Source organism: Larimichthys crocea, chromosome XII (genome assembly GCF_000972845.2).
Source record: "Larimichthys crocea isolate SSNF chromosome XII, L_crocea_2.0, whole genome shotgun sequence".
In the NCBI taxonomy this organism is placed as follows: domain Eukaryota; kingdom Metazoa; phylum Chordata; class Actinopteri; family Sciaenidae; genus Larimichthys; species Larimichthys crocea.
The window spans coordinates 19,925,398-20,057,060 of NC_040022.1; the positions used below are offsets into that span (position 1 = coordinate 19,925,398).

At 39.7% G+C, this 131,663-nt stretch overlaps 5 protein-coding genes across 7 annotated transcripts in view; 3 read left to right on the forward strand and 2 right to left on the reverse strand.

The window, feature by feature from the left end:
• Positions 1–85, forward strand: part of tmtopsa (teleost multiple tissue opsin a) — a 52,570-nt gene extending 52,485 nt beyond the window's left edge. Inside the window, exon 4 of the mRNA XM_010745732.3 lies at positions 1–85. This exon is cut by the window's left edge and continues 1,643 nt beyond it. The gene's annotated coding sequence lies outside the window, so the exon portion shown is untranslated.
• Positions 86–67,468: 67,383 nt separating this feature from the next.
• LOC104930846 (WW domain-containing adapter protein with coiled-coil) lies at positions 67,469–78,601 on the reverse strand. Its single transcript, XM_010745733.3, has 13 exons — positions 78,241–78,601; positions 77,770–77,803; positions 76,614–76,803; positions 75,952–76,043; positions 72,520–72,635; positions 72,236–72,333; positions 71,752–72,030; positions 70,343–70,459; positions 69,891–70,039; positions 69,612–69,703; positions 68,923–69,106; positions 68,052–68,179; positions 67,469–67,959 (listed from the first exon to the last, which is right to left on the reverse strand). Exons 1-13 carry the CDS (start codon positions 78,279–78,281, stop codon positions 67,890–67,892), a joined length of 1,590 nt encoding a protein of 529 aa, XP_010744035.1. The 5' UTR covers positions 78,282–78,601; the 3' UTR covers positions 67,469–67,889.
• A 1,244-nt stretch (positions 78,602–79,845) lies between these two features.
• On the forward strand, positions 79,846–101,745 carry LOC104930849 (MAGUK p55 subfamily member 7). Of its 2 annotated transcripts, XM_027284861.1 has the most exons (20): positions 79,846–79,959; positions 80,728–80,762; positions 81,063–81,181; positions 81,936–82,013; positions 83,446–83,526; positions 86,182–86,316; positions 88,370–88,451; positions 88,603–88,688; positions 89,481–89,558; positions 90,237–90,433; positions 90,555–90,613; positions 90,817–90,828; positions 91,307–91,351; positions 95,146–95,319; positions 97,237–97,317; positions 97,411–97,504; positions 97,644–97,752; positions 98,956–99,099; positions 99,982–100,256; positions 100,425–101,745. In XM_027284861.1, the coding sequence occupies exons 2-19, from the start codon at positions 80,738–80,740 to the stop codon at positions 100,210–100,212; spliced, it is 1,830 nt and encodes a 609-aa protein (XP_027140662.1). In that variant the 5' UTR covers positions 79,846–79,959; positions 80,728–80,737; the 3' UTR covers positions 100,213–100,256; positions 100,425–101,745. The 2 variants fall into 2 exon arrangements, with proteins under 2 accessions (XP_027140662.1, XP_027140663.1); XM_027284862.1 differs by lacking the exon at positions 90,817–90,828 and having other exon boundaries at positions 99,982–101,745.
• A 2,412-nt stretch (positions 101,746–104,157) lies between these two features.
• LOC104930850 (homeobox protein Mohawk) lies at positions 104,158–111,872 on the forward strand. Of its 2 annotated transcripts, none has more exons than XM_027285600.1 (6): positions 104,158–104,568; positions 104,845–105,004; positions 105,134–105,287; positions 105,372–105,719; positions 110,899–110,932; positions 111,222–111,872. In XM_027285600.1, the coding sequence occupies exons 1-6, from the start codon at positions 104,378–104,380 to the stop codon at positions 111,559–111,561; spliced, it is 1,227 nt and encodes a 408-aa protein (XP_027141401.1). In that variant the 5' UTR covers positions 104,158–104,377; the 3' UTR covers positions 111,562–111,872. The 2 variants fall into 2 exon arrangements, with proteins under 2 accessions (XP_027141401.1, XP_019112553.2); XM_019257008.2 differs by having other exon boundaries at positions 105,372–105,710.
• A 2,124-nt stretch (positions 111,873–113,996) lies between these two features.
• On the reverse strand, positions 113,997–118,632 carry LOC104930847 (ras-related protein Rab-18-B). The gene is made up of 7 exons (XM_010745734.3): positions 118,423–118,632; positions 117,964–118,019; positions 117,788–117,849; positions 116,983–117,055; positions 116,512–116,630; positions 116,193–116,259; positions 113,997–115,545 (listed from the first exon to the last, which is right to left on the reverse strand). The coding sequence occupies exons 1-7, from the start codon at positions 118,488–118,490 to the stop codon at positions 115,373–115,375; spliced, it is 618 nt and encodes a 205-aa protein (XP_010744036.1). The 5' UTR covers positions 118,491–118,632; the 3' UTR covers positions 113,997–115,372.
• Positions 118,633–131,663: the final 13,031 nt, after the last annotated feature.

The window sequence follows — 131,663 nt, forward strand, 5'->3', positions numbered from 1 at the left end:
GTACTGCTCAATAAAGTTTTTTTTTTTCTCTAAATCAATTTGCATTGCTTTTTTGACAAAGACCTGTTTAAAAGTCGAAATTCAGGACTTTTTGTGATATGCAGCATACAGAAAAGGTATTTAATATAGTAATAACATTATAGTCATATCTAATCAGCCTTAAGCCATTGGCAATGCTCCATATATTTATGGTGGATGATGGATGGATGGATGGATGGATGGATGGATGGATGGATGGATGATGTGGTGCATTTGTTGGCCCTAACCTAAGCATGTCTGACTACAGCAGTAGTAGCAGCCGTATCATATAATTCTTGGACAAACCAGACTGTGACATCTACACCGCAACGCAAGAACAATGCTGTTTCTTTATCCCTGTGTCTCCCTTGTTGTCATTATTTATATTTATATATATCATACATTTTAATGAACCTTTTATAGGGCTCTCATTTGAAAATGAGACAGCTTGAAACCTTAAAAAAGTCAGCTGAAGAGAGAAAACCAGCTGTCTGGGCTAACATTAATTAGCCAGTTGTTACAGTCTGCTAGTAAAGGATATATTTTCATCCTGCTAATGGAAATCTCTATTTGAGATCAGAGACCCATTCTCCAAAGATTTACTTCTGAGCAGTTCAAATAACACCATTATAACAGTAAACTTCATTATGTGCCATGAGACAAAGGAAAGCTTGACAGGCAAAGAAACAGAATTTAAGGGGAGCAAATGATTTGTTCAGAGCATCACCACTGACTACAGACAGACTGCAGTTTAACATGAAAAAAATGAAAATACTGAACATTTCCACTGGCAAAATAATCCATCAACTGACTCTATAATTATATATTCTATAAAGGTTACCTGAGGTGGAACAAGCAAGCTTCCAATGAAGCTATAATGTTATCAACATTGACTTTCCAAGGGGAATATTGAAATTTATGACTATGTCCAACTTGATCACAAGATATCTTTATTTCACTGGAGATCATCTATTAAGCTGAAACATGGAACCAAAATTTACACACAGAATTGCCAAAATTGTCTCAGACAATTGTGTGAGTTTTCCAAAACCAATAAGACTTTTTTTTTTTTATCTTCAAACTCTTGTTTTAAATCTTTTAACACAGGTTATAAAAACACCTTTTTCATCTAGATACAGCCAAAGTGAGAGGTTACACATTAATTGAGATAATAATTCAAGCAACAGTGGAAACTTGAGCGAGTGAGTAATGTTGGATAGCTTAGTATTATTTCAATTATTTTCACTGTCATAGCTGAATATTTAACTGATTTTGACAATGTGGATGTAAATATTTGAGCTGAAGTGCAACAGACAGAGGACGGCCAACCTGCTGCCGTGTCGGAGTTCAGGAGACTGGTGGTGTTCCTGTGGGTGCTGTGATCCAATGCCCACAGAGGAGATTTCACAAACCGGATCAAGTGGAAGGTACAAAAAATCAACACAAAATCAAGCACTTTGGTGCGCAATTGCCTACAAGGATTATGTTGTAGCCAATTTCATGTTTGCAGGCTGCAGCGCTCACTCAATAGTCGGCCAAAATGGTTGTCCCCATTAGTCACTTTGACACAAAAACAAGGGAAAATAGGGTCCATGTTGAAAAGTAGTGAAGTGAACACAATATGGGCACATTGAAAGGAAAGGAAAAAACAAAAACAGAATTCTCTCAGTACTCCCAATGGCCAGTCCAGGTCTGGCAGTCAAGCACAAATACATTCTGAGCACCAAGTACTTCTCTGGGACAGCTGGAGATTAACTGCCAAAAGGGAGTAGTAGTTTTTTTGAACTGGGTATGATGGACATCGAAATAAATTAGGGTAGTAGAAACACAGAAAATTGTTTTAATACATAATTATAGAATTACAGTAAGGTTTTCAAGTATGATTAAAATGGTTATAACATGTTAACACTAGACTGAGGTTCTGGCAGGTCATTAATCTCATCTCATCTATTTAATAATGGATTCACTTATTAATTCGGTAGCGCAGTTACATTATATCACCAACAGTAGATGTTACATTATGGACTAAGAATTCACCCTTATATAACCTTTGTGCAGCTCTTGTAAATCTTTCAGGTTGTCCTTTACTGATAACACAAACTAACCCATAAGCCTATCCACTGGAGACTGAACATAAATTGGTAGTGGGACTTCAGGTTGAACAAATCTGTCCACTGCTCTGAGTTTAAACCTCTTTCAGGCTTCAGTGCGCCTTTAGGGATGTTCTGCTAATTGTTTTTGTGTAACGCTTGGTCATTGGTCTCTACTGCTTGCCAAAAAGCCCCTGGTGAGGGTAGATAAGAAAAACGTCCCAATAATCAACATGGCTGCAAGATGCCATTGTCGTGATGGACTCCATTCACCAGAGGCTCTAGGTGTAATGCCTTATTAGCCAGTTAAATATCCAGAAGATGGACTGAAGATAAAATGAGTCTAACCCAAATGACCTTTTGTTACAAACCTTTTGTCAAAAATAAGAGTCAGTTGTCTTGATAAAACAGTTGCACACAAAGGGCCTGCATCAAAATTGATTTCCTCTCTCACTTTCAACACCTCTCTCTCTGACTTTTAGCTGTGGATAATGTCAAGGGCTTCTTTAGTCAGTGAGCTGAATGAAAACAAATGAAATTGGATGAAAAGTTCAGTTCTGGGTAAAGAGAAGATTTTCTAATGTAGTTGAAACTACACTGATTTCACAGATTTTTATTTGGAATATAATATTCAAATAATTTTTACTCAACGGATGAGAGAGTGTTACAGCCTCATAAAATTAAATTAATATTTAACTTGATGCTGGCTCAGTGAGCCACATAAAAGTTTCAAGATTTGCAAAAGATTCTTTAATAGTAAGTTGTCATTAGAGGAGAGAAGAAAAAAGGAAAAACATTTAACCCATAAAGTAATCAACCAAAAAGAAATGGAGACCCCGGCCAAAAGAAACAAAAGAGGGAAACACAGGGCACTTCCCCAATAACTAGGGAAAAACTGGACTACCGGAGATCTCCAACTCAAACTAAAATAACAAACTTAAAATAAGAAAACTCTGCCATCACGGACAGGGTAAAAAAAAAAAAGGTAAAAACTCAAAAGCTCAAAAGAAAGGAAAGCAAACCATCCCCTGCTGCTGCTGCCCCAGAGTGAGAGAATGCAGGCTTCCTCCTCTTTAACCCCTCCCTTATTACCAAATTGACTTCCACCTGTGGACGAAGAACAACAAGGGAGGACAGAAAGGAGAACAGCAGCCCCAAAAAGAAACACTCCCAGGTGTGGAACACTCCCACTACCTGGCCACACATAACAGGGAGATTGAGGGATTTTTCATAACTCAACTGTTTCTGTACAATCCCCATATAACAGGAACTTCAGAAACATGTAAGAGCTCCCAACATCCATTAATCTGTAGACTCAAAACTTTTGAACAATTAGTTTTCTTTTGATTTAAACACGTCACATTCTTGTTAAGGGGATAAACAGGAAATACTTATTCTGTCGCATTTCTACTCAGATGGAGTCTGTAATTACTAACAGCACTGTGGCTTAATTAGGAACAGCTAAAACATGTTGTTACTGATTTGTGCTCTTAATTTATGGTGGCTTGTTGTACAGTTGGGCTGCAACCAACAATTGTTTCATTAGTAATTAGTCTGGCAGTTGTTTTCCTGATAAATCTCTTAATTGTTTGGTTTAAAACATCACAACATAATGAAAAATCAGTTTCTTATAATTAGATTTCCAGAAGCTCAGCATGGCGTCGTTAAATCACTTATTTTCTTTCCGACAAACAAACTGGAACTAGTGAATATTTGGCAAGTTTGCTTGAACTAAAATTATTAAGTGATTGTGCCATCAGTTTACCAGTCAACTAACTGATTCATGACCAACTGTTTCATCTCTGGACTAAAGTGTCTTTAGGATAATAAAATGTAAGTAATATCAACTGCTCATGAAAGTCTGTACCGCAGCAAAGTCCAAAAGGAGAAGACGTCCATTCACTGAGTTTATTCTGACTCTGCAGATTTGCTAGGACCGCGTGCCGCTGCATAAGAACACTGATTCCACAGCTGCAGCTTAGTGCTGCGACAAGCTCATTTTAACAGAATTCAGCAAACATCTTCAAGATCAACAATAGGAGATTTTAGCAGCTGTGTATGTTAAGTGTATTCAGGACCTCTAATCTTCTGCCTGCAGTTGGGTTACAACTTTAATCTTTCATCAGAACACAAAAGTCCAATGCTGAGAAAGTCAGAGGGAGGTGGGGCATGCCGTATGTAAGCATGTTTTACCTGACAGTTGAGAGGTTCATCAACTGATTTATGCAGATGAGAAACAAGGCAGCCACAATCTGTCAACGTTGACTTAGTTATGCAAAATGAATAGACTACTGGTAAAACAGTGCAGAATTATGCATTCACGTGGGAGGGCTCAACATCACGCATTTAATAGCCGCAGGAAATTTCCCCAAGGACTAGGAACCTTTGGAGGAACTCCACAGGGACCAGTGTCTAAATTAATTTCCAGGGACATACATTTTACCTGACAAAAAAAGTCCTAAAAAGGTACTAGTACTTTGCAAAAGTAGAGTAACTTGGAATCGATTAAAGGCTGGGGCGTGCAGTGTTGAACATTTCTGATTGGATGAGTACTTGCAGCATTTTATTTCAACTACCATTTTTAAAAATCTACAGCAGTGAACAAGTTTGTTTTAGTTCATTATGTTTCACATTGACACAGACTTAGTAATAAAGCATACAACAGATGGATTGATAAAGAACAAAACAACCACTATTTTTCCATGTCAGCACATTTGCCTAATCTACCTGCATCTTTACACTGTGGTGTTCTGGGTACTTCGGTTGGAAATGCAGCTAATGATGGACCTCACAATTAAAGCAGTGGACTAGCATATCATATTAAGACTTACATTGTTGACCAGCATACACATCACATCACATCATCACAGGATGGGTGATATTATCATGATATTGTAATTTTATTCCATTTTTGTCAAATAATAATTTCATCATGACAGCCTAACCCTTGACACTATAAGATAATGTGTACCAAGTCTCCTTTCATTCATCTTCAAAGCAACGCATTCTTCTAACAAAACTGCTGCTGATGTTTTCTACATGGATCAAACTAACTTGACAAACATCTATAAGCAGTGAAGCATGAATATAATATGGTATTCATGGTGTTCATCAGCAGCAAGTGTTTAGTCTTTTGTTTGGCGTCAAGACAAATTGATTGCAGTACCTGGCGGGCTGCTCTGCGACCAGTGGAGCAAACAAAACACATTGTAAATGACTGCAGGCAGCACAAGGGATTCCACAGTTAATTGATGAATAACCTCCATTCTCACTTCAATAACATCCAAAGAATATTATTAGATTTAATTTACATTTGCCAACATCTGTTCACTATTATTACATCATCATTTTCTAAACTGGTAAATTTCATGCCAATCTGCCATGCAATGTTCTTATTTCTTGTGGACAAGTAAAAATTCTGACCTCACGCTGGTCCAAAGAAAAGGTCAGGCTCACGCTTCAGTGCAGTCATTAGGACTGATCCTCTGGAGATCATTACTATCTGTCGCTAATATAATACCGAAATTGCGAAATTGTTGGTATTGCAAAATTTTGGTGTTAGTTCAGGTAACTACTGGTATGCCAATAGTTACACGGCAGATATTAGTAAAGTTATTAGAAAGATTAGAAAGATATTAGAAAGTAAGTGTTGTATTAATAATAGCTGCAATCCACTTAGGGAGGGCCTTCTATTGTTATGTGAGCTGGTTCAATGTCACTGTTACTGGGACACTTCATGGATCTGAGCCGTCATTATTTTTTTTAGTCCCTGCAGGCCCTTCCACTATCTAGGCAAAAACACAACATCTACTGCTTTGATTGTGCTCATGTTTCAGTCCTGTCATGCTGCTGTTTAACAGAGAGTGAAGACAGACTACAGGAAACCGTTGGGTCCAATTTACACTTGTCATTTCAAGTGTCTGATATCTGGATAAAATCCAGGTGAAATTTATGACACTTTCAAGATCACTCACACACATATGCACAGTATCTCCGTGGGCATACAAACCTGATTGCCATCTGTGGTTTCCCCAAGCTACATGCAAATCTGGATCCCTGATTTCCCTCGTCCTTTAGTCCACGTAGTGGTACTCATGCACCTGAAGCTGTTTGGTAACTGCCAAAAGTACAAGAAGAAGACCTGCAGCACGTGAGCAGTTTAGTTACAAAACTAACAGTTTAGTTAGCTTTAACTAACAACAATCCAAAAGCTAACACAAACCAAAACATATAATGAACATTAATATTTATGATTTATGAATATTTATGAGAAGTGACACTCCCTCCACTCATACAGATCAATAGGTGCTCTCTCACCTACACAGATCATTCCGTGGTTGAATTGATCAGGGATCAGGTAACAGGTTGAGCAGGTCAGAGCGCCTTTCATTTCAAATGTAGAAATCACAGGAGCATATTTTGGTGAACTCTTAGGACTCTTAATTAAAATGACATATTTGGCTGGCCAATCTACAACTGCCATTGTTCCTCTGTGGTGTTTGTAATTAAATAATCAGTAAGGAAATCAAGCACATGTAATTAAAACAAATCATGTCTTGTTTTAGAGGAAGTGAGGGAGTCAATTCTTTGATTAGTCAGATTGTCCACAATGGTGACAATCAATTAATTGTTCAAGTCATTTATTAAACAAAAATGCAACACATTCCCTGGTTTAATCCTTTTATTTTTGAGGACTTGTTTTTATCTGTTTTCTATCAATGTGAATCTTTTGGTTTGCTACTTTTTTTGCTACTGGAAGGTGTTCCTTGATTTTTAAGATCTCATTTTTTTACTCTTTACATTACATTTCTTAAACTAATCAATTAATTGATTGATTTGCAGGTCTCTCTCTAAAAACCAAAAATATATACAGTGCACTACATAACTGACTCAGAGTTACTGCTGCCTTCAACTTGGTTGTGATACCAACTTGGTATGCTAAGAGGACAAAATAATCACTTCCACTGACTCCAAAGATCTCTCTGTTAAATACTGTTTGAAACCTCTGCAGTTCCCAATTAATTTTTGTCACCAAGCCTCGGCCAGTTCATTAAAGTCTGCTGATCTTTTTCTTTTGGACCCTGACGTCTCTGCCCTCCAGATGCAGGGTTTTTAATTGCAGGTGTATGTTGTGCTGAACTGATTTTGCATGTAATCGATAAAGGTTCCTTGCACTCATTCTATAAAGCACCTCATCTTTGATTCATCCCTAAGCAATTCAATACTCTCAGATGAAGAGAAATTCTGTACTCTTAGTTGCATTTATTATTACTGATAGTCTCTGTCATTTATATTGATACAGATTTAGTGAATCATCCTATGAAACACATAACACACAAAATAATCCAAAAAATCATTTAGTGGATGGCACAAAGAATAAAAACAATAAATGTTTTTGTTTGTTTGTATTTGTTAGTCTACTAACCCTAAATCCCTTTATGATTTAATTAAACACATTAACAACAGAAATGTTTAAAACAACAGGTCATGTGATCTAAAATACCGACGTTTAATGAATTAACTATGATAGATACATTGTGTTATCCGATGTTCTGCTGGTCCCTAAATGCTCCACTCTAACTTAGTGACCCACTTTGATTTGTCATTGTCAAGGTTAATTACTGTATCCAGCGTTGAAACTCAGGTGACAGTTTGGTCCAAATGAGATTCATTAATACAATAAAATATTAACTCAGAGGGAATTTCTCTGCCAAGGTGGCACACAACTCACGACACACTTTGTAATAAATTACTGCGGGAAATGCTGGATTACTAGGTTTCATAAAGAGCCCATGCTGGTTTGGGTGATCGGGAGCTGCGTTCAGTTCAGTTTTGCTTAAAACACTGGCATCACTGCGGCAGTGTGCACTGACATCTTTAAAAAACTGTACATGTCTCACCAATATGAAAAAATGAGAATCCCACAGATTATTATGGTAATTCATAGTTAATACCGTATTCTTCTGGCCCCACACACAGATGTGTTTTTTCTCTCTGCTGTCCCCTTATCTTCTAAAGTTCTCTTATGGTAATGCCCTATAGCAAAGTCTGTTGCTATTTCATTTATCTTTAAGACATTTTCCACCACACTCCTGGGATCATTTTTCTCTTATGTCTTTTCATACCCCGTGGGCACAAGCTGAGGCAGTTTTGGTTACTGCTAACATTGATAAGACCCTATTCCCTCTCTTGAGGTGCCTTTTCAAACTGTCACATGAACTTTTCCTTGGTGCCAAAAAGCTTTAGTCAGAGAACATGAAAGCTTTTTGTGCCTCCCTGTTGTGTGTCAGCACACCCTCCTGAAGGTCATGAGCTCCTGTAATCTGTTTGCATTTGTAGAATTCTGCTTGTCGGAGCAACACTAAGTGGTAGTTTTATGAAAAAAGATGTCAGTTTTATCAGACAAAATCACAGATATTTTGTGACATTAGTGGCATGCCATAGATGCACTACTTGCCCTGAAATTCAAGAGATAAGAGTGTACACACTACGCTCTATGCTATTCTCACCAGTGAAAGTAACGGATTGAGAGGTGAAATACAAACAATATGCTGAACAGGAGCGAGTGGGCACTCAACCAACAAAAAGCTGAACGCCAACAGAAGAACTTAAACCTCTTAGTCCTCAGATACCTTTTGCTATGAAGAACTACTTTTTTTTCAGATGACTTTATTTTACATTTTCATGCACAAAAACATTATGACGGTTAATCTGGCTTAAAGTTATAAACCTTAAGATTGTCACAAAATCAAACCACTAATTTTGATAGTATTTATGTCTGTTAACCTAAAAATACTTTTGTCTTTGTCTTGTCTATTTCTTTTTAACAGTGGCTGGCATCAGTTTTAAATATTGTAGCAGTAAAGGATTAAAGTGGAACAGGCACAGTGAGCTGATTGATTGTGCTCATACCATGATGGAAAAAGGAACATTTTTACTGGCTTCTTTATAAAACAATGTGAGTTTATTTGGCTGCACTGTAAACTGAATTCTGTCACCTGTAGTATTAAACCACTGTTACCACTAGTAACCAAAGGTTTCACAAAAGGACTGATATCTCATATCTTATTATAACCAACTGTTGCTCTGTCTTAGTTGTAGTTAGTAGAATATAGACCCAGTAGGGCTCTGAGATCTACTGACTCAGGACAGATAGTGGAGCACAGAGTTCAAACCAGACACGGTGAAGCAGCATTTAGCAGTTATGCAGCTCACAACTGGAACAAACTACCAGCAGGACTGAAATCAGCCCCAACTCTTAGCACTTTTAAATCCAGGTTAAAAACTTTTCTCTTTTCACGTGCTTATGGCTGAGCTCTTTTAAAGAACTTTTAAAGAATTTTTAATCATAATCCAGTGATTCGTTTATTGTTTTAAATTGTTTTCAAATTTGCTATTTTAATGATTTTAAATGACATTCTGATGTTTTTAATTAAATTTTCTTCTCTTTTTTATTTTTATTGTCCAATGTTTTTCCTTGCCTTTGTAAAGCACTATGAATTGCCTTGTGTAGGAATTGTGCTATACATATAAACTTGCCTTGTCTTGTCTTTAAACATATAGCGAAAAATCGTATTTACATATTACACATTTGATTGCTCATTGGACTCAATTTGAGTCTTTCATTTGTCCTTCCTGAACATTTTCTGCTGAAAACAACAACAAAAAATGTTCCTTTGTTTCTACGCTTTATCCTCTATTGTCATTGTTGATAATAACCGTAGAGCCATTACTGTTTGGATAACCATCTGAACACTTAGGGCAGGATGCTGAAATGTTCCTTTTAGCCAATACCAGATTTTCAACAAATCACCCGTAAGAGTGCCACCATGTCCTGTAGTTAATCTGACATACTTAAGACCAATCATAGGACTTTAATTGTAGCTATGGGATTCAACAAGGAGGCCAAGTGGACAGTATCGGGTCACCTTTTCTGTGAAATCAAGGACTATCTGCAAATAGATGCCACACTGAGGTCTCTGCTCTGACAGTGAAATCTTGAAATCACTCATGACTTAATATCATCTGTGTTAATCATTATTGTAAGAAACAAATCCATCAATTCAAATGAATGTATGAAAAAATAAATGCTGACAAAATTATTCACATTGAGACAATATTCAAATGTATATCTTTCGTATTTGTGCTACTTGTAATAAACACAGTCTGCTTGAAGAATAGGTCTGGCATTTGAGGACAGAGGAAACAAAATCCATTCAATTACATTTAAAATGTAGAAGAAAAACAAGTGAGTCAGCTTCCTTTGTGTGCGTGTCACAGTGATTTATGTTGAGGTTGCAATGTCTCTGTAATCATCCACAAGCACGGGCAAAGCTCTGTTATAGAGTTTAATTACTCACACAGTGGCTGATGGGGATTAACTGAGGAAAAGTGGCAAAAAATGGAAGGTTATTATGCCCGGCCATGATAATTGTCTCATCTGGTACTATGGAAATCTATGAGTAAATCCAAGACTAAGCAGAGAAATTAAACTTTAACTTGGATGGATGGATGGATGGATGGATGGATGGATGGATGGATGGATGGATGGATGGATGGATGGATGGATGGATGGATGGATGGATGATGAAATAAATGTGGACAAATAGACTTTATATTTGAAAAATGTAATCATGTGTCAAGAGTTCTCTGCAAGAGAAACAGCCTGAGAAATGAAACTGTGATAGTGAAATGGAACAAAAATGGAACAGCACAAAAGATAATTTATCACCTCCCATTGTGCAAGTTCCTCTCTAGATTGAATGAACTTGGAATGGAAATTAAACTTCACAGCATTTTAAAGCAGTTCTGCATTTTATGAATTCATGTTTCTGGATGCTCATATTAAAATTTGTTGCACTTCTGTATAATATCAATTTGCAGCGCATGGAAAACCCTGCTGTATAGATTGTTCAATAAATCTTGGTAGTTTTAAAGATCTTACATTTCATAATACACTCAACATAACCATGTGTGTCTTACTATTAATAATTATTAAGATGAAAGTTAAGATACAAGCTTCCAGTGAATGCACTTTGTACACTGCATTGAAATTCTTATGAATGCACACACTCATGTGCACACCGTCAAACTTCAACAATCAGAACCGAAACAATTTCAGGGCTCATGAAATTAAATTTCAAACTTAACAGTGTTGATATTAAGTTTTCTGTATCATACAATTAAATATGAGTCATGGGAATTATTCAGAATTGTAAATGCAGAAGTATCAAACTTTGGTGACGTTTCACACATTTAATTTCTAATACCCAAAGGCACAGGGAAATGTCAGTGAGTTGACAATATTTAAAGTTTTTCTTACATAAATAGTAAAAAGTCAGATTCATGCACTATTTTACTCTACATGATAGGCTGATTAAAAATTCCTTGAAAACTTAAAATTATAAAAGATTTGATTTTGTTATGCTTGCAAAAAAAAAAAAAAAGGATTTTACTGTCTCATGAACTGAACTGAATTACCTTAGAATTATGGTAACTATATATTATACTCCCCTCCTGGAGCTGCCACCTTACCGTGGTGGAGGGGTTTGCGTGTTCCAGTGATCCTATGTTGTCGGGGGCTTCATGCCCCTGGTAGGGTCACCCAAGGCAATCAGGTCCTAGGTGAGGGTCCAGACAAAGCGTAGCTCAATATCCCTTGATGAAATGACAACAAAAGGAGCCAAGTTTCCCTTGCCCGGACGCGGGCCACCGGGGCCCCCCCCCCGGAGCCAGGCCTGGGGGTGGGGCTCGTTGGCGAGCGCCTGGTGGTCGGGTCCTTACCCATGGGGTCTGGCCGGGCATAGGCCGGGCATAGGCCGGGCACCCGAAAAGGTGACATGGGCCCCCCTTCCAATGGGCCCACCTCAGGGGGCAGGTGCAAAGAGAGATGGGCGGCAGTCGGAGGCGGGGACCCTGGCGGTCCGACCCCCGGTTGCAGAAGCTGGCTCTGGGGACGTGGAATGTCACCTCTCTGGTGGGAAGGAGCCTGAGTTGGTGCGCGAGGTTGAGAGGTACTGGCTAGATATAGTCAGGTTCGCCTCGACGCACAGCGTGGGCTCCAGAACCAGTTTCCTTGAGAGAGGTTGGACGCTCTACCACTCTGGTGTTTCCCCCGGCGAGAGGCACAGAGCAGGGGTGGGAATGCTTGTTTCCCCCCGGCTCGGCGCCTGTATGTTGGGGTTCACCCTGGTGGATGAGGGGGTAGCCTCCCTTTGCCTTCGGGTGGGGGAACGGGTCCTGACTGTCATCTGTGTCTATGCACGGAATGGCAGTTCAGAATACCCACCCTTTTTGGAGTCTTTAGAGGGGGTGCTGGAGAGCGCTCCCTCGGGGGACTCCCTCGTCCTCCTGGGGGACTTCAATGCTCACGTGGGCAGCGACAGTGAGACCTGGAGGGGCATGATTGGGAGGAACGGCCCCCCTGATCTGAACCCGAGCGGTGTTCTGTTATTGGACTTCTCTGCTAGTCATGGATTGTCCATAACGAACACCATGTTCAAGCATAAGGGTGTCCATATGTGCACTTGGCACCAGGACGCCCTCGGCCGCAGTTCGATGATCGACGTTGTGTCGTCGGACTTGCGGCCACATGTTTTGGACACTCGGGTGAAGAAAGGGGCGGAGCTGTCAACTGATCACCACCTGGTGTTGAGTTGGCTCCAATGGTGGGGGAGGATGGTGGTCAGACCTGGCAGGCCCAAGCGTTCTGTGCGGGTTTGTTGGGAACTTCTGGCGGAATCTCCTGTCAGAAAGAGCTTCAACTCCCACCTCTGGGAGAGCTTCGCTCATGTCCCGGGGGAGGCGGGGGACATTGAGTCTGAGTGAACCTTTTCCGTTCCTCCATTGTCAAGGCGGCTGACCGGAGCTGTGGCCATAAGGTGGTCGGTGCCTGTCGCGGCAGTGGCCCCCGAACCCGCTGGTGGACACCGGCGGTGAGGGATGCCGTCAAGCTGAAGAAGGAGTCCTACAGAACCTTCTGGCCTGTGGGATTCCTGAATCAGCTGACGGGTATCGACGCGCCAAGCAGAATGCGGCCTCGGCGGTTGCGGAGGCAAAAACTTGGGCGTGGGAGGAGTTTGGTGAGGCCGTGGAGAGCGACTTTCGAACGGCTTCGAGGAGGTTCTGGACAACCATCTGGCGGCTCAGGTGGGGGAAGCAGTGCACTGTCAACACTGTGTTCAGTGGGGACGGGGTGCTGCTGACCTCGACTAGGGACGTCCTGGGTCTGTGGAGGGAATACTTCGAAGACCTCCTCAATCCCACCAGCACGTCTTCCTTTGAGGAGGCAGAGTCAGGGGACCCCGTGGTGGTCTCGCCCATTTCTGGGGCTGAGGTCACTGAGGTAGTCAAAAAGCTCCTCGGTGGCAGGGCCCCAGGGGTGGATGAGGTCCGCCCGGAGTTCCTCAAGGCTCTGGATGTTGTGGGGCTGTCTTGGTTGGCTGGACTGGGAGACCGGGGTGGTGGTTCCCCTCTTCAAAAAGGGGGACCGGAGGATGTGCTCCAACTATAGGGGGATCACACTCCTCAGCCTACCCGGGAAGGTCTTTTCGGGGGTCCTGGAGAGGAGGGTCCGCAAGATTGTCAAACCTCGGATTCAGGAGGAGCAGTGTGGTTTTCGTCCTGGCCGTGGAACTGTGGACCAGATCTATACCCTTAGCGCGCTGGAGGGTGCATGGGAGTTTGCCCAACCAGTCTACATGTGCTATCCGGTCCCTGTACTCTCGGTGCCAGAGCTTGGTCCGCATTGCCGGCAGTAAGTCGGACCTGTTTCCCGTGGGAGTTGGACTCCGCCAGGGCTGCCCTTTGTCACCGGTTCTGTTCATAACCTTTATGGACAGAATCTCTAGGCACAGCCAGGGCATTGAGGGGCCGCGATTCGGTGGCCTCAGGATCAGGTCGCTGCTTTTTGCGGACGATCTGGTCCTGTTGGCTTCATCGGAGCGTGACCTTCAGCTCTCTCTCGGTTTGCAGCCAAGTGCGAAGCGGCTGGGATGAGAATCAGCACCACCAATTTCGAGGCCATGGTTCTCAGCCGGAAAAGGGCGGAGTGCAGTCTCCGGGTCGGGGACGAGATCCTGCCTCAAGGGGAGGAGTTCAAGTATCTCGGGGTATTGTTCACGAGTGAGGGAAGGATGGAACGGGAGATTGACCGGCGGATCGGTGCAGCTTCTGCAGTGATGCGGACTCTTGCACCGGTCCGTCGTGGTAGATTTACCAGTCGATCTACGTTCCTACCCTCACCTATGGTCACGAGCTTTGGGTAGTGACCAAAAGAATGAGATCGCGAATACAATCGGCCGAAATGAGCTTCCTTCGCAGGGTGGCTGGGCTCTCCCTTAGAGATAGGGTGAGAAGCTCGGCCATCCACGAGGAGCTCAGAGTAGAACCGCTGCTCCTCCGCATCGAGAGGAACCAGTTAAGATGGCTCGGGCATCTCGTGAGGATGCCTCCTGGACGTCTCCCTGGTGAGATGTTCTGGGCACGTCCCTCCGGGAGGCGGCCCCGGGGAAGACCCAGGACACGCTGGAGGGACTAAGTCTCTCGGCTGGCCTGGGAACGCCTTTGGGTCCCCCTGGGAGAGCCAGAAGAAGTGGCTGGGGAGAGGGAAGTCTGGGCTTCCCTACTGAAGCTGCTGCCCCCGTGACCCGTACCGGAAAAGCGGTAGAAGAACGATATATTATACTATTAGCCAATATATTATATGAAAATAAAGTACATTTTAGTATGATTTTTCTTTTTAAAAAAACAAATACTTGTAAAGGGCAGTTTGAGCATACACAGCATACAATTTCTATATAAATATGAATAGAGTTCATTTACTCTTTCTCTGCTGCCTTGTATCACAGAAGAAGTCAGAAGGAGTTTGTCCTGCGAAACGCCATCCATTGTAGGGTCAGCCATTCAGGCCTACCCAGGCCCAAAGAGGCAGCCGTGACACTGAGAGGATGGTCCAACAAACTTTTCAACTGCCTCAGCATTCTTTCTCAGTACTACTGGACTGTGAGACCGACCTCTATTAACACAGAAAACGAAATTGGACATGCTCAGCTTTGTGTAACAAAAGCCGAATAGTCAGTGCACCACACAATCACACACTATGGCTGTCACCTCTGAAAATAAATCAAGGTTGAACGAATTTGAAGTGACATCAGATGAATTTAAATTCTGAGATGTGTCCACACACGTGTTTTGTGATATATGCTATAGTAGGCAAAGCAGGTACTGGAAACTTGACAAGGATTTTAACCCACTGTATCAGACTTTCACCACCTGAAAGGAGGTGTACACACATCTGCATTTGTAGAACAGGCAATAGGAACACTCTCTCTGAAATGACCTGTAATTGGCCAAAGTGTATTTACAATTAAGTTTAAGTTTAGAGTTTACAAAGTGCCTTGCAGAGCAGTGTACAGAATGGAAATCCATGCAGGTTGAGAAGTTTGTAGTTTTTACTTTTCTTATTCTTAAGGGGGTTGTTGTGACACGTAAAACCTAATAGCGAGGGGTTGATGTTAGGTTTCTTTTAAAGAGGTTGGAGCACAGCATGTTTAAAAAAGGCAGAAACGATGCCTTCGGTTAAAGAGCTATTAATAATCAACAAAATACTGGGTACAACTGTGTCTAAAGCCATAGTAAAAAAAAAAAACTCACAAAACTGGCTGGCAGAAGAAGAACCTAACCAATGGCTTCATTTGCCCCTCACACCATTATCCATAACAGCTGCCCTCACTAAAAGTTACAGGACAGGACATGGTGGCTGCCCAGTAGTACAGCATAAGCCACACATTACACAAAGCTCTGACATAACAGCTTTGAATCAATTTGACACACCTATTAAGCATTTATTATTAAGCAGATTTTATTCAGTGTTTTCACTTTAGTTCAGAGAATGGGTTGACAATGGATGGTTAAATTAATGTGTCAGGTCATTCTTTTTGAATTTGAGGTACAGTATTTTGGCATCTAACAAATCTTAAATAATATCTATTATTTGTAATATCATAACACAGATGACAAAAATATGCCGTCATTATTCTAATTATTTAATTATTATAATATTATAATAATTATTATATCTCTCTTTTCCAGAACGACGACTGAATAAAGTATTCAAATATTAAAAATAAAAGTGTTTGACATTAAGTTTGGATAAATTAGATATTAATTAAGTAATAAAAAAAAGGATTTTAGATGCAGCCCTCAATCTTTAATTCAAAATGCATTTGAAAACAATCACTTGCTGTTACTACGGAAACCACAAGTAGCCAAGGATTACAACCTACGCAGCTTTCTATTTTTAAACAATCAAAAACAGTCCTGTGCAGACTATATGCAAAAGCTATTTTTGATATTGCACCCACATCAGAAACATCAAACTGAACACTTGTATCTGCTGATTGTACCTGTGTAGTGCCATCAAACTACAGTAGAGGCAGTTCAAATAAAAGGTTGCCTTGCCTTTTCTTAATTGCTTTACTTTGCCTGTCATGTAGTCACACCTCCAGAGGAATGAATCTGCACAGCAGATGGTGGCCCCTGCCTTCACTTCCATGGGCCATCCAATACTTCTACAAACAAGTAAGAAAGAAGCCATTTAAGTCACTCGCTGGGTATGCAAAATGAACAAACAGAAAGTCACTTGAGTGTGATGTTTCTGTCTCATTTCCTTATAAATGTGCAACTGTTGGACAAATTTGAAAACTTCACTTCTCTGCAGAAACAGAGGGAACAGGAAGAAAGGCATAGAGGTAAGACCAAACAGCTAACATTCCTGGGAAGCTCAGGGTGCGATAAAACAATAGTACTAAATTTTGTAGTATATATAGTAGGTATCCTCCTGCGAGCAGGTAGAACAGTGGTACGTTTCTATTTCCTCTAGTGGTTCAGGACTTCTAACTGTGACGTCATGAGGCATGATGCAAACTGAAAAAGTAGAAAATGTATCCCAAGGGTTCAGCCTGATCAACCAATGCAGTGGAGCACAATGAGGTATTTCACTCTATATCAAGCATCTAATGCAATTCACTTCAGGGCACAAACTGAACTAGTTTTTACAATTCTTGCTCTCATACATGATCCAAATTGCATGGCACTTGCATGAACCAATGTTCCATTTATGGGAGATGGGTTCTGTGTCCCGGTGCTGTGGGAGTGTGATTATATCTAAGAGCTATGCCCGCAGTAAATCAGAGGCTATCAAAATCAAGAAAGCTGCTCTCCTTTCAATGTCATGTAACGACGTGATGAAAAAAAAAAGTACACAGTGAAGTACATTTGGTTCATGACATGTGTCCTTGGGTGGAAATACAATTATGGAAACCCATGTCTGACAGACAAGACTGGACCTTTCCATGTTTGCTGAGAAAAGGTCCCTTTCCAAACAGGGCTGTGAAATATGACCAAAAAATGTCATATACTGTGTATCCAATATAGTACATTTTCTATAAATGCAATCAATAAATATAGTTTCATGGTTTTTATGATTTCATTCTTTATTTTCCTTTTTAATGTCTATGTACTTATATATAATCTCATGAGACAGGTGCCAAATATATCAATTCTTTTTTGTTCTATGTAATGTTTCATTGTGTCTTTGTTGTACCACAGCACTGTTTCACTGGCTACATCTTGTATTTGAATTGAATGCAGTTGTGTGTGGCACTATTGCTCAAGCACAATAAAGTATATCTTATAATATATCATATATATAGCAGTATACTAAACAGTTATAAAATTACCACATGAAACGTCCTATATCTCATTAATTTTGCAGATGTTAATTGCAACAGCAGCCATATGAGGTTGACAAAGACAGATGTCTTTTGCAGGGACCAGTCTGTCGATTAATTTACATTTTCTGGTCTGGGCCAAACTTTTAAACCCATATCATTTCTATGCGACAATAGTAGTCCTTCTTTTAAGTTTAAGTTCCTTATTTTGTCTTGGGTGGTCCAACTCCTTCTCTGTTCAGAGTTACCTCGTTCACTCTCCTCCAATGATGTTTGTTTGAGTATGCAAATGTCATGCCTTTAACCTACGTAATGCATTGACTGCGTGCAACACAAAGCATTGTCAAAAAAACGGAAAGTATTGTAGTAAAGATGTAGAAGATATGTGACATAACGAAATAAATGATAGAACCTAATGACACAATAGATATTTTTCTATTGCCATGTTACAAAGCCCTATCCCCACAGATGTTCCCATGTCCAGTACAGAAGTACTCTTGAAAAATATTACCTTTTTTAAGGAAATACTGCATTTAAATACAATGTACTTTGCCAGTACAGTGATTATATTTAGCAGCAAATACTGAGACAAAAAGTTAAGGGCGCTCTGGCACTGATATTTATGTTTAAGGTTCTGATTAATAGTTAATCCAATGTCATCCACTGATAGTACCAGTGCACAGATATTATACTTGACAATGCCATATATATTGTGCTGTAACTGTCACCCAGGTGATACAAGCCACAGCAGTAAGGATTGCCTTGTCTAAATACTGAATATTCTGTGAAACTGGCATAGTAACATTCTTTCATTCAGTGTGACAGATGTGGCTGAGGTGACTCGGGAGGCTTGCAATGGATATGGCTTTGCTATATGCCTTACTGAAAAGAAGAAGATAACTGAGCCTTTCAACTTGCAACATGTTTCTTCACTCTCAACAAGCACCAGATAATTGTAGGAAAAACCATGAGCAGGATTTCACAACTGTGCATCAATATGTCTTGCTGACAGCTCTGACCATGCGGTGCACCCGTGAATGTATGTTTTGGACGGCCACTATTTGTTAATTGCTATTGCTCTCTCTTTTGGTCTGTTCTGGTAGACCACATTTTGCATCAGGTCTAACTGTCCTTAGGTCTTTTTTGCATTGGATCTCCTTTTGAGTGAAGACCTCTAATGCTAATGCAGGAAGTACGAGTCGACATGGTCATATTTCACAGTAAAATACAGTGTGGATGTTCAGAAGTGGCAGTTAAATGAATATATCGGTTATTGGGTAGAGCCATCATTGGTTATTTTTGGGTGATTTTGTCTGACTTTAAGTGAGAAAACAAATAAGACCCGCTGCACAATGACAGACTTGTTCAGCTGCACAGTTAACACTCATTGAGCCCAAGAAAGAGGTGATTTTTAGAACAGTGGAAAGACAGATTTGGTGAGTTTTTTTTATTTCTGTCCATCGTTTGAACGAAGGGCTTTTACAATGTGTTAACAAGGCAATGGACTGGTTGTAAAGCAAACATTTTAGCATATCAGAAGAAAGAATTTCATAGGTGTATTAATTATTGCTGCTTTTCACTTAAGGCAGGGATGTCCAAAGTATGGCCCGGGGGCCAATCACTTCATGCCAATCATTTCATGCAGCCTGAAGCTTCATTTTTATAATATATTATTTATGGCCTGCTAGGATTGTCAGATACTGTATGGCTGGAAGATTTAGCTTTTTTGTTGACATAATGAAGCATTTGAATCTCTAAGAACATAACCGCTGAAGTTATATATCTGTAGATGTGACACAAAACATTACTTTCTGAATGATTTTGTTAAAGAAAAGAGCGTGAGTTTTAAACTTAAATGTTAACAGACTTTGCATTATTCATAATAAGTCATGATTTTATGATTTGTATCAACTTCATTCAAATGTAACATATTCCATACAATTTATTCATTGTTATCTGATTGCAGATGTGAAAGAAAGGAAGAATTGGTTTGTAGATTTGTTCACGCCTGATTGGCTTAGATTTGGTTACATTGTCATTTAAAAAATATATATATATATTGTGACAATGAAAACAAAATTGTTACAGAACAGTGCAACTGCATGTAACTTTTATTGGTATTTTTTTCATTTTTAAAATGTTACTATTGGCATCACATTGTCAAATCTGGCCCTCTTTAAAAAAAAGTTTGGACACCCCTGACTTAAGGCATATCCTGATATTGTGCATACTGATTCACAGTCACTGTTACTAGGATACTTACTGTAACTAAGCCGTTGTTTATTATTATTTTGTTTAATTTTGTTTATTTATTGCACAAATATATATTGGCAATTGCTGGGTGTTGGGCTGATGGTAACCAGTTGAACATTTTTACATATCACCTAAGCCTGTTCCCCAATACTATTTGTCACTGTTAACATATGACTATGATCTTTGAACCATATCCTAAATCAGACTGTAGGAACCATGAAGAAAATAACAGGTGCCTTAAAGGTTTGCTTTTAAATTGAAGTTTCTTGAAAGTTACTTGAAAGTATGAGCTGTGGGATGCCTAAGAAAGACGTTCGGTAACGGCTTTACATGATCAGATCATCCATTCAAGAACTCTTCAACATTAGGATGTACAGTAAATCTGTATAAGCCCTACAATGGATATGAAGATAAAAAATTAAGCCAACACTGGTTACTTAATGACTTGTGAGACTGTGACAGTTTTTTATGTCTTATGTCTTATGAAAATTGGTTCTGAACTATTTAAAAATCCAAAGAAAGGAGTTTAAGATGGGGATTTTGTGGTCACTGGAGTTAATGTATTTCTTAATGTACTGTTTGTTTTGCGGTCATCTTCCCTTAAACAGAATAAAATAAAAAAAACTGAATAATTTTGCTTTTCAAACTTCCCCAAATGGAGGTGAAAAAAACTGTTTCCATATTGTTCAGCACAGTTCACTGCTTCTGTAATCCCTCTGGATGGTGATGGCAGTAATGTTTACAACAGATAGCAATGCTCCTAGCTCTCCCTCATGCCCAGTGGTCCTCAACCTTGTGTGATAACACTTTATCAGCAGTCCCTCTTTACCTTAATACATCATCTACTCCTTTAACATTCCTCTCTTCCTCTTTTTCTGGTAACTACCTCCAGTTTCTCATTAACACCACAATTGTACTGGTATCAGCAGTGAATTGGGCAATCCCCAATTACTGTACTGTAGCTGCTGGAAACTGATTCGGTGTGAGTATCGGGAAGGCAATCTCAAGGCTGTAGAGAAATTCCCTGGGAAAACAGATGGCATTCCATACTTCATTAATCACTGGCCAGGATGACAGCTAGACTAAATTGGAAAGGCAGGGACCCTGATTCAGTCTCCATCAGCCTCACTCCTCCTCTCTTCTCCTCTTTTTCTTTAATACATCTTCCTCTGTCTTCATCTGTTGGACCTTTCCCCACCTCAGTCCCACTTCTGTTGTTTTTCTTTGTCCCCTTCCACGCCCACTTTGTCATTGCATGTCTTTACTCTACTTTCAACCACAACATTTTGCCCTCACCTGAGCCTCATAGAGAACTATGGACTTTGTTCCCATTGAAAATGGTATTATATTTTTGTAACATTAATAGTAATATGTTGCAATTTGTGCAGTGAGGGCATATGACGATCAGTGTTGTGAGCTGGATTTATTATTAAACTTGCATGTATGTCACTGTCCAGTGTAATCATCAACAATCAAATGCTGTCACAAAATTATAACCACGTATGACGGCAATACAGCAGGTTTGATGACAAAAGTCAAAATAAACATTTATAAATAAAAGAAAATGTCGGAACGATACATCTGCTCATTTACTTTGTTTCACACTGCAGCTGATGGCAATGGAAGTCATGAAACAGATAAGATTGTGTAGAATTACATACATTAAGGAAATAATAAATGTCATGCATATTTTTTCTACAAATGTGAATGTTTTAATAAACCATGTGGAGGGACTATTGTATTATCAGCATCAAAAGACATAGCTTTGATCCAGGATAGTCACACGACAGATCAACTCACTGTTTTGTGTGGAGTTAAATAAAAACTAATTTCCTTGGTTCGAGTAAATGGTGAGGGTTCTGTGAGTGACAAATTTTAGGAGCTGTTCAATGACTGAAATACCCGAGTTACAGGAAATGTCAATGCTGGATCAGGGCTATGAAAGTCATGTTGCAAATCATGTTGCAAAATAAACACTAATTTAACAACTCTATATTTTTCTTTGAACAGTTGTATATTACAGCAGAGACAACTCTATATTTTTCTTTGAACAGTTGTATATTACAGCAGAGTAAAAAAAAAATCTATACGCTGAATTGTTCAAATGTCATGAATTGCCAGAATTTTCTGGCAAAGAGCTGCAGATTCTCATTCCAACTTTGACATATACAGCACACTTGCTCCCTGTTTTATCTCCCGTTTTGACCCTCGCCTGTAAGAGAGATGCACAGATCTCCAGCTTACACAAGGGCTGGCTGTTTGATGGATTAAGACCGGGCTTTGGGGAGACCCTTGAACCTGAGCTCCTTCATCATCTAGAGATCATTACTCTTGAAGAGACCCAGGAAACTGCATCACCCAAGTGTAGTTAGTGGTGTTCATAGGGATGCTGATGCTGATGGTGACAGTTGATGTTGAGGAAAATAGATCCTCATTCATTTCAACGAGGCCAACATCTTGGCACAGTGGGTGTGCCGACAAAGAGAGCTCTGGTATGGTCGGCTGCCAAAAACATGGAACTTGTTTGCTACAAGACAAAGCAATGTCATCCAGCAACAATAACCAATCAAATCTGTTGGAACAAATTAATCTAACAGGGTCTAACAGGTCTAACCTTGCCTGTTCACCTTGTGATTGTTGCATTTTTTAGAATTATAACATGGTACGTTTTGTTTTGGCATCTAATAAGCCTTTAAACTCGAGGATTTGCTTCTCAAACCGACCTTCCAATGCTGAATTTTCTCTCTCTGGTATCTAAAGCAACACGCCCCACCAACACTGTGAGTGCTGGTTTTAGAACACAGTGATTCATTTGGTTAGGGTGCATTAGTTTGAATCCTAATTTTATTTGTACTATTGCAGAATGAGATAAACTATTAAAAAGGAAGGAAATATTATTATCTAAAACAACAAATATAACACTGTAAAACTAAAATGTCAGTCAAGTGCAGAGAAGAAAAGGTTACCCTTGAGCTCCAAATGCCACTCCGAGGGAGACGAGGGAGAAGCCTGTAGCTCAGAACACGGGGTCACAGATTTCATACTGATCCCATAATGTATCAATTACCTACTGACATGTTCTCTACACCCTGACATCGGAAGCATGTGATGTGCCATTATTCTAAGGTCTTCTTGAGGTTGGTGTGAGTTAATTAACAAATCAAATGGTTAATTATATGGTCTGTTTACCCCTGAAATGGTGATGTGTTGATGCAGGGCTTCAGCGAGTTGTTTAAAATGTCAGATCAATGTGCTATTTTGATTTCAGTGTTAAAAGCCACAAATTGGCTTATTAATCTTAAAGCAATTAAATTTGAACTGAAAAATGTGTGCAAGCATGTGTGTGAATTTCTCTTTATGTACAATTTCAGTGCCGCTGTGATGATTTTCCTATACCAGTTAATATGTTGTATATTGTTCAGACTGATTAATTCAGTTGATTAAATGTCAAAATATCATCTGCAATGTTCTAAGGTGCCCAAGCTCAAGGGGATGATTTTTGTTTGACAGCAGAGGTGTTTTGTTTCTATAGTTTGAGGTGGCTGTTTTGTCACAGCAGACCATTCACTTTTAGTTACGACAGGCCAGCAAATGCATACCATATTCAGATATGTTTGTTATAGACACCAATGTTACAATCTTGTCTTCGATCTTACATGCGTGACCTCATTGTCTAGCTGGATTTATAGGATATCTCAGTCTATCAATACATGTCTAACTATATAGACAATGTCACAGCAGCTGAGTGTCCAAAGTTCTTTTAGAAAGCCCAATAATTGTGATGTGGTTGAAAAGATGAGGTTGATAAAATGGAAACCTTTGAGCCGGGCATGTGCTTATTAATGTTAATTGATCTTACTCAGAGTAATGACACTTGGATGCTCCTTTCAACGCCTGACTGTTTCTGTATGTGTCAGATGGTCGTCAACGGGTGACAGACCTTTACAGTTTGGTCCACTAAATAGATTCTTGAAGTGAAAGTGCAATATTCTTTAGCAGTGAAGCACTCATCCTGTGAGGTAGATTTAAAAAATATATATACAAAATAAATAGCATGATTATCTGCCACGAACATCTGGAATCATTTCTGCTTCGAAATAATTGTAGGCCCCTAAGCTCATTTATCAACATTTCTTAAAGGCTCCGCAATGAATTATGTCCATTTAACTAAGATCTGCAGTGACAGATGGTTGACATCTTCTTCAATTGAGACAGATCTGCTAAGTATTCAGTGCTGTGATTACAGGCATTCAAATCACAGCCACACAGAGAAAAAGTAGTTGTCAGCTGCTGTGAATGAGCGTAGAGTTGTAATTTTGTCCTGTCTGCCGTGGGCATCAAATTGATTATCCATGCTCAGAGTGGGATTTCTGTCAGAAAAGGAAGAAAGCTCGTTCAGGGGATGAACATCCTTCCTTTATGCTGTAATGAAGATCAGTAGCAGGATGGTCGACGATTACCTGCTTGGCAATACTATATTACTTGAGAACATGTTTTAAAAGTCAGTCTCCTAAGGATTCACTTTTATATTGGATGATTCACATAACATTCATCTAGTGCTGTCCATCAATGCCAATGCAGAAAGAAGTGTGCCCTTTATGTAACAATGCAGAAAGTATGTCAGGGTGATGGACAGGTGTGTTCAACTTTCAGGTTAGACCAAGACCAAGGTTCATGTACCATCATAGACCAAACAAGAAAACAAATGAATTCAATAATCTTAACCAAATGTGATAGTTATATAACCTTAACCATAGCCACCGTTTTGATAATCACATTCCCCTTATCTTTGTAATGTGTGGTTAGTGTAGAACTAAATCAGTTTTGCAGAATTGTACGATGTGAAGATTTTGACCGGCTGAATCATTTGTGTGACTATCGTCTTGTCTTTTTCTCAGCACCTGGCCATAGTGCTGAACAATTTGTAGCTACGCTGCCAGTAAAATGTGTGTGAAAGGTTTAGTTGGTCATTTTTCTGCACAAAGGCAGTTGTGAGATGGGCTAAATGCTTGGTTGCAGCATAATACAGTGGAAGATGGTTGTGTATTGTTGTTGGTGCAATGAGTGTACGTTGCTGCAGAGGACATAAAGTAAATGAACATTACCACAATATCTTGCTACCGTCTTTCAACCATGATGCTAGTTACCTTGCAAAGCATCATACTATTTGACCCACATCAATTGACACTAATAACACACTGGACTGGCGAAGTGGTCAAAATACAGTAGTAGTGCCCATTCAGGGAGAAAATGTGATAAAGGTGCTTTTCTGGACAGCAGAAATGGGCCAGCTGTGTATCACCAAGAGCTACGATGATGTGCATCAACATCTGGCTGCATGTTTTGACAGTGTTAATAAATGTTTTCTTTTAATGTTTTAAACGTTTAATATATTGTGGTAAATGATAAATGGACTTTTCTGGTCTGCTGAGTCGACCACTCAAAGCTCTTCACACTCAACGTAACCGTTCACACACATTTCTACTCTGATGGCAGAGACTGCTATGAAAGGTGCCAACTGCTCATCAGGAGCGATACAGTGCTTCCTATCCCTTACCCTCTGAGCCACAGTCACGCATGTTGAGAAGTAGGAAAATGCTCAAAAAACAGTCAAAAGACATCTAGTTGAAATTAGACCATATTAAAGTATTAAATAAAACACAGAATTAGGTAGTTTTGGAGCTTCAGTATATCAGGTAATGACTACAACACATTTTTTGTCTTGAATACATGTAGGTCTTAACTTTTTGTCTACTGTAGATTCGCTCACAATGAAGAAGTTTTGTTAAGTCTCTGTAATTGTTATTATGAAGAGTGTGGTAGACCTGGTCTATGTGCTCTCTGAATTAGACCAGAAGTTCACAAAATTTTATTTGACTTTTTGGTATTGTGGTGATGGAAGAAGTTTCTGGAACATTTTTCATATTGTTTCCCCACAAAGATTCTAAAACCTTTCTTACATATGAAATATGGCATTCATAGAACTCACATACCTTGTATCTGTCTGACAATCGTTCCCCTCTCTCCACTACATGCACAGTCCTGATTTATGAATTAGGCCTTCAAATTAATTAAAGGAACCAATGCTTTCACATCTCTATGTGTCTCACGTAATGACATAATTGAAGATCCTGTCCACTCATTCTTTTTGATTAGACATTGAAAGAAAGTGTGCTAATTGAGTACGTAGTATGTAGGAAAGACCTAAAATACAGCCACACTGAGTGGACATTGATCAATAAGCCATCTACATATAGATCAAAGTACAGTGATAAACTCGACCATACTTTTTCCTGCCACATCACTACAAATCAATTCCCCCTCACAAGGGCCGCTCATTATGCTGCCACAGCCGGGCTGTATAGTCTTGTTAGTACACAGCACTCCCTTGCTACCTTTATCTGGAGCGTTCTTCACACATAAGTAAATAAGTATATCATAAATAAGGGTTTTATGTAATCAACTGTAATTTGACATGTTTATTATACTGAATGATTAACATATGCATGTTATGATTAAGCTGTGCATGTTGACATTTTGTTTTACTGGTTTTAATCTATGTTGCAGGAGATCCAGCAGGTCATTTGTATTTCAGTGTTATCCATCTATCTAATCCAGCTTTATGGATTCCCTCGTTCTCCCGCGGGAGACTGAATGACTGTGAGTGTTATGAATGAACTGAGAAACTGGAAGTAAATAAAAGATGCGTGCATGTGTAACCCTGCAGTGGAGGGTGAATGCCCGTGGAGCTGAAATATGGAGCTGTCAGGTAGAGGCACAAAGCAGCAGAGAGAGGACACTGTGACCCGGCCGGGGATTGTGATGGGGATGTGGCTGCATCGTTTTTAACTGCCTTATGTCTAATATGTCGGTGCTTCTTTCCCAGTCTGAATTAAACTGCACCATGATCACTTTCTGGAATAAACATCCCCAATGTTTGAACAAATTGCACTCCATCAACGAGGAAACCCAAAGGATGCCTCAGTATCCACACTTTTTAATTGGTAAGTGAACTCTAGGAAGTGAAGTGCCACTGACTGCAACCCCCTACACCAAGTGGTGGCTTCTTCAAAGTGAATATAATAAGCTGTGCTCCTATATAGCAAATAAACCTTTAGTTGAACCTGTCACTTATGCATTGAGACTATAAAGTAACGTCCTCACATTCAACTTTCTCCTGTTCCCAAACTTCACCGTGTGCTGGCACACTGCCTAAAAATATCTGAGCAGAGCTAATGAGATTTGCCTATTTTAAGACCACTTGAGCTTTCTTTAAAATAATTCTGAAGACTGAAGCAGCAGTATTGTACGGCAGATTCTAAGAACAAAACATATGCTACAAGTGAAGGCAGAAATAGAGAAAGAGAAATATTACATTTACATACACATAGATTGTTTTGCTTGGGTTTTAAAATTACACTCATTTATTAGTTGTAATTGCTTTTTTTCATGTTTACTTTAAAATGAATAATAATGAATAATAAAAAGAAATAAGCTTACTCCTTTCATAGCCAGGAAATTGTTTAGCACATTACTGATTTAATTTCTTATCTGACCTAGGTCTCAGCTGAAAAAGCATAATTCCTAAGAAGTTGAACTGTTCCATACATTTTTCACCGATCTGTTTCATTTAAGAGGTGTATGAATAATATTCCTTAGATTCAGCCCATTCTGACAAGTATCTCAATGTAATTGCCAAATTAAAAGGAAAAATATAGTATACTTTGAATTCATTCAGATTTATGTTCTCCTCGTTAATTTCAGAAAAGGCTCTACTCAACTACTTATCAAGAGATGTGGCTTGATCACGACATTACAAAGAACCAAAAAATGTATTAGGTCACATCTTGGCTGTATGTTGACCAGTGATCAACAACAAGTCATTAAAAACTGCTGTGTTTAATGAGAATGTCATCATATGAAGCTTCACACATAGGAAGCTCATTTTCAAGTTAAGCATGCTCTGGGCCCATGGTTTATAGCACAAGCCAGTGCCTTGAAGGAATTTAATGGATGCTGAGCAGAGCAACTTAAGTGTGCTTAATACATCTCCTGATCAGAGTAATGGCTTAATCAATATATTGAACCACTGAAATCAGGTAATGAAACAGTCCTCTCCAGTTGAACCAGCAAAAGGATTAATCAACGCTGAGGTCAATGATAGCACTTTTTTGTGCGCTGCTTAGCATGATATACTGTGAATATCCATATGTTTCACTAGCTTTAAGCTCATGCATGTTTGCAGGTTGAATAATTACACTTTTGGGAGGCAATGAAATTCAGAAATCTAAATTGAGGGAAACGCGACAACTTATTTGTCCAGGTTGAGTTATTAGCAGTGCTGACTGGCCAATAGTGAAACAAAAGCACAATCATTGTTTGCGGGGTATATAGTACATGACCGTGTCGGCTATGTGAATGTGTAAAAAATGCATGCATGTGTGAGTGCCTGCGTGAGGAGTAGGTGGCAGAGGGGGGACACTGTGGCCAGGTGATAACAGCGATGAATGGCCCCGTCAAGTATCTAATGAAGCATTAGTGACAGACTGAGGGAGGACACTCTTCGCCTCCTCTACAGCCGACGCACTCTTTTCTATTTTTCATCCGGGCATGAGGAGGGACTGGTCTGAAGATAATAGGAGAAACAGTGGTGTAGAGAGCGATGTGGAGGAGATGCTTTTCATGAAATCTCACCTTAGGGCGTTGGAATGTCAGCTCAGCGAAAGCGTGAAAAATATGGCAAAAATGTGGCATCTCATTTATTACATTTGTTAGAGAGGAGCATTTGCTGAATATGCAAATTCAGGATATCTTTATGTATCAGGAACGGTGCTTTTGGGGGTCGCCTGCATGTAAGAATGGAGGTTATTTAAAAAGAGTGTGAGGATGTCACCAGCTGGTACAGCAGTAATACTGGAGATAAGTCCAGTGTGTGTGTGTGTGTGGGTGGGGAGGTGGGACGAGAGCGCAGATTTTCTCCGTTCATCCTCCTCCTTCATATGAAACAAGGCTTCTCACCTGCCCCTGTGATCCACACACTGCTTATATCATACAGTATAAAGCTCAACAAAGATTTTGCTTTTTACAACAACTGAAAATGTGTTCCATATCACAGAGAGGCGTAACGCAGCTATTAGTATTAGGAGCACCCTGTTTGGAACATCTCAGTATAAGACAGGGACTCAAACTATATTAGAAGACCGATCACCCGTTGCTGTAATATACAACATTATAGCTTCCAGAAAAAAAAGGCACAGATGATTCCACCAGATGGTCTACTATGCAATAAATTCCAGTCTCCTTTAAAAGCAGTGAAAAGTATTAGAACACAGACAGCACCCAACATGTGTATTTATTATTCTTGTCCATACGACACTGTAACGTATAGTGTGTATATAACCCTCTCTTGCGCATATGACGGTATATATTATGGTTTGTTTGTGGGGCAGATAGCATCTCTATAGAAATGCTTGTTTTTGTTATTTATAACTTTTTTAATGTATAAAAGATTTTATTGCTTCACTATGGTCATGGTTATTTCATATCTCAGTATAGTTACTGTATGCGATCTAAGATTTCTGTTTTTCTTTTATGTGAAGTCAAAGAGAATCATTTTTAAACATGTCAATGAATTATTAAATCTTGCTTGGAGTAGAATAAAACAAAAACAAAACAAAACAAAAAAAAACATTATAAACATTCCACACACATAAATTGAGGTATTGTTCACATTTCTTGCTTCTTATCTGAAGTCTAAAAACTGCATTTCCAATTCATCACCCATATTTCAGTAGTTAAGTGCTTTTTTTTTCTATCACACTCTCAGACAAAGGTAGAGCAGAATTATACATGAGCTTGTTCTTATATGCAAAAACTATTTCGCAGGCTCACAGATTGTGCCTTCTTCTTAAGTATAACTATATTCCCCTTTTGACCATTTAATGAAAGATATAATCATTATGAATCTTTATGACTGTGCGTGCTCATGATAAACACACACAGGTTACTTTAATCAATCTGATTAAACCTCACCTGTGTGGGAGTGCACAGCCTTTAAGAACATCAGAGTGTTATTTTTCATTATTCTCAGGTTTGTAGGTATTTCTTTTTTTACATCCCATGGAACAGCCCAACCCACAAATTATGACACATATCACTATACATATTAATCAAGGCTACCCTATGGACTTGTTGCACAGCAGATAATTTGACTTCTCAAATGAAAGAATAACACAGTTGGACTTAATAACAGTAATATCAGTAACAGCCCCATTACTGTAAGTGTCCCAGTAACAGACAGTGAGCAGGACCTCCCCTATAAGTGGAATATGTCTGCTGTGCAACCAGTCCATTTATGTTTCCTGGTGCTGCAATACAACAAACCAGATATCATTTCAGCTGCATAATGGCTCATACAACACATTTCAAAGTGTATCATCTATTTGAGTACTACAGACTAATGGCAGCATATTTGGAACCACATACAAATACATTACAGCTGCCACATCAAAACATGTCACTGCTTGTAACAAATACATGACTTATCTATACTGTATGATACAAAATATTGTATTCTTATAGTATGCTACATTTATTTTTCAAGCAACTCATTAACCCAGCAAGTAATAACCAGACAGCTACAAACAAACTAAGTTACTTATTGTTACTTTTATATTCAGGATTTTACAGATGTCCCTGGTGGCTTTTGTCCATGGTGCCATCTGTTCAGACCACACAAATATGATAATCACAAACACAACCAGCTTAATCCAGAGAACAAAGGAGGAAGATTAGAGAAATGTATCACATTAAACACCTGTGCAATAAACACACGCAGCCACACGGGGTAAGTTTGCCATGAGTAAAGCCACAGAGGAGCAGAGAGAGGAGGAGGAAGATGTATTAGAGTCACTACCTATCGGTTTATGAGGATGTAAACGATGGCAGCAACATGTCCAACAGCCATATTCCCAATCCCATCGGACAGTAATATTTTGGCATTGTATTTCTTGTCAACCAGTAGACTCCTCTCTACTTCTGCACTTGCTTTGACGTTGAAACACCTTGACAAGTGTGTGTGTAACTAACAAACAGCTGACATCTTGTCTTGTCCTGACCAATGACAGCTGCTGCACAGCGCAGCACTGCAGCATGAAACTGACACGTGATTGGTTAGAACTTAGGATGCTGCAAGCAGCCATTGTGACATTAACTCGTACTTTTAGAGAGTATTTGGCAACCAAACAGTGGAAAAACCAAAAGAAATAAAATTGTACATTTTTCACTGGCTGAAGTTAGGTAAAGGGATATTTGTCAGTACGAGTGTAGGCCTAGCTGCCAGCTGTACAATTCATACTGACCAGAATTGCCAAAATGTTCATCTTTAAGTGCACTATTGTTCAGTGTGATGCACAGTATCGATACTTAAAGAGAGGAAAAAAAGGCAAAACGACACATGGGCCAGAAAAGGTCACAGCATATAATAGGTGAAGACACAAATTTATACAAAAAGTTGGAATGAAATGCCACTTTTGTCACCTTTCAGAGCTCGGGGTGTCAGTTGTACTTTGGAGACGTTTCCTACCTTCCAAAATTCAATCCACATTAGTCTCAAAGACGTGACTGTGCTCCTCAGCACAAATGACCTTTGGATTGGTCAAAAAGTCAGAGGAAAGTGCAGACTTTGATGGTGCCAATGAAGGTCTTTTGCTGAGGGGCAGGTTTGAAGAAATAACAGATTTGAGGGACTTTGTTTGTGTCTTTGGTAAATCCACACAGACAGACTTGTTTTTGCTGACATAATCTTCTGCATCTACATGTAATTGATGTTACCTGGTTAACGGGGTGTTAACCTCTGACCTCATATGATCAGTACGATAGAGATCATGAAATGTTTTTTTCAAAGTCAAATCTGCATCCTATTTTTTTTACAAGTCTGTCTCTGTTGCTGTAGATGAGCAGATTCTTTTGGGAGAGAATGGAAAAAAGAACGATCTGTGCTTTGCTATCTTTTCTGACAACCTCCTCTTTTTCCCTCACCTCCTAAGCTTCTCCTCCAGAATGCAGAGCAGTCACTTGAAATGAGTAACGGCTAGCCGTATTCTGCCAGATCGACATGCGTTACCAAACTATCTATCAAGCTGGTGACAGCTCTCCGATGCTTTCTCCAGAGGAAGAGTATACGACACACACACACACACACACACGCACACACACGCACACACAAACTACAATCTCCCGCTCTTAAAATCTCCCATCAGCCATTTTGAGTTCCCTTACCCAGCATTACACTGGCAGAGTTGGGACTGAAGGAAGGATAGAGCTTTATAGGCAAACTGTAAAAACTGTTGATGTTGTTATACCAAGGAATCAAATGGGAGCTGCATTGTGCTCCCCATTTGTGATGATTGGAAAGAAATCAGTGTTTTCCTCTTGGTTGGCTCAGGATTGCCGGGTGTCTGCATACTCTGGCCGTCTATCCAATCCCCTTGTCAGGAACCGCACTACCTCTTTGGCTGCAGAGATACTTTTTCAAGAATGTAGACTATGTCAGGATTTCTAACTCACAGCCTTGCCAACTATTTTAGCAAGAGAGATATTTGACTCCTCCTGACTCTGATTTCTCTTTCTCTTTCTCTTCCTCGTAGATTTATTCACCAAAGTGCTGAACCCCTGCAGGCTTTCTTTTCATCATTCAATCTGTCCCCCAAGCATTTTCACCAATTTTAAGCCACAACCAAGTGTGACAAGTGAGAGGTATTTCAGTTCAATAGCCTACAATTGTGTGCTTTCTCATGCTCACACCCCTTTTAATTTCTCCTTTTATCCCTGTCTTTAAAGTATAATACATCATATATTCTGCTGCCCAGGGCCCTGAAGCTAGTGTTGGATCAGCCAACACCCACCACTGTGCTTTCCTAACCCTTGAATCATTCATGCAGTGTGGTGAGTCTCACCTACAAGGATATATTACAGGTGCTTGAGCGACACGGGAAGTCTCTCAAAGAGGTCACTGAGCATTAACTCAGTGGGAAAAAATGAATCATAATTTCTATTACCCATATTTCATGAGGCGGAAAAATATGCTGAACAGAAAAGAGGAAAAACAGATCTCACTTGCACATAATTGTTCCACATCATTATGCTCTCTACTTTGATGCAATTTTCAGCAAAAGACAATAAATATGTGAATTTAGAGAATGACACTTGGCAAAATTAACCCAGTTCAAGCTTTCAAACTTCATCAGCAAGATGGTGTTTGCTCATTTGTCATAGAGCAACTCTGTCTCCTAGAAACTGTATTTATATACTACTAATGCTTTTGAAGATACGTTTGGAGAAAGCGGTTTGATTACTGTTGATACATTTGTCAACAACATTCTCTCATCTCATTACATTGATAGAAAATGTAGCACTATGTTTCATACAAAACATCCATACATACATTTTCTATAACTGCTTATCCTTATCAGGATCGCGGGAGGCAAGAGGTGGGGTACACCCTGGACAGGTCAACTAATCAACCATATCATGGTCTTCAAGTTATAACACAAATGAGAAATCCAAAGAGTTAAGAGATCTAACTTCATGACAGCTGAGCAAGCTCCATGATTTGATAAAGCAGGATTTGGCTGAAACAGCTACCAGAGCCAAATCTGTCAACATTTCCAAGGTCATGAATGAACAATAAAGCATTTCAAATACTTTACCATAAATTGAGATGTTTATCAGAATAGGTCCAAATAGGAGTAGAACATTTTTTTGTACTGTATGCTCTATTTGTGTAAGGAAATGTCTTTATTGGACCTTTTACCCCCTAATTTTAAGGAAGCTAGGAGGCAGAGCAAATAGGTAGAAATTAATAGAGTCCTGGTGTGTGACCAATTTCTTCATGTCTTTAAGTTTTTTGACATGAAAAACAAAAGCAGTGCTACTTAAAAACCAAAGCAAGTAGTAGGGAAGTGGTGTGTCTCATATTTGTCATCTTAATTGACAACCAAAGGGAATAAAATTGTACCTTTTTTTATACCGGCGGAACAGTTAGGTAAAAGGACATTTGTCGTTCCTTTCAATTTTTCCCTCTGACTCATAATCAGTCTTGATATGAAACACTCAACTCTGTTGCAATTAAATAACGACAAAACGGGGGGGAACAAAGGTGTGATTGATGTTATTGTAAAACTTGCAACAACAAAACTTCAGACAAAAGCAAATTAAGAATTCATGTTGAGATGAATTATGTAGCTCCAGGAATTTTCTGATGTGTGTGGAAATTGCTTTTCGTTGCAGTAATATATAAATAAAAGTGTGGTGGAGAACACTTTTCACCCACAGTACTGTCCTCCTCAGTGTCTGTACATGGATGTTTCTTACTCCTGCCTTGTCCCGTGGCCTCTCATACGAGATCCTGGACTATATCATCATTAGTTGTGTTAATCAAAAATGGTCTCCAAGGAGCTGACTGTATTGTTTAAAGTAGCTTTTCTAGTCTTGCTTGAGTGAATGGGTTGATGTGTTACTCATCATTCCTATTTGAAAAAGGGGATGCCAAACAACACAGCTTTATTGTGCAATGTTGGTGGTGAATGATGTTTGTCTATTGTAATTCTCCCAGCTGCTGTTTTGCATTTTATCTCTGGTTTTGCAGTGTTTATTCAGCTTCTTAGTTTTGGCTCTTTTACCTTCGCCCTTTGCTTTGCCACAAGTACTGTATTCTTTTCTTCTTCTTGTTTGTCTGTTCAAACCAGATGGGTTTCTTTCTTTTCATGCTCTGCTGCATATTTCTGTATATTTCTTTTCATATTCTTCTGTCTTTCTTTCACATTTTGTTTGTGTTTAGTCTGCGTGGTTTGTCTCCTCATTTGGTTAGAGAAGCAACTTGCACGATGCAGTTAAAGAGCATTGGGAACTGTTACATCTGTTTGCTGTCGGGTTGGGTTTCCATAGTAAATAAATGGTGGCGTCTCTAGACACACCTCATTAAAGTTTGTCTCTTACAATCAGCCTCAGTCTTCTTATACTCTGTAGTCCTTTTAGCACAGAGAAAACACATTTAACTGTAGTCCCGATCAGTAAAGAATTGTATGTTCACATGTTACATCAACTGAGAAGCAGACTGAATACTTTGCCATCCTGTGGTCTAGCAGTCCAGCTGGGGACCTTTGATGCATTTCTCTCTCTGCCTCATTGTCCTCTTTTTACTGTCTGCAATAAAGACATAAAAATGCCCCAAAATACTTTAAAATAGTGTTCTTCAGGAGCTGTACTCCTTTTACTTCGATATAGTGAAGTCTGTAGGCCAGTTTAGATGATGAGTGACGCTGTGCTGTTACACTCACATATGATCTTTGTGGTGGAATATAGGTAAGCACATTTACTCAAGTACTGTACTTGAGTAGTATTACTAATGTTTTTTTATTTTTCAATTCTAGGTAGTGCTATATTTATCTCACAGGTTTAGTTAATATTAGTGATTTTGAGTTTGAATTTTGACTGATAAAGTGTTGCTTAATAGGTTGAGAAAATACATAGAGCTAAACAAACTACAATCCTGAATCCCAAAAAAATGGGATGCTGTGTAAAATGTAAATTTAGCCCAGAGGACACAACATTCATGATTTCAACATAAAATTTGAAATGTGGTACACTGTTCCACTTTCTGTCTGTTCATCTCAGATGAGCTCGGGCCCAGAGGAGTCGGCGGCATTTGTGAATGTCGTTGATGTATGACTTTCTATTTGCATGCCGGAGTCTTAACTTGCATTTGTGGATGCAGCAATGAACTGTGTTTACAGTTTTCCTTAACTTAAAAATTACTTAAAATAGCTCAATTCATCTGTGCTCACATCATAAATAATACATGTGTAAATCCAATGAATAGAACTGTTGTCATGGTTTTGGATTTTACGTTTGGTGCCTCCTGTTTTATTTTTTAATGCTCCTCTCTTCTCATGTCTTAATTCCTGCCTTTGCTGTTTCCCACCATTATTCATTTTCTGTTCTGCCCTGATTAGTTTCTACCTTTGTTTCATGGTCCTACACTCACTGTGTATTAAGTCTTTATGTTCCTTCTCTCAGTGTCAGTTTGTTGTTGTACCGTGTGTCAAGCATGCTAGTAGTGTCCTAAATCCTTGTATTTTCTTGTGTTTTACTTTGCTTTTTTGGACCTTGCCTTTTTATTTGCACTTTTTACCTGTTACGTGACAGATATGTTTGCCTGTTTGAAGGTATCCTCTGGTTTTGACCCCGTGTCTGCCTCACTACCCCCAAGCCTTTTCTTCTATGACCTTTTGTTAAATAAATCATTGAAGCACATAAGCTCTGACTCTAGCATGTAAATTTGGACCCTTTCTTTTTCTTCACTGCTTCAACACATTGGGACAATGATATAGTAAACATAGCTGCTCAACATTATCTTATAGTATCAGTACATAACTTATTTGTACACAAATAAATCTGCATTTGTACAGACCTTGCAGTACAGGCATAGTAGTGAGAGTCAATGTGCAGTATGAACCTATTTTAATAGGTCTATACAGCATATGAAACAGTAGGCAAGTATTACAGTTTATAAAAGAATTGTAATCAAAGAGAATAGAAGTAAAAAGTGGTACGGCCCTGCAGAGCAGAGATCAAGTTATTTTTGTTAAATCGTAGGATCAAATGTTGAGTTTAATGTGTGTATGTATGTTGTGGTGGTTTGCGGATCAGAAATTGTATTGAAGCAGAGCCACAGAGTAGCTACTTGAGCAGAATGATGGCTCACTGCTAAAACTTGCTGTGGTGATATATAGTCTCATAGAGGAACATTTTTGGAGCAGGTGGTTAGCAGGATGTGCAGGTTCAACAGTAACCTTTTCTCATCATTAGTTCACCCTGGTGACAGCTTGTTCTTTTTTTCCTCTAGTGAGCCTGTTCGGTTATCTGCAGGCTTTTTTAAAGGCCAGTTGCCTATTGCTCAGCTCAAACTTAGTTATAATGTAAATTGTGATTTTTTTTTTGCATTACTAAAATAAGTTGCACCATAATTCAAGTAACTAAATACAAAAACACTCTAAATAGTTACACATGGACAAGAGTAGATATAAATTATAAAATGTTTGTATTAGGTTGTATTATGTACATGTACAGTATACAACAACAAGTGATGATTTTAAATAAAAAATAAATAAATGTAAACAGTAAATATCATTTACAGTTATTCTATAGGTAATTTAATTAATTTGAACTCTTGCCTCTTTCATCTCTATTTATTTTCACAAAACTCTTTTCATGACTGGATGCACTCATGTGAACAGAGTAGGAAGAGAGGGAAGCATGGATTTTTAATCCGCTGGCGGTCCAGAGATGAAAAGTCATTGTGGGCTCCTGTTGACCCTCACATTCATCCCATTCTCTGTGAATTGCCTATATAATTTGTATTGTTCAAGCATCTATCAAATACAGTTCACACTGCAAACTACAAATGGCAGCTTTATCATCTGTATTTTGCCTTAAGGCTGAGAAACCAACCAGCACTCCTGTGCTGAAATGCTACATGCCTCCAAGATGGCTATGTGTTGTTTAGGTCATGCTAATTTAAGTAAACACACATTTATTTTGTAACATGTAAGCAAAATGTCAACATCTATCCATCCATCCATTGTGTTTATAGCAGGGTATAAAAGGTAGCCCTGATGTCCCTTAGTTGTTTTGGGGGGGACTTGAGACACTACCAGGCCAGCTTTAATATGCAATCCCTCTGTATTGAGGGTCTGTCCCATGGACTTTTTCTAGTTGGATGTGCCTAGGATACCTCCAGAGGGAGGCGTCCAGGTGGCATCTGGATTAGATGCCTTAACCACCTGACTGCTTTCAACACAGGGGAGCAATAATTCTTAATTGAATACTTCCTTCCAAAGGAAGACTTCATTTTGGCCACTTGTGCTTTCAATCTCATTCTTTTGGTGATTACCCAAACCCATTAACCATATATTTGGTTTGCAGCTTTGTTCAAGCAGTAAATCAAAGGCTTCACCTTCAGGCTCAGCTTCCTTCTCACCGCAACAGTTGACCTCATGCTCCATCCTCCATCTTGGAGGTGGTGATCTTTATCTCCACTGCTTCAAACTTGCAAAGCATCCCGGTGCGCACTGGAAGTGGTTAAACCATTTCATCAGGAAAAAGCAGAGATGCAATCCTGAGGCAACCATACCAGACCCTTTCCACAAAGCACACCATCAGATTTGCCTCGAGATTCTGTCCAAGAATATCACAAACCGAATTGGTAAAAAGGCACAACCCTGGAAGACCCAACACCCACTGAGAATATGCTTAACTTCTGACCAAAAATTCACGTATAAAGGTATTAAAAATAGATTTTGGTTAAACCATTTTCAACCTCAAAATTAGGGCCCCACCTTGAGACCCTACATATTTATAAACAATGTTGCAATGAACCACAGTACCAAACCAACCTGGGGACATCAAAAGCGGTCTGGGGCCATGGCTGCTGCCCACTTTTTCTATTTGATATTTCAGACTGAGTTCTGAGATAATCAAAGAGTTCTTGTAAGGGTTCCCAAAATCTTCAACTTAATCATCACGTGATGCCTCAGGATTGGTGGTCCTAGAGACCTGCCAGCGAATCAAGAAACTCTTTTAATTCCCCTCTACCTGATACTGAAGGAACCATCCTGATCCCTGTGACTGTAATATTCAAAAGTTAGAACTGCTCTTAAGACCTTATATTAGTTTTGAAACTTGTCTTTGTTCGGTGCAGGTTCTTTGGAGGATTTAGGAAACCCACAGAGAAAGCACAGCATGAGTGTGTTGAAAAACCGTCGAGCAGTTTTCTAATGCAGGGGTAGCTGCAGCAGTAAGAATGTGTCCTTGGAGACTTGGAGAGTGTGCTGGTCATATAGCCTGCATCCCAAATGCACCACTGTGAGTCTGACAGGTGAGACGTGAGATTAATCTTTTTACTCCCAAAGAAAGTCACTGAAGGCCGTGGTGACTGGCAGAGAGATCCAAGGTCACAGAGTTCTTTTAGATGTCAGAGGTGAGATGAGGTTTGGAATATAAAGTGAAAAATCAATTCTAAATAAACTTTGAACTGTGAGCCATTGTAAATATGCATTACAGATGATTTAACCGTGAAAGACAAAAGAGGTCAACAAACGTATCAGACCCCATCATATGTTAGTAGATTTTACCTGACCGTAGCAATGCCAGTCTACATTAAGAAATATACAAAGGGGGCAGCAGTGTGACACTGTGACAGTGATTACCGCTGTCACCTCATGTCTCAGTACAAAGATCTATCCTCAGATCCTGCTATACGGAGAGTTAGCCTGTCCCCTTTTTTCCCTAGAATTCATGTGTGCTTTTCTTCAACATCCTTCCAAGATGAAAATACATTTTGAAATTGCCCATAGGTATAAATGTGAGTGAAAGTGATAGTCTGTCTTCCTGCATTAGCTCAATGATGGACGTGTGATCTGTCCCGGGAATTAATTTAGCTTCATACCCATTGTGTGCTGAGGCTAAACCTTGTTCCCGAGGAGAAATAATACGTACAAAAAAATTAATGATTCTGAATGATTTTCTCTATAAATCATGTTTTACATAGATATATATTTTGTTTTTGTGATTTCTTTCTCCTGGGAGCATACCATCCAATGGTTTCACTTACTTTTTACTACTCTGTCATTTCCCAGTAATTTGGTGCCCCTCTTAGTCATTTGCTCTCGCTCTGACACTGCATGTAAATCACCCTGAGACTCCAAACTGCTGTTTTATGAATCACTGGCACAGCACCATTCAAAGCCCAGCTGAAATAAAACCTGAGAGGCAATCTGCGTCAAACAGCAAACTCACGTCAGATTGCCTGCCTAATGGCTGTGGTCTGTTAGACAAGGCATCTTTGAATATGTGAAGCTCAAAGATTCTGCAGCTGATGAGCACATGGGTGTCAGGAGGGAGGTGGTTTTCCGGGATTTATACGCCCGCTGCCTGGCAGATGAGGAGGCTGACACTGGGTGAGGACAACAGCATTGTTTTAGATGTCACAGCTGTTCACTAGTTCAAGGCGTGCATCACAATTCTTTCCACCTGGACAGACCTGCCTGGCATAAATAAAGAAAACAAACACCCATGTACATCCTTCGTTATGAGGGCCATACAATACATTATAAAATATACCATTAACAACAGTTATAAAATTCAGTTTATCATTACATATTGTGAGTGTATATTAATCTTAGCTTTAACAAGGTGCATTCAGGTACAAGGAACATTCAAAAAATAAATAAAACTCAGCTTCTTTACGTTCATGTCTTATTTCACTCATGGAGTCGCTTTGACAACTAACAAATGCCCCCTGACATTTTTTTGATCACACATAATGGACCTCTCTCTGTGTATTTATAGGCAGTAATTCAATCTTTGAGAATCGTCAGTCTGGCTTACAAGTTACAAGTTCTGAAATCTTAAGTTTTCAAAAGAGAACTTTTTAGCAGACAGTATCCTTTTTACACATCCAAAAAACAGAGCAACAAAATTATTCATTTGATTTCCCATTTCTGGACACTTTGTGGATGTAGGCCAAATTCTCCATTCTCCTTGTAGCTTTGTTTTTGGTCTCCACCAACTCCTGAAGGAAACATCTGGTTTTCTACGCTTTAGAGGAACAGCAGGCTTAGGTAATACTTCTCTGAGGTCGTCTCTACAAAGGGCTGATTCCACATTCAAGTCACCATGAAATTCATTTTTAAGAAGCTTTTTAGCTGCTTTGAGTCCATCCAACTCATTTAGTACAGCACTTTTTCACAAAATATCCAGCACATGCAGATGCTCGGATGTATTAGTTTTTTCTCATTTGCTCAATAGTCACTAGTAAAATGCATTTAAATCAGGTAAAGTATTCCCCTGTCACTTTAAGAGAGTGAAGTGGACAGACATTTCACCGCATAATTCATTATTGCGTTGAATCTTTCGGGACACCACCATTTAAAAGCTGACTGGACAATATGGATGCGACTGGCACATTGGCTTCACGTGTGGATTCAAGCAGCAGAAGCCGAGCTCAGGAGAAAACCAATAATCCTGTAAAGCGTAAAATTTGTTTATGCAGTGATTTCAATGTAATATCTACCCACTTGAGCATTTGATGACTGCATCATTTGCCATTTTGTCATGGTGACATGGGCCATTATGTCTATACATATACAGTTGACGTCAGTTTCATGTGCGAGTGTATGTGGACTTAACTCAGCCTATTACTACTGTTTCTTTTATCTTTACAATATTACTTTATGAGGAGTAAAGAGAGGTGGTAAACCTCTGAGGTAGATCCTAAAATTAGATTCTTTTTTCCCCTCAGGCTATACATGAATGCTACATCAGTATTTTCATTGTTGTGCCACCCTGGCACCTTCAGGGCCAGATCCAATCCTTATGTGTACTCATTTAATTCAAGTCAGGCCAAGATGTTAAGTGCATTATCATAAAAATGTGTCTTTGGATGGTATAGAATAAAGACAATTTTGGATAAGAGCAATCTAAATTAATAAATGTTCATAGATTATTAAACAAAACCATTAAAGGGATACACCACCAAATTTACAAATGAAGTTAAGTTTACTGGTTACAAGGTGTACGTATCAGTCTGTGTATAATGTGTCTATAGTGGCTCTGGAGGAGCTTTCCATGTACAGTAGATAAAGCTTAGGACCTTGTCTTTTCCATGAAGTTTCAAACCTTGAATGTACAATACACTAAGGTGAAATTGCTTTATTCAGTTATGTGTTGTGCTCATGGACTATAATAAATATCAGTTTCTGTTAAATGAAGCCTTCAAAAGGCGAGTCTGTACCATAGGTGCAGGGACTGATGGGACTTGTACTCCTCTCCAATAAATGACATTGTTGGGCACCCCACGTTGATTTGCTGTTAGGTTGGTTTTGTAGTTATTGACATGCATAAAAAGTCCCCAAAATGTGGGAAATAAAATATCTAATACTCAAATTTTCTTTGAGAAAACAACCCAAGACCTACACTGGGCTCTGCTGTGTAAAGTATGACCTATTTGTGGCCTCTCTTTTAGAGAAATCCTCCAAAGTGAAAATTTTAAGGTTTCTGGTGGTAATGACATTTCAATTTGATGATTTCAACATTCTCACAAACTCACAGTATCCACTTTCTTTGAAATGTAGGAGTGACAACAAAGCTTGTTCCATCATCCATGGATGACGCTTCGGATGGTAGGTTATAGTATAATATGAAAGTATAAATTGTATAAAGTATAAATGAAATTAGAGAGCAGAAGAAGAACTTTACCTAACAAGGGAGCTGTGCTATCTGAATCATGTTTGGCTGAACTCAGACAAATCTTTAGTTAGACAAATTATTGTTTCCTTGCATTCATCGTTTAAAACCCCAAATCCGTGTCAGTGTGTTTGCTCATGTCAGTAACAACTTCTGAGCCCTACTGGGATACACATGTATAACACACTTGTTTAAAACAATAAAAAGGCAGATATTAAATGTCCTCAGAAGTGGCGTTCTTTGAAATGTCCATCCAGAGATTAAAATATATACAATAATCCAACACTGCAATGCTGTATTTTAACCTTTTCAAACTATGGGTTGTAATCAGATGCTATGATGATATTTAAAAATATCATGCATACATTATATTTTCCCTTTTGCATTTTAACATTAAGACACTGTAAATACAAACATGGAAAGAAAAAATATACTCTAAGACGTTGAGTTTTTGATTATAATATTCACAGAGGAGCTCAAAAAAATCTGCGACCTCTTTGGTTCCACAAACGAATGGCTGGACTTGTTCTGTATTCCTTACTCCGGTTTGCCTGACATATCAAGACAGTTAGAAGAAGCACACTCTGAGTGTTTTAATGAGTGTGGATGCTCAAGATATTTTTAAGGTTAGTTGATGGAAGGGCATAAAAATCAATATGTGGTCGATAAATTTCCCCCAGGTGGTGCGGTGGAGTGCTGCTCATCAAGTAACTAACAACCACAGGGCCTGAATGAATACCACAGAATTACTTTAAGAAAACGAGTGCTCATTCAGCTGCACGTGCTGCCCAAAGGGTGGACCAGTAATGACTACATGGAGGGAAAGCGTGGACAGCACTCGATCTCTGGCCTGCGGGCTTCTAGAAGTGGAGGTGAATGAGATGCTGTGTGAGTCAAATGAAGATCAAAGAAGTGAACTTCAAATTTGGCAGCTGCCAAGGCTTAATGCTGTATTTGGAAGAATCAGCATGTGATTCACTTGCTGCTACACAAAAATGGCAGTCAGTTTGGATCATTTGTGAGACCTTCAACAGTTTAATTTACTTACTGCCTCTTTTTCAAGAGAATAGCCCCTCACTGTTTCTCTCTCTTTTACTGACTCTTTCTCACTCTCCCTCCCTTCTTTCCTGTCCTGTCCAGTCTGTACTGGAAAGAAGAAAACCCATCAAGAAGATATCAAGATAAACATAAAAGTATTCTGAGGTTGACAAGAAAATAAGAGTCATCCATCAAAGGGCTTGGCTACTTACACAGCATGTCAGAGAAACCCTTGGGTTTTCAACACACTGCCCGACTCTCTTAAATTCAGGACACTGAACCGGATCAACACGCCAGATGGCAGGACAACAGGCCCAAGAGACAGGCGATAAAACTACTCAATGGTGTCTTGTTTTTTTTTGTTTTTTGTTTTTTTGTTAATATAGCTGGTCAGTTTGGAGAGTGTCACACCTTTTCAGAGAGAGAGAGAGAGAGAGAGAGGAGGAAAAAGTCTTCATTTTCATATCAGACCTCTCTAATCTGCATCATCCTTCTTCCTCTAGGTTTCCCTCTGACATATCTGACGTCAGAGCTTGACATTGTTTAAAACCATCAGCCTAATGATCCATTTCACTTGCACAGGTGACTGAAAATTTGTGAGCCACATCATTCCTTGTCGGTTCTTTTGTCACAGATAAGCTAATGTTTATACAGTTTTGTCCTCCCTAATGTATACCACCATCCTGATAAATGCCACACGAATGAAACCTTGACTTAATCTCACTTTTCACCTGGTTATAAATCATTCTTCACAATGGGTACAGCTACTATGCGGTTCACACTGTTGCATCATGGTCACTGGACACATCTAATGGTATTGGACATTAAAAAACACAACTGTACAATTCAAGGGCACTGACACAATGCAGTATATTACCTGTGTGATATGAAGTATGGATTAAAGAAGCATGGCTTTGCCCTGAGCATCTCAAAGTCACATTTATTAATCATTAGCTTCAAGTCAATACCTCATGATGAAGAAGTGTTAAGTCCGTCACTGTGGACAAGATGTAGCTTGAGTAAACAGTGTCAGAACTTTAGTTCCTGATTAAATCCAATATTAGAAAGAGCAGGTGAAGTGAAGCACAGTTTCTGTTGCTACTGCACTGAGTTGCTGTCTTCTGGCTCCACAGGAGTAGTTTTATTTTCATCAGGCTGTCTCCAGCTCCCAGAAAACAAATTACATTTGGCTGTGAATTATCTCTAAATGAATTATTTTAGTGTTGACTTTGTCTAGCAGGGGGAAAAAAGAGAAAAAAGCTTTTAAACTAAGTTTGAGAGTTTGTGTACTGAGCAGATTTGAATATATTGCATAATAAAAATAATATAAAAATCCCATGTCATTTTGTGAGGAAATTAAACTGCACATTGACTAATATTCATACTATTTAAGCATAATAAAGCACAGGAATGGTGAGAAAATTAATGTTTCTTAAGCATAATAAAGCACAGGAATGGTGAGAAAATTAATGTTTCTAACGTCTTAAGGGGAAAATAAGACTGAACGTCTACATGCATGCTGCACAGCAGTGCTTGAATGCTAAATGCTAACATCAGCACATGTTTCCTGTTTTATTTTGTAATTCTCTCCTCTCCTTGTGTCTGTAAATTTACGTCCTGCTGTTGTTACATTTCCCACCAGTTTTGATCGTTGATTAGTTTTCACGTTTCTTGTGTTCACTTGCGTACTGTATGTAGTCCATGTGTTTCTTGGTTCGTGTCAGGTTGTCTGCATCCATTTTCCAGTCTGTGCATTCTGTCTTTATGCTTGCCTCTGTGTTTCTGTTCTATTGTTCTTTGTCGGACTTTTGCCTTGGGGCTTTTTTTCATGGATTGTTGGATAAAGTTTGCTTTGTACCTGTTCCTCAGCTGCATTTTGTCATTTTTATGTCATCCTGCCTGTCGTCTAAGTTAGTAAAGTTACCCTTTGTTTACTCAACCTACCTGTCTGCATTTGGATCCACTTTCTGAATAAAACCATAGCAGTTATCAATACATTTTACTTTGACCCAAAAATATCAATCTGCTTTTGGCACTAGAGAACGCCAAGGGACCACCATAGACAGTATAATACACTAGCTGAGAATTCTGAACATCTGTATAGACATATGAAAACACTGTTGGTTCTAGAGGGGATCACCAAAATCAATAGGATTCATCCTCTAGGAATATTGAATATCTGTGGCAAATATTTTAACAATCTATTCAGTAGCTGAGAATATATTTCACTCTGAACGACAAACAGGACATTTCAGGAGATCATTAGCAGGATTTATTCCCTGATTGCCTGTAGAAAATTTTATCACAGTATGTCCAAAAATTGTTGAGACTCTTCAGTCTGGGCAAAAGTTCTGGACCATCCAACAGAGCCAAGTCACTAGACTAACTAAGAACAAGGCAGCTTCCTGTCCAGATTAACTCATTAATACAGTCATTGTTTTCTACACAGTCAGTTTTCTAAGTAATCAGAGGTGTTTTGTGACATATTTGTCTTGATTCATATGCACTCCCATTAAAAGAGAAGATATATGGAAATACTCAACCAATGTACTTATTTACTTACCTACACAGTGCTTAACTGAGTGTACTCAGTTACATTCCACCACTGACTATGACAAATTTAAGGACAAACATAACAACAAATGCAGGCCATGAAGGGTCACTGTGTGGTTTGATGAGTATGGAAATGATGTGAATAATGTACGCTCCACCAGCATCATCAAAACACTATATGAGAGAATACAGTATATTTCAGAAGAACGAGCTGAGAAGAAGGAGAACTGAAGCTGTTCTGGAGACCTGTAGAGGCCCAACAACTAATATATTATATAATGTTTTGCCTTAGATGCCTGAGATGATCGACATTATTCATCTTTAAGAACAAAAGAGTTCTTGTTTATGATTTCACTGCAAGAATTGCAAAGACTGAGTAGGATCCAACTGGAGAGCCTGGAGAGTCACCGGAGGGAGATCTGCAGGATGTCAGTAAATATTAAATGAATGTTTTAATACTGATATTAGTGACAATGATGCTGGCGTTTTAGGCTGAATGTACACAAGCTACAGTTGTAAGTATTACCTTGGCAGCAGAAACTTGTTGGTGCAGGTACAAACAAGTTCACCATGGTACCATGGCTCAGGAACAATAAATGAAACCACGATGCAGAAAAATGTAATAACTAAATCTCTAAAAAGGTTTTTGGATTTCCTGGAAAAGGTTGGAAAGGGTCATTAAGTCTTAGTATAAGCTAACAGTATGTCAGCATTTATTCTAATACCTCTAAGGAAAACCCTTGCATGACATTTATTTCTTTGGTATCTCTGATATTCATTTCTATTCCTCTCTGGGGCAAAGTGTAAGACATTGCGCAGAATAAAGGTTTATGAGAAGTGCAACAAAAGACTGCTTCTCTAATTGGACTGCAAATTTTGTGACAGACAGGTCAGGATAATGAGCCCAAAGAAAAAGAATAGACAGAGCGAAGCTGTTTGAATCGAGACTCTTTGGCAGTGGACAAAAGGCTTCTGCCACGGTCTTGGCAGAAAAACACACAGTCATCTTTTGACCTCCAATCTGTTCTACTTCTCTCTACTGCATGGTGCTCCTCGCGTCTCACCAGTTCATACACACTTAAAGTTATGTCAGGTCAAAACGATAGTAGATAAGTCACATGGCATTGTAACACAGCCTGAGCTCTGATGATAATGAAGGTGACACTGAGCAGCAATCCTGCTACCGGTCATGTGAAGATAACCTGGCTTGTTGCCACATTTGCAAAGCACATTGCACAGGCCTGAGCCTTAAAGCATTTACACAGGGTTCACTGGCTGAATGCATTCTTGAGTGTAGCTCAGACACGGCACCCACTTCAATCATACATGACTTTTTAACATGTTAACAATATGCATGCAATGTGTTTTTAGAGTGTTGTCAACATGTTGTTAAACCTTTGATTTTTCAGATGTTAACAAGTTTATAATGTATTGACAACACATTACATGCATCCATCCATCCATCCATCCATCCATCCATCCATCCATCCATCCATCCATCCATCCATCCATCCATCCATTATCTGTAACCGCTTGTCCTCAGCCTATGATTTCAGACATCAACTTCACATAATTATGAGTCACTTGGCCACTTATCCAGTTCCAACAGGTACAATAGTTCCCATAAGTTCACCTTGGAAAAACAAACACATTCATTGACATTCTAGCTTTAACACCATTGATCAAACTTTAGTTTTCTATCATTGAAGACAAATGTGTGGGTAAAATGTTACAGCAGTGGTGCTCACTCAATGCTACATTAGGTTACAGATCATTTTATGTGTCTTTGGAAAAAGTTTCAATTTAATTCAGGGTTATGACCAGCAGAGAGCACGTTATGACTAATAATGCAGTTTGTGAAAACCTAAACAGACCTGTTTTGTTCAGAGATTATTCACTCATCAGACCTAATGAGTTTATATTATCCATTTTGATGGAATTTAAGACTTTAACAGTCGAGAATGAGTGCTTGTAATGAGGTCAGTTACTAATTTGATTTGGCTTTCCTGACAGCGGATAGTGCCAAAGTCTTAGGCCACCCTGAAAATTCTAAAACCATTTACCTTATAATTAAGTGTGTAGCCAATTAGTTGAAACACTTTCTAACATTGAAGTAAACACAAAGGTAGAAAGAAAACAGCCTGCTTATTATTTATTTGTAGAATCACACACATAGTTTCTATCTGCAATACCTGGACATAGCCATGCAGGATAATATACGCTGTCAATTGTGTATTACAGTGCCACATTGATCACATCAACAGGATTATCATTATAACAGCCAGAACTCCCTTTATGTGCCTTTGTATGCTGGTTTAGCAATGTGACAGACTTGAAATGGCTTACTGATGGGACTGACTCTCCCTGAAGAAAATGCTTTAATTAAAACACAGTCAGGATTGTGTTTGAATGTTTTGTTTCATTCAATATATTAATATTAATTTAACTATGGGATTTTATCTCCCTCCCAAAGCACCTCATTATTTTACTATTTCATCATGATGAATAGTAGTCTTGTATGCCCCCTGTTATAACCCTGTCATAATCCTGAATTTAATTAAAATGCACAAAAAATTGTCCATGTTGTTTTAAAACAGATCATTAATATGATCTGTATCCTTAACTGGCCTTGAGTGAGTACAACTGTTGTAACTTATGATAGAAAACTAGTTTAGTAGAAGGGTTGATGAATGGTGTTAAAGCGAGAACATCCATCAATGTGTTTATTTCATAAAATGGCAGCAGTGGTGCAAAAGAAGGCAATTTTATCTTGACAAAGGTATACAGAAATGATTTAACCCTACTGCTCATCAGCCAATTAGAACCTATTACACTTACCTGTTCGAACTGGACAAACAACCAAGTGGCTCAAAAATATGTGAAATTAAGTTGAGTTGTTTAATGTGTTGATAGCACGTTGTCAGTGTGACATGGATACATGCGACAAATCAACACGCATGTTGTTGTCAACATGTTGTCATCATGTTAAAAATCATGTATATTTGAAGTGGCTGGCTCACCATAGATCAGCTCACTTTAGTCCTCCAATCCTCCAACTACACCGTGATGATCCTGAAACCACAGCAAGGACCCACTGCACCATTCATCACTGCCAGGTTTTAGGCTACAACCCATTAGTTAGGAGCTGTTTGTCCTTCCACACCAAGGCTTACCAGTGAGAACAACACAAGCAGTGGACTATAGTAGTCAAACTGCTGTGCTTGAGGGTACACGACTTGCAAACAATGGTACAAAAAGGTGCAGAGGTAGAGAGACACTTTCCTTATTTCAATTCTGGTCAAATGGATGCTCCTAAGTCCTCCTCACTGTTATGGAATTTTCTGTCCTGAGGTTACAGAAGGTCACGTGTGGGCCTTGAGGTCCTCTGCAGTATTAATTGTTTGGCTTTGATTGGGAACAGTAGGTGCCAGCCTACCCTCTGTGGTGGCCAGGGTCGAAGAGACCTATTGCTGCCTTCCTTCTAGTATTTGTGGTGTTATCTTGGGGTTTAAAGTCTGACCACCAGCATGAGTTGGGCAGAATGTGAGACCGACTCAGGCACTTCTGATGTACTTTGAGAGTGTCTCTAATTCTCCTTGGCCAAGTGTCAATACATATTACAGTATAACACATCAGAGGCTTCTGAACACTTTCTTCCCTCCTGACCTCACCATTGACCATTGATTTCAGCAATTTCTCCACAACACTCACAATATAAACTATACACATTGTTGGCACGCCAGCATCCAGATCACATGCTGCCAACAGAAACAATTGATTATCGGGCAAGCCATGCATTCATGTGTAATTAAGTATCCAACATAATTAGTTAAGAGACAGGTCAGAATTAATCAGGGCCAATTAATCAACAAAAGAGTTTTGGGCATGTAAGGTTGCCCAGGTTTGCTTCTTGTAAGGTTTTCTATCTATTTTGCTGTAGACAGGAAAAATCTGGCATAGAAAGAATGAAGATATACAGCTTCTATTAGCTGCTGTGATTTGAGGTAATACATCAAAAAAAAAAGTGTTACATTTTGAATGAAGAGGGGTCAAAGGTGGCATTGTGTAACTAAAGTGATCATTAAATGAGGTGGAAGCTGCACTTCTTTTTCTTCTCCGCGCTTTGAAGCAGTCATCCGAGTCGCCCGGAAAAGGAGTAGTGGGGGGGGCTACAGCACCTTCACCTCTACTCTTTTCTCCATAATTAATTATCTTTTGTAAATTGGGTGTAAAATGGTGCTTGAAACCGAAACAATGTGTTTGGGATTTTCCTGTCTGTCTACACGAGGAATGTTGAGGTCTGTCAACTCTAATTGTGCCGATTAAAACAAACCTAACCAATTATAATGAGTAGAATGACTCTGACACCAAAAACTAATTTGCTGCCATTGTCTCGTGCAGTCCTGACACATGAAGCAAACATATACATTCAACTAATCTAAATGTGCGCTTCAATGAGAAATTGTTTCTATCATAGCAGCTGTGTGTCCTGTTCCCAGGCATCGCATACAGTGTAAGTGACTGATTACCCATGATGCATTGCTTACCAACTAATACACTTCAAGTTCAATCATCAGAAAGATAAATCCCAGGATGTCACCCGAAGTGAGGGACGTTTAATAAATCATTTGTGCATGTCTATCAATGCATGGCCATAAAACATGTGCCATGTGTAATAAAGTCTGATGACCATGACGATAATTTACATTAAACTACTTTTTTAGTCCCTCAGTGTGTGTCAGATTTCAGCATCTATGCATCTTCACATTTCACGCTATAGTGAGCGTATTCTCACCGCGTTACCTTGCCATCAGACAGCCATTTCCCCTGGCACTACCTGTCTTAACCATAGAATTTACGTATTTCCACGGCTAAGCCAATTCCTATACCTGAGGATTTAACACTAACACTGAGGCAGCCTGGCTAACAAGCTAATGAGCTAAGATTCACTAACAGCAGCTACAGTTTATTTGACTGTCCATCAGGTAACTCTGTAAATCAGTGAGAGTTGATGCAGAGCAGCAGGAAGACATCAGAGGGAAAACAAGAAAACATTTTCCTCATAAAATATCATCCACTTTCAAGTGAAAGAGCTGATTATATATGACTTAGTGTCGTAAAGCGCTACATACATCTCACGGGTGAGTGTGCCTGGAACACAAAGTTACATACAAAGGATGAAAACAAGCATACAGGGCGCAGTGGGAATGACAGAGACACCGTTTGCCAGATTGCATGTCAGTGTAGCATTGACATGATTTAAGGTCTGTCATTCTATGCTAGAAAAGTTACAAAATGGAGCTTTAAATAGATTTTTCTTTTTCTGGTTGACCTTGGCTTTTTTCTGCTGACCCTGTCCACAGCAGTGCTTTGCTCCACTACCATGCCAGGAATTAAATAATGACTGCTGTATACTGTAGGCAATACACTGACATTACATAAGTACCTTAAACAACCCCATTATTATGTGAAATGAATGCCTGGGATCACATGTTAATATGTGACAAATCAACATGTTTAACATGTAAAAACATGTTAACATGTTAAAAACTCATATATAATGTTTAATAATGTGTATAACTGGCTGGCTTGCTATAGATCAGTTTAGCCCTCTGATGATGTGATGATCCTAAAACCACAGCGAGGACCCACAGCACCATTCATAACTGAATGTTATCTACTGTAGGCAATACACTGACTATGCATAAGTACCTAATACAACCCGAACTATCCTTTTAATCACTGCAGTTACTTTCCGTGTAAACAACAAATGTGTGTCTTCACCAATACATCACAAACGGATACTTTTGTTAACCTTACTTTATCTGAATGTCAGACTGCTTGGGATTGGATGTGGCAGTGTGCCAGGACAGATTCAGGACAACCAAGAATGTGTCAGTTCAGGTTGCTCTCTTTCTGGGTAGGGCTGAAGGACAACAGCTGCACTTTGTAAAACATGTTAATATCTACTTTCCTGTGCAGTGCATGGAATACTTGATACTGGCAGGATTGAGAAATATTTGGAGATATTTGGAAATAAAAGACTAACTGTTGCTGTGCATACATTAGCCTGGACCCCTGACTCCAGTATTTGAGCTACAAAATGAGACTACAATGAAGTCCACATGTGAATGGGAGATTGCTACCTTGAAAATACACTGATGGACTCTGCATTATATGTTCATATTGGCTCTATAGCTTCTATTCACACACTTTACAGTGCATGCAGGCAGTTTTATCCAATAAACGATTAGACTAGATCTTCAAAATCTAAGCCTTTAACCTCTGATACTATAATTATAGAACAAACACCTTATGCTGCATGCACCATCTAAGCCTATTATTCTCGGACAACTTGTTTTTTTCTCTTTACTGTTCTAGGTGCCCTATAGTTATAATATTTTAATCCAGGATTGAAGTCAAAAGCATCACCCAGAGATCTAATCCATGCATGCATCCTTATTACCTACTCAGACATGTTGCTTTTGACAGCCGACTTTCCCATGTAGCATAAATATTTATTTTCAAGGTATTGAAATGATGTACATTTGGCTGAAAGACACATCGGTGGCCTCGGTGCAATTAAAGCCAAGCGCAGCTCGGATTGTCTTCCATGGACAGCCACTGACAGGATTAGATATAATGAGGACCTGTAGGGACATGTAAGAGCAGTGGACAGAGTAATTCATTCCTCACAATGATGCCCTTTTTATTTATTCAACGCCACAGTGTTGAGGCTGAGGAGATGAGCCATATAAAGAACGAAGTGTCTCAGGCAGGATGCAAAGACACTGTTTAGCCTGTCTTTTCGCTGTTGTACAAATCCTGTGACTTAGCTATTCGTTTTCTCGTGTTGTTTTCAATTTGTAACTCAGTGTGTTTGGGGCTATATTCAATACTTTAGGGGAAGATTGTGAGTGAATGCTGCATTTAAGAAGATAGTATATTTTTTGCACACGCTGCTGTCCATATATCAGAGGCATCTATTTTGCTCCCCAACTCCTTTCTGGTACTAGGCAATTCTTTATGTGTTGCATGTACACTCTGAAGCCAGTTGGTAGATTTAGAAGAGCATCCATTCTGTGTTTTTACCTTGAAATCTTGATTCCATTTCTTTGTGTTTGTCACCTGAGAAGAATACAGATTTAAAACAGGCTGCCATTGGTTGCTGGGCCAGATTTACAGCGTTACCTACACTCACTGGCTTTGACAGGGACATTGATGTTTTGTTGCCGTTACTGGAGAATTTTGCATTTTGGAAAGGAAATTCCTATTCAGCTGTTTCCAGGTAGCTGGCCTCTCAGTCTTCAGTTCAACTCGCATTATGGGCTTGATGTAGTGGACAACAGAGAGGCATCAGCTAAACGTGAGAAAATGGAAAAGGAAAGCAAACCTAAACAAAAGGGACTGCCACCATCCCCCTCCTCTTCTTCTTCTTCACCTCCCATCACATGTGCACATTTGTTCTGCAGAGCTCCAGCTCAGGGCGGGATCAATACTTAATTTAGTTGAGCATTCAGTCATCTTTAAGATTACAAACTTCATTTGATCACTGTATCATTACAGCAATGTGACTTCTTGCATCCTGAATTACTCTCACAGAAAACAGATTTTCCAAGTTTAATTTTGATGTTTTTCTCACCATCTTTATCTCTGTCTGACACGACAGAGAAAATATTCTCAATCATGTTGCTGGTATTTCACCGTTGTCAGGTATCTTTGTAAAAGGAACGAATGGATGCCAAGGAATATAACACTTGGCTGCAGTATTGACACTATTATAAAATCAGCAAAATAAACACCATAAATCCAGGCTGGTATAACAAGTCTTTTATATCTTTATGCCAGCACTGCTGCTCTGCATTGTACAAGCAAGCCAGATACACAGCAAACATTTTACTTTGTAGGGCAGAAATGCTTATAAAACAGCAGTACACTCATTTATCAATAAAATAATCAATAATAATAAATAAAATAAAATATCCATACAGAGACAGTTCTGTCAGTCACAGACTTCTTTTTCTTTTTAATATTGCCATAAAGCTTCCTTTACATTCACTGAGCTCCATTTTGTCCAGTCATGCTGATGCTGAAGGTCAGAGGTCAGGGAGTGTTTCAAAAGTAGCTCCACACTGTGATAAGTGTTTTGTTGTTCTGTGCGTCTTGCAATCAAATTGGCCCCATCAGGCTATTGTCGTGCAATAATTGTAATTTGTAATTTGGCACCAGGACTACACACTCTGAGTAAGACCGCTGGTGTGGCAGCTTCACAGATGCATCATAATGAATCAGCATTTAATGTTGTTTTGTCAAATGATCAAAAACCACCCACTCACCAAAAACACAAGCTTGAGGGATAATTATTTAGTCCTTTTCTTTCTATTTCCATCTGCAGCCTCAGTACAGCCTCACTCAAATACAAATCACAAAGTGACATGTTTGCCAGCAGGGCCAATAGTTCTAATAGTTGGGTGCACTGTGTCATCAGTACAGCCTACACTGCTGCAACGTGCTGGCTCACCAACCAGATGCCAAATTTTGAGGTGAGGTATTTTCCCTTAGTAGTTTTCATTTCTAGAAATATATTTGTGTATTACAAACAAGGCGGGGAGAAAAAGATGAAAAGGAAGTTAAAGGGCTATGCTACGTCAGCTAACATTTGATCAGAGGTAAAGATGGAGGACAAAAGAACTTTCCTGAAGAAGCAGAAAGGCAGAGGGGAGCTGTTCAAGAGCCGTAAAGTCAGAACTTTTGATTTAAACAAGCCTTCCATTGATTAGTCCATCTTTTATGTTTGATGATTTTTCATTTCTAAAATCCATTAAAGCGCATTGAACTGCATTGAATGCTGAAGCCAAAGCACATGGAACATTTAGGGGTGGCTGTAGGACTTCAATCATCCTAGACGGTTCACTGGAAATCACACTACCGTCAAAGTGGGAGGAAATCTGCTGATTGGACTGCACATTGCACAACTCATTGATATTTATTTATGTGATGACATAAAGACTGAACAAAATATGAAAAATCTTTTTTGAAGACATTTGCAACATCACGTATATAAACACAAAGTTGTCTGGGATTAAAGGGAGACTTTTGAAAAAAAAAAACACAATCTTCCTCTTACAATTGAAAGGTTGAAATTACAAGCAATAAAAGACTCTCAATGCCGAACCCTCTTAGTTACGGTTGCTACACCTGCCAAGCTTCCAATCTCACCATCTTTTGAAACAATGGATCTGTAAGATCCTTTAGACAGCTGAAATGAAGCAGATTTTATTAGCTGCAGTTGGGTAGTGAATCAATGTAACATTATCTCCAGTTAATTTAATGTTTTCAGTTGACTCCTTTTATAGCCAGAATCTTATAATAAGATAAAAAAAAGAAAAGTGTATCTATATAACTGTAGCATTACTTTAGGAGAGTCTGAAATAATGTTTTGTGCAACTGGAATTAAGTCATTGTGAATAAACATTCCTTGAGTGATGATGAGGTATGAACTATAAAGTCAGAGTGACTTGATCATTTGTGAATGGTGAGTAACGGGACCTCATGATACCTCATGATGATTAGTTATGAATGAATTAAATGAATCACGAGTCATGCATTAGTTAAGCATTAACTTGAAGGATCAGTGTGTAGTTAATTTAGTGGTTGATGACTGCAACCCTCCCATCAGTCTCTCCTGCCTGGTGTAAAGGAGAAACTATGGTGGGCTGCTGTACAAACATGGTATGGAAGAGGACCAGCAGTATCTGTAGATGTAAGAGGCTCATTCTAAGGTAACAAAAACATAAAGATTTTTATTTCAGGTCATACACTAATGAAAAGATAGTTGTATGTATTATATTCCATTTCTGTCATATTCTGTAAATGGAGAAGTGGATAGGAGACAAGATAGAGAAATCTTACACACTGGACCTTTAAATATGGCGACTGACATACATGATATTATCCATAAGAACCGAATCTAAACATGCATATAAAACTGAATGAATATTTATTATATTTATCTACTGTATACTGTATGCTCCACAGTGGATGTGCTAGTCATGAACAACGCTAACCTATAGCTGCACAAACTAATGCAGGTAATTAATGATGGCAGTAATTCAAACCTTTACTCTTGTGATTTGTCTTGTTATAGCCAGATCTCCACACTTCACGAGCAGGAGGTCCGGCTCAATTCATTATCATTCTAGTATAAGTTTGTATATCTTTAAACCAAACACAGTCATCTTGTTGACTGAACTGGATGCCCACATTTACACTCAGCAAAAATATAAACTAAATACTTTGGTTTTGGCTGCCATTTTCCCCCTTTTGCAAGTCAATCCATCCACCTGACAGATGTGGCATGTCAAGATGCAGATTAAACAGCATGATTATTGCACATGTGTGCCTTGGACTGGTTACAATAAAAGACCAGTCTAAAACACAATGCCACAGATGTCACTGTTTTGAGTGAACATGTTATTGGCATGCTAACTCAGAATATCCAACAAAGCTGTTTCCTGTTCACTTCACTACTGTAAACCATCTCCAACATTGTTTTAGAGAATGTTGCAGTGCATCCAACTGTTCTTATGACTGCAAATCACGTGTTTCCACACCAGCCCAGCACCTCCACATCCAGCACATCCAGAACAACCACCCAGACAGCTGATGCAACATCCGGCTTACGCAAACCAAAACATTTCTGCACAACCTGTCAGAAACCATCTCAGGCCCCATGGAGGCAGTGGGGTTATAGAATGGGAAGGCATCAGCTGCAGACAATGAACACAAGCGCGTTTTATTGATGCCATTTCGTCCCATTGTTATGCCATTCATCTGCTGCCATCACCTCATGTTACAGCATGATAATGCATAGCTCCATGTTGCAAGGATCTGTACACAATAGACATTTTGACATGTCATAGTGGAAAAGGAAACTCGCAGGTGTATTAATGATAACTGTGTTCCCCTAAGGGAGGTCCTCTCATTGTGTGTACTGGCACAATGTCACTCTTACTGGGAACTTAATGGAACAGAGCTGTTGTTACTGTTATAATGTCAACTGGTGTTTTTCCTGCTGTGACAGGGGAGAATGTCTGCTGTGAAACCAGTCCAGTCCTAGAAGCTGAAAACATCCCAGTCCAAACATGTCACCCATTCAGCACGTTTAGATGATCTGGATCAGTTTGTGTAGCAACCAATAATGTAATAAAGTCCAATAATGTAAAAAAGCCAATAACATGATAACATGCCAAAAATGTAATAATTTATTACATTAATATCAATAATTAATTTATTTATTACGTTATTGGTGTAGCATTAAAATAATCGTTATCCGATAATGTAATAATACATAAATAGGACTGTATTTCTTGGAAATAAAAGATTTTGCAGTTTTTGTGCAGGTTGCTCATCGAAAATAGATATAGTGGATGGCATAGTCGTCACATTAATTCATCAAGGGTACGCACTATGCAGCACTCTCTCTCTTTAATTATGATTGTAAAAGCCAGTTTGAGAATTATTTGTTGTACAAAACATTATTTAGACCATTGTTTATTTGTTTAGATATGTAAATTCATAATTTCACGTATGGGGGAATATTATTTAATTCATTACTGTGAAGTGTATATAGTAGTTAGATCACTCAGTGGAATGTGCTAGATTTCAGGAAGAGATCATTGATCACGTGACCTACATGTGTTTGCTCAGAGTTAGATGAAAAAGTCTTATCAGTCTAGTTATTACATTACTGGCATGTTATTACATTATTGGCTTTATTACATTCAAAATGGCCAAAATGATTACGTTATCGGCAGGTATTACATTATTGGTCGACAGTGTTTTTTAGTTCCAGCTCAAATCCTGCAACTTTGTGCAACCATCGAAGTAAGCCAACATTTACAAAGGCCTCAGTCAACAACTCTATGTGAAGGAGATGTGTTGCACTGCACCAGACGGCAGGTCACAGCAGATGCTGACTGGGTTTCTTCTACCAGAAAAATGCATGTCTCTAGCCCTGTTTGAAATAGCAACAGTTCAGTGCCTGATAAATGCCTTATTGTGACGAGTCCAAGGCACACCTGCGTAAAAATCATTATGTTTATTCATCGTCTTAATATGTCACTCCTGTCAGCTAGCAAAGAATAAGTCCTCATTAACATGGATTTCAAAAAAATTTCAGAGAAATATACCTTTTGTGTGCGCAGATGAAGTACCATTACTCTGAAACACTAGTGGCCACAGTGCTCCCTGTTCACACTTTAAAGTAGAAGAGGACCCTCCGGTGAGGCAGCAAACTCTTGGCTGTTGAAGTACTTAATTATCCTTCTCCCAAAATAAAATCTTCCTTAGTCACACTAATCAACTTGGAGCTCCATGAGCCATACAAATGTGCTGTAACTATTTGAAACAATAGCGGTCTTGTCGTGGCAATTATCCCTGAGCTAATTTGTCATTGTTCTCAGAAGGCTAATAGGTCCGGTCTAATGCTGTTCCAAGTTTTCTGAGAACTGTCCAGTTATTTATTGTTATGAAGCAATAACATTTACAGTCCAGCTGTGGAGTACAATGCTGTGGTATTTTGGTATTCTGATGCAGCCCCGCGGAGTATTGTCAGCTCAGGACTTTAAAAGGACTAAAAAGGAAAATTTCTTAGCCTGAGGTGGAATTACATTATTGGTCTTCACTAGGTATTGGATGTGTCAGTGCTTATTGAAAATAAGCTTTACAGTGCATCTGATGCTTTCAATCCCTTTTAATAATAGATTCTTCTTTTAATGTTACCCTACTGATGTATAAGAAAATATGTAAATGTCAATATGAAGACTGGCTTATACCCATCTAATCATTTCACATGTCCCAAATGAAATAATTGGTTGGCCCCACCTGCCTGTCTACAGTAACTACGTGTGCTCATTGCACATGAAAATCTAAATTTCTGACATGACCTGTTCTGTGCTTCTTGATGCAGCTAGTCGTGGCATCTGTCAGAAATAATAATCATCCACTTCCTGTGGAGTTACAAACATGTCTGTCTAGAATGGGTGAGAACATCCACAGTGGCTGTGGTGCAGCCAGAACACATCACTTAAGTAAGAGCTGGGTTACCTTAAAGACTGCATATACGCCACAGTTTCTCCTACATGCTCGGAAAGGGAGAGTAAGGTGAGTGGGATTCAGTTGGTTACATTCTGCAGGCTAACCACTAGATGCCACTAAATCCTGCACACTGGACCTTTAAATATTAAAACAGTTCAGATAATGGAGACCCAAATTCTTTGTCAGTCAGGCAGCTTGAGTTACATCCTTATGTTATAATTTGTATATTTTGACACACTGGACCATGAATCCTTCAGTGTGAGTGAGGTTATAATAGCAGTGATTTAGATATACAGTAATTAGAGAACCTCCTGAGATCACCCAGATTTATTGTCCAGATCTGTCTGGTTTGATAAAATATTCAACCATTTTTTTCATGCCAAAGAACATAAGAATTAAAAAAAAAAAAAGAAATACTTCAATACAGGCACACTTTGATTTTCTGTTTAGAAACCTTTATGATTTTTAGTCTACCCTCAGGCCACTGTTCGTTGTGTTTTTAATTTCATCTCTGGATGCACGTCAGGCAGTAATTTGCCCATGGATATGTGTTCAATTGACTCTTGGATCAAAGCAGCCCATGAGGAGCTTGTTTTCTGTTGGACTTCATCAGTATGTCTGACCACTGACTAACAGCACTCCCCTGTGGTGAGTTTCTATTGTTGCAGTTTCTGACAGTCATAATGAGATTGACAAGACTCACAGTTGAACCATTCATGAATTTCTATATGTGTCTATGTGCATCTTTAATTCATACTTGCATCACATGTATCCTCTATCTTGCATGCAACCAGCACTAAAGCAAATGTATAAATAAGCATGTATCATCAATGTATCAGGTTATATTTATCTGATTGACAGGTAGAAAAATCCACTGCTACTTTAAATTGCACACCAGCTCTGCTTTGCAGCAGATCTGTCTTATTATCTTACGACGTCTTCATCTTGCAACAGAATGATTCTGTGCAGCCGTGGTTGGGGGCAAAAAGTCACCAACTCTCAAAAATAACTGGATGTTTTTATGTATTCTGTGTGCAAGTCATAAGCCATCAATGTTTAGATAGACATATTTCAGAACTCCCCGGGCTGGAAAACATAGATTAGTCTGGGAAATAAATGAAACCAAATAAAAGATGCATACAAACACTTGCAGAAAGGCAATTCCAGCTGAGTGTGTTTGTTGTCATTTTTAGATGCTTAACTGCCACAGAGATGATGAGTTGAATAGTTTATGGGTTTCTATTAGCATGTGACAAATATCTCACATTAAACACACTAAAACAGGTATGAGGCATGCATTTCTGTCTTTCATCATCAGCTGCTGAAACCTGGTTTGTATCTGTTTCTCTCTAAAAGTACATATTCCTGACTAACTACATTCATACATAATAACATTCGTTTGAAGTCTTGCTTCTAGACACCTGATAAATGAGAGTCTGAAGGAAGAACTGAATGTTTGGTATTGGGTAGGTAGCATACAGTTGGTCTGTAGAGTTTTTTTTAAATTTTGGATGGTAAAATCAAAACAATTTACTAAAAGACACTAAAAAGCTCCATATAGCTAAGGAGAACTGCACTGAGTCAGACGACAATTCTTTGTGGTAATCACCAATGACAGTATAAAGAATGGACAGTGTATGCGTGACGTCACTCAAAGGTTTCTGAAGAGCGCTTTGAAGCTCGAAATCTGCAGCTCTGGCTACCGCCATGTTGGTGTGATGCCTCTTCCGCCAACCGGCTAATCTTAAAATCTGCAAAGATGCGGATCATCAGCAGAACTGAGGTGGGCTGAATGACACCTGGGTGCTCAAACAAGCCACCTGTAACGGCACTCATCTCAGTCAGTCAAAGCAGCCATGCTGTTAATTATGCATAAGTTTAATCCCTTAATTTAATTTGAACAAGTGAGTTCAGACTCGGTACAGTTGTCATGGATGGGGAAATTAGCTAGAGACCAAAACTGTTTTTTGTACCAGGCTGTAAACATGTTTATTTCTGCTGTGAAGTTGAATATTTTATTATAGGGACTTATGGAGACTGACATGTTTTGTAGCCTCAAGTGGCTGTTTAAGGAACTGCAGTTTTTGACACTTGAGCATTGGCTTCACCTCACAGCCACAAAGGCTGCCGCTTGTCCACCACTAAAGGTGATCCCTTTCACATACAAGTAGTCATGTTGTCTATAGATAATATAAAAATATTGATTATACCGGCTTTAAAGAGTCATAAATAATTAATAATTCAGCACCTTTAATAATGGCGGTATTCTCAAGAAACAGAAAAGTGACTTCTTTTTTTTTACCCATGCCTGACACATATCACAGCCCAGGTGGCCTTTTTTCAGTGGACTTGAGGTATTCAATCATAAGATATGATTCATAGCTCACCGGCATATGCCAACCCCCACCTGCAACCATCAATTCACAAGTTTTACCAGTCTAATGTAGAAATTATCAAAGGTACAATGTGTACTAAAATCTTCACAGCTACATCTAGAGACCCTGGATAGTGACACATGTCCCAGGCTCACCACACATGTCTCAATGACAGTCTGACCGATGTGAGCTTTTAAAGGCACTGCACATCAGGTCTCTCATTTATCAAAAGTTTTACAAAGTCAACCCTCCTTCAATGTTGAGCTCAGTTTGAGGGGAGATTGGTCACTTTAATGTAACCCCCCCCTGGCAGGGACGATGGCAGGAGGAGTAAGAGAGTGTCCATGTTGGGGGTGTAAATGGTCAGTGGAAGGGTGAGCAAGATTACAAGGACAGAGGGGCCGATTGAAAAACAAGGAGAAAAGGGTGAGATGAGGAGAAAAAGCCAGGAGATGGGGAGCAGCGGTGAATAAAGAAACAGGGCTAATGGCTGAGCCTACAGCTGGATCACTTGGATCAGGGGAACCCATAAATAAACATGTGACAGTGATTAATATAGCATGGCAGGTCATCAGCACAGTTACCCATGTCCTCCAAGGACACTGCTGGCAAAGAAGGCCATTGGACAGTCTCACACACCTTGACTGATGAGCGGCTGATTGAGGTTCAGCATGTGAGGAGACGTCAATCGTCAAATGAACAAACTGAAAACAGAGAGCACACGAAGATGACCTTTAACCTGCGCTGTACGAAGTGAACAGTGCTGGATCGAAGGCAGGAGCGATGGGATCTATCAATCAGACTGGTGTGGAGACATATTGACTGTTATATAAGGTGGCAGTAATCAAGCCTATCAGGGTTTAAGGAGTGATGAAGTGCAATGTTTCTGAGCTGCCTCATGGGCATAATGAGCAATATCTTGTAGTACCTATAATAGAATTTTTTTTTATTCCTGTTGGAAAAATAGTCCAACCTGGTGATATAAAATGATGAAACAGGTTGGTAAAAGTGAAAAATGATGGCAGTGCACTTGCACTGGTAGTAACATTCTACACTTTTGCCATATAATACAGAGTAACTGGTGAAGTTTTGTCTATACCAATGTAGAAACATAAATCTTTTCTCAATCTTGTGAACTGAGGTTCTCGGGCACCACGATGGACTTAATGTGGTTACTATTATAATGATGCGTTGCTGGGAGAACTAGTAAATTCCAGGAAGATAGAAAGAAAGTGGTGGCCCTGAAGGCACAGTCGTAGAGACTAGTCTAGTCTTCTAAAGGCATTTCTAATCTAGTGGAAATGCAGAACCAATTAATTCATAGTCAATTTTGGCACAATATGACTAACCACATTCAATTCTGTGAGAACATCCTAAGAGAGTCCCTTGAAGCATTTCTCAATGTGGAAAAAATTAATTCTGAGATTTAGGACTGAAAATAATCAGTTTGCTTCTTTTTTTCACATGTAATTATAGAAGATATTGTGCCATATGCATGGGTAGCCAGGGGTAACAAGGATTTCGAGGGCATTCAGGGAGAGGTAGCAAACAAAACCACAATAGCTCTCAGGAGAGAGGGCACAAATGTAATACAAATGCATTACAGCATTCGAACAATCGTGCAGAAGAGACAATAATTAGTACAATTTCAGGAAAAGGATGGACCAATCACAGAGCCTGCATGGGCCTGACAGACCCCCCTGTGTCAGCTAATGTTTACTGGACATGGACATCTGCTTAAGGAAGCTCCTCTACAAAGCTACCAGCAAATCCTGCTTTCATCCACTTTCCACTGTTCAGGAATGACAGAGTTGTGATAGCTACCTAAGACCAGTACCATGATGGTAAACTGGCTGTGACATCAGTGATGCAGAAGCTACAAGTCTGGTTGCAGACCTATGCAGAAATACACTGTGTCACTGCTGGAAATGGTCAAAAAGGCACAAAAGAAAACACTATTTGGAACAACTGACTCCTCCTCAGTCTGAGGCACTATGCCAGCACATAATCATTTTGTTTGGCAGTCGGATAAAGATAAATAATTGCGATAAATAAAGTCTTTATCATCTCAGGTGAGTCCAATCCTAAAACTAATGGGTCTGTCCTGAGTCGTGGATCACATAATGAAACAGAGATTTTAATTGTGTTTACTCCTATGCGAGTGATGAGACTGTAATAGAAAGCGGAGATGTTGCAGATTGGTTTGTAATGAGAGCAGCTCACTGCAGTCTCTGGAGTTGCGTGCCCTCTGATAATACTGTGTATGAGGACAAATGATGCAGCTCAGGTAGACACATTAGGTAATCTCTGCACAAAGAGCTGCTGATGCATCAACTAGAAAAAGTCTCAGGTGTTGTGCTGTGATTAAATGATAACAAATGAAATGAAGATTTTTTTAATATACAATAAGCAGTTTAGAAGAGTATAAAAAAAGATTAATTGGCTTAAGTATGGAACGGTGTTTCTTTGTTGGCTGTGGAGCTCTAAGCTTTCCCCCGGCAATGCAACAATTACTGAGGCTCCACGAGTGACTTAGTAAAAACGCTCATGCTCACTCTTGCAGTTCATTGAAACTGAAAAGAAAAGCAAAAGAGGGACTGAGACAAATTGAACATTTTTAACACACCTAACCACTAAATCTCAGATGCAGTCTGCAGAGTGTTGAAGTAGTGATGTAAAAAAGTTTAGTTACCTTGTCTTCATCTAGTCGATATCTCAGAACCTTCATCCATTCTGTGATCTCAAAGATTTCTGCCAGTAATATGATAGCAGGGTCACAGCAGCACCATCAGGTCCAAGATTTAGGTGGTTCTATATACAGAATATGGCAGAGATATTTGTATTAATGCATAATCACGTTTGTTGACAAAACCTAACCACTGAGACATTTTCCAAACAGCTTTTTTAGTTAAATTCGCCACTGAGCAGCTTCCATAGAAATGAATGGAGCCACACCTTCATCACTACTTGCAGTTTTCTTTATCATCAATGGTGATGACCACTAACACACTAGCTAGCTGGAACAAAGTAGCACTACTCACCTCCTCGGTGACAGTAGCTCCCTGAGCTTCTTTCTTTCTCTGTACTCAGTTCTTTATTTTCCCTGCTGTATTTTGTTCTCAAGTTTCATTCCATTAAATGTTCTCAATACACTGAAAACCCTTGTCAATAATGACACCCCTGAGCATTGAACTGCAGTCAGCATCCTGTTGCTCGTGCTTACACCCAATAGGCAAGAATAAACATCATCAAATTACAATCAATTATTGTATCAATACAATCAATCAATACAATTATTTAGCATAATGTTACATTAGCCAAGACACAGCCAGCTTAGCTTGTAGATAACAATTAGTTATACACCTTTGTTTTGTCCTGTTACATAATTTATTCTTGGCTTAAATCAATATGTATTACGTTGGCTGTTCAAGTTATTTGGTAAGGTATAAGTATGTTAAGTAACATTACAGTGAACGAGCCAGCTGCAACCCTATTTTCCTGGAAAACTTGCCGAGTCATTTACATTTAAATCAGTCCAGAGGCTCCAGTCCAAAGAAGGGCTAGGTTAGGTAATTAAGTAAAGTAATTAAAGTGATGTTAAATGCCTCACAATCTTAGATATGGAATCTCTAAATAAAGAGTTTTGTTGAAGATGGAAAACTGGCAAATAGTCACACAGTTTACTCTATTTGAGGGGTGTCGTTTGGCTCGGTTGGTGGGGCTTAGTCCTTGACGCGGCGGCCCAAGGTTTGAATCCGACCTGTGGCTCTTTCCCGCGTGTCATTCCCCATTTCTCTCTCCCTACATTCCTGTCACTCTTCAAGCTGTCTCTGTCAAATAAAGCTTAAAAAACTGTTTGAAAAACAGCCCCCTTGTAGATTGTCTCTTAGAGAGCTGATTTATTCTTTAAATATAATCGGCTCTGTATGCATCTTGGTCAAAATTGCTTAATGACCAAACTGATCTTTACTTAAGTGTTTATCTGCTCATGCAAAAGAATAATTACATTGGACAATGCTGTAGTCCGATTTTCTTAACTCTAAGACATAAAAGCACAAGCTTTGAAAAAAAGGTCTGCTACTGAAAAAAAAAAAATAATAATATAATAGTGTACGTTTTACTCATCTGAGACAGTTTGCCAAGTGTTCTATGGGAGTGCCAACTGATCTATGGGAGTAACGAAGCAGAAGGCTCCAAAGCTGTGGAGCTGTGGAGCTGTGCAAGCAAGAAAAAAGCTGCTGAGGTGTTCTAATGAAAAGGCCAAGGGTTCAATGTCATCCTAGATACACCACTGTGGTGAAATACTCTGACATTTTGAACTTTTTCATTTAACAGTTTTTTTTATCATGCTTTTGTCTCGTCAATCAGCAGCTCTGTTTTATTATCATTCATCTTTTGCACGCCTGTGTGTGTGTGTGTTGGCTCGAGGACTGGCCTAGAATATAACACAGGTCAATTCAATTCTGATTTTATCCAACTTTTCTCCGTTTGTTAAAGATACATTTTAAATGGGACATGTGCGGTAATAGCTTTTTAATCTGATAAGAGCTGAGAGAGCAAAAATGCATATGTAAGCAGAACCAGACTCAAGGTTAGATTGCTCATTGTCACCATCTTGTGGTCAGAAATGGAGCCACACTTCCTTTGACACTCAGCATTAATGTTATAAATGTGTCTTGCGCTGCTCCAAAACAAGGAAAAACCGCAGGGACACCTACACCTCATGAATTATTGACAAAGTGCATGGTCTGATCCCATCGCACATTATATTTCCCAAAGCTATCAGCCTAACCCTCTTCCAGCTGCATAATTACTCACTTTAATTTAGCAAAATTACAAAATGCATAATTCAAATCAGGAAACATACCGGAAGATATATAGCGCACGCATATACTTCATCAAAGTGTAGAGCAGTTAAGCAGTTAGTAAAAGTCGAGCAAAAGGTGTGGTATAATATTTTATTCTCATATTTTATGGAATACAAAGCCCCCAACCCCCCCACCCCTCCAACCCCAAAAAAAGTGTGCACATCAGATGTGGTGGAAACTATTCAGGACGAGGAAAAAGAACAGGCAAGAGACAAAGGAAGTTGCTTAATGAGCGTAGAAGTGTACGACTGCAGTTTAATGTGATGTTCATATAAAAAGTATACCCTCTCAGTGTGAATGAACTTTTTAAAAAAGTAGCCAGATCTGGCTAGTCAGTTGATAAAAGGGCTGCAGCCACGACAGCTGTCAACAAAAATGAATAAAACAAACAAAAACAAAAAAAACACGGGTTTCTTTTTTGTTTTGTTTTTTGAAAAAATAAATCGTCTTTCCATTTTATCATTTCCAATATGACGACAAGGACGTAATGAACCGTGTGCAACAATAATTTAGCTTTACATGACCGTAGATTTGAGTCACTTTTCTTTTACTCTCTTGCTAAGCTGCACAAAAAGGAATGAAATATTTCCAAAATGGGAGAGAAACAAAAATGTTGACAATCATACAAAAAAAAAAAAAAAAAAAAAAAGGGGGGATAAGAAAGCGGCCAGCAGGGCTACAAATGAATTTAACCTCATATGTACTAACAGCCAACCTAGGTCCAATAATGTAGGCTTTTCCTCAAAATGGCTCTGAAACATCTGGTGTGTTTCACTCAACTTCCCAGTGAATTTGTACCACTGGAACCACGATGCAGATTCCCACCAACTGGGACGAAACGACTGAAGCACATTGAAGTATTTTCAGAAGGTCTTCGCTAATCTCATGACATGTAAAACCAACCAGCTTGAAGACACACTGGAATGGCAAAAAACCACTGACAAGTATAGTGAATAAAAAAGAACATTAGTAACATCACTGCCATTTAATCCATACATTTCATGACAAAGTCCGTTCGAGAAGAGTTCACACTCCACCCTCTCAGAACTATGTCACACCGATTATTATGAAATGGTTTGTTTTAGTTGATTTTTTTCCCCAAGAATGAAGAATTGTAATCTTTTCCTGACCACTACACATCAAAAAGCACACCAGAAAACAAGTTAACCCAATACAATACACACAATCCAAGGTTCACAGTCCGAAAAGGTGCTGTTTGAAAAAAAGAGCCTCAGGTCCTCTATGTCCACTGTGTTAAAGTGTCCGAGTCGGTGAACTGACAGTTTCACCTTTCAGCAAGAGCAATTCATGTGGTGGACACTGGAAAAACTATTTTTTATTTTTTTTTTAAAGGAAAAGAAAAAAAAAAAAAAGACAGGATGTTCAGGATGATGGAGCTTCACCTTGTCAGCTTCTGTCTTATTTGTCTTCTAACAGTTTTTCTCTGTTGCTCTAGTAGGGAGAATAAACAGGCCGTGGCAGGCTTGCTGTCCATGTCTATTCCTCTTCCGCAATTGTTTTAATCCATCCATCCTGGTCCTTTCTTCTCTGGTCAGCTCCTCACACCATGTAGGAGTTCTGGTTCTTCAGCTTGTCCAGCTCTTTGCTCTGCTGCCTCAGAAACAGGATTCTGTAGCAGAGAAGAAAAAGACGTCAATGTGTTGCTGTGAAAATCTTCGTCTGTTACTGTGAATCTCTCTGTAAACGTAACATTCGCCTCACCTCTGTTCCCTCAGCGTGGCTTGAATTTCACACACTCTGACCAGGGAGCGAAGGTTTTTCATCTCTGTGCAGATCTCAGACATGTACAAGCTGCCCATGTTGTGGATGTCCTCACGCAACCGAGCCGCCTGGTGGAAAGGGTACGAGTGCTCGCTGTGAGTTCAACATGCTTCAACCAACGTCAAGGATCAACATGAGCTTCCTGATTCTGAACTAAACCAAACAAAGTTAAGCTGAAGGTTTACTCTTGACCTTGTTATTGGATGTTTCACAGAAAGATTACAATCATGAGGAGCGCTTACATGGTTTTTCTAAAGCTTTCAACTACAACTAATGGCTTACATCTGCAGATGAAGTTACTCAGTTGTCAAGGAGACAATTCAGCTATTATGGTTTATTGGAACCTTGGAGAAAGAGTTGTTGTTTAGCCGCTAGTGACAGATGTAGTTAAAAGCAGCCTTTGACATTCTGAACATCACAATCCCGGATCGTGGCTCCGTCTCTGCGTTCACACACATCTCCGTACAGAAGTTGTACCCATTGCTCAGCAAAAAATAATAATTATTATAAATACATTTCTCCTCATTCTCACTGACATCTGCTCACAAACTCAATGGCTTCCACTGCACATCAGTGGAAGCCATGTTTACTTTCAAACAATGTGCCGCTGCTCTTCTAGACTGGATCTGAACAGTAGCTCCAAAATGAGAGCTGTGGTTTGCAGTGCTAATATAGCGTAAAAGTCTGTTTGTCCTTGCAGCCTCCTCAGTAGTCAACACACTCTCGGCTTTCGTAGCTCCATAATGATGGTGTGACTAAAACAACTATTAAGCAGCAGTAACATATAAAACATCGCTGTGGTGGACAGTACCTGTTTCTCAGTGTTCTCTGAAGGCCATCCTTGGATATGTCTGATGAGGTTCTCATCAAAATGAGCTGCCAGGGTGGGGGTGAAGGAGCCAGGGGTGTCGGCCTGGGTTTGGCTGTTACTGCTGGAGGAGACGTGGGGCAACGCAGCACCAGGTACGTTTGATCCCGCGCACAGAATCTCCTGGCTGGTGGAGCGAGACAACTGATTAACTGTCTGTAGTCGGTGTGAAAGCCAAGAGCATTTTCCCTATTAGGCAGAGACACTGCGGATCATCCCTGTCTGTAACACTTATTTCAAACCACTTATCATCATCTCAGAATAACTCAAACACTGCTCGACATATTTTTGACAGAAAGCGGGTGAATAACGACCTTCCATGGTGGATTTCAGCACTTAAGTGCCATGATGAGCCCAAGTTGTGCATCAAAAAAGTAACATACATCTAATCCAGGGAACTGCTTCATTAGAAGTGGCAAAAGTGTCGCTGCTTTAAAACTTAAGACAACTCGTAGACAATACACAGCGCTCGCTGTAGAAGCTTCGTTTGGAACTGCCTCCAAAGAACTATCAAACAAATTTGTAATTCAGGTGGACTGTCTCTGTGTGGATTTTAATTTGTTTGCCTTCTTCCAAGCAATCCATCATCACAAACAAAACGGTGTGTTCGAGTGATACCCGATTGTTTCTACCTTCTCTGCTGGAGAGTTCTGGGGTCCTCTGGACGCTTCTCTGCGGTCTGAGACAGGGGGACTGATCCTTGTTTACCTGAAGACATACTGCCCTGAAGAGGCAAGAACAGACGGCGAGAGGGGAATGAAAACAAAAGCGGAGAAAGAAAAAGATGTTGAAGCAAGTGGAGAAGAAACAGGAAGATTGGTTGAGTCACAAGCGAGGGGAAATACTAGTCCATTCATTGTATTGGACTTTTCTGTTTTGTTTGGTTTTTTTGGTTACTTTTGGAGACTCACCCTTGTTTGTGAGGATGTGATGCTGCCAGAGTGCACGCCCAGAATGGATTTCTGGTTGCTCTGTGGTGTGCCGTTGCGTGGTGAGACGTACGGCCGCGGTGATGATGCATCCGACGTCAGGGAGACGGGCGACTGACTAGAGTGCTGGGCTGAAACAGGAAGACGTAGATTCAGTACGAGGGTGTAAGACGACCATTACAATGTTTTTCCTTTTGTGTAAATCATCTTCTACAAACAATGTTACCCTTGTCTTGTTTTTCTACATTTTTTACAGTGTTAACTTACATAAAATGTTAAATTTCATTGACTGAAGGTCAGTGGCAACAAATTGAATCTTACGCTCCACTTAAAAAAAAACCTGATGGGTGTCGACAGGGAGAGCAGGGTCAATTCAAAGAAAACAGGAAATTAGTTTGTGTAGCAGATGGTGATATACAGCGAGGAGGCCGTACCTTGGTTGGAGTGCTGAGCAGCTGAGAGCAGAGCAGTGACGTTGAAAGCGGGTCCAGCAGTGAGGAGCTTATGAAGCACAGACCGCAAGGAAGCTTGGGTGACAGCAGCTGCCAAGACTGGAGGGAGGAAAGAGGAAACACACACATACATATACACAAGTGAGTGAGCAAGGACACATAACAGGTGAGTGCACAAACACGCATGGTTAAGGTTCAGAAAACACAGTTAAGATAAGAGAAGATTAATCTTTTCACCAGCCACAGGTGCCGGTTCATGTAAAAGTCATTTTACCCGCAAACAGCTGGAGGGAGGAGGGGAGGGGGGGGTCAAACAACAACAAGCGCACATGTGTGTCAGGTTCACATGAGATAGCGAGAAATTCATCCAACGCCCCGATTAGGAAGAGCAGAACCACGTCACCCATTAATAACACAATGAAAACACACAATTAAGAGATAAGGTGTGGACAGGTATTGACATTTTTCAGCATACGTGCAGGGACTTTATGAACAGCTGTGTGCAGACGAGCTACCATACTGGACCAAATATAAGACAACACCTGCTTCTGAAAAAAAGACTTTTACTCGGACTAATCCTTTACTGAGATATTACATAGATGCTTTTTTCTCTCCTCTCCTGTCAAAAAGATTTTTTTTTTGTCTTTTTAATTATTGACTGCTCGACAAACGAGCAAAAGAAGTAATTTGTCTGGATTTTGTTTCTTGGTGGCAGCAAATCACGTCACACACGGACTTTCAGAAGCTACTGCTGGTTAAACTGAGCTACTGAAACTAAACTACGCACAAAAAGTAAGGAAATCTGTGTTTGGCAGATTATTTCTTTGTTGTAACAAATCTTCTTGGCAACAAGTCTCACACCATTGGAAAGGCTGGTTACTTCACTTTTAAATGGTGCCACGTTTGTCAGGAAGAAACAAGACATATTGGCAATTTAACAATTTATTAATTTAACAAACAAGAGCCTCTGTAGCGTGCGGAAGAACCATACACAGCCACAAGTGTATTGTGTAGTTTATTTTAGGGCCGAGGGCTACCTCTGTGGGAGCCAGTGCTCCCTCTATTCAAAGAGAACCTGAGGTGTGAATAAATGATTCTAGTCATTGAATATAATAATGTTCAAACTGTTTTATATTTAAGCCAATATGGTTATTATGGGGCACTTATGGCCCCAGTGTGAGGGTCAGCCAATAACTGTTAATGCAATGCAGCAGCTGTTTTTGTGTGGTTTTATTTGTTACACGCCTACATTAAAGCCACTATTTGTCCACAACTTCACTGACCCCAGTGATACTACTAAAAAAAAACAAAAAAACAAAAAAAACACACACTCTCTGCACGACAGTATTATGTGTGGGAGAGACAGAAGCGTCATCTTTTCGTGCCCTCACCCTCGTTGAGCTTAGCCATGTCCATGCTGCCGTTGTTCATCTGCAGGGTAGCCTGTAGCGCCGGGAGGAGCTGGTGCAGGAGAGCCGGGTCCTGCAGCAGCGCTGGTGACGGGGACTGAACAGACTGGGGCACCTGCCCCGAGGAGGAGGAAGAGGAGGAGGACATGGTGGAGGGAGTGGAACCTAAAGCACCAGGAGCAGAGCTCAAGCTCTGAGAAGAAGAGGAAGAGGAGGAATGGCCGGAGTTGGATGCTGTGGACTGGTCCCCTGATGTGGTCTCTGTGGAGACGAGCAGAGCAGGAGAATGCGGCATTAGTTCACACAGGATTTTACGTTCTCTTTTTACAATTTTACGTAAGGTAAGGTAAATATGTGCAGCACACAGATTCTCTTCTTCATCTCATGTTTATCCAGAAAGTAAACACAAGCTGAGATATAAAAACCTGAACACACTGCTTAGGTTTTATAATTAAGACATATTTACTCGTTGTGGCTTTGTCCTGCAAGGCCTCTTGTCTGTAGTCCATGTCCCTGGGGAAACTGTTTGCCGCCATCTTGACTGAGTCTTTCTGTCGTTGTTCCCTGAAGAAAACAAAGCAGTAAAACAACAGTGACAATGTGCAGCGTGCATGTAGACTCTGTACCCTGAGCTAATGATATTCTGTTGAGACCGGTGCATCCTGTAATGCATAAAAATGAAAATCTCAGTTACTGTCTCGGGTTAAAGATTAAAAAGTCTTCTAGTGTGCGTATGTAAAGCAGGCTTGCCTCTCCAACAGGTCCTTGGGCTTCTCCCATTGGGAGACCTCAGTTCTACAGTTATAGTAGTACTTCTTCCCAGACGAGCTGATGTGTTCTGTCCAGTCATCTGCTGGGTCCTGGTGCTGAGAGAGACACAACATGAGATGTTAGAGTTAATGACTACCACTGTGAAAAATAAAATGTAAGCAGGCTGCAGTCTTTAGGGCTCGGGGCTCAACATTAAAGTCCGTGTAAAGGCAATTCCATGTTTTCTTTCAAAACACAATAAATGTTGGAAAATAGCTGCTGAAAACACGTGAAAAGACATTTAATTATTTTTTTTATTTTGCAGTGAAGTATGCAGTGAAGTATAATCAATAAAACATATTTAGTATTATTACTACTTAGCATTCAACATCCCCTGTGACTATACTGTATTATAGCATTCCATTATTGGTCATTGGCATTATAGCTGGTCAATATGCTTGTCTGACCAAATTCTCACCAGTTAGACAGGTGCTGGTGTGAAAAACATACTTTAACCATTATTTTCAGGGGCTATTATATTTTAAAGTGGTAGGTTCTATTGTTGGAAATAACAAGTGTGTTTCTATTTAATAATCGCGGTATGGTTTGACTGAAATCAAAACACAGGTTTTCACAACTTTGAACTCGCTCAATTGAAGGAGAACTGCTAGGCTGAACATTTACCCGGCTCCAAACTAATTGACATGTCAAAGAACCAGCGGAAATCTTTACATCAGCCCCGAGCCTCAGAGGACAGAAGCTGAGTGTAGACGGTATATTTTTGATGGCAACATGTGTGTCTGCACCACTTAAAGGTTCAAGCTCAACGATGGATCGATAGCAGCTGCCCGTGACCCAGCTTTGAACGGGAAGGCTCTGAGTTTTGCCTTGTTCTGTGTTGTTTTGGTGTTTATTTTGTACGTTAACCTGTTGAACGTTGCATTAGCATGTTGCGTGGCTAAGTGGCGACTCCACCAGGCTGGGGTGATGTTGGACAGACAGTAATGTTGTAATACAGAGAGCCAGTCAATAAAAACTGTGTGAATGTTAAGCCTCATTTGAAGCCAAATATATAATAAGCAGTAAGTTTGATGTCAGTAACTTCATGTTGCTTTTTCTGTAGCTGCAGTGCTTCGTAATGTGTTAGCTTTGTTGTTGTACAGAAACCTGTTTTGCCTCACTGGTATGTGTGCAGCTGCTGTATGTAAATGTATTTTATAGACACATCCTGACGGTAATGATATAGCTACGTGTGAGAAGAAATGGTCAAACCTGGTTTGCAACATTGTGAAGTCTGATTAGCATCCAGCTACGAGCAGAGTGCACTCAGTGCATTGAGGTCAATTTAGTTAATCTCAAGATAACATGGAGATTTTTCTCCCCCATCGACAAATTGATCGGTGGAAGAGTAAGTAGAATTTCAATGGACCGAGATTTTCTTTGGTTGACTAAAGCCCCAAATTAAAAGTAAAAGTAGCAAATCCTCACATTTGGGACTCTGGAAGCATGAAATGTTTTTAAATGCTCTTGTGCCTCAAAGTCAATCCCTGTTTACAGTCTGACAAGCGTTACACTTTCAAACTATATAGAAGTGAATGGATGTCAGCAGTGATACATTTAAAAACCTGAAACTCTACAGGACAGTTTGGAAAACATGGTCATCAGCTACATTAGGTAAAGATCTGTATTAAATGTGCTGCAAAAATTGATCACAACATGACAGAGTATTATGAAATAAAGTATACGCTGTTGCCATGGTGCCACGTGTTTGGCAGCCAGTTACAGTAGCTTTGAACTCTTCTGTGTTTTTGGTATTTTTTTGTACTTTTTTGCATGGTTTATTCAACACCAGTCTCCATCCTTTTTGTGTGCAAACATAGACTTGGAACTGTGGAGATTAGTCATTTGCTTTTTTTCCCCGTTATACAAACTACTTCATGATGCATCAGGTGACCCATTCAAAAAACAGAACAGCTGTTAGCAGACGCTAAGATTGTTAAGACGACACATCACAAAGGAAACGTCCATAGACCACAGGCCGGAGTCAGAACCGGACGGTTGGGAGTCAGGTCTACCGGTTGAGCCAGCAGGGCACGCCTATTTATTTTAGATTTTATTTATTTATGTGTATTTTACTTCACCTTGTATAATGTGAGCCGCTGCAACAAGTGAATTTCCCCAGTGTGGGATCAATAAAGTCCATCTTATCTTATCCATATGTACTAATATATATAATACATATATACGGTAAGCATCCCTCGATTTTCATCCTCTATAATGGATATAAAGGGCTTTTCAGTCTGGATGGAAACTGGTATCTTTATTATTGATGATCATGTATATACTGACAATTCTGGGAAGAGAATATACTTAACCCCCTTCTGTTTTTCCTACTTAAAGGAGAACTTATTTTAAAGCTGACTGATTTTCCAGAGGAGGACATTAGCAGTTGCACTTTAAGATCCTGCATGACCTTCCAACAGAAACAGAACATAATGCATGTCCCCTATAAAAACTCCTTATGGTTACTATGGTAATAACTATTTTACTAATGTCTCTCAAAAGTCAAATAGTTTGAATACTTTTCAATTTACCCTACACTGTCAACACTGCTGTTACTTACTTCTCAAGCCTGTTACAGTTCACAAATGTTAGGTGTGACACCGGGGCTTGTGAGACAGCACAGAGGTGTGATGGGGGGGGGGGCTTTGAGTCAATAAACAAAAACAGATGCTGTACTGCAGGTTTGACACTCACAATGCACCAAACTTAAAAGGTTTTAAATGGGAACACTTTATGACTGCCGGACCACAAAAATTGGACAGTTATTTTTGCAGCGGCTAATGACTAATCAAACTCTGGGCTCTGGGCCTGTGAATATCAAAGTAGAGCAGAGAAGGACAGGAGGGGATACATTAGCAAAACATGATCGTTACTCTTAATCTTGCTAAACCTGAACTGTAAAGCTCTCATCTCTCTCATGATGGATGCACAAATGAGGAAAAACCAGCCTTTTGGCCACACATTTGTCGGCCCATTGTAGATTTTATGTCAACACTGGCTACTCACTTCATAATCATGACAACAAACAGCATCGGTTTAACTACACCACGACCTATATTCATTACACTGATAGACAGTGTGTCACGTTAGATATTCTATTGGACCTTAGCGCTCAGTCCAATCAGTGAGATATAATAATTAGATAATCAAATCTTTTAATGAGGAAGTCTGAAATCTAATTGGACCATCCACCCCATACAGAGAGCCAGTTACATAAATGTGACGTTTCAATCACACACTGTTGTTGAGACAAATGTCTTCACAGAGAGATGCCTCTAAGTAATGTCCCACATTCTAAAGTGGCGTGACGGCAATTTCTACAGGAAACGCTGAGGGTATATAATCAGATAATGCAAGGCAACGTCTTACCCTGTCTGCAGGCTTGCTCTGAGTCGCATGCGAGTCGGAGCCATGGTGGGAGCTGTTATTGTGAGAGTTCTCCTGAGGAGAGCCGCTGGTCCCTGAAACAAAGCCATTCATCACGTCACAGATAATACACAAAGTTCTGCTGAGGACTGAATCCTCTGTGACATCCGCAACTGCGAAAGAAATGCTTTGTTTGTGACTGTAATCGATTTACGTTATTTACATCTGAGCAGTTATAGTTACATTGTGATCTCATGTGAGATATTCAAATAATCAAAAGCTTCATTTTGTTCTCCGTGACAGTTTCTGGGTTAATGTTTTGCTTTTCATCAAACTTTGCACCCATGCCTCCTCAAAAGTGATCATAAAAGTTAGAGCGCTTACATGACCTGACAAGTCCACACAGTATGTGAAAGACACACACATAAAGGGAGCAAAAACGAACTGCGGAGACACTAATAACCATCAGAAGATTGCATTTGTTGGTCAGTTTACAATTCATCACAGTGAGCCGAGGCGAGTGTCATTAGTTTGCCCCGCAGCCACGAGCATATGATGTTTTCGATCTGTTAGCTGGACTAAGACGCTGCATTTTCTTTGTAACAACCATTTAAGATCAAACATAAAATTGCATCCACGGCCAAGACCACCACATCACAGCTTACCATTTTTCCCTCTAACAGTGTGAGAGGTTTTTGCCTTGGTATGTCCCGCGCCGTCTCCGTGTCTACTGACAGGACTTTCGTCTGAGCGCCGCAGCATCTTGTAAGGGGGTGTGGGGTCTGATGAGCCATCGCGCACCTTTTCGTAACGGTGAAGGCTGCTGGACTGGCTCTTTGGCTGAGATTTATGGGTCTAGATTGGATAAAGCATTGCAGAAAAAAAAGATGTTGGGGATTTGCTCACACTGGTGTCATTTTCATACCGTGATGAACTTTTCTGGAAAATATAGTGCGTGGTGGAGACTTCTTTGAAGGTGTGCAACACCACCAAGACCAATAACGGAGTGAAAACAGAATTGATATCCACAAAAATAAACTGCAACTCAGAGTGGGAGTGGCTGACATCTTTTGACTCATGAAGCACGAGATGTACGTAGGGAAAAGTATATAGGACTCAGAATTAAGCTTGCTTATTTATAGGTAGAGGGTTGCTCAATATAATACATTTGTTTTACATATTTGTGAGTTTTTGTACTTGTATTCTAAAGTCAATCATTAGACAGACTTTTTTTTTAATACAAACTCTAAGACTGTGTTAGGCCATTTTGTGTGTACTTATTTTGTTTAAATAAATACTATCTGTGTGTGTGTGTGTGTGTGTGTCTGCAAATATTAAAACGAGACTGTACAGCCAAGCTTCCCTGTCTTAAGGCATTTGTTGAATTTGTCCTACAGGAAACCTTTTAAATAATTTACATGACTATTCCAAAACATCCCATAGGAAGTGTGGCAGTTTGTGTAAGGTTCTTGTAAACGTTGGTACATTTTATATTCACGTTGTGTTGAGATAGTGTCGGGCTTGTGGAGGTACAGGACATGTTCGTGTTTGTACAGCAGAGGAGCACTCCTTGAAAATCCTCAAATACCTGCTGTTAATGTAAATAAAACCTTTAATGTTGTTGCATGGTATTATCAATAACATAATTATCGGGGGGGTTTAACTGGAGCTGTGTTAGGAAGACTTGCCATTTTATAACGGCTGCATCTCCAAAACAACAACATGAAGGCTGCAGTTCATCTTTGTAATATGAAAATACTCTATTACACCTCGTTAGCTCGGAGTAATGACAGGATGTGAACACATTAAACACTTTCATACCTGATAGGATTGTGAATCCCTTCTGTCGTTGCACCTGTGGGGTCAGAAAAACAAAACAGTGTTTTAGCACATAAAGGGCTAACATCAGGTCAGTCCGCTGCCCATGGCAACGCACTTTATGAACATATTCAGCTAATTAGCTGCCGTTAGCTGGGCTAGCTCGATTTGACACCCTTAGCAACAGCTGTTTGCTCATTGTGTCGAGGTAAAAAAACAACCGATAACGGTTGAAATATATCGTAAATGAGCCGCCCTGTATCGGCAGAGTTTACCATTAACACGTTAGTTAGCTAACATTAGCGTTAGTCGAGCAGCTACAGGAAATATCCATAGCTGTTGACGCTAGCTGCTTAGCACTGAGAGCTAGCGGATGCACGCAAACATGACCGACCCGTCCACGAAGAGAAAAACAGATAAACCCTGCGCGTCGCTTTTTTTTTTTTTTTATGTTAACATGTGTGCTTGATTTACCCATCGCTGACTCTTGTTGGTTTCCTTGCATACATCACCATCAAGGCCGTGGTGATGTATGTATGTGTGTGAGGGGGAACCGTGGCCTCCTGTCTGTCTGTCTGCTCTCACACTTCTCTTTTCTTCAGCTTCCTGATAGCTACACTCAGTCTGTCCTGACAAACGGACGCCTACAAGCCGCGCACCGAGCACCAGCACTGCATAGCGGGTGGCCTTTATCAAAAACCACCCTCAGTGCATCATCTGGCATGTAGTTACGGTATGCGCTTGGCTCGGCCGATGTAGCTCAGCGAAAGGCAGCAGAGTCAGGAGGAAGCGGAGAAGACGGACGCCTCGGTGATGTTTAGCTAGAAAAACAATCTCCGGCTTTACCTTTCAAAATAAAAGTGCGACTATCGGCTAAAAGGGGGAAGCGCATCAGATGAACTGGTTAAAATGCCGTTTTTAGGCGGTCTACACATAAACACAGGACACAGCAGACAAATGTATTACTAAATAGGAAGAAAAGACTGCTAAAACATTGCCACAGTTCTAAATTAAAACTATAGTGCCTCCTTTACTTGTTTTAGCTATTGTTGGAAAATACTCGTAAAGTGACAAGCTCGTTTAACAAGACGTTTCTTATCATGAATCATTATGGCACACACACACATTAAGTTATACTTAAGACATGTATTTCTAAAAACATTTCTAGATATTTATTTTAAAAATGTATTTATTTGCATATTTGTTTATATATTGAGACAATACCTACTTAACGTGGCAAAAAGAACGAGGAAAAACTGGACGACCTCGTTACGACGACAAATGTGAGATTTCTTTTTCTCCCTGTGGCAGTTTAAAGTTTGCGCCTTTATTTTGAAATAAGTAGCTTCATTTCCGGTATTAGCCTAGCTGTCTCTGGATAACGTGACGCAGCTGAAAACAGAGCTAGTTGGTGCTGTGGACTCCTCCTCCGAGTTCATATCTCGTTGGCTGGCCATTTTCTGAGACACACCCACGGTCTGCTCTGTTGTCTTTATCTATTAAGGCCAGGAAGACTTTGCCCGCCGTGAAGAGCACGTCACATACTGTCTTATTCCTCCTGAGGACTTATTATGTGCTGTGTGGCTAATCAGCACACAGATGAACCTTTATCTCTGCATTCACTCCACAGCACATATATAGAAATATATCTTCTTCACAGAGAGGTCAGAGGTCAGGGTAATACTGAGCAGGTTCTAAGTATTCATTGCCTTGCCTATGCTCCTCATGAATACACTTGATCCCCATGAATAGGGCTGACTGTGTTCATATTGTGACGTGCATCACCCATACTCTCACCCCATGTGATTGTTGAGGCTGATCTCACCTTGAACACCAACATATTGTATCACCAGAGAGAAAATGATAAAAAAATCTGTCCTTTAATGAGAGTTCAAACAAAAAGCAACGGGTACTGAAAGGATGCACAAAACTGCTGACCTCAGATTCACTTAGTATGCGCACATGCAGTGACAGTCATATGCTCTTTGATTGCTGTATTGATTCCCCGCTGGCTTGATTTAGGTCAGACCTGACACATATTGACTGAATGAGAGACAGTCTCTTTTACACTGTGGCCAGTTGAACACTGCTCAACCTCTCTCTACAAGTGGATGTTCAAATGCAGCTCATGCTCTTTAGATATTAAGCGGTATGTCCTGCCTGAACTGGGCCTAATGGAATGGACAGTCTCTGGTGAGTGCAGTTTATAAATTTCGCTTGGTTGTGCTGAGCTGGCTGGGATTTCCTCGACTTAAAATGTGTTGTAAGTGTGTTACACTCTTAATCTGTACCCCAGATAAGCTGAATTAGACCAAATGATTTTTAATAGTATTTTATATTATTGTTAGCTACTGAAACATTAAAATAATTCAAGCATTTATGTATATTTGTTTGCAAGACTAGATTTTATTGTCTAACAAGTGCATTTCTGTTGAACCGATTCTCATGCTTTAAATGAAATTCTCCACATTTGCATATCACGGTTAAATGATCTTAAATGAATCCAGATCACAGGATAAAGAGAAAGGCTAAAAATGATTTAATTCAAGCAAAGAACATTAATTATTTATCTTCTAGCGTGAGTTATGTTCTGATTTTATTGTTGATGTACTTTTAGGTAAGTAATACCCAAGCAAGCATGCCAAAATATCAAGTTTAATGTCATAAATAACAACAACTGCGAATAAAACAGATAAAATGTGACTGAATTTATTGGCATAACCATTTGTGTAGTGAAACAGAATATGACCGTCAGTTGAAATATCTCATACTAGCATTAGGGGGCAGTAATATCTCATAAGAAGCATCCTGAAAAATGAATACATTTCTTTCCTTTCCCTAATCATTTGTCTTTCTCTATGTGTCACACCCTGGTCTCTGTCTTGGATAATAAAAACAAAGAAAACCTGGACCAAATAACAGAGTATGAAAATTTGTCGAATTTTTCTGTTCTTATCTCAGAGTGAGGACGATGCTGAGCAGAACCGAACACAGAGGTATGTCCAAAGCGTATCATGTCAACACCTCTTACTTTTTCTCTTCATCTTCTTTTCACCTCTCTTATTATACCCTTATAGATAAAAAAAATAAAAACAGTAACAGTGAACCTTTTAAAGTCTCCCCTGTGCAAAGCTTTTATCACACCCTCCGGTTAACATTTGACCTCTCTCTTTGGGGTTTTTGACCTCACCTCATAACTTTCAAAACAGGGACTGTAAATTAATAACAGGTGCAGGTGGAGTGCTTGTTGATGTGTGCGTGTTGTGGGGTGTGTCCTGCTCCTCCTCCTCTTCCAGGTGTGTGCAGGCTGCTATCATCAGTGATGTCTGGGACAGAGTCTCATACAGACAGAGAGGAGGATTACAGGTTCCTCCACAGCATGCTCATGGAGAAGAAGCTTCACCTGCTCTTCAAGGTGAAGACACAGTTTGTGCCAAAGTGATTCACGCTTGTTTGCTTCACTCATTTCAATTAGAGCGTCTATTTGATTTTTGAAGGTGAACTAAATATTCAGAAATTTTTGGTAGTAATATCAGTGTAAAATTACAGTAAAAATACAATAGTCCTGCATTTGAAGTGTTACTCAAATAAAGTAAAGTACTAGGACAGTATCATCACCAAAATGTACCTAAATGATCAAAAGTAGTTCAATACCATACATGCTCTTTATAGTATTATACAGGAAGGATGGCTCTTGACAGTGTTACATTGTTATTATCTTTTATTATTACTGATGTATTAATATGTAAGTGGAACTTTAGTGGTCAAGATGGAGCTATATTTAACTAGTTTCGTATCTTATAAGATGATGATACAGTTTGTGTGTAATATATTAGTATTAAACTCTTTAGTAATTTGGAAGTCAAGTACAAATACCTCAAAATGAAGTATTGTACGTAAGATTTATTGCAGTACATCTGTTAATGTGAAGGTTTTACAAATACATTTACTCAGATTTGTTTAACATTTATTTTGAAATTTTATAGTTTACAGTAACATTGCAGACCATTCAATAAATTATATTTTATTATCATAAATTACTGTTTTCAGTAATAGTAGTAGTAGTAATGGTAATAGCAGTATTTGGATTAGTACTAACAGTAGAAGTTGCAGTAAAAAGTGCTTTTTTTACTGCAGGGAAAATCTTTATTGTCATACTTTCCTGACAGATCCATGAGCGTCTGAAGCGTTTTGAGAAGCGAAGCCCTGTCCCCGTCCAGGAGCACGCAGCGAGTCTGGCCTCAGACGTAAGCGACTCCCCCCAAACATCTTTTGCAGACAGACACGCTACTGAGGATGACAGTTTGACAGCAGAGGGAACGGGGAAGGTTTTTCATCGTTCAAATTGTTTCCTCTGATATACACGACTTTCCTGTCACACAGAACCACGAGTGGAACATACATTCCTTCCCATGTGCACTGAATTATGAAATGTTATCTCAAAACTCTGTCACCTCAGGAATTATTACTTGAAATGTTTGACAGAAGATATCATTTTGTATCTGTAAGCCAGGAGTTAGGTCACAGAGGACAGTGCCGAGCAGAAGGCTGCTAAAATCATTTTGTGTGTAGTCTAATGTTTCAGGTTGGAGGAATACAATTAATTTCAAATTTAAGATGAAGTGACATGAGAGTACTCCCACTACAGTTGTGACTGAAAACAACAAGACCAGTCTAGATTCCCTTTAGTTGGATATGTATCATATTTCATACGCCAGTCTTTGTCATTTCTGTTACCAACAAATCATTCCTATATTTCCATTTCTTCCTGCTGTCTTCTTTGTACTATTTTGATAACGTTCCACGTTAATTTCCTGTCTTTTCCCCTCTTGTTCCTGGACTAAGTGTTAAACAAGGATGTTCTTTTGACACTTTTCCTTTACTCTATGCTCCCATTTTTTCTTCTCTGTGTCCTTTCCCCCTTCTCTCCATTTGCTTTCCTTTATCTTCTCCCTACTGTATACCCTACGCACTGTAATTCCTGCCATGTTTCCATATTGTCTATGTACCCTTATCCCCCCCCCCCTACTCCTCTCCATCTCCCTCCCTTCACTCCCTATGCCTCAGATTCGGTTCGACAGCCACTCTCTGCCTGGCTTAAATCATCAGGACCTACTGGAAGGGCCAAACCATAGGTCTGTTTCCCCTCAGAGAGGCTTCTGTTTGCTCACAGTGGAAACTAATGACCTTCATGCATTGTGTCTCTGGAGTGTGCCTCGACATCTTGAAGCAGTAGAAGTCATTATAGTAATATGCTTGACAAGACAGGCGACTGCACACAGTCACTCTCTCTGCCTCTCCACTTGCCGCTGACGGTCAAGGCTGCTCTGTTTTAGCTGTCGCCGCAGTTGTTGTGTAGCCTTGAACATTCGGGAGCTTTTTTTTTTCCGACAGTGGCTAAAGGGCACAAAACCAAAAACAGGAACACAGACAAATAGCTAACATCAAGAAGAGAAAGCAAATACCCAGTGAGGTGAACAAGGCCATATGAAAGTGTGGAAATCAAGACAGTAGTGATGATGTGTCCCTGCAGTTAATGTAGAGTTTTGTCTCTCTGCTCATTTCTCTGGAGACTGCAGCAAACCTCTCCCAGGCCATGTTATAAACGTATACCTCTAATTATAAATATATATATATATATATATATCCAGCCTCTTTTCTCTTTTTCTCTGCTTCCAGTTGGCCGAGGAGCTGATATGCAAAGGCTGGAGCGATGAAGTCAAAGAGCTGGTCGCTCTCTTTTCCAAACCCCAGTTTAAGGTGAAGAGTATTTCCTTTCATGGTGATGTGTTCCTGTTGCTTCACAGACTTGTGTGCTGCGGCCAAACTCCTTTGTCCAGTCGAATCACACAATTTCTACTAAAAGGAATACACCAGTCTTGCTTGTTTGCTTTGCATGAATATCAAACTACAGCCAGCAGCCAGTTAACTTAGCTCAAAGATTTGAAGATTTGAGCAACAAGCCTGGCTTGTAGGCAGTTTCCTCTTGACCCTGTAACTTTATGTTTTTTTTTCACTTTGGGTTTGAAATGGATAGAAAAGAAAAAACAAGACATAACTAGTTAAGCTCAGTGTTAGCTTCCCCCTATGACCAGTCTTTGTACGAAGCTAAACCATTAAATATGAATCTACAGCCAGGAGACTCTAAATGTAAAAAAAAAGAAAAATCTAGCTCTGTTTCACTTTCTTGCTGAGAGTTAGACGAAAAGATCAATACTGCTGCTCTCATATATCCATTAACGGTGGAATGACAGCCAGGACAGTTAATTGAGTACAACCATTCGGAGCAGCTTCAAAAAGAAAAACCACAATCTATTGTTTTCACACTTCAGGTTTTGTATGAATTAAACAAACCAGATATAACATGTTAATTAGTGGTTTTTAGAGGTGCCAGAAGGCATATTTTATTACCTTTAGACAGAGCCAGACTAATGTTTTCCCCTGGTTCCAATCTTTATTCTACCCTAATTGAGCAGTGGCTTCAAATGTAACAGACAAGCCTTAAGAGTGCTATCACTCTTCTCATCTAACTCCGGGCAAGAAAGCGAATAAGCGGCACACACACACACACACATCAACATTCTCCAAACTGTGCAACAGTTCAGTTTTCTATCACTCAAGCATATCCTATAATTTGGATTCACATGGACCATTTATGAAGCAAGAATGCAATCCAGTCTGAAGATGATGTTTTGCTTCCCTTTACTTCAGTGCCCCTAAAGGATCGTTACAAAATAAAAGAAACCTTTGTGCATAATGCGGTTACATGTTCGGTCATTTTTCTTAACATGGCTAACACTAGAACTGTAATCTGACAAACTAATTTCCATGCAGTCATGGTTCATCTGAGCTATTCTGATGCTGTTCAGGAGACTTGTAGTATTTAGTTTCCTATATTGAGCTCTTATATGGGTCACACAACGTGACAAATTAATCCATCTGTAAATTTTATTTAAATTGATTTAACCTCATCGTTCTGCCCTGCTGAGAGGTGCTGACATCTATTAACCACACCGGCACTGAAGCTAATCTTCTCCCTAGTTATGTTTATTAGTGTTCACTCATGTAGAGGCCCAGACTACTCAAATGCATGTTTTCTTATGTTAGATCTGCTGACAGTCATATTTCAGACACACACACATACATGGACACGACATATGGTTTTCCAGTGAGCTGCAGAAGTCGTGGCTTTTCTTAATGAGGAGCTGAAGCCAGCCGAGAAATAACAGGTTTGTTTAAGCAGCCTTAATGACCTGTTTGTTCTTGGCTCCCATGCAGGAGCTCACACATACTTATGAGAAACTCCTGGTATAATATTCTGTAAATGAATGTTTGTTTTTTGAAAACCTGTCTCTGAAAGTGGCCAGAGACACATTGCTCACGCGCTGGCAGCTTTTGAGCAGAGCAACTGTTGATGGACACGGGGATAACAAGTAGACTAACTGACAGATGGATTGGCTGATTGTTAAAATTGAGTTGATGAGCAGATGTTTCCCCCTCTCTTCTCATTCTTTTTTTATTACAGTAAATTTTGTTTGGAAACATACTTTTTTCAGGCTCACACGAGAGATTAACGTTTATCCAGAATATTGTTTTTCTGCAAACAAACCTTGAGTTTTCCCACTGCCAAAGGTAACAAAGTATGAACTGAAATGAACTGTCTGGGCATTGATAGTGACTCATATATCAATTCACAGTCCTGCATTGGGAGGTGAGTTTTTTTTGACTTGTGTCATGTTTGAGCTGAGCCAGTATGCCTGCAGGCGGAGCCCCTGTTGGTAGTGTGGGGGGTTGCTTTCAGGTGGCCCACAGGCTGGCAGGATATTCCAAACTAAATCAAATTTGGCATGTTGGCATGGGTAAAATTAAAGGTTTGCGACCAAGAAGAAAGTGCTGTTTGGATTCAGTCACTGACAGGCCGGCCAAACTTTTGGAATTTTTGCACAGTCTCATTCACCACCAGCCACCTTTAATTAGTCAACAGGGATTGGTTGCATTTTTGTTTAAGTACCCTTTAACCTTACAATTACATTTAACCATCTCTTCCTTCATTCTTAGACCAGTTGGTCTAAAAATGTTGGTTTGTCGTGCACTGGTAAAACTGGTGACAGTTGGTGGTTCTTCAGTGTCCTTCCAGCTAGAAGGGGTACCATTAAATAAATAGACATTTGCATTAACCATACTGGCATTTGCTCACAATGCCACAATTTGACAGCAGCTTGACAGCCAACATGCCAGTTTCCATTTTGTTTGGAGTACACTATTGGCCTTTGACAGTTCCATTTTTTCCATACAAAATGAGATGCGTTCGAGCGTACTAACCCCAGTGCCACATCTGTTCACAGCATTTAGATTTCAAAGTGACATACCTGCGTGAGGATCAGCACCTTCACTGCATTTCTGTTTCCTTCACAGAGCCTCCTGTCTGTCCACGACGCTGTAGCTCAGCGAGACTTTGAGCCCACTCTGCCGCCGATGCCTGATGATGTTCTAGAGGAGGACGAGGATTCGGTCAAAATTGTCAGTCTGGTCAAAACTAAAGAGCCCCTGGTCAGTAAACATGTCTTCATGTTTCCAAAATCCAAATCCAATCCAATCCAAAATTATTTTTCTGATACTGCCAGATTGAGCCTCACTGAGCTACATATTTATGTCTGTGTACAGACATGAGATTGGTATATCAATCTTCTCATTAACTCTTGGCAACAAAGTGCATGAACTGTCCCTTTAAAAGCGGTTCATAACCTCTCAATTAGAAAAACGTAAAGACTGCAACAAACATAGAAACAAAGTTAATTTTTTCAGTTGTCTAGTTCTATAGTCTAGTTATCGTACTGAATGTATTTTTCACTCTCTACCTGTGAGAATCCTTTAAAATCCTCTTAAAACAAGTACAACTGTACTTTACTACATGCCAGCCCGTTTGTGGCCGTGTAATGCACACAAAACAAGCACAAATGCAAGTATTTAAGTCAAGACAACCATGTAACAGGGAGACTGCAGTTAAACATTTATAATTTGTCCAGCCACAATATCTGACATATACAGGCAGTTCAAAGCAATAAACTAAGGGACTGAATTTTTGTCGAGCAACTGAATTTTTGTCATGTTGTCAAACAGTGTGACTGCTAAAGTCACCTATGCCAAGGTGTAGAAGTACCACAGCCCTTGGAATGACAGCAAACATAAGAAAAGGTTCCTGCCGAAGCCTGGATCACCTTTATGTCTGGCTCGCTGCTCACTTTCCTCAAACAGGAATTTACAGAGTCAATTCTTCCACATCTTTGTTGCCATATATCTGCTGTGACACACAACATAGCTTCAGCATTGTTGTGTGTGTGTGTGTGTGTGTGTGTGTGTATACAGTATCTATATGAGTTAAATGAGTCCTGAGCTGTGCTGAGCATTAAAATAGATTGGGATAATTTCTCTTCTGTTTCTGATGTAAATCAACTTGTTTTAAGGTCTTTAATCATAGCTCATTTTCTTTATACTACCGGAATGATCTGACTTATTCTACCTTGTTCCAGGCCATTGTCACTTATTTCTGGAAATTTCCTGGATCAAGTGAAACTGGACTGAAAATGAACAAAAGTACAAAGAGCGCAAAACCTTTGCCAAGGCTGCAAAATCCTCTAAATTTGTTATTTTAATAGTAAAAAAAAAAAAAAAAAAGTTCAGAATTTTTTGATCCGCATCTGGATCAAGGTCTCCATAAAATACATACAGTGCTGGACAGTTGTGGGGTACATGTGCCAAACTTCTTTCCACTCAAGTAGGTCCAGTAGTACATTAGAAAACAGCCAAAATGTTCAGAAAAATGCCATCACACACAGAAAGTTAAAATTTCTTTAAAAAATTCCTGAACCTACATCAAAAACTAAGTATTTGTTTCTTAGTTTGTGGCCTTACCTTCCACCGAAATTCATCTAATCTGTTAACAAGTTTTTCCAGATATCCTGCTAACTAAAAGCTGGCAAAGAAACAAAACCTGAAGTATGAAGAAATATGAAGAAAAATCTGATTTTAGAGGTTAAAATGAGAATGACTTGCTTAATAACAGCCTTTTTTTTTTTTTTTTTTTGCAGTTTATGTGTGTACGCTCGTGTGTTAGTAGTTGAGTTTTCAAAGGGGAATGTGCAGAGGACCAATAATAAAGAACATACTTTTGTATTGATCCCAAAACTAGATTGGAGGGCGGCTGACCTTTTTCTGACATGGTCTCTTTGATCGATACAGCATGTTCCCGTTTTCCAGACAACAGGGTTACACCCGAGCATGAGCTGATTGTAGTCAACTACATAAGATGATCTTTCCATTGCGATTTGCTCCACATCAATAACATCTGTTGAAAATAATGCTCATTTGGACAACCTTTTCCAGCGCTTTGTGTGTTACATGAAGGCAGTCGGCTAAATGGTCTTGTCTTGATACAAATAACCTTCTCTGGAATGAAGCGACTCCAAATAAGAAGCTTGTCTGGACTCTAATGAAATCAGTACAGTATGTTATTTTCAATGTCCGCCACTTGACCTCTTTGCCTCTGTGCGTCTGCTCGTCTGTTTGTCTATCATCCAATCACTCATTAATCACCATCCTCAAGGGGGCAACAATTAAGAAGGATAAATCCACTGGGGCTATTGTTGTGGCGAGGATCATGAGAGGAGGTTCAGCTTATAAAAGTGGTAAGCTCATTTATTAGTTTTGTCCACTCTGCACTCCCCTATACCTTTATATTAAGTTATAGTAAAATTATGATGGCGCACAGTAATTGTACATGTTACAAAAAAAGAGTATTTGGTACAAATTTCCATATGTATTTCCAACGCTTTGAAGGCCTGATCCATGAAGGCGATGAGCTCAAAGAAGTGAACGGCGTCTCACTGGAGCACAGAAAGCCAAAGGAAATCCTTTCTCTTCTGGTTAGTCTCACCTCCGCTGTTCAGTCCCATTTCTTTCAGTGCCTCATTAGATGTTGCTATTGCCTTCTCTCCTCTTATTCTCAGCCTTTTTTTCTTCTCTTCAGTGTTGTCACTTTTCCTTATCGTCAACAAATCTCATGAAAAAAACAAAACTAACACCTTTTCTACCAAGTCTGTGGCTCTCAGCTCCAGCTCTATTTACAACAAAGAGTCACAGATATATAGTTTCATTACTTTCAAATAATCTCAATAATCTTCTGGCACTGCTGGGAACTGTAGTTTTTAGCAAATGTTACTCAAACAGGAGTAAATAGTGCATTTTGGGGGGACTGATGCTGTTGAGCAGCAGGATGATTATTATGGATCAATTCTAGATACTCCACATTGAACTACATTGTCCTTGTTCATGATAAACAAGGTATGTGTCACCCAGTGCAATGCTGTGGATCACTGAATTGTTTTAGATAATGTTTTAAAGCACAGAGGATAGGCTTTGGCTGCACAGACGATGTTTATTAGTAGTTTTTTTGTTTGTTTGTTTTGTATAATTGATGCTATAATTGATTTGTCGACAGTAAGAAAACAATGTGATATCACCAGTCTTGTTCTATAAAGGAATATGAAGCTACATACAAGAGTCAATTAGGGTAGCTTAACCTGAAGGCCTGAAATGGGTCGAAAAAAAAAACCGCCAAGCAATAGTCTGTTTTTGCACTTTTCACTCCCAGTATCAATCTTCTGATTTAACTCTCAGCAAGAAATCATCTTCTCCTTCTAACTGCTCTTATGCAGGCTCGCTCTCAGGGTGAAGTTAAGTTCAAAATCATTCCTGCGTCCACCAAGGAAGAAATGTCATCAAATAAGAAGAAGGTATGGCAAATATTAACGACACATATTCCATGCTGCGCAGAGTCTGTCTGCATTGGGAAAGCTGCCCACCTGGTTTCAGTAAAAAGAGATGAAATCAGTGGTATCTTGTGTGTTTGGTTATATTTTTGTGTTTTTGCCACAGTGCTGTCATTACAGCAGTTCATTGTCGAGACGTAAATTCAAATCAGACAGTCAAGGATAGGACACTCAGTAACTTCACGACAATTTACAGCTTTTTATAATTTAAACACTTGATTTATCATTTTGCACACGTCACACGTGTTGAGTCTCATCAACTCAATTTAACATGAACAATGAATCCATACACCTTATGTGGAAATTTTGAGTTGCACAGTCTTCTTTGTTTAGGAAGACTTCTAGGCCACAATCACCGCATATATATGGAGTGGATGTCCAAGCTGGAAACTGTTAGAGGAGGGAGCATTTGTGAAGGATTAAGACAAATTATTTTCTATGATCATGGTCATTTCTCAAAAATGACACCAACATATGTGAAAAACCACCAGGCAAAGATTGCCAGGATACATATGAAGTTCATAAAGCTGCAGTAGGAAAAGAGAAGAGTGAATCAATAGATAGCGTCGAATGTGTAATCTTTTTTGCTTTGCCTGTTTGTCTGTTTGACGGCATAGACGTTAAATGATTTTCTCTCCTCAGCTGTTTTTGCGAGCTCTTTTTGACTATGATCCTAATGAGGATCCCACCGTTCCGTGCAAAGATGCAGCTGTCGCCTTTAAAAGAGGCGACGTCCTCCAGATTGTCTGCATGGAGGATGACACCTGGTGGCAGGCCTGTCACCTCGGGGACGTCAACACTCGAGCAGGGCTGATCCCCTCGCAGCAGCTCCATGAGAGGTGCTCATTTTATATGTCGATAACGAAATGTTAGCTCACTTAAAAACACGTTCCTGTCATCTGTAAGAACTTTTAATGAAATCCTGTTTTGATCAGCCTCGTTTTATTTGGCTTTCTACAGGAGAGTTGCACTACAGCGACCTAAAGCCCTGTTCAAGCCACGACGAGTCAAACCACCAGGTGATGAGCCAACGTTTGCCCGTAAAATCGCCACACCTGAAAAGAATAAAACACTTTCCAATAAATATATTAGAGCTCTTTTAGTGCTACGCTGAGAGGTGACAGGTCATGTCTGAGGATCACAGTCAAGGTCATGGTCATGGTTAAGCTCTGCTGCCCTCCTGTTGTACTTACTGCTTTTGTTTTCTCCACATGCTCAACAGATGAGGGGGAAGGTACTGTCTGTTTGAATTTGCTTTTAAAAAAAACTTACCTTCAGCATTATTTACATGATGCACATGTATATTTTAGAGACTTAGTTTGGGGTTTTTAAAGATTTAAAGAGGTGTATTATACAGAAATAATAATCCTGTAATGCTCCCTGCACCACATTTCCAAAATAAGAGCATTCTGTTAAATGTTCCTCTGTTTTAAGCAAGCAGGTTTAAAGTATCTGGCTTTCTGCGATGTGCTAGTTTTTCACTAACAGTCACTTTGTAAGAGTAAGGTAGTTATTAATATCTTTAAATTGTGGATATCATTGCTAAATAAAACTATGATTAGAATTTCCAAAGCAAAATATTAGAACATTTGGGTAAGAACATATGCTAATACTTTGAGTATGAAATTTCAGAGCAATGCACATGTCAATCCCTTGTGGTTTTTGTGCCCGATTTCCTCACTCTTTCCTCTTCTGTCTTCCTGTTTTTCCAGTCATGGAGGATGTCGACTACAGAGCTATAACAGGAATCCACATTGGTGAGATGTTTGACTTGTTCCACTCAATTCCTATTGATACTGGAAAAGAGACCTGTATGCTAAAAGACAATTGAAGTCACAACAACGTCAAGTCATGCACTCAAATTTTACTTTTACAGACTATATGGAGTTTTTAACTGGTTATCAAACTGAGTCTCAGTTTAATATTGATGTCTCTATGACCTACATAAACACACAAGACCATTAGTGAGAAGATTACTACACAGTTATTCTTCTATGCCTGCACACTAGGTCGTCGTTTTTCCCTCGAAATTAGTGAAAAGAAACGGTAGATGCATGACAGCATGCATGTTTTTCCACAGGGGCTGCCAGAATCAACCAAAAATGAAAAGTTCCTTGAAAGTACTAATTATGAAGAATGGCCCGTTTCAAAAATAACATATCTTTTAAATTAGATTTATTGGATTCATTCATTTGTTTTAATTTCAAAATGTGTTGGATAGCTTGTGAATTTCACACCAAGAATCAGGTCTTATATTTATCTTAGATTAATATACCATAATCTATTTGTTTATTATATTTTGTATTAGCAATCAGAATCCGTAAAGTAACTATTAACTAAAGTTATCAGATAAATGGATATAAATGTACAAGACTAAAATATTTCCCCCTGAAATGTATAAGAGTCAAAGTATAAAGTGACATAAAATAGAAAAAAATACACAAGTAAAAAAATCTCAAAATTGTACCTACATGCAGTACTTGAGTAAATGTACTTTTAGAATACATCTATACTGAAAATGGATGGAGAAAAACCAGCAACAAAAATAGGTTATATTTTCAGTACAAACCATTTCATATGATGATGTCGTTTTGCGGTTTGGAGATTTGTGGGAGAGGACTGGAACAGCAAATGCGGTTTTAGCCTCCCCATTTATCCCATTTGTCTTGATCTTGTGGATTGGATGTGATGTGCTTGATATAATGTGTGTGCATACACTATGAGCAGCGTAGGATGTTCATATGGGGGCGTGCACTTACGGCTGATTGTAAAAAGGCTCCTCGTGTCTGTAGAAGGCAAGATAATTACAGATGTTGCATTATATCAGTCCTGAGAGTCATGTGTATTTAATAATCTGCATTTCATCTCATCTCAGGCCAGCTTCCACCTGAGGACGTGCTTCAGACTCTCTGTTTCCTCTTTGTCTGGCATGTAAACCTTTATTGATGCTGCACCCACCAAATGACTTCATGCAGAGTAATCAGAGGAGAGAGTGAGTGAAAGAGAAAGGAAATAGTGAAGTGCTATGTGTGGATACACAAGTAAAGAAGGGAAAAACAGACTAACAGCTTGTACACTGTGACCCTTCACAGACAGGAGTAATAGTTTGATGGTTTGGGACATACTTTTACTTGATTTCTTGCAGCGTTAGACAACAAGATTGATACCTCTCTCCTGTTTGTCTGTTAAATATAAAAAAATGGCAGCAGCCAGTTAACTCACCGTAACATAAAGACTGGAAGTAGGAGGTAGCACACAGAACCCAGTAACCCAATCTGCTGTTTTTACACTTCAGCTTTTGTTCGTATTAAAAAAACAGGATGTAATGTGATAATAAGTGAGCTTTATTGGTGAAGGTAGGTGTTTTTCTTTTTAGCTATATGATAGTCGTTTCCCCCGCTCCACAGTCAGGTTCTAGGTTCATAAAGACACAGTGAAACACAAAAAGTCTAAAAAAGTTCTAATTGTCCCAATGTTAATTGTTTAGTTATCTCTCATATTACAAATAAATGCCAAAGTACCTTATTTTTCTTGTCCAGTAAAACATATGTCTCATACTTAAATGTATAGTTTATAGCTAAACCTGCCCATCATGTGAAGCAACACTATACTTCAGCCTAGCTACCACGACCCACAAGCGAACCACTCGTCTTTGCTTCGCTACCAAAGCTGATAGACAAGTAGTAAATTACTATCATAGTAAGATGTTTGTGATGTTTGTTTACATTTCCAAAGAATGTTGCTGTGTTCTAATTTGGTCCAATAAAATTTTAGTGATTTAATTAAAAAAAACACTCTCAAAACTACACCAAACCCACTCAGAAATGTCTGTGTTTAATGAAGGTAAAGAAGTTCACTTCTGTTTCATCGTTACTTTAATGAGCAGATGTTAAAGTGGTATCACTTTCTCACCTCACTCTAGTAAAGGAAGTGAACAAGTGTTTTTCCAAAAACGTCAAACTATTTCTTTAAACGCTAAGACTGAATTATACCACTTGATGGATCTGGGTGTAGAATTTTGTATCATCCAGTGGTGTAGTTTCTGTTTGCAACCCATACGCCTCACCTTCTTCTTCTTGGTGTGATGGATGAACTATGGTAGATGCTAAAAAGATGGCGGAGTCCATTTAGGTAATTATATTATACCTGAATATTATACGCTAAAGAAAATAGTTATTAGTACTGTATTCAATTTCTGCCATAGTCTGTAAACAGAGCCCTCTAAAACGTACACAATGGACCTTTAAGTTTTCTAAATGGTCTCAGTGTATTTATAGAGAATGATGATGCGTCATACTGAAAACTGCAAGTCGCGGCTCATATCGTATAATCTTGACATTAGCTCAGGCCCATTTTATATGTCATCGCTCTTCACTCAGTCTTATCTCTCCTCTCACCCTGACTTCATACTGTCCAGTGAAGCAGAAATATCCTGTATCATTTCCAAAAAAGAACTAAAGTTTTATGGCTGAGAGCACTTTAAGTAACAGATGACCGTTTCACTGCCAAAATTACTTAAGATTGAAAATTACATAATGTTTTCCTTTAGACCTTGTTTCATTGTAGGAAATAAGATTTCTCTCTTACTATATAACATTGGTTGTGTACAGTATGTATTACCCTTTCTCATTTCACCAATCACCACAATCACTAGTTTAAATGCCATGTAAACAAAAGTTTGAAATCTCTACCCATAGTGCCATGTTTCTTAGAATGAAGCCTGGAGAGGAAATGGACAGATATGCTTACAAAGTGAAATTATAGCTGACGTCAAACAAATCCTGGCACCATCACTTAGCAGCAGTTAACATCATGAAAGAGAACGAACCTGCCAAGCCAGGCTAGACCACAGCCGCATGGCAGACGCTGGCTGTCAGATGGCCTACAAGGGACATGTGACAGACTGGGTTGTCGTGTCTCGACTGAGATTTGAGCTGTTCGGGGTCATGCTTTACACCAGAGTTTGGCTGGCAGTGTTAATGGTTTCTCAAGCGGTGTCGTATTCTTACAGTAGCTCTCCCGTCTATCATTGTCTTTGTTGTCATCTAGGTATGTCTGGTGCTTTTAAACAATGTTTAAGATTTCTCACTTTTATTCAAGTAGTGCCCAAGCGGTGCATCACTGAAATAAATGTTGGATAATGGATAGTGAATTATGGGATAAATCAAGCCTTACACACCTATGGAGCCTAATGTGGGATAGTATGCAAATCATCTGTGGTTGTAATCATGCTGAATGGCACAAAATTCGACTGCCTTGATCGTCATGATGGATGAAAAAATGACTGGTTTAAGCATTCTTGTCTACAAGCCGATCTAGCCTCTTTGAGCTTATTGTTTTGGTCTCACGCCCTCAACTTTTGGTTTACTGCTGCCTCGCATAAAATGGGAGACAGACAAAGTTAGCAACTATCTGATGAACGGAGCGGAGGTGTCCAAAAACGTGACTCCAAATGAATGCTAATACTGTTCTGCATCTTAATGAGGATATCCGCCTCTAGCTTTTCAGTAATACACCTGGCTCTGGTCTAAGATCCCTTTCCTTTTTCCAGCTGGTTTAAGAAGAAGTTTCCGACTCGGGAGGAAGAGCAATCGGGCCACAGAAGCAGCTCGGTCTAGGAGGTGGAGCACAGGGGTACACAGCTCAGTTTGTCCCCCTACCTACATAGAGGTGATCCCATACCACAAGGATCCCCAAGACAGGCACCGTCTGGTCATTCTGGTTGGTATGTACAGTATAAGATTACCATAGATGCAAGTTCCCATTGTGCGTGAAAAGTTAGTTTGTAAAATGCAATGCCTAAAGCTTGTAAAACAGGTTTCTATGAGAACAGTTGTACAGTTCAAGTCAAAAGTTTGGCTCATTCATTCTCATTTATTTTATTAACTCTCTAAATAATGATCAATAAAAGTAATAAAAATAAAGAAACATTGAATTAGAAGGTGTGTCCAAATATTTGACTCTATGTAACATGTATGTAACTTTGTTCTAAACAAAGCTTATGTACAGTGCTATGTACAGTATTGCACACTGTGATCTGTTTCATATTATTCCACTCCCATTTATTTTACCCAGAGAAAAAATCTAAATAACGTGATCCCATTCACTAAAAGGACAATATTATTGAAGCTGTTGTTGATCAAAAGAAAACTTAATACATTGATGAAGATTTATGTTCCCACTCTTGAGTGCAAGAACAATCCTTTCCCATCAGAACCACGTAAACACTGTCAGAAAACTCCAGTCAGAATATATTGTGTTCTCTTAAGTTACCTAGTGGCCCACCCCAGATTCACTTCCCTGCCAATCCTGCAGGTCTGCTCTATGTATTTTTGAGCTATATCTCTCCCCGGGGAATCTTACATTGAGCCCCGCTGAAGGTCTTTTTTATGTCATATTACGATACAATGGTAGGTCATCTGTGACAGAGGGAAATTGAAGAGAGAAGAGAAGAGGAGAGACAGAAGACGAGAGAAAAGAAAATTGAAAGAGGAAGGCAGAGAGGAGAGAAACACAATGAACTAAAGAGGTGCAAAAACAAAACCAGATAGAGATGAGATAAATGATAGATGGAGAAAAAAAGGATGAGTGGATTGTGAATAAGATCCCTCATAATGTCAGCCAAGTGCTCCATCATCAAACTAGAACAGTTAAGACAGCTTGGATTTAGATTTAGACCTCTTTAATTGAGTTGGAGCTTACTCCGACTCTGGATTACGTTTTACTGTCTGCAGTGAAGGCTCTTCATTGACCGGAGGTCATCATTAAGAATATATAGCCTATTGGCAGTGAGAATTATAGAAAGGAAAACCAAAACCTGGATGGGTAAAACAGGACCAGCTGGATAATGTTTGACCAGGTTGGAAATAGATCCTTTTTTGTTTATATTGCATACGCACTTTGACTGAAACAATAGACCGTTATGCCCTAGAAAGGTTGGTGAAAGTGACTGCCAGCCACTCTAAGTCCTACAGATCATGTAACTGTTGAAAAAAAAGGTCAGAAAAAAGTATCCACAGAGCCTGATGATGCTCCTCTCCAGTTCTGCGGAGCAGCTGTGAAAGACATCAGCAGTGTAAGAGTGGAGAGTCTATAAACTTGATATTTTGTAATGTATCGAGCTCATGCAACGCTGTGATGGAAAAGGCAGGTATGTCAGGAATCCTGCTTTCAGACAGCGATCCATTAGAGTCTGATGCAATCTCGGGCTGCAGAAACCTGCTTTAGAAGAAAATCCCAGATGCTACAGCATGAGCGTGTGTGTGTGTTTGTGCATGTGCTTCATCCTGTGCATCCTACACTACAATGACACTGATACTGTGTGGCTTTGCAGATGTCACGTTTAGATGTGAAGCTATGGATTTTCCAGAGGATATAGGAACATTTAACGATCGATAGAGAGACACACAAGAAAAAGAGCGAGGCTGCTTGGAGAATCATTTTCAGACTGAAATCAGTATGAAATCAGAGCTCCGTCTGTCTGACTCTCTCTCACTCCCCTCCTCCTTCTCTGATGATAAAGACAGATGTGTCACCAGATCACTAAGCCTATTTGATGTTGGACTTGTCGTGAGGAAAACATTAGTACACAGTGATATGAATACCCGCATACAGAACATATTGTTTTGATCTTTGTCTCGAGGGCCCAACGGCGTTGGCGTTAACGAGCTGAAGAGGAGGCTGCTGATATCCGACCCCGACCACTATGGCGTCACTGTACCGCGTAAGACAGATATCTAAAACTGTCACCTTTACCTCCTGCGCACACGATGCTTTCAAAGCTGTCATCAGCCCCTACGGTCCTGCTTTCTTTCAGACACCACCCGTGAGAAGAGACGGCAGGAGAGTGAAGGGGTGGATTATCAGTTTGTATCAATTCACGTGTTTGAGGAGGACATTCTTAATCATAGGTACGTTATAGGCAGGCCTCACTCTTCAATGTTCCTTTCCCATGGTGTTAAAAATAGTCACATTTCTCTTCATTGCCCTTCATTTCTCCTGCTGTCTCATTATCATTTTATACTGTCTTTCCTGTCTGCCTCTTTCTAGGTTTATAGAGTATGGGAGATACAATGGACACTACTATGGAACAAGTCTAGACTCTGTGCGCAGAGTGATGGCTGAGGGCAAGGTGTGCCTGCTGGATGTGCACCCCGGTGTAAGTATTATACCATCAAAAAAGGAAGGTGGTTTAAGATTCTGAGCCAAAATAATTCACGTCCTTTGTTAAATCACACACAAAAAATGTTAATTGGGATGATTACCTTTTCAGTAATGAAACCCTTTTATCAGATGACACTTTGATGGTTAAACAATAAAAATGAAGTTTCCAAGAGCCCATGTGTTCACCAAGAAAGGGTTTAGGTCCTGGCAGTGGTGCTTCCTGATTGGCCAGGCCCTCCATTGAATACAATTGGCAGTGTTCACATGGTGGGAGGCCAGTGAGGGATCACATGCTAGTGGTCTGTTGGGGTGTCTGTGCAAAGGAGGAACCACCACAGTCGTCAAGTCCTGCCAGTTAGGTATACTGCTAACAAGTAGAGACCTGTTAGCGCTCGTCACTCTCAGAAACTCTCCGAGTCAGACCGTTGCACACACAACGCAACAGTGTCAGTGTCAGATGGCCGTTAATCTGGATTATGCTGATTCAACTAAAATATTAAATAGCTTTCATTAGGCCAATGTGCTGTGTGGAAACATGTTGGGCAGCCTTGATATCGATAGTTTACCAGCTGAGGTGGATATAAACAGGAGACTCGAGGCTCAGAACAACCCGCGCAGTGTTAGAACGTTAATAAAGAAATTTGCACATTTGCACTTTCACTGACAATCCACGTGAATCCATTTTTACATAAAATATGAAATCTCTGATAACTGTGCAAACACAGATTTTCATCTCTTTTGCTAAATGTGGCTCATTACAGTGTTTTTGGTTTATTTTGAAAGCTAGTTTCGGAGAAAAAAAAAGAGTTTCCATCAGACAGCGATGATAATCTGCTGCATATTATTGCCTGTACATCATTTATAGAGTAAAGTGCTAAAAATGAATCCCTCATGGTTCAAACCTATGTTCTTATTCTAACTAATCTTCTACACAAAACCATGTTCCGCTGCATCTAAGATTGTTTAACACCTCCTGTAAGTTTTCTCTTTGTTACATTTGAAATAACGCTAGTACGTTTACACCATGCTTGGATCTCAAGGGAGCAATTATAATTATCTGGATTTGGATTGAACCAATGGAACGCTCTTCTGAATTCATGTTTTTCTTTCTTGTGATTGTGTTTAGACAACTTATTATAACATAAAACCTGACTTCTGCCTTCATGTGACCTCCTTTTTTCTGTCTTCATCGCCACAGAAAATCAAGCACGTGTATACATTTGAATTCAAACCATACGTGGTGTTTGTGAAGCCGCCGCGTATAGAGGAGCTACGCCTCACCAGACGCAGAGCTAAATTCATCTGTGATGACGAGAACAGGAACTCAGTCAGGATCTTTTCAGTAAGAGAAAACCTAAACATGAACACACGAAACACATCAGGTACATGTGTGAAGTCAGGTGCTTGTTCCGTGTCTTGTAACACGCAGGGCGGAGTGAGGTCAAACACCCTGGCCTTAATACACCCACCCAGCTCCACAGATATATACACACCTCGCCTTACACATGGTTGACCCAGTGATTTGCATTTAAGAGACATTTAAGAGACAGAGGGAGTTACAAGGTTGCTCGTGGGTGGCTTCTTGTTCCGTAACTAATATATACTGTAGGTGACGGAGATGAGATGAGAAGATGAAGGGTGAGATCTTGTGTGTGTACATGTGATGGATTGAATGACTCAGTGACGACGGGATTCATTTTTTATGTTGCTCAGGTGAGCTTGTGTTCACAGGAGTGTGTTTGAGATGTGACAAAAAGATGGTCACTTTCATAATCCCCATCTGGCTTCTCACTCACTGTTTGACCCTGGCTGCCCATGTCGCCCTTATTAAACCCACGAGGTCACACACCTGTGTTGCAGCCCGGCTGGAGTTTGCCCAGTGCCAAGCACCACAGCCACATATAGTTCAGGCACATCTTATAGCGCTTTGCTTTCAACTCGTAGTACAGCTGGTGTGAAAAGGCCTCTTATCCTTTACTCTCAGCATGTAACGATGTGTTACGCCTCGGTCTGTATAGTTCAATGGTCACAGGGATCCGTTCCATGTCCTGTTATGTTACAGTATGTGCAGATTATTGTAAAACAATTTCTCTAAGGATGTTTTTTTGTCACCATATGGCCAGGCTTCCGCTGTTCCATTAGCATCCCATCAACAGCGTGTGTCAGATTAACAATAAAATAGATGTTTCTACATTTTATTCACCCTGCTGTTCTCCTGTCACAGGAGGAGGATTTTGAAGACATGATCGACTCGGCTGAAACCATGGAGAGCCAGTGTGGTCACTTGTTTGACAAGGTGATCGTTAACGGAGATATCGCGATGGCGTTCAGAGAGCTGAAGGCGGACTTGAAGAAGGTAGAAGAGGCAGAAGTCCAGTGGATTCCTGCAGAGTGGATTAGCTCCTCACCATCAAAAGCACGGAGAAGTTGTGGTCTCCTGGACAGCTGGATTTAAACTTTTAACTCACAAAGAAGGGATTAAGAATGAACGTCTTAATTGTATGTACGATAGCTAGCAAGTTTGAATTTTTGTCATACTTTGAACTTTTTTTCCATTCATTCAACAAGTCTTGTGATTACCACAGTTTTCCATACTGTCCCCATAGTGTGTGTCTAATTAGGCAAACAGAATCCATCTCTCTCTCTCTATCCCTCCATTCGTCGCAGGGCCAGTTTTTTCTGTTGGCATTTGGCTGAAGTAACGTCGGCTCGCAGGACACAGAAAAGGAAGAAGAAGAAGAAAAAAAAAAGGAAACTCTCCAGAGCTTGTGGCTGAGTGTAATCCTTCCCTGCCAAGTCGCAAACATCAGCATGTAATTATTCTGACAGCTGCTGCACTTCAATTAACTGTAATGTACACCAGAGAAATATTATTAGTAGCAGTCGGGCAGACATTTTGCCAACAACATGCCGTACAAAATAGGGACACAAACAAGATAATAGTCAATTACACTATAGATGATGAAGAAGGAAAGCCCGTTTCATGGATGTAAATTTCTAAATTGTGTGCATGTTTTAGATTAGGACTATAGATGTGTAAGTCTCACAGTTATTGTTAAAAACTTGGTTCTTGATGATTCTTGATGATTCTTGAGGCTTCAACGTGTGTATTTTGAAGCACTCTACACTTGTTTATGGACCATTAATTGTGAAAAGGTCTTTTTTTTTATCCAAAAACATATTGGGACAATTAAAAATAATTGGCAGAAAACTCACCATTAGTGACACTCCATTAACAAATACTCATATTTGAGCATCACAGCTGTCGTAGCGTAGCTTCTACTGTTCTCCTTCACACAAGCTGCTTTAATCTAATTCATTTAAATGGCTGCATTCCTCTACGTTCATGCTGTTTCCTTCTTCTTTTTTGGATGCTGTGCTCAATTGGGTGTGAAGGAGTGTTAATGTGTCTATCATGTCGTGTTTGGGAGGAAGAGGGAGCTGCATGATGTGCGGAGATGGTAATGGCTTTCAAGGGACCTGGGCCTTTGCAGACATGCAGAGTTACGACCGCACATAAAAAGCTGTGAAAGTACAGTGAGGCTCTACACAGTAGATTGGAGTACAGGGATTAAGAGCATGCTATTTTGTCTCAGGTATTTATTGTCAGTGTCAAACCCAAGTGAGTACACAAAGAAGACAGCGGCACAAATGGATGAGTGGAGACGCACTCATTTGGTGTGTTCGCATGTCTCCTGATCACCAGGACGTACAAACCAGACTGTTAGGACAAGAGTCGCACTTCTGCCAGGCCCGAAGCTCAAACCTCAGCCAAAACGTGGCAGTATAATTTCATCACATCACTGAGAATCTACAGGCACCCTCTGAGATCATAACGATGCCATTTAAGACACCGGAGTGATCCAATGAAAACCCACCGTTTTATGTTCACTGCAGCTCCCACTTCAAACATTACACAGAAGTATGATGTCAATTGGTCTCGGATAATTTGGCTCAATCATGTAAATGTCTATTTGAAGTATGTAAAAATAAATACGACTGATGTTAAACAATATCTTCATCTTTGCATGAGATATTCATAACTTTTAAACAACCAACACAGCAAGGCACATGTTGAATGGACATGAGAGTTTATTATAAAAACCTTAGGCAGGAAGGGGAAACAGTTCAGCCATAAGCACCTGTATTAGAATAAAACAGCGGAAATAAACATGTTTACAGCCTGGTTAAAAAAAAACAGTTTTGGTCTCTATAGCTAATTTCCCTGTTTATGACACCTGTGAGAGAGATGATATCAAGGCTTAAAGTTACACATGATTGATTGACAGGTAATTGCCGTTACAGATGGCTTTTTAGGGCACCAAGGCATTATTCGTCTCGCCTGAGGTCCACGGCAACCAGTGCCGCATAGCGCTACGGAAACTTACAGGCGACTTTAATACTGAGACTGAACCTTACTTGGTATGACCAGAAAAATACAGTCTACTGCCTGACTGTTTACTTAAAGTTGTTAAAGATGTTAGCAAGCCTATTTCCACAAAAGAGATTACACAGTGCAACATTAGAATTCATTCATGGTTCGAGGTGCATCCTTTGCTAAATGCTGAACTGTTCCCCAGCCAGTTGCAAACTTTGTCTGCTGTTTGGCACTGGGTAAATAGTGTAAAGTAGGTTTGTCAGAGTTTTTTGCTAAACGCCACAGCAGGAAATGACAGCATGAACCAAAACAGTACACCTCTTTGCAGTCAAAACAATATGCTCAAAGACAGTAAAATGCTTCATAGAGCTGAGGGAAGAGTTGTGTGATAATTCTCTGTTGATAAGTGGCAGCTTTGAAACAACTAACTTCTTGTCAAGAGTTAAAAAGTCCTGGCATGTAGAGTAGCTGCATGAAGAAGTATATCAGTAACCCTAAATCCAGATCTACTAAAATACGGAATAAATAAAGCAACAAGTTACTTTTTGGGGATATTTGAGGATACAATCAATTTCTCCCACAGACATTTTGCTGGATGTTTGGCCCTTTGGACGGGCCTGGAGTTTGTGAACTTGTAACACACACGGAACACACACACACACACACACGGGTGCCAAACTATCCAAACAAGAAGAGATATATGTCCTTCCACTGTGTTTTTCACAGGTCTCCTGGCTGCTGAATGTAGGCGTGTTCCCAGCTAATATCAACAGCCGAGCCGGTGAACACATCACAGAGGGACAGGAGTAAATGGTGTGTGATCGCATGTAGCATTCTCCGACCACTGCTGAGGAATGTGAGCGAGGAATTTACTGCACCTAACGGAGATGCTTCTGGTCCATGTGTTTTTCAGCTTTGAAACCATTGAAACTCGACCTCCCCACTGATACTGCTGAATTATGAAGAGGGATGAGAGTTATGGAGTCCTTTAATATGTTTAATGGTCGAACAAGTGCTGCTCGGATTTTAGCCATAACCTTCAAAAGTTTTAACTGTAGGCAGCAAAAAATATGTGTTTTTTCACGTTTGCCTAAAGATTATTAAGTTATGATTGTGCATGGCAAAGCCATTACTGTAGATCCAAACAGTCTTACATAAGAGTGTTTGGATGTCAAGAGGAAAAACATACGTGGTTGACAGCTAAAGTTGAACCACTGAGTCTTCGAATACTGGGCTCAGTGCCGGCATGTTGTCATATAGTTAGACTAATGACCACGCTAAGCTTCTGTCAGACCCAGTTTTTATAATTGTTCACAGCCCTTGTTGCTCCAAAATAGAGACATACCTCTACAAATATGAGCATTATTGTTGGGATAATCCCTGTCCATGCTGCAAAAAACAGTACAAAAGACTAATCATTTTGACACTCCAGTGCACATGCTAACACACTTTCTGAGTCAAAAATGTGTCAACTACATGTGCAACGCTGGCTCAGGATTATATGGGCAAAGATCGATTTCATTTTCCAGTGTTTGTGTTGATTTCATCACGAGCCAATTTGTACTGAAACCCATTTCAACTCAGCAGGATTCACTGCCTAACACGAGGCACGGTTTGGTGGTTTTGTTGGTTATTAGCAACCGTGTAATTACACCCATAAATTTCCAGAATCTCCTGGTAAAACATGTATTATTTGCTGACACGATATTTGGTAAAACCGCACGAGATTCATATGCCTCATGTAGAAAATATGAGAGCATGTCAAACTGCTGAACACAGGCTGCAGTCACACCAGACAAAGTCTCACTAGTAAATCTAATGACCACATTTGCTGATATTCTTACACGAGGAATATTTTTTCATATGCTGGTGTGCTACTGAGGCTGCTGCTCTGCAAGCTTTTCCTCACAGAGCTCTCCAGAGAAGTGATTGGACGGCTGGAGAGCCAATAGGCGGTGGAGCAGGAGGTTATTTGAACTCTCCTCTCACGGCTCAACTAAACCAGACAATATCCTCTGACTTTTCAAACATTATTCTCTTGTAAGAATCCGTCATCGTCACGTCTGCTCAGTCACTGCTCCTGTGAGCACAGAAAGAAGCGCGGAGGAACTTTTTTTAACCATTTTATTTAAATTTACTTTTACATCAAGTGTATCCAGGATGGGAACCTGTTGCTTCTATTTACATCTGGAAGTCTGCTGATGCACCTGTTGATCGAGGGGAAACTCAACTCTGTTTAACAATGGACAAAGTTGCTGTGATGAAGTCAGACACGCTGCTTCATTTGGAGGACAACAGGAGGGCAGAGGAGAGGAGCAGATTGGACTGTGTAGACTTACCTCAGAGCAGTTTAACAGACGGAGAGAACACAGACCTGCTGGGATGCGAGGACGCCACTGAAAACAGCTGTCCTATCAAGTACAGAAGATATGGGTACGCCCTTTTTGTTATGAATATTGTTTTGATGGCATGATGAGCAGTTAAACAGGAGATAGTTTGTAGTGCAATTGAAATATGTATCCTAAGGCAGTTAAAAGATAATTCTCTAATCTGACGTGTCACATTCAAATGTTTTTGTACTCCTCTACATACATATTTGAAAAGTTTTTTGGAGTTCTTTACACATTACAGACTAAAAATATTTCAGCATTTTGTTGTTTCGTGCATAGAGGAGCTTCATAAATCTTAGGCACCTTCTGATTCCTCCAGGTCTCGTCTGGGTGGGGTCAAAGTTCGGCACAAGAGACAGGTGCTGCAGGACATGGCCCGACCACTTAAACATTGGCTGTACAAACATCGGGACAATCCCTATCCCACCAAGACGGAGAAGGTCCTGCTGGCCCTGGGCTCACATATGACACTAGTCCAGGTGAGAGAACAAGCTTGTGCAAGAATGATAGCAGGATGAAGGCCAAGTGACTTCAGGGATGTGTTAATATTGAATTATTTGGGTTAAAATGAAGGTGGTGATATCCTGTAACAAGGTGCATCTGTGCAGGTTTCAAACTGGTTTGCGAATGCTCGACGCAGACTGAAGAACACAGTGAGACAGCCAGACCTGAGCTGGGCACTGAGGATCAAACTGTACAATAAATACATCCAGGGAAACGCAGAGAGACTGAGCGTGTGCAGTGATGACTCTGACTCAGATGGTAAGAGCTGCAATGAATGCAGTGTTTATCAGTTTATCTAATGTGAATCACTTGAATCACTCAGTTTTGTTTTCTTTGCTGCAGATGAAGAGTGTCCCTTACAAACTCCTATCAGCCAATCAGACTTTGGCAGGTCATCTTCCCACAAGAACGTGCTCCAGAAACAGGGCAGTGTAATCGCCATGGCGGACTCCGCCAATAGTGACGACAGCGCGTCGCCTCCGTCCAAGTACAAGAGCAGTTTACTGAATCGGTATCTGAACGACACCCTGCGCCACATGATGGCGGCGAAGGCCGATGCGGTCACCTCAGCCCGCAAGAGGAGGAGCCACTCTGAGTCGTTCAGCTCCAACGAATGTGATCGCGATGTCGTGTCCCCGGCGTCGTCCTACGAAACAGAGGCCAACTTTGTGTACCACATGGGTGAGAGATGTCAGTTTTTGTCACATTATCGCACATTAAAGTGATTGAAAAAAAAAAGTATGTTAACACCTCAACTCAATATGTTTAGAATCAGGGAAAGCATGTAATAATGCATAACACTCGTGCATAAAATCATGACAAAATAAGCAATCAAAAAGGTAAATTGGGAATCAATGAGATGATAGCACCCCCTGTCCATAGAAATCATTAAAGCATCGTCCTTGTTAATTGTAGATTTATGTTGAATGTGCAGTAAAATGACACTTTAACTGCTCTGCTTCCCTTCAGTTCTTTTTTAACACACCACAGTGTACAATAAAATAAGAACAGACTGAACAGAAACTTCCACATGGCTCCTCAGAGTTCCCTGACATTAATAAATCTTTGGCATTCCACTGAAAGTCAGAAGCTCTGCGAAAGTCAATTATAAAGTTACAGCAAAACTGGGTGGGAGATTGACACCTGGGTGCCCTTTCAGACCTATAGGGAGCCCAGCACCCTGACAACCCTCAAATCTGCTATGGTACAGGAGCCAAAACCTTTACAAACATTACTAATAAAGACCCATGCAGACGCTGAAATCTCTCATTTTAAAATTGGATGGAGCTTGTTCTGGCTGCCGCTTGCACACCGCAAATATCATTTCCATATACTAGAATGTGCCATTTGTTCCGCTTCAGCTTCTTGCCATGGTGGAAATGTCCAGTCCAGTCTCAAGGACAATTACAGAATGTCTGAGACTTTATTCTTCCCAGGGTGAGAAGTGGAAGCCTCAGCCAAACTGTAGAATTGGAGCAGTCTGTCAGTAAAGCACTGAAGACGTCTCGTAGAGCGACTGTCAGAGCTGCCACTCAGCTGTGAGACAACGCAGTGCGAGCTCACTAATATCCCATTCCCAGTGTTTGAGGGGCAGTTTTGCTTCCTTGACTCATGTATGTTTTGGCAGACAGCTTCTCCCAAGTGTTACTTTTCTACTCAAAATCAGTTTAAATTTACATTATATCAGAAGAGCTGTGAAAATATTTTTGAAACCAATTCTGCTTTTTAGCATATCTCTATATCATAGTGTCACAGTACAATTAAAAACAGAATGCTTTAAGTTTCTTTCCGATTATTTTTTGAACCATTTTCCTGGCAAACATCAAATCCTGGTCTGAGTTGAAAGATTATTTACTGGATATTTTTATTGTCTCTGACAGGGCTTAATTTGCATCCGGAAAGCTCAGTTTAACCTCAAATTGTCCTACAGATTGGTAACTTCAATAATTAGGAACATTCATTTCAATTTTAATTTTAACAGACTTGTACTGTAATATATCTAAAGAAGCAGTGAACAAGTGAAATGGTATATAATACATGTGGTACAGTGCGGTATTTATTTGACTAATGCTAATATAAGTATTGTTATTTACCTCATTCATTTTGGAGAATAATGTGACATTTTGAGAAATTTGCTTATCCACTTTCTTGGCGAGAGTTAGATGAAAAAATTCAAACTCTTATATTTGCAGGCTAAATATTTAACTATAGCTATCAGACGTTAGCTTAGCATTTAGACTGAAAATGGGGGAAAAGCTATCATGGTTCTTGAATGAAATATACGATGTTAATTAATGATTTATTAATTGATTGATTAATTTTGGAGGTGTTTGACTGAGAAGCTGATCGGCTAGCTGTTTTCCTCTATTTTCAGTCTTTATGCTAAGCTAAGCTAACCATTTTGCTACCTTTAGCTTCACATTTAGCATACAGTCATGAATGGTATCAATTTTCTCATCTAGCTCTGGGCAAGAAGCTCAGTTTAACCACAGATTATTGTACAGATCAGTTCAGTAATTGGGAACACTCAGAAATTGAACAGACGTGTACTGTACTACATCTAAAGATATAGTGAACAAGTGAAAAGTTATATAATACTTGTAGGTACAGATATAAACAATGATAATATAAGTATTCTCATTTACCTCATTCATTTCAGGGAATAATGTAATATTTTGGGAAAAAGGCCTATTCATTTTCTTGCCAAGAGTTATTGTAAGCTAAATATGAAACATCTAGCTGTAGCTAGAAGATGTTTAGCTTAGCATTTAGACTGGAAATGGGGGAAAAGCTAACAAGGCTTTTGGCCCAAATGAAATCTAAAATGTTAATTAGTGAGTTTTAGATGTGCTTTTTTTTTATCTTTAGACAGTGGCAGGCTAGCTGTTTTTCTAATTTTCAGTCTTCATGCTAAGCTAACCATTCTGCTGGCTAACTTCATATTTGGGGTACAGGCTTGAGTGGTATCAATCTTCACATCTAGCTCTGGGCAAGAAAGCAAATAAGCATATTTCCCAAAATGTTCTTCAAACATATTACTCTCATACTTCAAACCATATTTCTTTTGGATCATTTAGGGGTTTCTTGATGTCATCACACACTATGTGGGTAGCACTGTTGAAATGTTTGTGCAAACTTTTAATGTATCCCTGCTGGTCATATTAAGAGTGTTTGCAACCCAGTACGGCTCCTCTGTGGAGGTGAAGTGGAAAGTCAAGCTGCCAGACTCATGACAGGCACTAACACCATTAACACGTTTATACTCCGCCCGGGAGACGGCTAAAACAGTCACTAAACCTCGGATGATGGACTAATAAGTGATGCCACTACACAGTATCTAACAAGGACACTTTAAACATATCAGTCCGAATCCCACAGGCAGTTAAAGTCTAATGGAAGAATATGTTGTGACTAAATGTGACTATTTACTGTACAGAAATATGAGGATGGTTATACCACATAATATGGTACTCACATCAACTGCAGTGTTTCCCTTAAAAAGGCTGGAGAGCCATAAATGTGACCAGCATCATGTTTTATTGGACACAGAGCGACAAAAAACATATCTGGACAAACGCCTTGCTGCGTTTTCCACCCATTTTGTTTCAAATAAAAACATTCATGCTGAGTGGGGAGTCTCTTGTCCGCAAATACATATCCGCATTAGGGAAATAAGGTGTTACAATATTTTCTCAGCACACAGTTTTTTCCAGCATAGATCCTAATGACACACCTGTGAGATGACTAAAAGTCACTGACCATGGCTTGTGGGGGGATTTAAACTGATATTGTGGGAGAACATCCAAGACTTTAAATCAGCTCATGCAAACATTATTTCATTCTGAGGGTTAAATGATACAGGATTTATGATAGTGAGCTAAAACCCATAATATACACAAACTTGTCCAACTTTCATACAAATTAAAACAGAGTCTTCATGTCTTCAAAGAAGACAATCGATACCTCTTTCATATCTGCCCATTAATAACGAAGCTGGAACCCTGGATGTATTATTGAGAGGTGGATACAGCATTGGAGGGCTCCATTCATTCTTTCATTAAAGGTGCTTAGTGATGCATGAAGCCCATGCTTCCGCATTGTGCGGCCTATAGAGATTTCTGCCAGCTAACTTCTGGTTTAGCCCTCCGCTAACCTGAATAAAGATAAAATGATTCAAGCGCATCGCTCTTTGAGACTTTCCAAATGGTATTGGACCAAAAGGATCAAATTCTAATAGTAAAACTAATAATTTTGTGGGGTTTGTGACGAGAAAAAAACAAGTACTGTATCCACAACCACTTCTTCCACAATATAACCATATTGGAAAAGGACATACTTTACATTACACGGCTACTTAAATACTTAAAATAACCCAATAATTTGATACAAAATCATTCTATTGCATCCGCCGTGGTCCTAAAGAATCTATTATCAAAGCAGTGGTCTGTTATACAGAAATAACAGATTGTCGAATGTCATATTCCACAGGCTAAGCAAACCGGTTGCTTGCTGTAACTTCATATTTGCCATTCAAAATTTAAATTCTCAATGAGAGTGGTATCAATTTCCTCATCTTAACAAGAACAAGTTCATATGTGTGCTATTCTTCATTTGTAAATGAGGCTTGTAATCAGGTTAGAGGTAAGCTCTAATATTAAATTCTAACTAAATTGCACCATTGCAGCACAATCTAATATCAAAAGAGCAGTCATCAGCTTCATTACCCCTGTAAAATTTTGTTGTAACTGATCTCGGCTGTAAATTTGAGACTCGCCAGAGGTAAAACAACGTTTTTCTCTTGGTAATAAATACAACAGAGGTACAGAAGTACTTTCTTGGCAAAGCATGTTATAGCTAAAGAGAGAAATGCTCAGGGACGTTCAGTAGCAAAAAAGCATAAAACAGCAAAATGATTTAGTATCAATAAGTAGTTGCTCTTGGCTCCAGCTTGGCTTGAAGAAATCAGAGACTGGGATGTTTCGGGCTGTTAGCATTGAAAGACTGTGTTTCACAGTGGGCCTCTAATTTCCCTGTCTATTGCTCTCTGAAGAAAAAAATTGACGAGCTTCTATCTGCTCCAATGAAAAAAGGCAATACTCCAAAACTGAAATGGAAAATATGTTCTACATATAATGCATGCTTATGCACAGGCCACAAACAGAAATTACACAAGCAATATAATACTTCTCCAAAGTCCTATTTATCCTGTTCCTGCTTCTGAAATAGCCATAGATACTGTAGTTTAATTTGAGGACAAAAATAAAGACTGACCCTTCCTTCTTTCACAGATGTTCTCAGGGGTATACACTCCCCTGTCTCTCAGGCCTTGATTAAAAATGATAAATATGTGCAAGGACAGGTTTTGGGAAAGGAATGATACACAGTGGACCAACTTTACAGGTGCTAGCGGAGCTGGAAATCTAAAAATCGCAGCGTCAATGCTCACGACACGATGCAGATATCAGATCTTTTTCCTTTTAAAAGCTCAAGAGAAACTCCATTGCATTTGTTTTGGCTGGTTCAGCTGAGCACAGGCAAAATGGTGCTCTTCACTGAGTCAAGCTTTTTCTGGCACTGTAAAACCAGAGGGACATACTAGACAAGAAGTATACACACATTTATATTGAGAGATGCACGCACAGACACACACTAAACCCACGCATATGCACAATCTCCCATGAATACACACTCACACACATGCTGCTAATTAAAAACTCCCATATATTAATACTAGGTATCACTAACATACAGCCATGAAGCCTAATCTAACAGTGATTGTCCTCTGAATATTTTCTGTTTGCAATTTCACTGCTATCACGTCAGCTGATTCATGGCATATTTAGGTGAGTCTTTTTCTTCTCTGTTACAGATACAATGGACTATACTTCAACTAAATGTGACAGGTAAGTGCGGTCATTGCTCAATCTGCAATCAAATCAGCTGTTTGCACTTTTGAACTTTCATCAGTTTGAAAATGAATACTATTCATAATCCCTCCTGGAAGTTGTTCTTGAAATTGAACCACCACCTCTAATCCATCTATATAATTCCGGCTTTATATCAAAAGATGATATCAAAGCAAATGCACCATTTCTGCTTTGGATTTCTAAAGTTTCTCCAGCTAGATTAATTGAGGAATAATGTATTCTTCTGCTTCATACTGCTGTTTTTCATATATACATATATTCACAGGGAGAAGAAGCAGGAACGAGGCCAGCAGAAGCGAGTCGATCAGGGCTGGAGGGAGATCCACGCCGCCGTGGCTCTGACCAACTTGGCTCAGGGGCAGAGCTGCACGGCAGACCAGAGTGGCGTAACCCTTCCCAGTGTTGGCACAGCACAGAGCTGCACCCGAGAGCCCTTCACGGTTACGAGGACCACTATCATAGACAGGATGTGTGTCACAGGACCCACCTCTGCTCTGAGGCAGAGCTGCACCGTGGGGCCCACTCTCACCAGCCGCATCATCCAGAAGTCCTCTCATATCTCTGAGGTCCAGACTGTTAATGTGGCCCTGGCAAACAGTGTGTAGGCATTTAATTTGAGCATCTGGCCTAAGCACATCGTTCCATATAGGAATACCAGATGCCTAAGTACCTTGCAATATATGTACAGCCTCTTTAATTTTGTAATGCTGATAAACTTTGACATTTTCAATTATTTTTACATTGTAAAATGGAAAACCTGACCTAACACAGTTGAAGATTTTCTACTGTTTTTGCCATGTTTCTAATGTCTTCCTATTGCCGTCTGTTGCAGTAAGTTATATTAACTTCCATGAGACTGGATGATCATCCAATGCTAAAGTCTGACAGCAGCTATTTGAATAAACCCAATGTGAAATGTTTTGACCAGTCGTTTGCTTTAAATCACTGCTCTGCAGTGGCTGAAGGAGCATAGTTAAGTTTTACCGAACTGTACTTAGTGGTAGTTTTCATGTGTGCAATTGTGGCTCTCCAAGTTTCATTATAGGCAAATTGCTTTTTAAAAGGTTGCAATATGTGCAGATGGGTGGCATCCTGAACTGAGCACGTTGAGACAGTACTCAAGCTGTAACATGTGCTGTGATTAAAATTCTTCTGATGAGCATTGATGAAGCTAAAGGATTCACAGTGACAGCTGGGACATTTTGGATAATTTGTTGCAATACATGTCAGTAAATGTCCATGAAATATATTGCACATGGTTGAAACGTCACAGGGGACACAAAGGTTTCCTTATACAAAGATAAAGCACCTGGAATCAATCCAGGTTACCCAGTAACCCAGAACAGACAAACTGAACACAAGCTCCAGATGGGGCCTTTAGCATTTTTCACCCACCATGGTTTCTCCTTCATGCTAGTAGGGAGGATGAGGCAAGGTGGTTGCAATCAGGAACTACACCACTAGATTCCACAACTCCTACACACTGGACCTTTAATAGATCAAATAGCTAAGAGTATATGAAAGAGGACGTTCGTAGTAATGAACAAAGAATTATCACCCAATTCAGTTATCGGCCAAAAGGCAAACTGCCGACAAATTAAGCAACTAGCCAGTGAACATTTAGAATTTAGAAGATAGCTAAAGAACTAGGTAGGTTGTAATTTTTGCACTTTTATTTGTCAGGTCACAAAAAATATGACTCCAAATAAATGCTAACGTTGCTCCACCTTTTCTGTAGGCTACTGCTACCTAACAAGTTCCCATATCAACTTAAAAAGTGATGTCAACCCTGTGTTTATGACTATTTTCTACTACCACCAAATGTCCTTAAAGTCTGTAAATGCAGCCTCAACTTTTTGGAAAAGGTCTTCAACGTGAACTTATCGTAATGCAATAATAAGGTAAGTTGCTCACAAGTACAATGATTTCTCTCTGAGGATCAAAACCTTCTTTTCTTCAACAGCCAGCATCGTTACGATAGGAGAGACATACAAGTGTCATCTGGTTCTGATGTTGAAACATAATATGAATGCCAAATTTCAGGAATTTCCTGACCTCAGTATAGCTTCATTTGTCAGAAACACATGTTATTTGAAATATACAGTGGTGGGAGAAGTATCCGGATACTTTTCTTCAAATAAAAGCACTAATACTACACTAATACTAAATCTGTAACATTTACTTTAAAGTACATTAATAGATGTTTAACTTAAGATAATTTTCACTACTTTATATACTGTTTTGGTAGTTTAATCTAAAACATCATATTCCATTATTACGCAAGATTTGTTGCATTGCTGTCCCGTGAGAACTACAAATCTCTAAAAAAAGTCAATTTTTCATTAAAAACAGCCCTGTTTTCAGCTAACCCAAGACTGTTTTTAAACAGTTTATCTTCATACGTAAGGGATGAAGGGACACTTAATCCTTCAATTTATCAGAAACTTTGTTCGCCAATCACCAAATCTGGAGATACAACGTTCATATGAGAAATTGTAATCTCAAAAGTAACTAGTAACTAAAGCTGTCAGAATGTCTTTGCTTTTGATATGTAGTGGGGTCGAAACATAAAGCTACATAAAATTGAAACAAAAAAGTCCCTCAAGTTTGTACTCACAAACAAATAACAGTAAATGCAATTTGAATTTCTCAACTGGAAATAGACATGCTCAGCCTCAGGGGAATATTGGTACACTGCCTTTGAGGACAGACTTGTGGGGAGTGTCCTGTTTCATCTGGGGACATCCTGACACCAACATAAGCTTGTAATCACACTCTGTCCTCGGGGGCCATTTTACAAAACATGATTAACAGGATTTTTCCACTTGTGTCCTGGTTTTTGGTCTGCTCTTCACATTTTGTGCTAAGAATGTTTTCAGTCTTGCATGTTCGACAGGCTAGTCATCAACAAAGTATTATGGAAACAGTACCTCACTCCTGTTTCCACTGTAAACCTGTTTTCGATTAGGTGGGCTTTCTACACAACATGGAAACAAAATGGCAGTTCTCAAATGGCAATTAAACAGTAATTAGTCTTGAGTGACGGCATCTTGAGGTTGTCATTTATTTAAGTTTGAAACAATACAAATGTTACTGGACCATAACCCTAGCAGATGCCATTCAATATTAAGGCAAATATCATTTTTACATATTGCTAAATAAGATTCAAATAGGTGCACAGCAAAAACAACAGGGAAAAAGTACAAGGCTAAAGGGGCGAAAAGGTCAACATGATTGAAAACAGGAAGAAGGAAGTCAAACATTATAGAAACAATACATCAAACAAAGGTCTTGGGAATGCTCTCATACTGTAATGTATGAGAAATGCCTTCAAGTCATTGGGACATTAAATAGACCACAACACCACACAGAAACTGCAAAAACAAATGGAGAAGAATGTAGGGTCAAGTTGAACTCAAGTTAGCAAAATAGTATATTTTATTGCAAGTGCTCTTAATACTGTAAACTTCAGACATATAGCTATAGAAGTTATGGTCCAGATCAGACATGCAAAGAAAAGAAAGACAGGTTTGGTTGCAGAGAATCCTAAAAGACAAAGCTGATTGCTTGTCTTTCCATGGAAAGAGGGGGACACAACAGGAAATTTGATGGAAATCATCATCAAACAAATAATAATTGGATCAAAAAACAAAAATAAACAGGTGTCAGTAACAGGAGTCCTTCGTAAAATTTCTTATGTTAGCATTCACAGTGTTCTGGTTGCATAATGACAGTTAAAGTTTGTTGTTAAATGGAGGCAAACACACTCCACATAACAAGTCTCTTCCACCACTGCTCCGTTTAAGTGATGTGTTATGTATAATATAAAGCTTGCAAGTCTATGCGCTGTGGAACATTTTGTACTTTAACTTTGCAGCTACAGAGAAGGCAACGTTTATATCTCACAACGCATAAGCAGGGAACTAGTTTTTTCCTTAAAACAAGAATTAAGGAGACTTCTGTATTGATTATAATGGAATCATTTGGAGTAAAATTTGACAAGCTATGTACTTTAACCTACAAATTGGTTCATGTTATAGGCACTATACTATTAACCTGATGCCTTAATGTACAACAGAATCACTGTTGCCAATAAGATAAACTCAAACCAGACATGTACTCCTATGACGTACACTTGGCATGGTTATGTCAATTTAAAACACTATACTTCCTTCGACAAGAGGCTATTTTTTTTTTACAATCCTTTCATTCGTGTTTTAAACAGAAAGTAGTGACATGTGACAGATGATGGTTGAAAAGGAAGTGTGCAAACAGCAAAGTCCTTTCGACTCACAGAACTACTCCAACAATTAGCTTTTAAGAACTCATCCAGGCCCACCTCTCCCTCTCTCCCCCTCTGTTTCTGGTCCGTAGTCATTCCTATCCGGTTGGTGTTTTTTTTGGTTCTGTCCACTTTCAGGGTATGGAACAGTATCCTCCACATGCCCTGCCACTGCCCTGATCCTGGTCCCCCAGACGGAGCTTCTGACCTTGGTGTTCACTCTCCCAAAGCCCAGGAGTCTGGAGGATCTTCTCCACAAGCTCCTCAAAGGCACATTGGACGCCGTCTTTGGTCTTTGCACTGGCCTCTGTACAAAAAAAAAAGATGGTTACCAAGAAGAAAAACACTGGTAGAGCACATTTATAAAAAGAAAAAAACCTTACACATCAGCTTTTAAATTTAAAAATATCCACGTGTTGACAAACATGACATATAAAGTATAAAAATGACTTCATTTAAGAAGCAGGAGGAATCCAGTGGGATGAAGACATCCTCACAGCAGATTAAATCCATGACATCTTCTTGCCCAACCCTTTTCGAAACCCCTTAATTTAGCCGTTCTAAAATGGAAACTCCACAGAAATGTTAACCTAATTTCCCAGAGAGGGGCAGAGTGGAGATGAGAATCAGGAACACGTGTAGACATGGATCAGATAAATGAAAGCCACTAGATTTGAATCATAATGCACTTCTTCTGGAGTAGCTGCATCTCTCAGTGCAGCTCTGACAGTAGAGACTCAAAAATGCCAAAACAGTATAAACAACGCAACAAACCCAAACTAAATGCACGACTTACTAAGTGATGTCTTGACTGGCTCCAACTACGCAATTACAGTTTTGACTTTTGAGTACAGTATGGTACATTTTAGTGGCTCCAAGTTACATTTTATGGTTGTATTAGTTTAAATGACCATGTCTGACCACGTCTGATTTTACACCAACATGGATACTTACCAATAAAAAGCATAGAATGTTTCCTAGCAAACTTCAGCCCCTCATTTCTGTCCACTTCACGGTCATCCTGAAAACCAAACATCCAGACATCCTATGTCATTTTCTCTATGAGAAATACACATGGTAAAGGAATTAGTGTTTAAACATCATGTATTACACAGTGTAGCAGCCACAGTGGCTGGTGAGCACGTTTATAAAATACTTTTGAGTATTTCTGGTGTTGTATGATTTTCATTTTTGCATATTTGCATCTTTATGGTGAATAGCTTGCATATAAATGATCAGCAATCCAAAATCTAGCACCGTATGCGTCACTCACCTTATCGATTTTGTTCCCGACAAGCATTTTTACAATGTCATTGCGTGTTGTGTAGGTTTCCAGTTCATTCAGCCAGTTTTCAAGCTTTGTGAAAGTGTCGCGCTTTGTGACGTCATACACTGTCAAATCCATGCAAACGGAGAAGAGGAGGAAATATTTTAAATAAGTACAACAACATCTTCACAGGACGCTGCAAATATCTGATGCCTGTTGATTTACAATCGGAAGATTTAGCAGATGCCATGATCCAAAACAGCTTCTATTGACTCCCTCTTGATAAAATTACAGGCAAACAATAAGCAGGAAGTGACAAACAGTATGTCTGGGACCCTGGAAGGATCATATGTAAATAAAGTGCTATGAAAAGCACAGAGTGGATTTGTTTTGTTATGTTTTATGTTACTGGAAAGCGGAAACCATCTAGGTCTTGTATTGGACACATAATATGGCTTTATAAGCTGCACTGTTTACCAAGGATGACTCCCTGTGCACCGCGGTAGTAGCTGGGCGTCAGGGTACGAAACCTTTCCTGTCCAGCTGTGTCCTGCAAAGGTAAACACACTTAATATCAATGGCAGCAAAGGACTCCGTGACAGTAAACTTTTAAGACCAACAGGTACACTAGCCAAGTCCCAGCATCCACACTCAAAGACTCTGACGTTGATATGTGGTCGCGTTAGGTCTGCAAGGTCTCAGGACTGTCCTACTGTGAAAGTGCCCACTGCCTGAGGAGTCCTTGCAGACTTTTTTGCGTTCTTATCCTTCATATTGTTCTAATATTAAAAACAGAGATGACCGGGGAAAGTTGTTAAAAAAAATAATGACAGAAACAGAGAAAAAGTTCACAAAAATCTCATTTACATGTAGATGTGCGTGTACATGGTTTCATGTTAAGCTAAATGCAATATGAGCCTTGCACCTGTCTCAGCCCACAGTACATGTGACTTCACACAGTGCTGTACTCTTCCTCATCAAGTATTTTAAGGTCTGGCCTCCTCCTACACAAACACATTTTTGCTAAAAAAGATGAATAATGAAGTCTATGTGTGCTCTGTATTCAGGGCTCAGGTTATTGCCTCACTCTGTACACTGTGTTTTCATTGGACGCTGGGACTGGGCCACTGTACGCCTCATGAAAGGACGTTTTTCCAGTTTCTTTCTGTAGTTTTCTGGCTGAGTGCTGTCGCCATCTTGTGGAGGAGATCTGTAGTTCACCATGTTTTTTCCTGACAACACAAACAAAGTGTAGACAATGGCATAACGACCTCAGTCTTACCCAAATGGCGAGCTTCGCTCTGTTCCCATCTATCGCGAGTGTCTTTACTTTGAAATCCACACCTGATCAGTCACAAAAGAGAGAGAGAGGAAAGACTTTAAAGGGCTTTAAATGATCAAGTTTAAACAACAGTATTGTCCATAAGTCTATACTTTATATGTATGTGTGTGTATTACCTATTGTTGCTGACTGCTCTGGGTCAAAAGTATCTTCTGTGAACCTCAGGAGGAGACTGTTGGGGAGAGGAAAGATAATATGGAAATAAGCAGGGCAGTGCAGTACAATAGGCTTTTGTGAGTTGGCTCGCTGGTTTTCTGTCTGTCAGTAACATGATGAAAACATTTGCTCGACAGTTTTAATGTTGACAGCTGACAGAGGAGCGAGCAACACTCCATCTCTGAACCCAAAACAATGTTAAAAAAAAAAAAAAGTTGAAAGTTTTCCAGCTGGCATGGCTTGTTATCTTACTGTCACCTTATTGACGGTGAGTTTGGGGCCTAAACAGGTAGAAAGAAAGAAAGACAGCAGCAGCAGCAGCAGCAGCTGCTGAGGACCGGCTGTAAACTTACATAACAGCAACTATATCAACATTCACAACAGGCTAGCTAATAAGCTCGCTCCAAACAGAGACAAACCTGGACTTCCCGACTCCACTCTCGCCAATTATCAACAGCTTCAGAGTCGTCAGCACGTTTTCATCCATATTCCTACGGGAGCTAGTTTGGACTTGCACTTGGCGACGCTTTTATCGGTGAATTTTTACTTGTTTTTAGGGCAGCCGACGGCTAGCAGCTCAGATGACAGCCTGCTGTTCGCGCAACTTCCGGCCAACCTGCGACGCGCGTGACGTCACGGAGGTTCACGAGATTGAAAACAAAGCAACAAAGAGCCCGGGTTTAAAATATAATATAATATAATATAATATAATATAATATAATATAATATAATATTAATTCTAATATACAATATAATATAATATAATATATAATATAATATATAATATAATATAATATAATATAATATCTGTATAACATGTGTTGCTATTGTGTTTTGTGGCTTTCTTGCCAGGTCACCCTTGTGAAAGAGGTCTTGATCTCAATGGGTTTTTTATCTGGTTAAATGAAGGTTAGATATAATATAATATAATATAATAAAATAAAATAAAATAAAATAAAATAACAATAAAATAAAATAATAATATATCATATAATAAAACTAAAAATATAATATAATATAACTGTATAACTGTGTGCTATTGTTGTTTTGCAATGCAACGCATTTGATACAGTTGGCGTTTTTGGCAACTTTTTGCTGTTATTTTAGAAAAAAAAAACAGTTTTGTCCATAACATTTTGAAATTATAGAACATGTTTTGAAGTTTTTCCTCTTTTTTCTTTTTCACACAACACTTTTTACAGCCTTTTTATTTCACTTTGTGGTAGGTGGTTAACAGTTTCTGTCCTTGTTCAGGCAAAGATGCACCGTACACTTCCCACAGTAGACCTGCATTATCGTGTTAATGATATTTTGATGATGATATTTGCTTTCTCTCTCTTATTCCTCTAGAACTGTTATTGTGGAAATACTCAAAATGTATTTAAATGTGGCACTTTAGGGATTAGTTAGATTAATTAAGTCATCAAAATAGTGTGTGTTTGTATTTTAGTAAGCATTATGTGGATTAAATTACAAATTTGTTTTAACACGATTTAATTGTAATATAAAGAATGAGTTACTTAATAAATATACATTCTTTCAATGGAGAAAATACTTATTTTAAAAAATGACTTAGAATTTTGATATTACTCTCGCCGTAACTTTTTAAAAATTAGCAGTGATTTTCCTGAAAAAGCCAGGGGCTGATTGACTGAGAGCAGACATGTTGGAAATTACCAAAAGGAAACTTAGATGCCTGTAGTGGCATGATGGTCCACCAGGGGGCAGAGTACATGTATCAGATCACATACAACAGATTTTTAAAACCAGAATCAGAAATACTTTAATAATCCCAGGGGGAAATTATTTTTTGTTACAATACTCCAGTATACAAACAAACAAAAACAACATATGTAAACACGTAACCATCTATAATCATCTATTAGGCTACAGAGCTGTTCTTTGGTTGTGGTGTGACAGGTACAATCCCGGTCAGCCTGGACAGTGTGGAAGCCATCAACTGAGATGTTCTGGTCCCTAGTGTCCCTGTGCAGCCCTGTCTCTGTGAAGCTCTGTGACCGCACATGTCCCATAACAACCAGACTGGATTGTATGTATGTAAATAAAGTCAGCTTTATCCGGAGTTTGCTTTATGAAAAGGCTCAAATAAATGTGTCATGTGAATGGACTGTGCTGTCATGCCGTGGGACTGACTGACTGAAGTGACATCCGGTGTGTCGGATTATAGCAGCTCACATTACACTGAGGAGAGAGGGTGTGTGGCTGGGCGCAACGTACGCGATATCATCGTCCAGTGGGTGTATGAGTGAGTAGTATAGCAGTGGATTATTCATATAGCACTATGAATTTGAAATGATCACTGTAATAAAGATTGTCCAATTCTCTGCTATATTGTATTTTACTGTGGTTTGGTTACCGGAAAACTCTGCTGACTTAGTTGAAGTCTCTATATCATATGGTGTCATTACTCATTTACCTTCATTTTATTACTTTAAGTATATTACTTAGAGTATAATGTGGAGATAAACGCAGAAAAAGTCTGAAAGAGAGGACTTTGTAAATGGTGGTATGCTTTAACAGACTGTTGCATCGCCACAGATCATCTAAAAGATTAGGACTACCTCACAGTCTGACAAAATAGGGGCCCCCAAACAGCTAGAAACGGCCCTGTGTGGGTGTGAGGGACCAGGGCCTTCGTGTGGAGTTATGAACAAATCATTTTGTTTCATTTCAAAGATGTTTAGGAGTCTGAAGAGGTGAAAGAATTCAGTACAGACATGATGAAACTTTAACGAAAAGTGACTTTTAAATTTTGGAATCCTTCAAACATCTTTTGACCCTGCAGGTTTTATCTTGTGACCCCATGTTGGGTCCTCGCTCCCAGTTTGAACCAAGTTGTGAACTATAGGATTACTTTAAGGTTTCATTTTTATAAATGTGATTCTTTATACGATCCTTATTGTCATTTTAATTTTTGGATTTTGATCTTGTAACATATTTTTGTGTTATCTGTTTAATGCTGTGGGTCTGTAACTTGTTGTTGTTGTTGTTGTTGTTTATTTTGGTCAGGACACTTTTGAAATGGACGTTTTGTTCAGACATTCAGCTTCAGGCACATCCGAATGATTTTGGGGATCCTCTGACTTTTCCTCTTAGTTTATTGTTTGTGGATTGCCATGAAATTTGGTTCAGACATTCATGTTTCCCACAAGATGAAGTGGGAAAGTTATTATTATTGATGCATTATCGCTTTATTGTTTTCAGCTTTTAAAGTTGGAGTGGTAATTTCTTTATACACTGCTGGGTATGTTGTACATTTACCAGTAAATAAAGTCTCATTTAAAGTCTCATTTTAACCTTCAATAATACATCAGAAATTATTATTTTATTATCCCCCTGTATGATCAGAATCAGAAATACTTTTATAATCCGCAGCAAGCCGCCGGTCCTCTGGCCAACATTTCCGATCCTCGGAGCCTCGTGCGCCCTAACGGGCCGCCGCGGTGGCGCCCCGGATGCGCCGTGCGCCCCGGGCTAAAAGGCGTGCGCCCCGCTTCGGTCTTTCCGACGCCCCCCTCTGTACCTGTCCAAACAACGCCAAAGGATACCCGAGGTCGCCCTACATACCGCGAGCTATAAGGCAGCGGGTATCGCAAATTAACCCAGAGTTTTTATGCCTTTTTCGGGGCTGCCGGGCACCCAGCGGAGGGGATGCGCCCTGGGGCGGCGCCCGACTTGCCCATAGCTAGACCGGCCTGATCCCAGGGGACATTATATATTATGTTAGTGGGTTTCGTTTGCTTTTTACTTTTAAACACAACTCTAAAGCTATGGAGCATGAGGATGTATGACGTGTGTCTTTGTCCAAAAAACTCCACAGTTTTCTTTCTGGTGATTTTATTGAAAAATCCTTTTTGAGCATGACAAACAATAAAACTGCAGTAGTCTAAAAAATAATAATCACGAGCACAGTCAGAAACTTGTAGCTCTCTTCGCTCCATCTTTTTTACCAACCAAAAACAAAATATGCACATATCACATTACACATCTAGCCAATAAGAGTGCAACTTCCAATGGGCTCTAACATTAATAATGAACTTTATTATTATGAACATGTGTGTGTGTTTTACTGGTGCATATGGACTGGAAACAAAGAGTAGTTCAGTGGGTAACGGGGACCGAGGACATTGAATATGGTTTGATGGGAAACAGTGAAGAAATGGATCTAGAAATGGAATTATTATGATGAGGACTCAAAGTGGAACGGTTCATACAGAACATTAGACATGAGAGTCAGATGAACTCAGTCCCAGATGAACTCACAACTGAGGAAAGGTGAAATATCCAAACCTGAAGAAAGAGAGCGAACTGAACCATCAGTGAACACTAAAGCCAGTAAGGTAAGTTAAACTGCTAGCTCTTCAGTTAATATGAATTACATACTTTTACATGCAGTAGCAGAATAAATCCCTCAAGTTTCAGGTCAATGGGAACCTTTTGACTCTCAGATAACACACAGTCAGTGAAAGTAGTAACACATGTGAAAAAAATATTTAATGTAAATTCACATTGTGCTTAGCTAAAAGTGCAGAATATTATCAGCAATGCTTTGTAAATTTTAAATGGGTGGCTCACGTAAGTACACAACGAAAATAAATGTAACCTACTCCATTACAGTGACAGTTAATAGATACGTTGAGTAAAGAAGTGATTAATAGTTAGCTCTAAAATTCATTATCTGCAAATGTACTAGTGACTATAGTTGTACAAATTAATGTAATGAACTGAACATGCAAATATATTCCTAAATTAATATAAAGATATATAATAGTATGATGTTGTCCCCAAAAGAGTGTCCCAAAAGCAGCTTTCTTTATCATTGTGTGTGGAACCAGGAGCGCAATAACAACAATAACAAAATGGCGCATATCAAGTCTGAGCTGAGTGTGAGTTTAATCAACTCATAACGAGATGAACATGGATGAACCAATGAATTCACTAAGTGGATATAGAACTGTTTTCAGGGAGATTTAAAAAAAAAAAAAAAAAAAAAAAAAAATGGATATTGAGCTGTTGAGAAGAACTCCCAGGAAATCATTCAAAGCCAGGAACAGGTAAGAAACTAAGTAAGGTTTAGGGATAGGTTATCATTAGGAGTAGATCATACGCGGTATTGATACAGAGACTTGTCAACTGTGACTTTTATACAAAGAAGACAAGAAAAAGATTCATATTAATGTGAGGATCACTTTGTTGTCCCTTCACGTGGTTTGAAGTAGTGGTAAGTGAAGTGGATTAATATTTTATTTTAAACATGCAGATCTGCAACTAACTAACTATAGTTTGTCAAATAACTTAGTGAACTGAGACATCAATATATTCCTAAATTAATATGAAATATTATATTTTTCGTAATATAGTGTTTTACACATAAGAGTGTCCCAAAAACAGCTTTCTATCATGGGTGTGAAAGGATACCAGTGGAGAGCTGGAAGACCTTAATAAGGCAAATCAGGACGGAGACTTATGTCATACGACTATGGACAATGATGTCAATGAAATTTGTCTCCTGAGCCCGGCCCACCTACACACCAACCCCCAGGCAGACACACAGGGCCAGGAACAGGTAAGAGACTAATCATAGTTTTAATTGATAGATATCATCAGGAGGAGATCAGTACCTATATTGAGACAGATATTTGTGACTGTGACGTTATGCCAAAAGAAGGAAAGAAAAAAGAAACAAAAGCATGCAGACATATTCTGGTTACATATGTGGTGTGTTGTCGGATTCTCCAATGGTGTTTTTTCCTCCAGATGGGTCACAGTTATTAGTTTATAGTGAGGGGAAATCCTGACATCTGGTGGACAGATGACTACTATACAGCTTGTCTGATCACCGGTTCTGTGTGTGTGTGTTGTGTCTTCAGTAAACAATGTTCCACGATGCTGTCCTGAAGGCCTCATCTGTATTGGCAATATTGTAAGTAACACACACATAAATGCAAAACAAACAAAGTGAGTGACCCAGCTGTGTTGTCACACACTCTGTCACTGTCAAAAGTGTGTATTTGTTTCTGTTGCAGGAATGGACAGCCGTGTATGGCTTGCAGTCAGAGAGTTTAACCCTCCTGTCTCTGCTTCCTCAACCAGCCACCTCAACTCCAAAAGTAAGTTTTCTCTGACAGCCTTTTGGTTAAAGTGTGCTTCTTTGAAGAGACTTGTTTCCTCACAGTTTCACACAGTGGTAACACGGGCTGCCTCGGTTTTTTGATCCGAGAAAAAGAAAGCGTGAGAGCAGCGGAGGATGAATGCGGCTGAGTACATCAAGAAAGACCCCGATGCCTTCATGATTTTATATGAAGGAGCAGAAGACCATTTGTGGAGGCCGAGCTCAACACCAGAGGGACTGCGCCGTCAACACTGTCCTGTGACAGAGGGTAAGTGTGTTGGATCGTTTGTTTGAGACACCAGTGTCCACAAACTTGATCAAATTTGGTAAAAATTCTACAGCTGAGCCCATAAAAAGTCCTCAATTCTAAACCCCACATCGTTACAGTGATTTTTGCTTCGCATTTAGTCGCTCATGAGCAGAGAACAACCAAACTTTAAAGGGTTTTGTAGCATTTAGGACTCGATGTACTGACAGGGTTTGCAAAGCACAAACTCCATTAATGTGGAAGTGTGTGCATAGTATGTCTGTTAATATGTTTTTTATGCTGAATGTTTGTTGGCCTGTACGGTGTGTCAGTGTGTGTGGGCTGAACCTGACAGTGTGTTTGTCGTCTGTCCACAGGGGAGGCACTGACTAAAGAGGACAGGCCAAAATATTACGAACAGGCAAAACTTAAAGAGATCCATGTCCACAAACCCAGAATGAGCAATAAAAATACTATGTAAGTACACCGGGCTCACACACAACCACACATGTGTGACATCACTGCGCACGAATCACTGCAAAGAGTGTGGAATCAGCTTGATATCAGAAGGAAAATCTGAATCTGTTTGTTTTATGTGCAGTGCAAAAAGAAGAAGAGGAATCGAAGAGGGAATAGAAATGGTCCCCAAGGCTGAAGTAAGACGTGAATATTTTCGATCTCTTATCGTAAGGACAATTTTATGTATTTCCCATGTGAATGTGACTCAGAGTTTTAGGATGGTGTTCAGAGTCATTAAAGAAGCAAATTTGATTAGAAATTGGTAATAGAAAGAAGCACAAGAACAAATTCCGCCACAAATTGGAACAGAATTGGAGGAGGCTGAAGGGGTACAAGGGTTTCTTAGTTCGAATTGGAATAGACTGGGAATTATGAATGTATTGGTTATACGGAGAAAGAGCAGAGATAAATGTCGCGTTTGGGTTGGTTAATATAAGTATTAATATGTTGTTTAAGCATGTTTAAGAATCACAGTCTGGCCTTTTTAAAGTTTTCAAAAAGCTGTGAAACCATGTTTATTATGTTGTGTGATTGCAGAGGGTTTCTGGCGTTCGCAGACCTGGAGGACAAGACGGAGTAGTGGGATGTCCCGGTCGTTTATGAAAGAAGAAGCTCCGTGGAGAGGCACATGTGGAGGGGTTGCGTCTCAGTTCTGTACGTTCGTCGGGGAAAGTCGTCAAATCGTCAATCAGAGATCTGGCTCGATCATCTACATGGCAGAGTCTCTCTCTCATCTCTCTCTCTCTCTCGTTCCATCTCCATCTGTAAAACATTCAGCTTATACTTACTGCTTCTCTATCTTGAAGTTTCTGCATGACGCTCACCATCTGTGTCTCCTCTCCGCCCCCTTGCATCCGCCTTCTCTCTACCCTCCCTCACCCCCCCGGGCCGGCCTTAGTGATGACTTTGTGGAGTTTGCACGGTTCACACTCGGGAACCAAAGCACGGCAGTTTAAGGGTCAGGCTCGCAGGAGGAATGTGTAAAGGGACCGGGAAAATTGAGGAACTTTTACCAGTTTACATTTTATTTTGAAAGAAATCCTGGCCAGAAAGGCCTTGGAAGAAGCCTTTTTAATGCTCAATCATGTTTTAACTGTTTGTATTGTTTGTCAAAGATGTATATTGTACCTTTTTTCTTCTGTCTTTCTTACAGATTTGAAATGGCAAGATTGGCATATTGGAATTTAGTTCTTGGCTGGAAGATCAAGTTCCTGGACTTGTGGGAAACAAGTTTTTGTTGTAAAGATGTGATAGATCACACTGAAATTACTTACTCCTGTTTATAAAATGGTGAAATATTATTTCGTCACTGGCTTCAACTTTGCCCTACATTTTTGCAGGAGCACAACAAAAGACAAGTTCCTAAGACACTTGGGAACCAATCTACTAGACTTCAGCACATGAAGATACAGACGACATGTCGATACGACGAGGAAGGGTTTGTATAACTGAAAGTGAATCATTTGTCGCGTGTGTGCCATGCAAAAAAAACAAGACTGTACAGCCGTTATCCCTTCTTTGCCCAACGTTGGAGACAATTAAATTTGATTTGTGTTTATTGCTTGTTTAATAGGAGCATTAGCCCTGCTCCTTATTTGGGACTTTTAGTGAGTTGCACGTCACACATCGGGACCAAAAGCACGGCATTTTAAAGGTCAAGCATCAGCAGGTAGGAATGTTAAGGACGCGGGAAAATTGAGGAACCTTTACCAGTTTACATTTAATTTTGCAAAAATGCCTGGCCAGAAAGGCTTGGGTAAGAATCTTTTTAATGTCCATCATGTTAACTGTTGTGTTTGTTTGTCAGAATGTATATGACCTTTTGTTTTCTGTACTTTATTGACAGATTTAAGAAATGGCAATTGCAATATTGGAAGATTATAGTTTTCTGTGCTGCGAAGATGCACAGTTCCTGGACTTGTGGAACAAAGTTGTTTGTTGTAAGGTGAAATCACACCTGAAAATACTCCTTTTTAAAAAAATGTGAATATATTATTCCTCAGTCTGCTTCAACTTTGCCCTACATCTTTTTTGCAGGAGCACCACAAAAGGCAATTCCTAAGGAACACTTGGAACATCATACTAGACTTCAGCACAATGAGTTACAGACGACATGTCAATTACCGACGAGGAGGTTGTAATAACTGAAGTGAATCATTTGTCGCTGTGTGATGCAAAAAAAAACAAGACCTGTACAGCCTGATCCTTCTTTGCCCACGTGGGACAATTAATTTGAAAGTTGTTTTATTGGCTGTTAAATAGAGCATGGCTGTTCCTTATTGGATGACTTTTGTGGAAGTTTGGCACAGGTCACACATCGGGACCAAAAGCACGGCAGTTAAGTGTCAGCTCTCGCAGGAGAAATGTTAAAGGACCGCGGGAAAATTGAGGACCTTACCAGTGTTTACATTTAATTTGCAAAGAATCCTGGCCCAGAATGCGTGGGTAAAATCTTTTTAATGCTCATCTGGTTAACTGTTTGTTTGTTTGTTTGCGATGTATATTTGATCTTTTTCTGCTTCTTACAATTAGAATGGCAATTGCATAGTGGGAATTTAGTTCTGGCTGGAATTCAAGTTACTGGACTTGTGGACAAAGGTTTTGTTGTAAGTGTGATAATCACACTGAATTACTCCATGGTTAAAAATGTGAATATTCTATTTCTCACTGCTTCAACACTTTGCCTACATCTTATTGCAGGAGCACCACAAAGCGCATTATAAGGACACTTGGAACCTCGTACTTAGGACTTCAGCACATGGAGTACAGACAACATGTCAATTACGACGAGGAAAGGTTTGTAAGAACTAAAAGTGAAATCATTTGTCGCTGTGTGCATGCAAAAAAAAAACAGACCTTACACCTGATTCCCCATTCTTTGCCACGTTTGGGAGGACAATTAATTTGATTTGTTTTATTTGGCGGGTTAAATAGGAGCATGGCCTGTCCTTATTGATGACCGTTGTGGAGTGTGCCCCACCACACATCGGGACCAAAGCAACAGCATAGTTTAATGGTCAGCGTCGCACAGGAAGGAATGTTAAAGGACCGCGGGAAAATTGAGGACCGTTACCAGTTTTACATTTAATATTTGGCAAGAATCACTGGCCAGAAAGGTTGGGTAAAGAAATCTTTTAATGCTCATCATTTAACTGTTTGGTTGTTTGTCAAATGTATATTGACCTTTTTCTGTCTTTCTTACAGATTTAGAAATGGCAATTGCAATATTGAATTTAAGTTCTGGTGGAAGATTCAGTTCCTGGACTGGTGGAACAAAGTTATTTTTTTTTTTTTTTTTTTTTTTTGTTTTGTTTTTTTTTTTGTTTTTTTTTTTTTTTTTTTTTTTTTTTGTTGTAGTGTGATAATCAACTGAAAATTACTCTTTTTTAAAAATGTGAATATTGAGTTCTCATGCGTCAACTTTGCACTAACGCTTTTGCAGGAGGCACCACAAAAAGAAGCAATTCCTAAGGACACTTGGAACCTCTTACTAGACCGTCAGACAATGATTACAGACGACATGTCGAATTACGACGAGGAAGGTTTGGTAATAACTGAAAGGGAATCATGTGTCCTGTGTGCATGCAAAAAAAAACAAGAACTGTACAGCCTGAAATCCCTTCTTTGCCCACGTTTGTAAGACAATTAATTTGATTTGTTTTTTAATTTGGCTGTTTTAATAGGAGGCATGGCTGTCTTATTAGGACTTTGTGGAGTTTGGCCACGGGTCAGCACATCGGGACCAAAAGGCACGGCTGGTTAAGGGTCAGCTCTCGCAGGAGGAATGTTAAAGGCCGCGGGAAATTGAGGACCGTTTACCGTTTTCAACTTGGGTAATGTTAACAAAGAAAGACTGGCAGAAAGGCGTGGGTAAGAATCTTTTTAATGCTCACATGTTAACTGTTTGGTTTGTTTGTCGAATGTATAATGACCTTTTTCTGTCTTTCTTACGATTTAGAAATGCAATTGCATATTGGAATTTAGTTTCGGGCTGAAGATGCAAGTTCCTGGACTTGTGGAAACAAGTTTTTGTTTGTAAGTGTGATAAGCACACTGAAATTACTCTTTTGAAAAAATGTGAATATTATTATTCTCACTGCTACAACTATTGCCCTACCTCTTTGCAGAGCACGCACAAAGAGCAATTCCTAAGGACACTTGACTCTTACTAACTTCAGGCACAGGATTACAGACAACATTCCCGAATTACGACGAGGAATGGTTGGTATAACTGAAAGTGAATCATGTTTGGTCGCTGTTGGCATGCAAAAAAAAAACAAGGACCTGTACAGCTGATCCCTTCTTTGCCACGTGGAGACAATTAATTTGATTTGTTTTATTTGGCTGTTTAATAGGAGCATGGCCTGTCCTTATTGGATGGCTTGTTGGTGGAGTTTGCACAGTCACACATCGTACCAAACACGGCAAGTTTAATGGTCAGCCCTCGCAGAGGAAGGTAAAGGACCGCGGAAAATTGAGGACCCTTTACCAGTTGACCATTTAATTTTACAAAGAATCCTGGCCAGAAGGCTTGGGGTAAGAATCTTTTTAATGCTCATCATGTTAACTGTTTTGTTTGTTTTGTCGAATGTAATATTTACCTTTTTCTGTCTTTCTTACAGATTAGAAATGGCAATTGCATTGGATTTAGTTCTGGCTGAAGATTCAAGTTCCCTGGACTTGTGGAACAAAGTTTTTTGTTGTAAGTGTGATAACACCACTGAAAATTAACTCCTTTTTAAAAAATGTGAATATTTATTGTTTCACTCTTCACACATTGCCCTACCATCTTTTTGCAGGAGCACCACAAAAGGCAATTTTCCTAAGGACACTGGAAACCTCTTACTAGAACCAGCACAGATACAGACACATGTCGAATTACGACGAGGAAGGTTTGTAGAACGTGAAAGTGACTCATTGTCGCTGTGTGCATCAAAAATACAAACAGAGACCTGTACAGCCTGATCCCTTCTTTGCCCCGTCTGGAGACAATTAATTTATGTTGTTTTATTTGGCTGTTTAATAGGAGCATGGCCTGTCCTTATTGATGGCTTGTGGAGTTTGCACGTCACACATCGGGACCCAAAAGCAGCGGCAGTTTTTAAGGGTCGCTCATCGCAGGAGGAATGTAAGGACCGCGGGAAATTGAGGACCTTTACCAGTTTCATTAATTTTGCAAAGCATAGCTGGCCAGAAGGCTTGTGGTAAGAATCTGTTTTAATGGCTCCATCATGTAACGTGTTGTTTTGTTTGTCGAATGTATATTGACCTTTTTCTGTCTTTCTTACACAGATTTCGAATGGCAATTGCATATTGGAATGTAGTTCTGGCTGGAAAGCTTCAACTCTGGACTTGTGGAACAAAGTTTTTGTTGTAAGTGTGAAATCACACCTGAAATTCGTCCTTTTTTAAAAAAGGCATATATATTACCACGCTCACCTTTGCCCTACATCTTTTGCGGAGCCCAAAAAAGCGCAAGTCCTGAGACCTGGAACCTCTGTACTCGATCAGCACAATATTACCGAGACCTGTCGAATTACGACGTAGAAGGTTTTTATAACTGAAAGTGAATCCATTTGTCGCTGTGTGCATGCAAAAAAAACAAGGACTGTACAGCCCTGATCCTTCTTGCCCAGTTGGACAAGTAATTTGATTTGTTTTATTTGGCTGTTTAATGGAGCATGGCCTGTCCTCTTTGGCATGACTTTGTGGCGTTTGCACAGCCACACAGGGCCCAAGCATCGCAGTTTAAGGTCCGCTCTCACCGGAAGAACACCAGTGAGGTTTCTACAAAACACAGAGCGCAGTGAGCGTGGAGAACTATGTTGCCGGTCAACCCTCAGGACTCCCCCGTGCACCTGCCCTCTCTCGATCCCACCGTCACATCAAAACCCACCAACGGGAATATGAACCCACCCACCCCCCGCCCCCAGGGCAGGCCCCCAACCACCCGCCCAAACCCCCCCGGACCCCAGGAGCCAGCCCCACGCCCCCCCCTATCCTTGTCACCCCCCCACCCACCCCCCCCCGACCCCCCGGAGTTAAAACCGCCCACCACAACCCCCACCCCGGCACACCCCCCCCCACCCCACCCCCAGCCCCCGCACCCCCCCCCCCCCCCCACCCCCCACCCCGACCCTAGCACCCCGATCACCCCCGCCATACACACCCCCCCGCCGCCCCCGCCCTACCACAAATTACCCTACACCACCTACCCCTAACCCCATCCCCCCTACCCCACCCCACCCTACGCCACCCTACCCCACCCCCGAAACCCATCCCCCCCTCACCCCCTGTAAATAAAGATAAGAGTGGACTGGAAGTGCCAAGAGATAACTTTGATGTTATGATTTGGTGCTATGTACATAGAATTGAACTGAAACGAATAAAAACAAATCAGTTGAAATCATTTTATTATTTTTTATTTTAATCTTTAACGGTTTTGTGGCATCTGTTATTTAGATCTGACGTCAAGCTGCTGGCATACAATTGGCTCGTACTCTATAAATCACTTTGTATTCAACTCAATATATTTTTATATTCAATGATAGTCCTTATAAGTTTAGATTTATTTATAGTTCAGTAATGTACTGTACTTTAGTACAATTAAGCTACTAGTAATTTCCATTTTTTTCCACTTTTTGCTACGTTATACTATAACACGGCGACAGTTCAGAGGAAAATACTCAACTATTTACTCCAGTACATTTTTGTAATAATTTAGTTGGCATGCCTTTGCAGAACCACATTAATTAATTAAG

What these genes read in the sequence shown, in the direction of transcription:
- LOC104930846 (XM_010745733.3), bottom strand. Translation starts at nt 78,281, where the DNA reads ATGGTGATGTATGCAAGGAAACCAACAAGAGTCAGCGATGG. An exon ending in GGGATTCACAATCCTATCAG is followed by an intron (nt 76,804 to 77,769) that starts GTATGAAAGTGT and finishes TATCCAATCTAG; the next exon opens with ACCCATAAATCTCAGCCAAA. An exon ending in AGAGCAAGCCTGCAGACAGG is followed by an intron (nt 72,636 to 75,951) that starts GTAAGACGTTGC and finishes TGTCTCTCTCAG; the next exon opens with CACCAGGACCCAGCAGATGA.
- LOC104930847 (XM_010745734.3), bottom strand. Translation starts at nt 118,490, where the DNA reads ATGGATGAAAACGTGCTGACGACTCTGAAGCTGTTGATAATTGGCGAG. An exon ending in AGAGCAGTCAGCAACAATAG is followed by an intron (nt 117,850 to 117,963) that starts GTAATACACACA and finishes GTGACTGATCAG; the next exon opens with GTGTGGATTTCAAAGTAAAG. An exon ending in ACATTCTATGCTTTTTATTG is followed by an intron (nt 115,546 to 116,192) that starts GTAAGTATCCAT and finishes TTTTTTGTACAG; the next exon opens with AGGCCAGTGCAAAGACCAAA.
- LOC104930850 (XM_027285600.1), top strand. Translation starts at nt 104,378, where the DNA reads ATGGACAAAGTTGCTGTGATGAAGTCAGACACGCTGCTTCATTTGGAG. An exon ending in ATCAAGTACAGAAGATATGG is followed by an intron (nt 104,569 to 104,844) that starts GTACGCCCTTTT and finishes TGATTCCTCCAG; the next exon opens with GTCTCGTCTGGGTGGGGTCA. An exon ending in GTACCACATGGGTGAGAGAT is followed by an intron (nt 105,720 to 110,898) that starts GTCAGTTTTTGT and finishes TCTCTGTTACAG; the next exon opens with ATACAATGGACTATACTTCA.
- LOC104930849 (XM_027284861.1), top strand. Translation starts at nt 80,738, where the DNA reads ATGCTGAGCAGAACCGAACACAGAG. An exon ending in AGCTTCACCTGCTCTTCAAG is followed by an intron (nt 81,182 to 81,935) that starts GTGAAGACACAG and finishes CTTTCCTGACAG; the next exon opens with ATCCATGAGCGTCTGAAGCG. An exon ending in AGGTTCAGCTTATAAAAGTG is followed by an intron (nt 88,452 to 88,602) that starts GTAAGCTCATTT and finishes AACGCTTTGAAG; the next exon opens with GCCTGATCCATGAAGGCGAT.